The 128567-nt window shown below is 43.0% G+C and overlaps 2 protein-coding genes across 8 annotated transcripts; one reads left to right on the top strand and one right to left on the bottom strand.

Moving 5' to 3' along the window:
- Positions 1-8063: 8063 nt before the first annotated feature.
- Positions 8064-82711, top strand: LOC125635341 (cilia- and flagella-associated protein 337). 5 transcript variants are annotated; one of them, XM_048846928.2, is made up of 30 exons: positions 8068-8398; positions 20447-20729; positions 29673-29726; positions 35648-35731; positions 36298-36363; positions 37372-37602; positions 38639-38721; positions 40416-40508; positions 43576-43621; positions 47655-47701; positions 49282-49399; positions 51051-51120; positions 57210-57453; positions 58107-58212; positions 63023-63174; positions 63680-63782; positions 65575-65681; positions 65768-65847; positions 65940-65994; positions 67058-67103; positions 68075-68134; positions 69049-69211; positions 72308-72403; positions 75771-75829; positions 76095-76236; positions 77080-77119; positions 77585-77673; positions 78622-78812; positions 81017-81120; positions 81211-82711. In XM_048846928.2, the coding sequence occupies exons 1-30, from the start codon at positions 8331-8333 to the stop codon at positions 81383-81385; spliced, it is 3255 nt and encodes a 1084-aa protein (XP_048702885.2). In that variant the 5' UTR covers positions 8068-8330; the 3' UTR covers positions 81386-82711. The 5 variants fall into 5 exon arrangements, 4 of the variants coding, with proteins under 4 accessions (XP_048702885.2, XP_048702895.2, XP_074983867.1 ...); XM_048846938.2 differs by having other exon boundaries at positions 72314-72403; XM_048846947.2 differs by lacking the exon at positions 20447-20729 and having other exon boundaries at positions 8070-8398.
- Positions 82712-84817: 2106 nt separating this feature from the next.
- Positions 84818-116532, bottom strand: HSPH1 (heat shock protein family H (Hsp110) member 1). 3 transcript variants are annotated; one of them, XM_048846962.2, is made up of 18 exons: positions 116373-116532; positions 114646-114703; positions 111464-111604; positions 106375-106497; positions 105368-105467; positions 103326-103459; positions 102263-102507; positions 100473-100701; positions 98491-98597; positions 96742-96875; positions 94132-94337; positions 93310-93441; positions 92240-92377; positions 91695-91820; positions 89876-89983; positions 89184-89303; positions 86233-86394; positions 84818-85685 (listed from the first exon to the last, which is right to left on the bottom strand). In XM_048846962.2, exons 1-18 carry the CDS (start codon positions 116477-116479, stop codon positions 85485-85487), a joined length of 2571 nt encoding a protein of 856 aa, XP_048702919.2. In that variant the 5' UTR covers positions 116480-116532; the 3' UTR covers positions 84818-85484. The 3 variants fall into 3 exon arrangements, with proteins under 3 accessions (XP_048702919.2, XP_048702934.2, XP_048702925.2); XM_048846977.2 differs by lacking the exon at positions 116373-116532 and adding an exon at positions 115589-115955; XM_048846968.2 differs by lacking the exon at positions 93310-93441.
- Between the last annotated feature and the right edge of the window lie 12035 nt (positions 116533-128567).

The following is a 128567-nucleotide window of genomic DNA, read 5'->3' on the forward strand; positions in this document are numbered from 1 at the left end:
ACAAGATGCACATTTTTGGGGGGCAAGACTGGGACTGAGAGATATGCTGGTGTCACCCTGTATATATTCATGGCTGGCTGGGCATAGCATTCATGTACTCAGCTGGGAGTGACTTTGTATGTTGGTGACTGAGTGATCAGAGGCTGGAGAGGAAAGTCACAGGCCCATTGTGAGCTGAGTGTCCTTAATGGGCCATCAAAACATAGCTGTCTAGCCCTGATGTAAATCTATGGGGGGTGAGGGGGAGAGAAGGTGTGAGCCAGGCATACAACACATTTCTGAGATACAGATACATAGCCAATATTCATAACTTCAGATATAAAGATACATACAGAACTATCATACTTAGCAGATTACAACTTTTCATTGATACCTTACATGCCATACTTTGCATAAGATTTGTTGCAATTGTATAACAGTGCTAGCAACAATAATATAAATGGTCATATTCAATCATACAGCATCACATTGATTTCTAACAGAACAGTGATTGTCAAGTGTGGAGATGGTTCAAGTCCCCAGTGTCATATGAACAATGGATTTCTGTAAGGATCTGTACTCCCTCCAATACTCTTTACTCCTGGGGGAATACTGCACACGCCCATAATTCATGTCCTGCCACAGATTTTTTTTCCCTGCAGAAAACACATTCTGTCTGAGAAGTGCTGCAGTTCCGTTTTTCGCCTGCCGGAGGCGGCTGTGGCGCCAGAACAGCCAGCAGCAAGAATGCAGCCAGCTGCTGGCTGTTCTGGCACCACAGCCGCCTGTGGTGGGCAAAAGGCGGAACTGCAGCACTTCTCAGGCAGAATGTATTTTCTGCAGGGAAAAAAAATTGTGTGCAGTGGCGCAGAATTCCCCCAGAAGTAGAAGTTCATCACAGCACTCTGCCTGTGGAGCCAAGTTAGCACAGGCAGAGTGGGGCACACAGGGCTGCTGGAGGGAGGGGGCAGGGAGGGTCACAAACCAGGGTTCAAAATGGCTAGTGAGTGTGATACCCTGGAGCACGGGGTCAGGAGCTAGTGGGGTGACAGCATTGAGCCAGGGGCCAAATAGGAGTGGGGGTGCAGGGCCACATGGAGATGGGGGAAGAAGGCTGCAGGGCCACATGGGGATGGGGTGTGTGTGTGGGGACAGGGTCAGATGTGCCTGACTGCAAAGGAGAGGTTTGGGGTCAGCCAGGGTCTGCATGGGGAGGCTCCCCAATTCCCTAACAATGCCTCCCTTCTCCCCCCTCTCTGTCCCCCCCAAAAAACTCCTGTTCCATACCTTTCCCACCCACACCCAACAACCCACCAGGTTCATTCCAGGCTCCTTTCCTCTCCCTCAACTGCTCCATTGCCCCTGATTCCCCCAAGCCTTTTGTGACATTGTATACCTTGGGGGACCATAATGTAACCCGCATATTCCTCATTTTCATATAATTGTGATCTTACATATAAAGCATGCCTTGTAAGGTATCGGGGAAAGGTTATGATCTGCTGAAAGTCATTTCTCTATCCATATATGTGTATCATTAATGCATATGAAGTTATAAGTTGTGTGGTATGGTTGTCACTAAAACAGGCTGTAAGTTGGGGGAATCAGCCAGATATTAGCTCCGCAGAGGCAACAGCAAGGAAAGTATGCAACACCCAGGTGGGGTGTCAATCAACTCATCAACAGCCATTGTCCAGCAAGAGAGCTACAATGCGATGACTCACCTGTATGAGGCCATACCAGGGAATTTGCTCAACCTTGCTTAGAGAGACTCAGTAATGCTCACCTGACTCTGAAGGTGGGGGGCAAAGCCAGGAGGGAAGAAAGGACATGATAAAAGGGAGAGACAGTTGCCATGCTGGCTCTCTCTCTTCCACCTACATCTACAGACACCACACCAAGCGACTGAAACGCTGATCAAAAGGGAGAGCCTGACTGAAAAGTAACCAGCCAGCCTGTGGTGAGAAGCATCTAAGTTTGTAAGGACACTGAAAGTGTTAAGATCAGCTTAGAATGCATTTTGCTTTTATTTCATTAGACCAAATCTGACTTGTTATGCTTTGACTTATAATCACTGAAAATCTATCTTTATAGTTAATACATTTGTTTGTTTATTCTACCTGAAGCAGTGCGTTTGGTTTGCAGTGTGACAGAGGCTCCCCTTGGGATAACAAGCCTGGTACATATCAATTTCTTTGTTAAATTGACAAACTTATATAAGCTTGCAGCGTCCAGCGGGCATAACTGGACACGGCAAGACAGAGGTTCCTACGGTTGTGTCTGGAACTGGAGATATTGGGTAGTGTCATTCGCTTGCAAGTAGCTGAGAGCAGCTTACATCCAGAGGCTGTGCGTGAACAGCCCAGGAGTGGGGGTTCTCACAGCAGAGCTCCCAGAGTCAAGGATTGGAGTGGCCTAGCAGACCACTGGTCTAGACAACACCAGAGGGGAACATCACACCTTTGCACTGCTTCTGACAGGTGCAGGAAATACGTTTCTGTGTTGCAGTTTAAATGAATGACTCAAAGTTCAGTATTAATATGTCTAGTAAGGAATCTATTTGTTAAAAAAAATCTTTTTTTTTTGTCTGTATTGTTACAGACATACTTGCTGACAAGTATTTTGAAATAAATTATCAAAATAATTGAACTGGAGTGATTATCTTGTGTTACTTTGACAAATAAAATATGCAGAATTTTTCAGAATTTTTAATTTTTTGGTGCAGAATTCCCTCAGGAGTACCTCTTTTATAGATAGATAGATAGACACAGCTGACCTGCCACCCTCCTCAACAACAAAGTTTATGTACACTGATGACATCTGCCTGTCAATAGGCAGAAGGAGCTTTGAAGAGCTGGAGTCCTGCCTGTTATCTGACCTCGAGACTTCAGCCAAGTATTTTTTGAAGTGAAGACTCAGAAAACACACTGAAGACAGCGTCATCTTGTTTCAACTCATCATCGAGTTGAGCTCATTGCCAGCTCCAGGTCCTTCTGCACCGTCAACCAACTGTACCCTACTTATTTGGGGATAAAGCTTGAATGCGCTCTGTGCTTTCAACAACACGTCAAGAAGACAGGCTAAATCCAGTCAAGAGTCATACTCCTCTGCAAGTTTGTCAACAACTCATGGGGAGCTAGCACAGCAACCTTGTGGACATGTACCAACGCCCTAATTATTGCACCTACTGAACACTGTGCAGCAGCTTGGGACTCTAATAATCATTGTGGCAAGCTGGATTCAGTGATCAACTGAGCCCTTCATATCATGACCGAGGTGACCAGGGCAACTTCAGTTTCCAACCTTCAGGTCATGGCTGGCATTGTTCTCCCGATAATTAGATATGAAGGGAGGGCCCTGGCCACCTTACTGTGTGCAGCCAACTATCAAGACTGCCTACTTCACAATTTCATCTCAGAGCCACATCAAAAAAGCCTGTTAAAGTTTTCTTTTCTAAAATAGCCATGCCTCTTAGTAAATCAGACAATACCTTTTTAAAGAAAAGCACCACAGGTTGCACAGGACTATTGTCATAAATATAAAGGGAAGGGTAACCACCTTTCTGTATACAGAACTATAAAATCCCTCCTGGCCAGAGGCAAAACCCTTTCACCTGTAAAGGGTTAAGAAGCTAGGATAACCTCGCTGGCACCTGACCAAAATGACCAATGAGGAGACAAGTTACTTTCAAAGCTGGAGGGTGGGAACAAAAGGTCTGTCTGTCTGTGTGATGCTTTTGCCAGGAACAGATCAGGAATGCTCTTCAGAACTCCTGTAAAAAGTTAGTAAGCAATCTAGCTAGAAATGCGTTAGATTTTCTTTTGTTTAATGGCTGGTAAAATAGCTGTGCTGAATGAAATGTATATTCCTGTTTTTGTGTCTTTTTGTAACTTAAGGTTTTGCCTAGAGGGATTTTCTATGTTTTGACTCTGATTACCCTGTAAGATAGTTACCATCCTGATTTTACAGAGGTGATTCTTTTACTTTTTCTTTAATTAAAATTCTTCTTTTAAGATCCTGATTGCTTTTTCATTGTTCTTAAGATCCAAGGGTTTGGGTCTGTGTTCACCTATGCAAATTGGTGAGGATTTTTATCAAGCCTTCCCCATTAAAGGGGGTGTAGGGCTTGGGGGGATATTTTGCGGGGAAGACGTCTCCAAGTGGGCTCTTTCCCTGTTCTTTGTTTAACCACGCTTGGTGGTGGCAGCATAGGGTTCAAGGACAAGGCAAAGTTTGTACCTTGAGGAAGTTTTTAACCTAAGCACCTGGTAATAATAAGCTTAGGGTGTCTTTCATGCAGGTCCCCACATCTGTACCCTAGAGTTCAGAGTGGGAAAGGAACCTGGACAACTATATTTTGGATCGATGGTGCATTTTTTGGCAGATATTCAATTCAGATCTGCACTCCCTAGTCTATCCGGATCAGCTGTCGCATGCCCCTCAGCAGGGCACACGAGTTATATGAGCCTGTAGTGCCTGGGCTCCAGCAATGTTCAGGGCCTGGGGGCCCAGCTCCACCAATGTTTGGGGCCGGGTCTCTCCCCTGGCCCCCCTGCTGCCCCCACACGCCTCCCCCAAGTGTCCCCCAGCCTCTGCTTGCTGCCCCTGCACACTTCTCCTGAGGCCCCAGAGCATCTCTACCACTCCCCTGCAGCTCCATATGCTGCCTCCCCTCTGCTGGCTCCCAGCATCAACTGCCACCGCAGGGTGCAGGCTCCTAACGCCCCCCAACTACTAGTGCTTGTCCTTCTCTGGCCTGCCTGAACTCCAAACTCCTCATCCCCAGCCCAGCCCCACCCCAGAGCCTACACCCACAGCCAGAGCCCTCACCCCTCTCACCCCAACCCTCTGCCCTAGCCCTGCGCCCCTCCCACACTCCAAACCCCTCACCCGCAGCCCCAGCCAGAGCCCTCATCCCCTCACCATCTGCTCCAACCCTGAGCCCTCTCCTGCATCGTGAACTCCTCATCCCTGGCCCCACACCACAGTCCTCACCCCAACCCCCTGCCTGAGCCCCTCCCACACCCCCAACCCCTCATCACCAGCCCCACCCCAGAGCCCTCACATTTTTACATTATTTTAAAATATATATTTTGGCTTACAAGGCAGATGTGTGTGTGTTGGGGTGGGGGGGCAGAGACTTGGACCTGTTCTGGGCACCACCAAAAATTATACAAACCTGCTGCCCCTTTCCCTCAGAACAACAATCTGAACCAAAAGATCCTTCTTTGTTACAACAGGATAGGTTGTGGTCACGAACATCTTAATTTACGTCTTTACCCCTAGGGCTTCTTGAGCTCCCTGCCTTGACCCAGTGGAGCTCAGGAACAAACAGTGTGTCATCTGGTTATGGACTGCCCTCCTCCTCTTTATCATCTTGATGGTGGATGGATGTGCTTGATGTCTCCAGATGATGCTACCATGTTAAAGTGGTGACATTGCTTACCCAATATTTGTTTGCGCCATCAGAAGCCATATGACAGAAGACTTTATGTATAGTGTCTTACCTACAAACTGTAGCCCTGATCCTGAAAACGTTTATACACATGCTTAACTTTAAGCACAGGAGTATTCCCATTGAAACTTAAAATTGTGCTTAAGAGTCTGCAGGACTAGTGCCTTAGTTTGTTGGCAAGACAATAAATATACATACTACACAATGAAGTTATGCTACCATATTGTCTAGTGTAAGTGTTTGTAGGATAAGTGCTCAAATTTCAAAATGCTTTACAGTCTTAGGGCCTGATCCTGCAATTCTAACTTGGGCAAAACTCCCACTGACTTTAGGTCCTTAAAAATATCCCTGTTACAGAAGTTAGGGTGTGAGGAATTTACAGATAAGAGATCTTGTATTCTAGCTGAGATTGTTATGAGACAGAATGGCAATGAAGTGATTAGGAATTCTATTTTAAGGGGTATAAGCTCCAGAGGAGATGTCTCTTGCACCAACAATGGCCAGATTCAAAAGAGGCTAGAGACAAGTTATGCTCCCTCCTGTAGGATGAAAAAAGTTCATGAAGCATTTAGCAAACAAAGAGCAATGGCCAATTAACAACATAAAAATAAACAATTAACACATTAACAAAGGCTAAAGAAACACTTATCAAGAATTAAGTTGATATATAAAAAGGAGGAAATGTTTGCTAACCATTAGCAACTGATTGATTAAAAGCAAATTTTAGAATAGGTATGCAAATAAAGTAATGTAAATGAACGTATTCCAAATATTAGTTTTAAATAGAAATTTTTAACATAGAAAATAACTTAATGGTAAATAATTTGGAACCTTAGTAACTCAGGCTGTCATGGGAAATAAAATAAAGAAGTAAGAGTCACGAATTTATAGAAAAAATGCAGAAGTCATGGGTAAATGTATTTAGAGCAAAATATCCAGGTCACTGTCCCATATTGCACTGTACTGGACATACATACAGGCATTCTTGGATTCTTTTTTAATTCATGGCAAAACCTTCCTTATTAATGAGTTTAAAGATAATGGGTGAAATCCTGGCCCCACTGGAGTCAATGGCAAAATTTCCATTGATTTCAGTGGGGCCAGGATTTCCCTCCAAGACTTCTATAGTGTTGGGTGTGGAAGGGAAAGACAAGTTATACAAACACTCCCTGGGTTATGCAAGACCCGACTTACACAAATTCGCACTTACGGAAAAAGTTCCATAAGCCAGAAATAGGATTTTTGAGTTGTGGAAATTTTTGCGTAATGTACAGCTATACGTTTCTGACTTACACAAAATTCATGTTACGCAAGGCTTTCCAGAACAGAACGATTGGGTAAGTTGGGTGGCTTCTGTATGGTTAATGTCATGAAAGTTATTATTATGGTTATGCTTAACAACCTAACCCTCAGTTGTGGATTACATCTCAAGTGGTCTCCTCCAATCTGTCCTAATCTGCATTTAGTTTAGACACTCTTTCTCAGACCAAAAGAAGAGCTCTGTAAAGCTTGAAAGCTTGTACCTTCCACCACCAAAAAAACCCCCATCATGTCACATATCTTGTCTCTCTCATGAAAACCATGACACAGACAAACACATAGTGTTACCCATAACTTTAAAGGATGTTCTCTGGAGGGAAATGCAGTAGCTTTGAATCACAGAGGTATGTGTTCTACCATATTAATAAAAGAACAAAGGGAACAATGCTGATACTCCCTCTCTCCATGGGTTTTGATGGGCAATTGTTGGGCCACTCCACATTATTCAGTTTTTTAAAATATTCTGCCCATATGGGTCCTGATTCTGCCACTGTTACATTCTAAATGGGCCATCTTGATTATCACTACAAAAGTTTTTTAATTAATTAGCTTCCTACAGTTTGTATGGCAACTTCCACCTTCTCTGTATGTATATATATATCTTCTTACCATATGTTCCATTCTTTGCATCCGATGAAGTGGGGTGTAGCCCACGAAAGCTTATGCTCTAATAAATTTGTTAGTCTCTAAGGTGTCACAAGTACTCCTGTTCTATTCACTGAGTAGTTTCTATTGATTCCATTAGGTGCCTAACTACCTTTGTAGATTCACCCACCTGGCTGATTGTTTTACAGGGTTTTAAATTGTATTACTTTTCACACTGTCTCTCTGACACCCTGAGGTGGGATTCTTTTCTCAGCAAAATGTTTCTATGTCTAACATCCTTGCTAATCTCAAATTGGGTATATTCCGTGCTGGAATCGGCCTTTTTTTGCAAAACACACTAGCTTTAACAACCCTGCTCCTTGCTGTTCTTTTGAAACCCGGCAAAATGAAATTAAAAGCAAGTGACAATAGCTGCACGTATTCTTTTCTGATCTTCTCTTGCCCTGACTGGGCGGGAGAGGAAAAATGATTTACCCATAGTGTCAGTCAAGGGTGGCATTTTCCTGCCTATAACTGACAGCTCCATAGATTGGGGGAAAGTTCTGTTTATTACATAAAGTGACTAATTTTTGCCAAGCAGGGGCTGCTCTTCTGTGGGCATTTTTAATAAACTCTTCAGATCAGGGCTAGCGCTGAAATTTTACTTCTTTTGCTCACTATTGCGGCACCCCCTCTCCCTTTTAGCCAGGGGGCCGAGGGCCAGCCCCCGGAGAGATGCGTTCTGCAGAGGCTGCGCCGCAGCCCCGGGCAGCAGAGCACGCTGCAGGAGCACCATTAAGCTGAGGAGAAGGGTGATCGCACTTTGCAGCGCTGTTCCCGCCAGCCCAGTGCAATCCTTGGCCTCACGTGCCAGGCCCGCGGAGCAGGGCGGGGAGCAACCCCACGTGCCAGGTCTGCAGCGCCCTGCAGTGCGGCGGGGCACGGGCTGCTGCCGCTGCCGCAGAGCGGGCTTGGCTGGGGGTGCCCGGAGACCATGGCTCTGAGGAAGGCAGCGCGACCGCGCTCTGCATCCGGAAAGCTGGAAACATTCCCCCGCGGCAGGTGAGCCCCCTTTCCCCCTCCAGCCTGCGGGCCCGGGCCGAGCCCCGGCGGCAGCAGCGTTGTGGGCTCGCTGTTGTCAAGCAACCAGGGCTGCGGCTTGCGCCGGCCAGGAGCCGCAGGTGCTCCCCGCGCCCAGCCCCACCCCGCCCCGCCCCGCCTCCTCTAGCCGCGGAGCCAGATGCCTGGGGGGCGTCGCCGCGCGCCTTCCCCTCCGGGCTGTGCGCGGGCTCGGGGCGTCGCTCGCCGCTGGGTCCCGCTCTGCTGTGCGCAGCCTGGGGAGTCGCTAGCCTGCTCCCGCCCCGGAGCGCTTGCTGCTGCCATGGGGAAGGTTTTGTTGTGGGCGCTTAGAGAAAGCGGTGCCAAGTCCCCCGCTGCTCGGGACAGCGCGAGGGAGGAGATGGAAGGAAGGAGCATTGCAATAGACACTGGGGGGAAGCCTGAGGGTCTTTTTTTTAAAACCCTTTCCTGTTAATGCCCTTGGTTATTGCCAGTAGTTATTCCCCTTCCTTTCTTCTTCCTCTTCTTCCTCTTCTGCTGCTGCCATTGTATTTGTCCCAGAGCCCAGCCTGATGCACAGGGCACAAGGTTGTGTCCTGGTCCCATGTCTGTCCTGGTTCCTGCTCACCACTGCTGTAGTGTATTGTGGAGGGGGGACAAGCCGCTGCTTCCGGGAGCTCCACAGAGCCATGTCACCCATGGAGCGGGGCAAGCCCCCGACCCAACTCCCCGGTGGGAGCTCCAGGGCCGGATTAAAAGGTCGGTTGGCTGGACGCGGCCCGCGGGCCGTAGTTTGCCCACCCCTGCACTAGGAGAACATTGTAGGGACTGTCTTTCCCAGGCCAAGTGTAGGAGGACTGGGCTGAGTGGAACTTACCCAAAACTTGGAAGGAAAGAACAAAGTTTAGGTGAGACCCAGGCATGGAGGCTTTTTGCTCTGCATGCTGTGTACTTTTGGTTGAATACGTAATAGTTTCTTTTGACAGGTTTCAGAGTAACAGCCGTGTTAGTCTGTATTCGCAAAAAGAAAAGGAGTACTTGTGGCACCTTAGAGACTAACCAATTTATTTGAGCATGAGCTTTCGTGAGCTACAGCTCACTTCATCGGATGCTTCTTCTTTTGAAGAAGTCTTGAAGCTACATTAATCAGCCACTGGTCACAGGTTTTTGGAGGAAAAGGGCTAATGTGCCAAAGTTGGGGCTGTCATGTTATCCAAATTGGTAAACAGGAGGGCTGCAGCATCATCTAAGCATGGTAGGACTATGTGGCCCTTTCCAGAAGGGGTGAAGATAGCAAAACCTATCTGCAGAGAGGTCCACTCAAGAGGGACTAAAAGGGGCTTAAACTGCAGCTCATCCCATAACTTAGACATTTGACAACATCTGCTTTTGTAAGGGGAGGCTTCCAGGTGCTTCTAAAACAGTCCTGGTGAGATCCCTACTTATAAAGAACAGGAATACTTGTGGCACCTTAGAGACTAGCAAATTTATTAGAGCATAAGCTTTCATGGGCTGCGATGAAGTGGGCTGTAGCCCACAAAAGCTTATACTCTAATAAATTTGTTAGTCTCTAAGGTGCCACAAGTTCTCCTTTCTTTTTGAGCAAACAGACTAACATGGCTGCTACTCTGAAACCTACTAATAAAGGTATCTCTTGACATGACAATCTTGACTTCGCAACCTGTATTGAATTTCTTAGCACGTGAGCAATGTTTTTAGTCTTGGAAGAAATGCTTGTGGTGGTATATTTTTTGTTATACAAGTTTGGGGTAGAGGGAACTGTGCGAGTAGCAGGAGAGTCTGCGCTCTGCTCGCTCTGATTAGACTGAGGCAGAGTTGTATGCTGGAAACTGACCTTTGGTGGTGGACTGAGATTTCTGAACGAAGTGATTGCCTGCATCTCTGTTCCAGGACTAGTATATTTGTAACTAGAGCAAGTTACGTTACAGCTATGTCTACACTTAAACCACTGCAGTGGCCTAGCTGCAATGGTGTGGGTGCGCTGTTGTAGTGCTTCAGTGTAGACACTCACTACAGTGGTGGGAGGGTGTCATAGGTGCCGACTCCATGGGTGCTCCGGGGCTGGAGCACCTATAGGGAAAAATAAGCGGGTGCTCTGCACCCACCGGCAGCCAAGCTTCCCACTTGTCACCTCCTTCTCCCACCCTCCGAGCGTGCCGCATCCCTGCTCCTGCCCCTCCCTCCCAGCGCTTCCCACCCCACCCCTTGCTGCCTAACAGCTGTTTGGCAGCACTTAGGACTTTCCGGGAGGGAGGGGGAGGAGTGGGGATGTAGTATGCTCAGGGGAGGAGGTGGGGAAGGGGTGGGGACTTGGGGGAAGGGGGTGGAATGGGGGCAGGGACTTTGGGGGAGGAGTGGAATGGGGTGGGGCGAGGGCAGGGAAGAGGTGGGGCCAGGGTGGGGTGGGGTGGGGTGGGGGGGGTCAAGCACCCACTAGCCGGAGGGGAAGTCGATGCCTGTGGAGGATGTGACGGTATCCCTGAGGTGCAACCGGGGACTGTGGGTCTGCTGTGCCCCCTTAACTCAGTAATCTTGGTTGTCTCAATGCCTTACTGGTGACAAGTAGCAAACCCCTCCAGTAGACCCACACGTGGAGCCCCACACCCAAACAGATTGCCTGAATGCTCCCAGAGACATTCATGAATCACACAGAAAAAGGCACCAGCCAAATCATCCCTGCTCCCAGCCTTGTACCTCCGGAATATACCATCTTGCACTGCTCAAGACCCTTTCTTGAGCAATGCAGGTTTATTAATTTGTTCATCACTTCATCAGTGGAAAATGGACATAACACCAGCCTTTGTAACCTGAGCAGATTTATCAAGCACTTCAGTCAAACTCACTGATAAGGATAAACATTAGAATAAGTTTATTGATTACAAAAGATGGATTTTAAGTGATTATAAGTGATAGGCAAAATTCAGAGTAGTTACCAAATGAAAATAAAAGATAAGCACCCAGTCTAAATTCTCAACCTTAATAGACTAGGCAGTATCTGGACTAAGCAGTTTTTCTCATCCCACTGGATACTGCATATTAGTTACAGCCTTCATATGCAGGCAGAGCCATCCTTAGGATTTATGGGGCCCTACACAGTATTATTAAACTGGTGCCCCTGTGCCCCACGGCAGCCCAAGCTTGTAGCCCAGTGTGGGGCGGAGGGGAGGGAGGGATGAGACAGCAAAGGATAACGAGATGCCCGTCCTGCTTCAAGGTGGCGGAGAGTCACAGTTCCCCGCAGAGACCCCTGTACTCTCTCCCTCATGCAGAATGGACATGCAGAAGTTACCTATTTAAAAGCACTAAACTTGGGAATAAAAAATGTCAGTCACAGGTTTTTTGATATGCTCTGAAGTTTGTCAGACATTTATTTTCAAAAACTTTGTAGTAAGGGTGAGTCAGCTGTCTTGCTGAATACAACATTAAATATTATGGAATACATGATGGAGCTCTTCTCTGTTTTACATTTTCTTAATCAGTATTTCTAAGCTGATTTTATATTTTAAATGTACTCTTAAGCCTTCATAAAATAATCATTCCAGATTACTACATATTTAACTCACTGAAACAAAGACATTATTTTAAATTAATCAGTCACAGAGGTTTAGTGTGTTCATAACAATGTTCATTGCTTTTAAAAAAAGGGAACATTAATTTACTTTGTGTAATCTCCATAACAATAGACATGCTTATGAAATTTCACCAACTTTAAAAAATATGTTTCCAAAGATTTTAGGCATAACAAAGGATTTTATATCTTATTAAGGTACTGATTTTGCTGGAGGGTTCTCTTAAAACTAGTTCATCAGATAGTCAGAAGTAAAGAAAGGGAAACTTTGTCCAGCTATCTGGAAAGAAAGGAGTGTTGTCTCTTTAAGGACAGGTTTCAGAGGAACAGCCGTGTTAGTCTGTATTCGCAAAAAGAAAAGGAGTACTTGTGGCACCTTAGAGACTAACCAATTTATTTGAGCATGAGCTTTCGTGAGCCACAGCTCACTTCATCAGATGTGTACCGTGGAAACTGCAGCAGACTTTATATACACACAGAGAATATGAAACAATACCTCCTCCCACCCCACTGTCCTGCTGGTAATAGCTTATCTAAAGTGATCAACAGGTGGGCCATTTCCAGCACAAATCCAGGTTTTCTCACCCTCCACCCCCCCACACAAATTCACTCTCCTGCTGGTGCTAGCCCATCCAAAGTGACAACTCTTTACATAATCAAGTCGGGCTATTTCCTGCATAGATCCAGGTTTTCTCACTTCCCCCCCCACCCCCATACACACACAAACTCACTCTCCTGCTGGTAATAGCTCATCTAAACTGACCACTCTCCAAGTTTAAATCCAAGTTAAACCAGAATATCTGGGGGAGGAAAAAACAAGAGGAAACAGGCTACCTTGCATAATGACTTAGCCACTCCCAGTCTCTATTTAAGCCTAAATTAATAGTATCCAATTTGCAAATGAATTCCAATTCAGCAGTTTCTCTCTGGAGTCTGGATTTGAAGTTTTTTTGTTTTAAGATAGCGACCTTCATGTCTGTGATTGCGTGACCAGAGAGATTGAAGTGTTCTCCGACTGGTTTATGAATGTTATAATTCTTGACATCTGATTTGTGTCCATTTATTCTTTTACGTAGAGACTGTCCAGTTTGACCAATGTACATGGCAGAGGGGCATTGCTGGCACATGATGGCATATATCACATTGGTGGATGTGCAGGTGAACGAGCCTCTGATAGTGTGGCTGATGTTATTAGGCCCTGTGATGGTGTCCCCTGAATAGATGACCGCTAGTGGCGTTCTGTTATTTTCTTTGTTAGGCCTGTCCTGTAGTAGGTAACTTCTGGGAACTCTTCTGGCTCTATCTATCTATTAGCCCCCAACTAAAACCCCTCCAACGCATTATTAAGGATCTACAACCTATCCTAAAGGATGACCCAACACTCTCACAAGTCTTGGGAGACAGGCCAGTCCTTGCCTACAGACAGCCCCGCAACCTGAAGCAAATACTCACCAACAACCACATACCACACAACAGAACCACTAACCCAGGAACTTATCCTTGCAACAAAGCCCGTTGCCAATTGTGCCCACATATCTATTCAGGGGACACCATCACAGGGCCTAATAACATCAGCCACACTATCAGAGGCTCGTTCACCTGCACATCCACCAATGTGATATATGCCATCATGTGCCAGCAATGCCCCTCTGCCATGTACATTGGTCAAACTGGACAGTCTCTACGTAAAAGAATAAATGGACACAAATCAGATGTCAAGAATTCTAACATTCATAAACCAGTCGGAGAACACTTCAATCTCTCTGGTCACGCAATCACAGACATGAAGGTCGCTATCTTAAAACAAAAAAACTTCAAATCCAGACTCCAGCGAGAAACTGCTGAATTGGAATTCATTTGCAAATTGGATACTATTAATTTAGGCTTAAATAGAGACTGGGAGTGGCTAAGTCATTATGCAAGGTAGCCTGTTTCCTCTTGTTTTTTCCTACCCCCCCCCCCCCCAGATATTCTGGTTTAACTTGGATTTAAACTTGGAGAGTGGTCAGTTTAGATGAGCTATTACCAGCAGGAGAGTGAGTTTGTGTGTGTATGGGGGTGGGGGGGGAAGTGAGAAAACCTGGATCTATGCAGGAAATAGCCCGACTTGATTATGTAAAGAGTTGTCACTTTGGATGGGCTAGCACCAGCAGGAGAGTGAATTTGTGTGGGGGGGTGGAGGGTGAGAAAACCTGGATTTGTGCTGGAAATGGCCCACCTGTTGATCACTTTAGATAAGCTATTACCAGCAGGACAGTGGGGTGGGAGGAGGTATTGTTTCATATTCTCTGTGTGTATATAAAGTCTGCTGCAGTTTCCACGGTACACATCTGATGAAGTGAGCTGTGGCTCACGAAAGCTCATGCTCAAATAAATTGGTTAGTCTCTAAGGTGCCACAAGTACTCCTTTTCTTTTTGTCTCTTTAAGGGCTCTCTTCAATGGGGGGTAGGGGGAGAGGGGGTGAAGGGAGACGGGGAAGGACAGGAAGTCTTTGGAAGCAAGTTCTTTTTACTATAGTAATTAAAATGTGTATTTTAGATAAGGGTGGTCTTTTTGAAGGATTTATTTAAAAAACTATGTGTCTGAAGATCCCAGCATTTAAGGCTAAAGATGATTGTGCATCTAAAAATCTGTGCAAGGATTTTTTGGAGATATGATTTTATAATCTTCACCAACTCACTAATGAAATATTTTTAAAGCACATTTTAAACTAAAGGCCTGTAGACTGACATGTTCTGAGTAAATATTACAGTAATGCACCACTGTTTTTGTCAGTAAATTCAGAAACTGACAGTATATACCTGGGGTTTGGCAAATGCCTCTTAAATGGCTTCATTACCCCTTGAATGGCTCTTTAACAGTTTCAATGTTGTGCTAATAGGTCTGGCTGGCTGGAATGCTTTTTCACTTTTAACTACTAGATCCCCTCCCGAGGAAGACTCACCAGGCTGCAACAGCCAGCTGTTGGAGCCTGCAGGAAGGGTCAGAACAGAGATAGGAAAGCCAGAATGGTGGACACTAAGACCCAGTGGTGCCCCAAATTTTCAGGTGCCCTAGGCACTGCCCTGTATGCAGGCTCTGTCTGTTAGCCTGGGGACTGATCTCCTCAGCTCCAGAGTTCTGATTCCCTTCAGCGTAGGTGGGGGAAGAGACAGGACAAAGCATGCGGCCTCTGCTCTCTATTTTATATCCTCATTCCATGTGCTTGGAGAACACAAGTCCAGGCATGTCAGGTGGGCATTGCTGAGTCACCAGGCAAGGCTGAGCAGTTCCCCTAGTGTGGCCTTGTGCAAGAGAGTCATTGAACTGTAAAAAGAAAAGGAGTACTTGTGGCACCTTAGAGACTAACAAATTTATTTGAGCATAAGCTTTCATGAGCTAAGTCTCTAAGGTGCCACACGTCCTCCTTTTCTTTTTGCGAATACAGACTAACACGGCTGCTACTCTGAAACCTGTCATTGAACTGTAACTCCCTTGCTGGACAATGGCTGCTGATGATTGTTCAACACCCATCTGGGCATTGGTTAGCTCCCTTGTGGTTTCTGGGGAGCTAATATCTGGTTGATTCCCCAATTCACAGTATATTTTAGTGACAACCATACAGCACAATCTCATAATTTCATATGCACTGATATACATATTTAGATAGAACAATGGCTTTCAGCAGATCATAACTTTTCCCATGATACCTTACATGGCATGCTTTATATGAAATATTACAATGATATAAAAATGATGAAGAGGTAGGTTACAGAGTGCTCCCCCAAGGTATAGAGTGTCACAGAGGGGTTCTCCCATTGCTGTAGTTCATCCACTTCCACAAGATGCGGTAAGTAGGTCGACAGAATTCTTCTATCAATTTACCGCTATCTACACCAGGGATTAGGTCGGTTTAACTATGTCCCTCAGAGCTGTGTTTTTCACACCTCTGAGCATCGTAGCTGGGTTGACCTAACTTTTTAGTGTAGACCTGGCCTTAGAATGTAACCAGAATCTGTATCACTGATTTCTGCTCTGCTGGAAAAGCTGACCTGCAAGGTCCTGACATCTGCTACCGCTTGGCAGATGGGCAAGACTAGTGTCAGACTGGGACAGTAGTATCTGAAGGGGGCATTAGGATTGAGTTGTGTTAATTAATCACAAAGTACTGGCATTCTGTCCAGCCTTCGTACCCAGCCTTCAGAGACTGACACCTCTTGGGTTTCCCTTTCTGTCAGTTTGACCAAAATCAAAAGACTTACTGATGTTGGGTAACAGAGTTTGGCCTGAATCCATACATCATCCTGGGTCATGATCATAGTCCTCACTTCATCCTTGGCCCAAGTTGTTGGTCAATCCATCACAGATATGGCTGGCACAAGAACTTCACAATCTGCCAGAAAATAAATGGTTGTGGTCAATAAGGGACGTGTTGCCTACACCTTCCAGGCTATTTATACTGTCCCAGAACATCCTGGTGATGTAACATTACCGTATTGATACATAATGTGTTGTGGGGAGCATAGCATGCAGGCACAGAATGCTCCTTGTTACATTTGGTGCACTGGATTATGGGATTGGTGCACTGCACTGTGGGATTGCCTACCACAAAGAAAAATGAAAGTTAAGAGAATGTTCTAAACTGACTAAACTAGTGTGAAAGGTTTGATCACAGAGATCCCCTTGGGACTGTCACCTGACGTGCTGAATTTACCTCTGAGCCCATTTTCTCTGCCATCTTGGGACTCCAGAACCCTGTCTTGTTGAGCCAGACACGCTAGCCTGCTGCAACACAGACTTAGATCTGGTCCACGCCCCCAAAGCCGCAGACTTTAGCCAAAAACTGCTCACCAGGTCACTTATCTCCAGCACCCAGACACCCAGTTCCCAATGGGATCCAAACCCCAAATCTGTTTTACTCTTTATAAAGCTTATACAGGGTAAACTCATAAACTATCTGTCCTCTAAAACACTGATGGAGAGATATGCACAGCTGTTTGCTCCCCCAGGTATTAATCACTTACTCTGGGTTTATTAATAAACAAAAATGATTTTATTAAGTATAAAAAGTAGGATTTAAGTGGTTTCAAGTAATAACAGACAGAACAAAGTAAGTTACCAAGCAAAATAAAACAAAACTCTCAAATCTAAGCCTAATACATTAAGAAACTGATTACAGGTAAATCTCACCCTCAGAGATGTTCCAATAAGCTTCTTTCACAGACTAGACTTCTTCCTAGTCTGGGCCCAGTCCTTTCCCCTGGTACAGTCCTTGTCAGTTCCAGCAGACATCTTAGGTGGAAACTAGGGGTTTTCTCATGACTGGACCCCTTTTGTTCTGTTCTACCCCCTTTTATATCTTTGGCACGAGACGGGAATCTTTTGTCTCTCTGGGTTCCCACCCCGCCTTCTATATGGAAAAGCACCAGGTTTAAGATGGATTCCAGTATCAGGTGACATGTTCACATGTCCTGTGAGACCTCAGCCTCCATTCTTCCAGGGCTGACCCCCAGGAATATAGGAAGGCTTGCAGGTAAATAAACCATTTAAAACTAATTGTCCTAGTCAATGGGAGCCATCAAGATTCTAAACCACCATTAATGGCCCACACTTTGCATAATCACAGTAGTACCTCAGACTTATACTTCATATTCCTAGTTTCAGATACAAGAATGATACATTCATACAAATAGGATGAACACACTCAGTAGATTATGAGCTTTGTAATGATACCTTACAAGAGACCTTTTGCATCAAGCATATTCCAGTTACATCATATTCACACTTATAAACATATTTTTATAAAGCATATGAAGTGCAACATCACAGCTGGCACTAGTCATGCTTCCCATCCATATCAGGAAGCTAGCACACTACCAAGAGCTCAGAATGACACTGGCCCCAAGCAAGACTGTCAATTTTGTCAAAACAGTCAATTCTGGGTCTGATTCTGTTCAATATCTTCATCAATGATTTAGATAATCGCATAGAGAGTACACTTATAAAATCTGTGGATGATACCAGGATGAGAGGGGTTGCAAGTACTTTGGAGGATGGGATTAACATTCAAAATGATCTGGACAAACTGGAGAAATGGTCTGAAGTAAATAGGATAGAATTCAATAAGGGCAAATACAAAGTACTCCACTTAGGAAGGAAAAATCAGTTGCACACATACAAAATGGGAAATGACTGCCTAGCGAGGAGTACCGTGGAAAGGGATCTGAGAGTCAGAGTGGATCACAAGCTAAATGTGAGTCAACAGTGTAACACTGTTGCAAAAAAAACCAAAAAAACCCAAGTATAATTCTAGAATGTATTAGCAGGAGTGTTGTAAGCAAGACACGAGAAGTAATTCTTCTGCTCTAGTCCACGCTGATTAGGCCTCAACTAGAATATTGTGTCCAGTTCTGGGCACCACATTTCAGGAAAGATGTGGACAAATTGGAGAACGTCCAGAGGAGAGCAACAAAAATTATTAAAAGTCTAGAAAACATGACTGATGAGGGAAGATTGAAAAAAATTGGGTTTGTTTAGTCTGGAGAAGTGAAGACTGAGGGGGGGACATGATAATAGTTTTCAAGGACATAAAAGGTTGTTACAAGGAGGGGGGAGAAAAATTATTCTTATTAACCTCTGAGGCTAGGACAAGAAGCAATGGGCTTAAATTGCAGCAAGAGTGGTTTAGGTGGACATTAGGAAAAACTTCCTTTCAGGGTGGGTAAGCCTTGGAATAAATTGCCCAGGGAGATTGTGGAATCTCCGTCATTGGAGATTTTTAAGAGCAGATTAGAGAAACATCTGTCAGGGATAGTCTAGATCAGTGCTTCTCAAGCTATCTGATGTGTGGGACCGGTGTTTTTTTTTTCCAATATGCACGCAGACCGGCAGCTGATGGCTCGCAGACTGGCACCGGTCCGTGGACCCACCACTTTGAGTAGCACTGGTCTAGATGATACTTAATCCTTCTATGAGTGCAGGGGACTGGACTAGATGACCTCTTGAGGTCCCTTCCAGTTCTACGATTCTATGATTCTGTTAATTTAATTTCAGTTCCAACAACCTGTGTTAACCCATGTGTATATGTGAATACAACCTAGGTTTCATCTTTAAAAGAATTGGGCACTGAATTTGAGCATCTTTTTGGTCAGGGGTAGATGGGTGATTAGCTTCATGTCTATGTTCTCAGTCAAATTATTTTGGTGCTAACTTCTCCTTACTCCTGGCAATGTTGTTGTCATGAGCAAACTTCACAGCTGCTGCTGATGTGCTCTCTTGTGTTAGGAGGAATGACTCTCACTGTGGCAGTAAATGATAACAAGAAATCTCAGTAATGCACAAATGAGATCATCCTCTCACAACTTCAAACCCACATGTGATTACAAACCGTGACATTTCAATGTAGCGTGATCTCCCGCATGATGGAGAAAAGCAGCTTGCCATATGGATCGCTGCTCCATCACATATCTTTGCAAGTACATTCACAGACATGAGTCACAGTAGACAAGAATCGTTAGTGTTTGGGCAAATGTAAGCTGTACTCGAGTGTGCATCGGTGATTATTTTGTTATGTGCTACATCTTGGGGAAACATAAGATGGTTCCTGCTTATAGGGGCCTGAGCCACATAGGAATTATTTTCAATCACATATAATTGAAAATACATTATGGAAATATGTTGGAGAGCCTGTATCAAGGGCTCTTACTCTCCTAGGCTAGCATGACAGATTGTCTTGTGTACCCTAGCAGCATGAACATCATCATCATGTGAAAATAACTATTCTTGGCTTCCATGTTCCACTAGGGAAATTCATTTGCTTTCATCTAGAAAAACTGTTTGTGCTTTTCAGACCTGCAGATGAGGCAAGATTCAGCAAGTGCGCAAAGGACCCAGTTCTTCTGCCCTTACTCTCGTTAATGGGGCTACTGATAGGAGTAAGAGCTGTAGGATCAGGTCCGTATCCAGATCATATAGTGCTGTAAAATAATTTCAGAAAATTCTAAGGAAGATCAACAATCTCACTAGTGCCTAATGCCTAAACTAGGCGGGGGGAGATTGGTAGCGTGCCTCACCACCCTCTCCCCAAACTGATGGTGTGCTCTAGCTTCCCCCTACCATCATTCATTGCCTTTTCCCATTTGTCAACAATGAGAAGTAGAAGTATGGAATAGCTAGCAAAATCTCCCTAACTTAGTTCAGAGAGGCAGTCTTCTCTAGTAGGTAGGAACACAGCCTAGGAGTTAAGCAACCTGCTTTCTGTTCCTGGCTCTGCCACCAGTGTCATGTGTGGAAGTGAGCAAGCCATTTCACCTTTCACTATCACCATTTCCCCATCTTTAAGAGGGACAGTAAAACTTATCCCCCTCTGTAAAGTGACTCGAGATGTACAGATGAAAAACACTACACAAGAGCCAAGTATCATTGGTTTCAGTACTCTGACATTGCCCCGTACATGACTCTCTTCTGGTGTTTGTTCTGACAGCATTTTGAATGAGCTACGGGAGTCGATGGCCGAAACCGAGGCTTCATTTCGACGTGCCCGGACTTTGCTAGGAGGCCCCAGATTGCAAGCTGCCTCTCCAGTTTCCCTCAGGAGCTTTTCAGAAGAAGCACGAGAAGAAAGCTCTTGGCTTCCAGAATGGCTGGTGAAAGAGTTACTGAAAGGGCAGCAGAGGAGTCACTCAATAGGACTTCTGGAGAATATATTGGAGCGTGAAAGTTTTCGGCATCACATTGACTCTGCCAAGAGTCTGAGGAAAGGAAAGGTATTTTCAGTGCTCTCCAGTTTGTGTCTCCTGTGGTATGCCCCCTTTGTGAATAGCATTTGCCACAGGAGAGGAGCCAGAAAGCCAGAACTCTGGTTTTCAGTGCGAGTGTAATGATCTTAAGAACTTTACAATGTAATGTGTGTTTTAAAACCCCCCCAAAAAGCCTGTTTAGGCATATGCTTGCCTTTTGATGCACCGAGTTATATGGCTAAATCCCTGCATGGTGACGGGGATGTATACTCATATGCAACCCACCTGAAAATTTATCTGGCCATCTAAGAAAGCAGAGCAACAAAAAGCCCTAGATGCTGGCTCTGCAGTAGGCTGATCTGAGGCAGAAACCAATTTAAAAAAAAAATCTGCATACAAAAAGCAACCCTCCAGTTTTATGGTGCGAGTTGCCCAATGTAGGGATCGCTGCTCAGGTACCTGAATTACCTGCATGCACTCCTATAATCAAGACCATCAGCCTACAAGTCTCAAAAGAGTGACTGAGTGTGGGTTTGGGAGGATGATACCTCTAACACTCAGTTGCACCAAGCCTCCACTTAGCTAGTCTAAAAAGGAATGTGGCGAGTTGGGGTGGAATATCAGTTGCTGGAAGTTGGGCTGAGTAAGGACTTGTCTACACTTGAAATGCTAGAGCAGAGCAACTGCGGCACTTCAGTGTGGACGCTGCCTATGCCGATGGGAAAGATTCTCCCATCAACATAAATAACCCACCTCCCTGAGAGGTGGTAATTAGGCTGAGGGGAGAATTCTTTCATCGACCTAGCGCTGTCTACACAGGGACTTACATTGGCTTAATTATGCCACTCAGGGGTTTGGTTTTTTCACACTCCTGAGTGATGCAGTTATGTGGGTGTAACTTTCTAGTACAGACCAGGGCTAAGGACTGCAGGATTTAGCTCAAGAAAAGGAAAAGTAGGGTAAGTGTCACATTCTGGGATGCAATCCAAACTGGTGATGAGTTGTCACCTCTCATCCTGTAACCCTTAAGTGCCTTAAAGCTTCGCTTTTGTAGCTCTTTGCCTTGGACACCCACAGTCAGCAGCAAGCATGCACTCTACGTCTATGTATTGGGCAGCTCTGGTCCAATGTTTTGGATCCAGGAGCCTGCCTGCAATACCACAGACTTCTACTGGTCTCCACCAGCCTTGGTTAACAACTGGTAAGGTGACTCCATGCTCTCCCCAGCCCCAAAATTTTCCTGAAACGTGTTCTGAAATGTCCAGCTCTGTCCTGGCACAATCAGAGGAATGTTAAGGTTTTATTGCTCCTTTAAAGAGTCAGTATCCAACAGTTTGTTATTTTAACTGGAGTTACCAAACAGTTTGGTTCAAACTAGCGCTGGATTGGTTTAGATTAAAGATAAACCAAGTTTATTTAATTCCAAAGAGAGAGGTTTTAAGTGAGTACGTGTATAAGGATTAAAGTCAGAAATGGTTACAAGAGAAATAAAGCTCAAACCCTTTCTAATAACTAAAACTTAACACTCTAGAGTTGGTTCAAGATAAAATCCTCACCATGTTTTCACCAAGATGGCTGATCAAACTCCTGAGTCAGGATCCCCAGAAGTCAAAGGGCTGGTACCTTTGTCTTCTTAGGTGAAAGATGGCTAATTTAGGATTCTGTTACCCCTCTCTTTTATAGTCCAATGAATCTTTGAAATGGATTCTTCTGAAGGATACCTCCAGATAAGTCTATTTCTACCTCTGGGGCAGGCAACATGGAGTTTGTCTTGAAGGAAGTGATCTGCTGCTTCTTCTCCCACTGGGGTTGGTTGCTAAAATGCAGATTATTTAGTTTCTACCCCTCCAGTGCGGCAGAATGACCATTAAACACACGATAGTCGATCTTTTCCCTGCTGTAATAGTGTGAGGTTTGCCTCCACAAGTTGTTAGCTTGATGGGTCTGTTTATGTAATATATAAATACATTCTTATGGTCTGTCAAAGTATTTTGGAAGTAACTTCCTGGTGGGAAAACCACATTCCTTTGTCTAGTGTGGGATAACTCTTCTTTGGCTGGCAAACACATTTCAAGAATTATAATTTCAGTTTATGTCCATAGTTCAGTTCTTTGCACCTATATAATGCAATAGAGATGGGCTGAACACTTCAATAGTCTACTCAATAGACCATCCACAATTGATTGGCGTGTCCTTGATCATTTACCCAAGAAACCTATCAAAGAGGATCTCGACTTCCCTCCATCAGTTGTGGAAGTTATGAAAGCCATTAAACAACAGAACTCTGGCAAATCATCCAGAAAAGATAGTATTCCAGCAGAATTGTATAAATTAGCAGGCCCAAAGTTTATCAAGGTGTTCCATGACATCTTGAGGAGCATTTGGGAGGAAGAAGAAATGCCACAAGACTTCAAAGATGCTACTATTGTATTACTGTTCAAAAACAAAGGTAGCAAAGCTGACTGCGGAAACTACAGAGCCATTGCTCTCCTCTGTACAGCAGGGAAAATACTAGCTTGCCTTCTACTGAGCAGACTCATTGCAAACATATATGAGGAGAATCTTCCAGAAGCGCAGTGTGGTTTCAGACCTGTTCGTAGTATTATGGACATGATCGTTGTTGGAAAGCAGGTCCAGGAAAAATGTTTAGAGCAGAACATAGACCCTTATGCAGTTTTCATTGATTTGACCAAAGCTTTTGATACGGTCAACAGAGAGGGTCTAAAGAAAAGGAGTACTACAGGCTATTCTACATAAACTGGGCTGCCCAAGAAGGTTCATATAAATCATCCATCTGTTCCAAGACCACATGACAATGCAAGTGCTCACCAGCAGTGACTTTTCTGATACATCTGAAATTTCGAATGGAGTGAAGCAAGGCTGCGTACTTGCTCCAGTGCTGTTCAATTTGTTTTTTGTCTGTGTCCTCAGCCATGCCACAAGGGACTTGGATCAAGGGATATACATCCGCTACTGACTCAATGGCTCCCTCTTTGATCTTAAAGACTCAATGCGAAGACCAAGATGCTGGAGAGACTTCTCATCTAGGCACTTTTTGCAGATGACTGCGCCTTAATGGTCCATAGATATGATGACCTTCAGGCCATTGTTGATAGGTTTTTTGAAGCATCCCAGCTCTTTGGATTTACGCTCAATCTTGGTAAGATAGAGGTCTTGTTCCAACCAGCATCTCGTTCCAATGCCCCAGTGCCAGCCATCTTCATCTAAGGCATACAGCTGAAAAATGTGGATCAGTTCAAGTATTTGGGCAGCACCATCTCAAGTGACAGTTCCCTTGATAAGGTAATTGCCTCCAGAATCAGTAAAGCCACCCAGGCTGACTCCGAACAAAAGTCCTTAACCAACACAACATTCGTCTCTCCACCAAATTGAAGATCTACAGTTCAGTGGTTCTAACATCTCTCCTGTATGGATCTGAGACATGGACTCTTTATTGCTCTAGCAATTTCACATGTGCTACCTCCACTCAATAATGAGCATTCACTGGCAGGACAGAGTGACCAATATTAAGGTAATTGAGAATAGGTGCTGACTCCATGGGTCAGTGAGCACCCATGGAAAAAAATTAGTGGGTGCTTAACACCCACTGGCAGCCAGCTTCCCCCTTTCTCCCCCAGCACTTTCTGTCCACCAGCAGCCCTGTCGATCAACTCCTTCCCCTCCCTCCCAGCACCCCCCGCCTGCTGCAGATCAGCTGTTCTGTGGTGTGCAGGAGGTGCTGGAGGGGTGGGGGAGGAGCGGAACTGGGCAGGAAGGGGCGGGAAGAGGCAGGGCAGGAGTGGGGGTGTGGGGGAAGGGGTTGGGTGGGGGTGGTGCCTGGGGCAGAACTGGGCAGGAAGAGGTGGGGTGGGATGGAGGCTTGGAGGAAGGGGGTGGGTGGGGGCGGGGTCTAGGGTGGAGCTGGGGGTTGAGCACCCCCAGGGCCCAGAGGTAGCTAGGGCCTGTGTCCTTGAGAAAGAAAACACAACCAACAGTGAGGAAATGTTACTGAGAGCACAATTTAGGTGCACCAGACATGTCATCAGAATGGAAGAACACCATCTCCCAAAACAGATCTTGTAGCTGAGTCAGGGCAAAAGAAAGAAGGATCGTCCATATAAGCACTTCAGAGATAATCTGAAGAGCAGTCTCCAGTGGGCTGGCATCATTCCCAGAGAACTTGAGCAACTTGGCTCAGAACAGGGCTCACTGGCAGTCTCTGTTAAGAACAGCATGTAACAGGTTTGAGAGGGATCGACAAAATCATCTCCAGGCTGCATGTGAAAGGCGCCACAGAGTTGCATCATCAAACATCAAAGATACAGACTTCCCATGCCCTCAGTGCGGCCAACTCAGTGCACCAGGGTTTGGACTTCAGAGTCAAATGTTTCAGAGTAACAGCCGTGTTAGTCTGTATTTGCAAAAAGAAAAGGAGTACTTGTGGCACCTTAGAGACTAACCAATTTATTTGAGCATGAGCTTTCGTGAGCTACAGCTCACTTCATCGGATGCATGCCGTGGAAACTGCAGCAGACTTTATTTATACACAGAGAATATGAAAAAATACCTCCTCCCACCCCACTGTCCTGCTGGTAATAGCTTATCTAAAGTGATCATCAGGTGGGCCATTTCCAGCACAAATCCAGGTTTTCTCACCCTCCACCCCCCCACACAAATTCACTCTCCTGCTGGTGATAGCCCATCCAAAGTGACAACTCTTTACACAATGTGCATGATAATAAAGTTGGGCCATTTCCTGCACAAATCCAGGTTCTCTCACATCCCCCCCACCCCCATACACACACAAACTCACTCTCCTGCTGGTAATAGCTCATCCAAACTGACCACTCTCCAAGTTTAAATCCAAGTTAAACCAGAACATCTGGGGGGGGGGTAGGAAAAAACAAGAGGAAATAGGCTACCTTGCATAATGACTTAGCCACTCCCAGTCTCTATTTAAGCCTAAATTAATAGTATCCAATTTGCAAATGAATTCCAATTCAGCAGTTTCTCGCTGGAGTCTGGATTTGAAGTTTTTTTGTTTTAAGATAGCGACCTTCATGTCTGTGATTGCGTGACCAGAGAGATTGAAGTGTTCTCCGACTGGTTTATGAATGTTATAATTCTTGACAACTTCAAATCCAGACTCCAGCGAGAAACTGCTGAATTGGAATTCATTTGCAAATTGGATACTATTAATTTAGGCTTAAATAGAGACTGGGAGTGGCTAAGTCATTATGCAAGGTAGCCTATTTCCTCTTGTTTTTTCCTACCCCCCCCCCAGATGTTCTGGTTTAACTTGGATTTAAACTTGGAGAGTGGTCAGTTTGGATGAGCTATTACCAGCAGGAGAGTGAGTTTGTGTGTGTATGGGGGTGGGGGGGATGTGAGAGAACCTGGATTTGTGCAGGAAATGGCCCAACTTTATTATCATGCACATTGTGTAAAGAGTTGTCACTTTGGATGGGCTATCACCAGCAGGAGAGTGAATTTGTGTGGGGGGGTGGAGGGTGAGAAAACCTGGATTTGTGCTGGAAATGGCCCACCTGATGATCACTTTAGATAAGCTATTACCAGCAGGACAGTGGGGTGGGAGGAGGTATTTTTTCATATTCTCTGTGTATAAATAAAGTCTGCTGCAGTTTCCACGGCATGCATCCGATGAAGTGAGCTGTAGCTCACGAAAGCTCATGCTCAAATAAATTGGTTAGTCTCTAAGGTGCCACAAGTACTCCTTTTCTTTTAGAGTCAAATGTGTAGCCATAGATGAGAACTGCAACAATATCGTTGTCGTTGGCAGCAATGGACTACCAACATGCAATTATATTAGTAACCAGTGGGTTATGAGCTTTCTGTTGATACCTTGCATGGCACTTATCAGATACATTTCATTACATTAGAACTGGTAGGCCAGCTGGAAATTCAGTAGCAGATATCAGAGTGCCCCTTGCCCCCTGGGCTGTTCTTAATGTCACAGTAAGAAATATTAAAATGTTCCTGGTTATAAACATATTATGCAGCGAGAAGGGTTATTACAAGGGTGGATTAGTCAGACAAATTCTGCACTTGTATCCAAGTATGAAAAGCTGATAGCCTTAACATGAGTGGCGACTTACGGGAGTGTCTGTGCAATGATACGTACCATTACATATATGGGGAATTATCAGTGTGTTAGGGTTCTGAGCATGGCCAGCGTTACCAAGATATTTCCAGAAGCCTGAGTAGACTCAGTCAAAAGTACCTCTTCTCAAACCAACTGGCCTCTGGAATTATTATTAAATATTACATCCACTGAAACTCTGTGTGTGTGTGTGTGTGTGTGTATTTGTATTCAAGAGCAGAATTTTCCCCTTAATATTTGTGTGGTGCTTGGAAGGTGTCAAGCTCAATATAAATTATAAGTATTATTACTCTTGCATGTTTATACAGTGGTAAAAGTATCATGTCTGTGGTAAATTGTTGTTGTGTCTATGTTAGATCAGTCATGATGCACTCTCACTTTGCCACAGATACTGTGGATAAGAAGGAACTTTAAGTGAATCAGCTAGAGCAGGGGTGGGCAAACTTTTTGGCCCTAGGGCCACATCGGGTACAGAAATTGTATGGAGGGCCAGATAGGGAAGGCTGGGGGAGGCGATGCCTCCCCAAACAGCGAGGCGTGGCCTGGCCCCTGCCCCCATTCCAGCCCTCCAGAACTCCCACCCCCATCAAACCTCCCCTGCTCCCCACCCCTGACTACCCCCTGGGACTCCTGCATCCTATCCAAACACCCTTGCTCTCTGCCCCCTGACCAGCCCCCTGACTGCCCCCCGTAGTGCCCCCCCCACCCCCATCCAACCCTCCCTGCTCTCCCCGCCCCATGTTACCTGTGGGGTGGGGGAAAGGGGGGCTCAGTCATTTCCCTGTGCGTTTTCCCTGCTTGTTCGGCTGCTCTCCCTGGCAGTCGGGCAGGGCTCACTCCCTGTCTGGGCTTGGCTACTGGGGACAGGGGCCAAGTATGCTGGAGGTGGAGGGGGGCCCTGGTTTGCTCTGCCCCTGTCCTCGGCAGCAGGGCCCAGGCCCCTTGACCACCCCCATGCAACTCCCTCTGTTCCTCACCTCCCCCCTCGAAACTCCCCCTGACCGCCCTGCCCTGGGGCACCAGGTTGGGCCGTGCAATAGCCATGCCACCTGGCCAGAGCTGTAGCCACGCTGCCTAGGTGCTGGGGGAACTGTGACTGCGAGGGAGGCAGGGGAACAGAAGGGGAGGACCAGGGGCTAGCCTCCGCCCCGCTCACCACACCGCTGCCGGGGAGTTGGGCTGGCTCCTCTGCAAGCCTGTCCTGACCCCACTCCCTGGCAGGAGCTCGGGGCCAGAGGGAAGGGTCTTGCGGGCCAGATGTGGCCCGCAGGCCGTAGTTTGCCCCCCTCTGAGCTAGAGACTCGAGCCAGTAGGAGCCGTGGCAAAAGGATCCAAAGCAGGGAATGCTGCATTGATGGGGGTGGGAAGAGGTAAAATAAGGTCCAGCCAGGGCCACCTCTTTCCCCAGTATCCCTGCACCCAGAACAGTGCAGGGAAGACACTCCACCCCATCTCTGGGGAAACTAGGATCCAGGCGGTTACTTCACACTTCACCCCCACTCCACTATGTATGTGGCCTTGTTTGGGGGGCAGAACTACAGGGAGGAGCCAGCCAGATGCTCTGTCCAGTAGAAGCTGAAGCAGACAAAGCAGAATTCAGAGACCTGTGTACAGTTTTGACAGGACTTTCTCTGCCCTGTGCTAATTGGTGGTTTGCTGTAACCCTCTCCCTCCCTTTCCTCACAGTCTCTTCACCTCAGCTGCGTTCCACACCTGCCCCTCTTACCACCTTCTCCCCTGCCCAGTCCCCTTCACTCCCCTGCCCTTCAGTGTCCCATCTCCCTTCAGTTTTCTTTCCAGGTAGCTGATCTCTTCCAAACTAAACTCACCTGCCCTCAAAAAATTGTGGAACTAACCTCAGGTTTGCTGCCATCACATTGTTCGCTCTGTTTGTGTGTTTTTATAACCTTTCCCCTACCCTGTGTCTGTTTTGTCTATTTAGACTGTTAACTCCTTGGGCAGGGACTGTTTGCTGCTCTGTTTGTATAGTGCCTAGCACAATGGGGCCCTGTCCTTGGTTGGTCCTTAGGCACTGCCTTAATAATTATGATTAGAACCAAAGTGAAATGCAGCTTGATTCATTGTTTATCATTTCAATGAAGCTAACAGTTGTAGTGTTGCATAGATTACAGCTTCAAAAGACAGATTGTTTATTCAATAAATTATTGATGAATGCAGCTCAGTGAACATTTGAAACAATTGCTTGTCAATCTACTGAATAAATAACAACACCTAAAACACTTACAGTAAATATTGCCTCCTGGATTCAAAGGGACTCAGGAAAAAGGATAGATGGATGCTCTTTTACTTTGTCTTCATAGAGGTATATAAAAATGCATTTCATATTTGAGGGTCTGATTGTGTGGTGGTTTGAGCATCTCCAGCAATGTGTGTGGCTTCAGTAGAAACTGAAAACAGTCAAGTGAAGTTGAGCGTTCTCAATATTTTACAGGATCAGGCCTTTAGTCTGTCATAAGGTTTAGTTTAAAGATGATTTTGATAAAACAAAGAACGGGCCTGATCCTCTTCCAGTTACAGGCAATTACAAATGCCCTTTGTCTTCAGTAGGTGTAGGATTGAATCTTAATTCAGAGAATGTACAATTGGGATTTTCTTAGCATTGATGCAACAATTATGTTTAAAAAAACAGTCTGAGGGGAAAGAAGTTGGTTTAACTTGTACGTAAGTAGAGATCCTCTTCTTTCCTTTCCTCTCGACTCCCTTTTAAACATGAACACACTCAGGCTTCATATCAGTTGTGTATTCCACTTTTGTGTCTTCACTAAAGGTGTGGCTCTAATACAGTACATATATTTTTAACTCTTGCTTTCTCTCTTTATTTTGGAAAGATTGAACAACAAGTGACCCTTGAACAACTTCAGAAACTAAATACAGCTTTTCAGGTATGACTTTATTAGTGAAATCATATTAGTACATAGCCCTGATCACAAAAGGAAATGCCCAATTTATGCAAAACAATGTGTAGATTAGCAATAAACTTGGGGGGCAGGAACTGTTTTTCTCTGTACAGCGATGAGCCTGTTTTGGGTACCACTGTAATACAGGAATCATTTATAGAATCATGGTTGGTACTTCAGATGTTTCAGGTTATGTTGTGTCTTGTGCTTTTATGTAATGTTGTTAATAGGTACATTATGCATTGAGGTTTGTTTCCATATGTAGTTGTCACTCACACCCATGTTTGTTTCTCAGAACTGTGATCTTTCCTAGTTTTGCTTTTTGGTAAAGAATATTTCAGGCTGAACTTGTGGATCTAATTGTTAACATGACAAACTCTTTTTTTTCTTTCTCTGAACTATATATGGGTTTTCTTAATGCATATGCCAAGCAGAATGCCCAGAAGATTTGAATATTCTTTGTGGAACACGTCTTTGTACAAAATAATACAGTTGGTCTCATGCAAATATTTTAGGATCAGCGTTCTAAAATCAATAAAGAACAGGTTTTTTGAACTCTAAAACCCCAATGTGTGGATCATTCCTTTATATCCAGGTTGATCTGCAAAAGGACAAGCAGAAAAAGTGATCAGGGGCTCTACAGTAAAGTTATTACATTAAATAACAATGATACAGTGAACTCCCAATGATCTCAAAGAACAATATACAGAGAGAGCAGATCTACCAGTAGCCTGTACATCAATGTAGTTACACCGGTGCAAAACCCTAATGGCAGACAACAGCACTGTTGCAATCTCCTTTATGCTGAAGTTACGCCAGTGTGAATTTCCTAGTGAGGGGCTGCTGTTTTGTAGGAGGAAGAGGGGAAATGGGAGCTGTGCTCAGGAACTGGAGCCACCAACCACCATCAGGAGCTGTTGCAAGGAGAGAAGGCAGGAACTAATGGAAGGAGAGGAATGTCTGAGGGGGAAGGAAACCTAACACCCAGGTAGCAGGAGAAGGGAGCTGGTGGCCAGGCAGCATGTGCAAAGGGAGAGGAGGAGCAGGAAACATGCAGTAGTGGTAGCATGGTACTTTTTTTTTTTTGCAATCCAATACCTAAATACTTCCCTAATGCTGCTATTGTTCTAGAAGTCCCAAGGTGGTGTTCTGCATGACTGTGAATGGCTGGGGAAGTTTCTGTCAGAAGAGGGATGATCAGGGAGCTAGACTGGAACGTAGGAGATCTGAATTCAATTCGCTGCTCCATCCCAGACTTCTGGTGTGATTTTGGGCAAGTTGCTTAGCCTCTGTGGGCCTCAGTTCCCCATCTGCAAAAGTGGGGGTAATTGCACTTCCCCTATTTCCCCGGGATGTTGTGAGGGTAAATACATTACAGGTGTTCTGAAACTACATAGATGAGATGAGCCAAATTATCAAAAAGCTTGAGAATCTCTGCAGTAACTAAAATAGCAGTTTTTTAAGTTCTCAGATTGCTTGTGAAGGAGTCAATGAGCCAACTGCAAAATGAGATAGATGTGCTGACTAAGCCCCCTGCTAGCAGCTTCCTGAAATCTGTGCAAATGTTGCAACCCTTGAGAGCAGGGGTGGGCAAACATTTTGGGTCAAGGGTCACATCTGGGTGGGGAAATTGTGTGCAGGGCAGGGGATTGGGGTGTGGGAGGGAGTGCGGGGTGTGGGAGATGGTGCGGTGTGCAGGAATGGGCTCAGGGCAAGGGATTGGGGCAGAGAAGGAGTGCGGGGAGTATGAGGGGGTTCAGGGAAGGGGGTTGGGGTGCAGGAGAGGTGCAGAGTGCAGGAGGGGTGCGGACTGGGAGGGAGCTCAGGGCAGGGGGTTGGGGTGCAGGAGGGGTGTGGGGTGTGGCAGGGGGCTCAGGGCAAGGAGTTAGGGTGCAGCAGGGGACTCAGGGCAGGGGGTTGGAGTGCATGGAGGTGCAGGGTGCAGCGGGGGCTCAGGGCAGGGGGTTGGGGTGCAGCAGGGGGCTCAGGGCAGGGAGCTGGGGTGCAGGAGGGGTGTGAGGTGCGGCAGGGGGTTCAGGGCAGGGAGTTGGGGTACAGGAGGGGTGTGAGGTGCAGCAGGGGGCTCAGGGGAGGGGGTTGGGTGCAGCATGCAGCAGGCTTAGAGCAGGGAGTTGGGGTGCAGGAGGGGTGCAAGGTGCAGGCAATGAGGTTAGGGCAGGGAGTTGTGGGGCAGGGTGAAGGAGGGGTTCGGGCTCCAGGCTCTGGCCCGGCGCCCCGTACCTAAAGCGGCTCAGGGGTAGCAGCGGCGCGCACCGGGGCCAGGGCAGGCTCCCTTGTGGCCGGCACTATGTCCCTGCGTGATCCCTGGGCTCCACATGCTGCCCTTGCCATGCCTCCAGGGACCTCCCCTCTAGCTCCCACTGGCCGCGGTTCCCCATTCCCGGCCAATGGGAACTGCGGTGCCTGGAGGCAAGGGCAACGCATGGAGCCCTCTGCCCCCGCCCCCGGGACCACAGGGACATGCCGGCTGCTTCTGACGGTGACGCAGGGCCTGGGGCACCATGGGGGGCAATCCTGCGGGCCGGATCCAAAGCTCTGAGGGGCTGGATCTGGCCCGCAGGTTGTAGTTTGCCCACCCCTGCTTTAGAGGAAGTTTGATAAGTTGAGCAGTGCAGTCATCAGTTCTGGAAATACAATGACTCCTCCCATCTGGTTGAATTCAAGCCCTAGAAATAGCACTGAGAGGCATTAATATATGGTCTGAAATGAGCAAAACTCAATGCTCAGGCTCAAACCGACACTTACTTGCACTTCTAGCCAACCATGTCCTACTCGCTCAGAGCGCCTGTGCTCCCACAGGGGGTCAGTGGAAGGGAGGGAGGGGAAAATGAAACAGGGCTACATGGCTGGAGGGAGAAACAAACAGGGGTGACCCAGAAGAGAGAAGAGGGGCCAGTGAGAGAGAAATGAGAAGGGGGGGGGAAGGGCCCAATCCAACTGAAGTCCATGGGAGCTGTTCCGAGGTCTTTTATGTGGATTGGTGCCCTGCAGGGAGGGAGAGGCAGAGAGGAAATAGGGAAACAGGATGGGGAGTGAGATGAGATGGGGGACTAGGGAAGGAAAGAATGGGGAACAGTGATAGGAGAGAGACAGTAAAACAATAAAAGGGAGAAAAAGAGACAAAAGAGTTTAGTGCTAGGGAGGATGAAGGGAGAGATGGAAGGAAAGAATAAGAGAAGGAAAAATAAAAAGCGAGGAACAATTCACCACTTTCAGGTTAGACTCTATTCATACATTTTTTTCACAACAATTTAGAGCCTGGTGGGGAGTGGTGAGATCGGGGCCAATTGTAGCCTGGGCCTGAAGGGCATATTTTCAGATTGATGGTGGGGAAAGAGATGTATTTGCTCAGTTCATGGACCTGAACATCCTTGCAGGCTGGGTAGATGGGACACTGACCACTGTCCCAAACTGCCCCGTTGGGCATGGGGAGGATTGAACTTCCCATTCCTCACTTGTGGAACGTGATCCAGAGACTGCCCCCAAACCTGGTGGGTCTGGGGAGGCCAGGGCTGCTCAGCCAGACATCCTGTGCCCCTTCCTTGGCCCTGGTAGCTTCGTCCAGCTCCCTGGCAGCATGACTTCATTGGACTCTCCTCTGTCTATGTCGGCCTCCGAGACCCAGGGATTATACCACAAAGGTGGTAGAGCTCTAAGATGTATTAACTTTTCCAGGATCCTTCCCTGGGACCAGATAGAGGAGGATTTACATGCTCCCTTCAGCCCACCCACTGATCCTCCCAGCTACCCTCTTTCTCCCCTTTTACCTCCCCGGTACAGACCAGAGAGGTCCCTGCTAGGTCTGGAGGAAGGTGGTTAAGCCACCCACTTCTGTATGGAACAGGTGGGCTGTGTTGGATCTATGGAACAACAGTCTGGCCTGATATATATTACAAACCCACAATATCCTATCGAGAAGTCTACCTTGACACCAGGTGTCCTGTGATAGGATGGACTGGCCAAGCAGTAATATAGCATTTATAGCCATGCCAACCCTTGCTAACAGCAGACTGTTAGAAGGGTCAGACTAGAGGAGCATGCTGTTCCTTTTCATATAACGTTCCTGTTCCTGTTATGTTTCTCTAACCTTGTGGTCTGTCTTAGGCTTCCTACTAGTCATAAAGGAACACAGTAAAAGGCTGATGATTGATGATGTTAGACTACTTTACAAGTACACTCGTTATTGTCCATTATATGCTCCATGACTTGCTGTAATACTCTTCTTGGATACCAAACATTTTGAATATTGTCTCAGGGCATGGCTACACTAGAGCTACATGGCATGGCTACATGTAGAGCGCTTTGAGTTAAACCAGCCTTCGGCGAGCGCAGAAGGGAAAGCGCTGTAGTCTGTCCACACTGACAGCTTCAAGTGCACTGGCATGGCCACATTTGCGGCACTTGCAGTGGCATTGAGCGCGGTGCATTATGGGCAGCTATCCCAGCATGCAAGTGACTGCAACGTGCTTTTCAAATTGGGGTGGGGGTGGAGTGTGACAGGGAGTGTGTTGTGTGTATTTGGGGGGAGAGAGAGTAGGTTTTTGGGGGGGCTGAGAGCATGTCAGCATGATGTTTTGTAAGTTCAGACAGCAGCAGACCCCCCCTTCCCCCTCCGCCTCTCTCTCTCACACACAGCATTCCACAGTAATGGTTGCTTTGTCTCGGAGCAGGTAAGCATGGCCGCTGTCAGAAACCGAGCTTTCAAAGGGCATATCCGCATTCCTACAGTGATTCCAAAACAATGAGAAGAGTGGCCACTTGACTTCAGGGGATTATGGGACGTTTCCAGAGGCTGATCAGAGCGCAGTAATGCAACACCTTGTCCACATTGGTGCCACGGCACTCCAGCGGGAGCACAGCAAATGTTATTCCACTTGCCAAGGTGGAGTACCAGCAGCGCTGTACCTGCAGAGTCAGAGCGCTCTACGTGCCTTGCCAGTGTGGACGGGTAGTGAGCTCGTGTGCCCAGGGCTCCTTTATTGCGCTGTAACTCGCAAGTGTAGCCAAGCCCTCAGTGTTCCCATTTCCTTGAGTTGCTGGTACCCATGTATGAACTGAAAAGTGTTAATGGATGCTTTTGGGTACTTAGCACATATACCAAGCTGTGAAAATATTGATACCCACTAGCATCCACTGGTATTGTGCCCACTGTAAATCCTTTGCTTCCCAAATAAGGAAACTGGTAGATCCTGAATCTGGGTCCTTTGTGTGCTGGGGAGAGAGGGATCTTCTGGATATCCAGATAGATTAACACATTAAATCAATAAGTTAAATTAAAGTATGGTGCATACACTTGAAACTATTTCCCTAATAGTTATAATTTTCTCTGCCAGCATTTCCCAAATTTAGCAAACTAAGCCTTTCTCAAAAAAGGCTACATTTATTAGAAGTTTGAAACTACCATAATTTTTTATGTATCCGAGTGCAAAACCAGTCTGAATGTTTTTTTGGCAAGGGTTTGGAGTTTATTTTTAATGAGTAGGATAAACAATATTATTATCACATTCAGGTAACTAAAAAATAGCTACACAGATTTTCTTGATATTATTAAAAAAAATTCGGGAGTAAGAAAGCATGAGAAATCTCAGTCTAAATGTTATAATTTAGAGCAATAGGCTGATACATGCATATCTAAGCATCTATCTATGTTAATGCAAGCTAAGGCTATGATACCATGTTTTCTAGGCTAGCGTACTGTAAAAATTCAGGTGGCATCCCACAATATATAGTATAAGACTGTGACCAAGTTTTAAAGAGGAAATGGTCCTGAAGATTAGGTTCATGTTAAGGTACTCACATAACGGTGCTCTTTTACAACAAGCAAATCAAAGGTAGTCCTTTTCAGTAGCTAACTGTGCTTTGCCTGTTGCTGCTTCTGCTTTCAGGAGTTAGAAAAGAATGGATGTAAATCACTAGATATGGAGAAATTCAAGCAGGTAGTGAAGAACTGTATGGCACCACATAGAACAGTAAGTGAGCAATTCTCTTAAAAAAGTTGTATAATAGAAAACCTTTTACATTAAAGCCTAGCTCAGCTCTGGGCATAACCTTGAAATCTTGAATATATTTGATCCATGAGTTGTTGGATTGACTGGCTTCTTCCTGCAAACCCAAGAATGTTATACATCTGTACTAAAAGTTCAGAGCAAATGAGTGTTAAAGTTCCCATTCTGGGCTTGAAACTGGGAGTTCTTCCGAGTAAACACTGCAGGATTGGACCCTTTAGGACAACTCTCTTAACAGATCTGAACAACATCTGGAACTTTTTCTTCTGTGTTCAGTCTTTGGATCTGAGGATTTGAAAAGTTTAGATAAAACACAACAAATTTGGAGTATTCCAATGTGATTCACATTTGGAAACAAGCTAGGAAATCAAATAGAATTTTTTTTTAAATTTAAATAATGTAGCATTTGCAAAACCCGTTGTCCCTAGCTGGGGAGAGATGCACTATGAAAACTTAAAATCTTTTGATTATTCTTCATATACTGTACTTGTAATATATAACAATACTTTTAATATGCCTTTTTCCCGTAGAGTGATGAACAAATAGAAAAACTTTTCATGAAAATAGACTGTGCTGCAACGGGAAGAATTCAGTGGGTGAGTGAGTGTATGTGTGGGTGGTGGTTGTTTCGGGGGCTTTTTGCAGTTCGTGGATCAAAACTTTGTCAGTAAGGAAAGTGTGTCAGAATTGCAGATCCACAACTTCTGGAGACATAACTCAAGTGGGACTAAACGTTTATTTTATTCAACCTTTTTAAATCAGTGGTGGAAATTTAATTCAAAGGGAAGGGGCAAAATGTATAATTATAGTTTACAGAATATTTTGGAAAGAGAGAGAGTATTAAAATGAGATTTATTGTTTCAAATTGAAAATATTCCCCAGCATGCATCATTTTATCCTACTTTAGAGTATGACCTAGGAAGGGGTCCAAGTCTCATGGTTGAATTTTGACTTAAGTAAGCAAGAAGTTAGGAATATTATCCTGGAATCCTTTTCCAATCAAACTTACATAAATTCACAGCTCCAGCATCTTGTCAATGCTCTCTTTGTTCTGTACAGCGCTAAGCATGCAACTCGTGCTCCAAAAAATAAAGTACCTGCATCTCATGATATTAATATAGAATGTGACATTGTTTCTTCCAGCTAGAAATAATGACTAGGTAGCTGGCCAGTGAGGATTGCTGATATATTTTTTATCTTATAATAATAACAATATACTTGATAATTATTAATAAATATATTATTCGTATTATTATTATTATTATAAATAAAAAACTTGTAACCCTCAAGTTGTGAACTTAAGACATGGTTCAGCAAAGCATGTAAGGACAGGGGCCCTTGCTGGTCTGTGTAGCAGCATATTCCGATTGCATTTGCCTTTGTCCTCTCCCTCACATTCCTTCTATTTATTGCACCAACTAGTTCCATCTTGGTCATCTTAGATTACAATTTCATTGTGGCAGGTGCCTTGTTTTTCTGTATGTTTGTAAAATGCCTAGCACAAAAGGCCCCCAACTCTCACTGGTGCCTCTAGGCACCACCATAGTAACATATTCGCTGTCTTTCTATTATAACTATGAATCACCAGCTCTTTTCTGTACTAGGATGAGTTCTGCACATACATGCAGCTAGAATATGCAGAACAAGACGTGTCATCTGCCCGATTAAAGGAGCTGACATTCTCGCTTCCTGCTGTGATAGTAGAACGCTCTCCTGGAGAGCCTGTCCTGCGCATTTGTTCTCTGTTTGACAACACCTTAGTAATGACTCAAGAAGATGGAGTTATTTCCTTCTGGTCTCCACAACTAAAGCTGAAACGAAGCAAGATGGTTTTTGTATGTGCATTTTATTTTCTCAGTAACTGCTCAGGTTTCATGGAAATGCTAGAACGCTTGATTTCATTGACAATTAAATTGTTTATTTTAAGTACAACATTGTAAATCATGATTGATTCTGCTATATTACCAGCACGATAGGGAACTGCTCTTAAAATATAAGTTTTTATTATGCTCCCTTGTTCTATGGTGATTTAAAGCAGAAATGATTCTTTACATGCTGTTCGGAATAAAAGTTTGTAATGGCTGAATTTGCAGAGGTCCTGAGCACCCTCCTGGCTTTTCCTGAGGTGACCTGGGAAAAGTACATGTTAAATGCAGTTGAATTTAACTGAAATTACACAAGCAAGGTGGAGAAGGATCATACATGTGGGGCTGGAAGGGACCTCAAGAAGTCATCAAGTAAGCTCCCTGAGCTGAGGCAGGAGCAAGTATACCTAGACCATCCCTCTTCTGGTGGTTCTGGAATACTCCACAACCCTGCCCACAGGATAATAAACGGTAATAACATCACCAGAACAAACTTGTATTTGCTGAGCGTGTGATGCTGTTCACGAGTAACTTCTCAGAGGTATTAACCTTTTTTGAGTGCTGTAGGTCCTGATCCAGTGACAATGGCTATCAACTCTACCAGGGTTCAGTGGGACTTGAGTGCTCAGCACCCTGCAGGGTTGGACCTGTATATAATAATTTGACACCATATAACGTTTTGAGATTTGCTTCTGGGCTATATCCTGTAGGCAGCAGCTTTGTGTGTAAGAAATGGTTCCACTCAGAGGGACTTGGGAAATGAAATGAACTAAGGGCTGATCCCAAGAGATGCTGAGTGCCTCTTAATTCCCATTATATTCAGTGGGAAGTGTCCTGTGCTTTGCAGGATCTGGCTATAAAGGACATATACTCTTCCTAGTTAACCTATGCAACCCCCTTTCAGTGGGTTTGCAACAGTGTCACCAAGAACAGATTCAGCCCTCATCTGTGGTGTCTTGTCTTTTCATATGATGTAGGGATGACAACTAGCTCTCTCACTTTTTAGGAAAAATCTGTCAACAAAAAATCTAAGTGGGCGACAGATTTCACTGTTATGACACATTACAACAAACTCATCCTGGGAACTGGGTAAGTGCTGTTCTTTACCAGAATCAGAACTAAAATTGAATGTGGTATTATCAGCACTAATTATCTCTGGGGGCTGGGAACTTGCAGAATAACGCTACGTAAGTGAAACAGTTGGTGATGTGAGTTCCAAAAATGCTGTCACAGCTGGTGTTCTTGTGGACAGCCTCATGGTGGCTGAACTGCCCCCTCACACCCACAGAGAGTCTTTCCAGGTCAGTGTAGAGTGAGATTGGGAATGCAGAATAGGGAAGCGTGTGCTGACCATATTGTCATTAATTAATTCATTTATTAGGTTATTAATAATCATAACATAAAGCTGTGTATGCCCCTTTAAAGACATAAAACCTGTTCCTTGTCCTGAAGTGCCTGAATCTAAGTTATTGTACCAGCCCACACCCCCAGACCCTTAAATACCAGGTTCAGGATTTAATCCAGCCCAAACTGGTAATGAAATGACAAAAAGTTATTCCTATCTGATGGCTGCTCAGTGGCCTATGTGCAATGAGATTGGTGATCTCAATCCAAATTCCTATGAAAGGATGCCCCTACCTGAAAAATCACCACCACAGATTTCAAGCTTGTTACAGTCCTCTGCTAAGAGGCCAAGGATGGAGTGAACATGGAGATTGGTCCCTTAGAGGAGGTCTCTCAGGGTCAGGGATTAGGGCTTGGCTACACTTGTGAGTTAGAGCGCATTAAAGCAGCCCCTGGTGCCCTAGCTCACTCCCTGTCCACACTGGCAAGGCAGGTAGAGCACTCTGACTCCATGGCTAGAGCGCTCCCGGTACTCCACGTCGGCGAGAAGATTAACACTTGTTGCATAGTGGCTGAAACGCCCGGGCGTCACTGTGAATGAGGTGTTGCATTAGTGCACTCTGATCAGCCTCCGGAAACATCCCATAATCCCCTGAAGTCAAGTGGCCACTCTTCTCATTGTTTTGGAATCACTGTAGGAATGCGGATATGCCCTTTGAAAGCTCCGTTTCTGACAGCGGCCATGCTTACCTGCTCCGAGACAAAGCAACCTTTAGTGTGGAATGCTGTGTGTGAGAGAGAGAGGGGGAGGGGGGTCTGCTGCTATCTGAACTTACAAAACAGCATGCTGACGTGTTCTCAGCCCCCCAAAAACTCACTCTTTCTGCACATACAACACACTCCCTGTCACACACCACTCCACCCCACCCCCCCATTTGAAAATCACGTTGCAGTCACTTGCATGCTGGGATAGCTTCCCATAATGCACCGCTCCCAATTCCGCTGCAAGTGCAGCAAATGTGTACACGCCAGTGCGCTCAAAGCCGTCAGTGTGGACAGATTGCAGGGCTTTCCCTCTTGTGCACTATGAAGGCTGGTTTAACTCAAAGTGCTCTACATGTGCAAGTGTATCCATATCCTTAGATACATTGGTGGGTAAGAAATGGTTCCACTCAGAGGGACTTGAGAAATGAAACGAACTAAGGGGCAGTGTGGAGAAGATTGTCTTGCAACATCCTCAAAACACTTGTTTGATAGTTAAACAGAAGATTTCAATCTCCAGGACTGCTAGATAAACAACATCCTTAAATTAACTACACTTCACACCCATTAAAAAATATAATTTAAAAGACAAACTGTTTAAAAGAAAAGATTAACAGTGCCTCAAAGGGATGACTGAAATCTGCTGCTCATTTAAAATCTGTCTTGTTTTCTGACAGGGATCGTGAAATCCAGTTGTATGAGATGTCCAACTTCGAACCATACTGCCAGATCAGTGGTTTGGAAGCAATCCCTTTAAAACTTGACTATTGGTAAGCAATGTTCTATGTTCATGTTGTCAGTCCCAGGTCAACAGTATTTCATTGCACACTTTTAGACACAAGGTATTTATTTGTGATATCTGTCTGGTCTTGGTATCATCTCAGTGTTCAGTTTTTCTGTTTGTGTGGTATCTTGTGCTATTTCTTTTCAACATCCTGTCAGACATACAGTGTTTTGTTGTCAGTTCATCATTTTATCCCTATAGATGATGATCAGAGTTTTACTTTTCTACTTCAATTTGTACATTTTGGCTCTTATTAAGCAAGATAGTGGGACACTCATATGCTTAAAGTTAGGCAAGTGCTAAAGTACAGTGGTGCATCAGGGCTGTAACGGGAAGTGAATATCAGTCTTCATAATGTGCATGTTGAAAAGCTATCACCAAAATATTGTGCACGGATAAATATGCAATGAGGGTGGGAGGTAGGAGATTACTCTGACTGGATATTGTGGTAGAAGTTGAGTAGTGTGGATGAAATGACCTCAGTGCTTCCTCGTGAAGTTCTATAGTAGTTACCGCGTATTGGAGATCATTAAGCAACTGGAAAGCCTCATTTTATTTCCTATAAAAACGTGTTTATTTCTCTTTGTTTCAAAATCTTACCAAAACACGCATCTGTCTCATGTTCATGTACACAGAATTCCTATGCAACCTTGGGCAAATTACCTGAGGTAGAATTTCAAAAGTACTGTAGTGATTTACGAGTCAGTCCATGGGGGGGGGGGGGGGGGGGGCGCGGGGCGGTGGCGGTCCAGAGGTGCCACGGGTGCTGGGGAAGGTGGCCCGGGGGACTCCGCTGTTGCTGGGGCGGGAGGTTGTCAGGGCTATCAGGGGCTCCCTACCCAGCTCCATGTCTCTGCAGCTCCTAGGCGGTGGAGGAGTCAGGGGGCTCGGCACACTGCTCCTGCCACAAGCGCCAGCTGCCACAGCTCCCACTGGCCAGGAACTGCAGCCAATGGGAGCTGCGGGGGCAAGACCTGCAGGCATGAGCAGTGTGCGGTGCAGAGCCCCCCTCATTCTCCCCCCCGACCCCTTCGCCACCTAGGAGCTGCACTCCTAGGTAAGCCCCACTCTGAGGTAAGCTCCCCCCTGCCCCTAGCCCCCTCCCACACACCCAAACTGCTGCTGCTGGCCCAGGGGCTGCCCAAGTCGGGCAGCCCTTGGGCCAGCACCAGCAGCTGCAGAAGTCACTGAGGTCACAAAAAGTTACGGAATCCGTGACTTCTGTGACCTCCGTGACAGACTCGCAGCCTAACTCATAGGTCATGTTTCCTAGACCTGTAATCATTTATGTTGCTCTCCTCTGGACTTTCTCCAATTTGTCCACATCTTTCCTGAAATGTGGCACCCAGAACTGGGCACAGTACTCCAGTTGAGGCCTAATCAGCGTGGAGTAGAACGGAAGAATTACTTCTCATGTTTTGCATACAATCCTCCTGCTAATACATCCCAGAATGATGTTTGCTTTTTTTTTTTTTTTTTTGCAGTAGTGTTGACTCTTGACTCTCATTTAGCTTGTGATCCACTGTGACTCCCAGATCCCTTTCTGCAGTGTTCCTTCCTTGGCAGTCATTTCCCATTTTGTATATGTGCAACTGATTGTTCCTTCCTAAGTAGAATACTTTGCATTTGTCCTTATTGAATTTCATCCTACTTACTTCAGACCATTTCTCTAGTTTGTCCAGATCATTTTGAATTTTAATCCTATCCCCCAAAGTATTTGCAACTCCTCCAAGCTTGATATCAACCACAGACCTCGTAAGTGTACTCTCTGTGTGATTTTCTAAATCATTGATGAAGATATTGAACAGAACTGGACATGTTGAGCCACTGTTTTTCTTCACTTAAAAAAAATCTCCCTGTGCACAGTCTGTGTTCTAGTTTATGGCATTAAACTCTGCATTTATGACATTAAATTCTGCATTACATTCCTGGTGCCAAATGCAACATGGAGTAAATGGGTCCCTGAATATGTCAAGGCCAAATTGAGCAGGGACATGAATGAGGGAGTGGCTTACACTTTGTGTCAAAGTAGTGAAGTAATTTTCACCAATTTGTCATTCTGTGGATGTGCAAAAACAGGGGTAACATAGAGAAGTATTCTATTTGTGTTCTCCTTCATCACTACCTCTATCTCTCTCATCACTGTAGTATCCGAGTGCCTTCTGGTAGTGCATAAACAACACAACTAACATCTGTCATGTGTGGTTTGTTCTCTCTCTGTGTGTTCATGGCAGAGAAAAGAAGCCAAAGATGTGTACCTTTCACTTGGAGCAGAAGGTAGTGAGGTTTGTGGTGGCCCTCAGTTCCTAGGGGAATTCATTATGCAGTGTTGGATCAGCCTCTAATAAGTTCTTGTCTCCTGCACAGACGAGCTTCACCTTTGTGACAGAAAATTCCATTATGCCTGAGGAGCAGAATTATTGATCATTGTCTTCATCCCAGAGCTTTATGTGATTTTTAGGTATCCTAGGCCATTGGGTTATCAGGAATCTCTGTCGCATGCATATTGCTCGCTGGTTTGATGATGTTCGTTGTGGTTTCACACTTAACAGGATAGGCTGCGTGAATGTCGTCATATTCCAACCTGTTATCAGCAATATGTAAGATAAAGCAGCCCTCTCTCTCCATTAACATTTACTTGCAGTTTGCACCATCCACAACACTGGTGGGGACCAAATTTGTCCCTGGTGTAAGTAGATAGACCTCCCATTGAGTTAAGGAGAACATTTATCCTTATACCAGGCCTGAATTTAGTCTTCACAGAATGCTACACCTGTGAACAGCGGCGGATTAGAGGTTTGTGGGGCCCTGGGCCAGAACAAGGTGGGGAGGAGTGCTAGGCAGGCAGAGCAGGTTGGGGTGCCCACTTTTCTGGGGTCCCCCCAGTTGGCTGGGGCACCTGGGCCCCGTTGGTCCAGTGGCTAATCCACCACTGGCTGTGAACATGGCATTTGTTTTGTCTAATGTATGTTTCACTCAGTCCGACTTTTATTTCTTTTAAACTGAAGTGTTTTGACTAGATTGCACTTATCCTTTTTTCCATCTTTTTTTAGTTGCACTGATCCTGATGAGTGCATGATTCTGTATGGTGATGACCAGGTAGATTTTTTTGGTGTGTTTTTTAAAACAACAACAAAACAGTGGTTGATATAAGTAGGGCCCGTCATTTATTTAATTTTTCCAGGGAATTATCAGTGTTTATTACTACAACAAAAACAGGTGAAAATTGGTGGAAAAAACTATTAATAATTTTTCTGGATAAATATTGGGGTTTATTTTGGTGGATGGAAGGACAGGGGGAAAAGTATTCAGTAAATTAATGCTTTGATGAACGGAATTCAATGTGGCTTGCTGCGGAACTAAAACAGAACTTAAATACAATGCCACCTTTGACTTTAAGAAAACAATATATCTCTAATCCCCAAATAAAACTTTTCATTTGAATAAACAGTTTACGTTGTAGACTTAGACCCATTAGCCTATAAATATTTAAATTTAATAATTGGGCCACACCATTTGCAGTGCATACACTCAACTTCATCCTTTTCTCCTGTTTTTGTTTTTTTAAAACTTTCAACTACTTCCTGTGTTCTGAAAAAAGAAAAGGAGTACTTGTGGCACCTTAGAGACTAACCAATTTATTTGAGCATAAGCTTTCGTGAGCTACAGCTCACTTCATCGGATGCATACTGTGGAAAGTGTAGAAGATCTTTTTATACACACAAAGCATGAAAAAATACCTCCCCCCACCACACTCTCCTGCTGGTAATAGCTTATCTAAAGTGAGCACTCTCCTTACAATGTGTATGATAATCAAGGTGGGCCATTTCCAGCACAAATCCAGGGTTTAACAAGAACATCTGAGGAGGCGGCGGGGGGTAGGAAAAAACAAGGGGAAAAAACAAGTCCGTCTTTGTGTGGAATGTTGGTGTAGAGGGCTTCTACATCCATAGTGGCCAGGATGGTGTTATCAGGAAGATCACCGATAGATTGTAGTTTCCTCAGGAAGTCAGTGGTGTCTCAAAGGTAGCTGGGAGTGCTGGTAGCGTAGGGCCTGAGAAGGCAGTCTACATAGCCAGACAGTCCTGCTGTCAGGGTGCCAATGCCTGAGATGATGGGGCTATGGATGTAGAAACCCTCTACACCCACATTCCACACACAGATGGACTACAAGCCATCAAGAACACTATCCCCAATAATGTCACGGCTAACCTGGTGGCTGAACTTTGTGACTTTGTCCTTACGCATAACTATTTTACATTTGGGGACAATGTATACCTTCAAATCAGCGGCATTGCTATGGGTACCCGCATGGCCCCACAGTATGCCAACATTTTTATGGCTGACTTAGAACTACGCTTCCTCAGCTCTTGTCCCCTAACGCCCCTACTCTACTTGCGCTATATTGATGACATCTTCATCATCTGGACTCATGGAAAAGAAGCCCTTGAGGAATTCCACCATGATTTCAACAATTTCCATCCCACCATCAACCTCAGCCTGGTCCAGTCCACAGAAGAGATCCACTTCCTGGACACTACAGTGCTAATAAACGATGGTCACATAAACACCACCCTATACCGGAAACCTACTGACCGCTATTCCTACCTACATGCCTCCAGCTTTCATCCTGACCACACCACATGATCCATTGTCTACAGCCAAGCTCTGCGATACAATCGCATTTGCTCCAACCCCTCAGACAGAGACAAACACCTACAAGATCTCTATCAAGCATTCTTACAACTACAATACCCACCTGCGGAAGTGAAGAAACAGATTGATAGAGCCAGAAGAGTTCCCAGAAGTCACCTACTACAGGACAGGCCTAACAAAGAAAATAACAGAACGCCACTAGCCGTCACCTTCAGCCCCCAACTAAAACCCTTCCAACGCATTATCAAGGATCTACAACCTATCCTGAAGGATGACCTAACACTCTCACAAATCTTGGGAGACAGGCCAGTCCTTGCCTACAGACAGCCCCCCAACCTGAAGCAAATACTCACCAGCAACCACATACCACACAACAGAACCACTAACCCAGGAACCTATCCTTGCAACAAAGCCCGTTGCCAGCTGTGCCCACATATCTATTCAGGGGACACCATCACAGGGCCTAATAACATCAGCCACACTGTCAGAGGCTCGTTCACCTGCACATCCACCAATGTGATATATGCCATCATGTGCCAGCAATGCCCCTCTGCCATGTACATTGGTCAAACTGGATAGTCTCTACGTAAAAGAATAAATGGACACAAATCAGATGTCAAGAATTATAACATTCATAAACCAGTTGGAGAACACTTCAATCTCTCTGGTCACGCGATTACAGACATGAAAGTTGCGATATTACAACAAAAAAACTTCAAAACCAGACTCCAGCGAGAGACTGTTGAATTGGAATTCATTTGCAAATTGGATACAATTAACTTAGGCTTGAATAGAGACTGGGAGTGACTAAGTCATTATGCAAGGTAACCTATTTCCCCTTGTTTTTTCCTACCCCCTGCCGCCTCCTCAGATGTTCTTGTTAAACCCTGGATTTGTGCTGGAAATGGCCCACCTTGATTATCATACACATTGTAAGGAGAGTGATCACTTTAGATAAGCTATTACCAGCAGGAGAGTGGGGTGGAGGGAGGTATTTTTTCATGCTTTGTGTGTATAAAAAGATCTTCTACACTTTCCACAGTATGCATCCGAAGAAGTGAGCTGTAGCTCACGAAAGCTTATGCTCAAATAAATTGGTTAGTCTCTAAGGTGCCACAAGTACTCCTTTTCTTTTTGCAAATACAGACTAACACGGCTGTTACTGTGAAACCTGTGTTCTGAAACATATTCTGATACAGATTTTCGTTTTCTTTCCATTTTAGTGTGTCAGATCTTTAAACCGTTATCTGCGAATAGTTTGAAATGTGTACATGATGGGCGTGAGATTCATCAGTATGTTCAAATTTGCATGCACTTCAGAGCTTGCATGCGTGCCTGTTTTCTTTATTGTTTTATCTTCTACACTAATACGTAGCCTTACTTCAACAGGCAGCTTTTGTATTCATGTATTAACAGACTAAGGTATTATCGTAATACATATATCTCATGCAATGTATTGTATTTTCCTAATAAAACAAGTTATTTTTTATATATTTGAATGATACAAAAGTAGAGAAAATCAGAAAAAACGAATAATACTTTCTGTAAAACCTGGGATTTTTTTTGGTAAAAATTGGTTTAATCTGAAAACAAAGGGGCTTAAATATAAGCCATGAACTCACGGGGCATCCCTTAGATCTTTGGGTAATCAGGGACCTGTCCTAGAAGTGTCTCCTGGCCAGTCTCCCTGATTATCCAATGGATGGGGTGTGTAAGGTACACCTTTTATACAGTAGGTTGCAGGACTGCTACTTGTAGGTCAGGCTTCTGTACCAGATACAGACTGACTACAGAGCTTCCTTCCCAGAGAGATATACCAGAGGTGTTCACTGTAAGATCCTTTAAAGCACTTCCTGGCTCTAGCTGTGACCAGCTCAGATAAAGTATGGCACCCCCTTGTGGCTGAAGCCCCCATATCAGAACCTCCCCCTCCCCCTAGTGCATCCTGCTTGCCAGAAGGCCCCACCAATCAACACATCCCCCTCCTTCCCCGCGCCTCCCGCCCACTGCAATCAGCTGTTTCGCGGCATGCGGGAGGCTCTGGGCGGGAGGGGGAAGGAGCGAGGATGCGGCGTGCTTGGGGGAGGGGGCGGAACGGGATGGGAAGAGGCAGGTGGGGTGGAGTGGGGGAGGAGTCTCGGGCAGAGCTGGGGGTCGAGCACCCCCCCGGCACATTGGAAAGTCGGCGCCTGTGTCCATATAGTTGCTGTTGGTGCATGGGATGAGGTATACCACATGTTGTGATAGGACCCAGGGATCCTGGAAGCTTGTGTCTCTCAAACAAAAGTTGGTCCAATAAAGGATATTACCTCACCCACCTTGTCTATACAACATTAATTATCCATCTGCTAAATATAGTCCAGAAATTCTTATTCTGGTAAATCTCCTCCCACTTACTTCAGGGACTGAATAAGAACTACAGGATTTGGCCCTATCCGTTTAGATTTTTATAACAACTTTTTTTTTCTCTTTTCAGGGGTGTGTGAATATCTTGCTTTTGTCTTCTGTGGGGGAGCTCCTACGGTAAGGACTTTACATTGTAGATGTAATTTTAAAAACTGACAGAACTTCCCCCCCAGTCAGAGGTTTCTGCGCGCCCTGTTGAGTAGGTTGCCCGGTGCTAGGGCAGGGTGCCTCTCCCTGACTCTGGCCCCAGGCAAGGATCAGGGCACTCTGAGTGCCATCCAGCCACTCTTCCAAATCATGCAGTGTTAACTTTGTTGACATTTAACTCAGATACCCAGTGATGAGGATGAACTATTTAATTCCTCATGGAGGAGAGGAAGAGTCACAGACTGCACAATTTACTGTGAGTGACATCTCATTTTGCTGCCATAAGTGGGTGGCATTTAGGAGATGGCACTAATTATTTTTTGCCCAGAGTCATAAGGGAGCCAGGACCCAGGAGCCCAGTAGAGCCCATGGGCACATTCAAGCCATACTAAGGAGGAGCTCAGAAAGCCACAAGATCTACTCCAAGCAGTGTTTCATTTTGGCAAGTCACATGGGCAGGGCTTGGAAGAGTATGGCTGCCTTTTTCCCTCCCCCAGTAAGACCCCTGCCCACTAGTGACTCCCAGCAAGTGGTCTGCCCTCCCCAATCCGCCAGGCCTCCCTGGATCCTTGCTAATATAGACTGTGGCGGGATGGTCACCCCGCCATGCCTCGAAGGGCTTAAAACAGCCTAAGAGACGGCTGTAGCCGGAGGAAAGCTACGCTGATTGGCGGAAGTAGCCACAGGTGGGGCCACGCCCCAGTCAGGCCACAGCTGGCCCTATAAGAGGGCTGTTAGCCAGGAGCAGAGACAGCCACTTTCTCTAGCTACATGGAGAGAGAGGGACCTGGCTGCTTGGGAAGCTGAAGAGGGTACCTAAGGCAGAGCAGTGCTGGGGAAGGGCAGAGGGAGCTGGGGAGCTCCAGCCTAGCGGAGCTGCAAGCCGAGGTAAAGGCCCACAAAAGAGTAGTAAAGCTGCAGAGGAGCAGCCCAGACCTAAACAGCAGCAGCTGGTCTGATTCCCCCCCTTGCCAATGATGAGTGGTACAGACTGCAGTCTGCCCCAGGGAGTGGGGGCTAGACGATGACTGAGAGTAGCCACTGAGGCAAGGGAGGGATTGGGGGTTCCCTGGGAGGGGAGACCCAGACTGAGGGGGTATTGCCAGGGGGCAGAACCCTTATCTAGAAAGGCACCAAGGTCTGGGAGGGGCATGGGGCCAGTTGCAGGCAAGACACTGACTGGCAGAGGGCACTCCTGGCTGAAAAGAGCTAATTCCCTGGACAACCAGCAGGAGGCGCCACAGCGGTGAGTCGTTGCCCTGTCACATAGACCCAGGCAGATCCCTTGCTGGCTTCTCCAGCAGCTACTCTTCTTTCCTCAGCAGGGTGTCTGCTGGAGCAGCCTACAATCAGAAATTGCTGGGGCAACTTTTCAGTATCCCAAAAGGCAAGATAAATAGCTACAATCTTTTAAAATAACAACCTTGGGTTGGGAGTTTAATGCCAGAGAAATAGTCCAGATTTTAGGAGTGTGAGGAAATATTTGCTTCCTAGCACTTAAGGATGATGGCTGCTGTCTCTCTTCTCTTCTTTGTCCCTGGATTTTTCAGAACGTGGAAGAAACTGCCAAAAGCTGAAAACCTGCCTAGTGTTAGCATTGAGAATGCTGTTCTTTCTCCAAATGTGACTTACATTCGTTGGAAAGTGCATGGAGACTGGGTTACACAGGTAAAAGAACCAAAATCTTTCTCACTCCAAAATAAATAAAATAGAAAGTTTTCCACAAATGAAATTGTCATGGGAATAGGTAAATAAGGTTTCAGCCACAGCATCTAGTCAGTCTACAGAAAAAAACTCTTATTTGTCAATTAGAATAGCACTGTCAGCAGTATGATAGGAAGAACAGGAAAATGGCACAAACTGTCAAACTTGATAGAATTAGGGCTTGACAATAGAGAATAAGGCATGAAATTCAGATTGAAAGTTGTGAAGCCCAAATTCAACACCTGTTTAGTTTTCAGTTGGACTTCAGTAGTGCTAGCTTTTAAAGTTAGGCGAGTGCATAAACTCCTTGCTGGGGCCTGAATAAGGAGAGATCTGAGTTTGGGATTATTGCACCCCCAGGATCCAAAGTCAGAAGCTAAAGGAGAGTGGGCATGGAACTAAAGAAATGCTCTCGATCTCTTCTAGCCCTGACTGCAAGGTGTACAAACTTTGAAGTTGTCGCTGCCCCTGGACTGACTGTTGCCCATTCTTGACCTTTCAACAGTGTCATTTTGGGGGATAAAAAGGAAGTATTTGATAGCTCTCTGAAGCTATTCTGAGTTTTGGAATGTTAAATATAGTCTTAGTGGCATATTTATACATTGTCTCACTAGCTGATCTGATGAGATAAATAGAGCCCTGCAAATCTGTGGATATCCGCTTTTTATCCATGGACCATCTTTGCAGATTGTGAACTGGATGTGGATACAAATTTTGTATCTGCTCAGGGCACTAGAGAGAAAATGTATTTATTATAGCACCATACATTTTTTTTTAAAGCTATGCCGTCATATCTAGAAAGAATTTTAGCCCCATTGCACAGACCAAGCAACTGGGTCACTATTGCAGCCTTAGCACTGGAGTAACCTCTGCACAGCTTTACACCCCTTTCATATCTAGAGTAATGGCTTCCTCTTCCCCCAGCCCCAGTGTGCTCGTCATTGGATAAGTGTGGCTCAGACATCAGGTTCCCAAATCCTGAACCCTTGTGCAGCAGCACCACATTGGGCTAGATCCTGGAGGACCCTCCTTGACCTTGGAGGAAGGGTCAAGACTTGTTCTAAAATCAGCTTTATGGGTCGTGTTTTACGTTCTTGAAGGCCGATAACCAGTCTGGGGGTTACATGCCGTGGTACATGATGGGAGCTGAGTATTTTTTTTACTTTTCTAATGCTGCTGTTGCTGCTTTCTGCAAGCAGTGGGGGCCCCACCAAGCCGACTGTAGCTCAGATGAAGTAGCAGATTGTTTTCCATGTTCTGGTCCATCAGGGAAGAAGTAGGGAAGCCTCTGACTTCCGCAGAGAGTCCTGAAATGGAACTTAGAATCTGTATGTCATGCTTTTGGATACACAAAGGAGTGAGGTACACACATTTTGCCCTTTTTACGTGAGAAAAACAGCAGGAATGTGCTGGAATAAGAGCCACTGTAATGCACCCACTCAACCCACCCTTAGGCAAACAACTTTAAATGTTCTTATTATTCATCCTGCCTTCAGAAAGAAAAACATTATAAGAACAGAAACAAATGAAATAATCCCAGCAGATTATATTCTCTTCTAATCTGTATTGTGTATCATTCATATATAACAGTAATCTCTTGTTCTGTTCCTTTTAGCTGCACTACTATGATTCCATTAAAGCAGTGATTTCTACCTCCAACCATGAACCTACAGCTTTAGTAATAGGTAACCATTTTACTCCTATTAAGGCCTCTAGGAATTTCTTTCAATTTAATGTTTCTCTGATTTACACTCCGTTCCATCTCCATGTCTGCAATCTTACTTTGCTGTCACCTAGTTGGCTTTATTTCTAGTAGTGCCACTGTGTGTAAGATTGTAATTGGTAATGGGAGAATCTCAAAGGATTTTTCAGTCTTCTGATTTAGTTCAGCTAAACATCCTATCATTAGGAGGCTAGAATGACCTTCCACAAGGGCATATTGTGTCCTCAGAGCCAGCTGAGTCAGAAGTAAGGGCAATTTTTAAATGCCATCTGGGGCTGCATAGGAGACACACCAATCAGTGCATGTCCCAGCTGGCTTGGGCCCAATCCCTTTCCCTCACCAGCCCCACTCAGTTTGGGAGATGAACCAGCTGGCCATGGGCCTTCTGGCAGAAGGCAAGTCACAAGCCGCTTTCACTGCTGTATCCCTGCTCCCATGGATTTACAGTACCTCTGACAAGGGCCTGCATCAAGCCCAGTATGTTTGTCCAAACTATCTATTCTCTTGTTTCCATCACAATTATGTGGCTATTAGTGGAAACCTTACAAGAACAGGCTTTCTCCTGAGACTGCCAACTCTTTCATTCCTGTTCCAGGTGGATATACCATAAGACTAGCGTTTGCATGGTGTTTTACACACACTAATGTAGTGAGTAAAAACCTCCTTTTATCTACTGTATAAAAGCCAGTTGCTTGGGACAGGTTTACTACCCATCTCCTATTTCTCTGAAATATTTTCTAGTCCTTCTGATATTTTTATCATTGCTCGTTCAAGAACATTGCTCAACAGATAATTTGTACCCTCTGTGTGCAGGCTGTCACACTGTCTGGAGTGGCTCACGGCCATGAGTACCTACCTCAGGGCAGACTGTCAAAAGCAGGGCAGACACCCCAAACTGGTGGTATGTTCTATAATTAGATTTCACCAACCCAGTAACAAACATGAACTCCTGGATCACTGTAACTGTCTTACCATGGAGTCACAGACAGTCCCCTCAGACTCTCCAGTCTATCGTGTCACCCAGACAAGCTGGACTTAGTGATAAATGATACCAAAAATCACACAATATTCTGATTGCTTCCTGTCCTGAGAAACCAGTCACTTATGCCAGATCAGTTGGTACCCTAGATCTTACACCAAGGCCTGTAGCCAATCCTGTAATAAACTATATACAAGTTTAAACAGGAAAAATATATTTACAAGTTAAAACAAGCAAACATATGCACACAAATGAGTTATCATCTATGATTCTGAAACATGACAGAGATGTGGTAATATGTCAATTCAAAGTGTAACCTTTTTATTTTATTTAAAGTGAATTGAGTGATGCTGTATTATACCACCATGCATTCGGCACAGGTTGCTACAGTTTCAAACTCAACAGAGTGAAATTGCCTCTGATGCTTTTCTCAAATTTGGAGGCTCTAGAAACACATGGAGTCCAAGGATAATGACCACAGACACAGTCACAAGTACAACGTCTTATCTGTGCTACAAGTTTTATTAAAGCAATAAATAAAGTTACAATTACCCATGCATAGAAATCCTACATAAACCTATGCAATAATTATGGCTGTGGTCATACTCACATCCTCAGAGATATTCTAAGGTCCGAAGGACCTCTCAATAGATGATTGAGGAATAGTTCCTGTAGGGGTTTCCCGTGGGCTCATCCCTTAGATCTTCCCACTTTTACCCAACCCTGGGAACTCTCTTTTATATTGTAGTTCTGACCACACCTAACACTTTATGCACATGCATGAAGGTGTCAACCCTCTTTTCCTTATCTGTACTTCCACACCCCATGAATATTGGGGAGCTTGATTTTTCGCAGGTTTTTTGTAGTTCCTCTTATTCTCGTTAGCATCTATGCATGACATGTATCCTGTGGTCCAGACAGACATTTAAAGATGTTACAATCAGGTGTCTACTGCCTTGGACAATGCATTTCAGTCTATTGCAATCCATTTTTCTGTGACATCACTATTTGGCACATCTTTGGCAGTAATCCTGTGACTTTATGGGCACAGAGTTATTCCTAGGTCACTCATTCATGTCCAGCATTCTTAAACCTATGTCCTAGTGTGGCTAAGCTAAAGTCTTACAGGTCTCAGCCTGTAGGCCTTGTGTTCCAGCCATGCTTTACTTATACACCCACTACACACTTATCACACCTACATACTTATCAGTCCTATAATTCTATAATCCTACAATTTAAATCTGTTTATCATACATTAATTCTATATGAAATAGCATATAAATTGACCATAACATCACACAATACAAGGATAAATGGATGATAAAATGAACTAATTAGCTACAAAAGTGTCTTTCAGGGCAGACCCCCTGCTAACTCCTGGGGATCTCTGCCTCACTTTAGAGTCTCTGGCCCTGTGAGTGCTCAAATAGCAGAGAGGACAAATTTTCTTATGCCCTGTTTTATCTTTTACATTTGGCTTTCCAGTCCATGCGAAAAGCTCCCTTGCACATAGCATTTCCAAGGTTTGATAGGGCCATTCACCAATCCCTTGTATTGTCATGTTTCTTAATGGCTCATTCCTGTGCCTGGGCTCACAAGTTCAGAGCAAACATTTTTAAAGTTAAAAAGCAAAACTTATACAATTCCTTATAGTATGGTATACAGGCATTACAGGTGAGATTAATGCGTGCAGCAATTTACAAGCATTTCATAGAGTCTAAACACTAAATACATTCTTATAAGACTAATACCTATTTTGAACAAAACTAATATACTGTTGAGCTGTTTTGGTTTTCAGCTATGAGTTTGTCGGTTCTTAGGGCCTTGGCCAAAGCTGGCACTTGGTTTACCATTATCATGCAGGTTGTGAAGAACAATCTTATTTTACACAAGTTATACAGGAGAGTCTTGTTATGATGCAGAGTCCGCAGATTCATAGATTTGATTATTTTTTTTTTGAAGCCAGAAGGGACCATTAGATCATCTAGTCTGACCTGCTGTATATCACAGGCCATTATATCCATTACTCATGTATTTAGCCCAATAAACAAAAGCAGGCTGTTTTACACAACGTAAAAGCAATTAATATAAAAATGTGTCTTTTGTTTGATGTTTTGGTATTTGAGTTGTGGCAACCAAAGAAGTTCCAAACTCTGCTGGAGAGGTGTTTCTTCAGGTTTGGGGAGTGGAACCAGCTTGGAACTATGTTCTTGTTTGTTCATGTTATGCTTTACATCATAGACTTGGTCTTGGGAGGGAGTGTGTGGTTCCTCTTAGGGCACTGAACTGCAAATGTGTAGGATGGAAACTGTCCATCAGTCAGGATGATAGCCATAGAAATAGATGACCCAGAAGTCATTTTGTATTTTTCAGCTATGTCTGGGAACCCTGAGAGCAAACGACAGATGTTCATGGTTATGGAATGAGTTAATAAAAAGATGTCCAAGCCAAGTGCTAACTGACAACAGTATGATTGTCATATTTCTTTGTCTCGGGGCTTATGGGTTTTTTCCTCCCCCATTTATGTTGCCTCACCTCAGTCAGTCCTTAAATAACCAATGCATGTGAAAAAGATTTGTACCTGGTTCACTTAAAAATTCAGATAATCTAATTTCTTCACATTGGGCCCATAGGCGTAGGCAGTTCTGAGCACCCACAAATCTCATTGGGTAGGCAATGGGAGATGTGAGTGTTCACCTCTCAAGAGCCCTGATTCAGCAAAGCAGGTAAGCACATGCAGAATTAGGACCAGAGTTAGGTTCCTCCAATCTGTTCCTACTCCTAGAAAAGTCAATAGCAGTACTCCCATTGACTTCAGGGGATATAGGAGCAGGCTCTTTTATTCAGTGCAAATAACTGAATGAAATGACTTCAATATACAAAGCAGTATTCATATACCACAAAGATACAGCAAGTTTCTCCTTTATTTAAGCATCACAGAAAGCTGAAAATAGTGCTGAAAATAGTCCAAATTAATTCATGGTCCATACTTCCCTTAATTTTTCATCTTAAAATATCCAGTACTGTTACCTGGAACTCCACATATGATGAAATCAAATGAAAGTCCTTACATCTATTTCAGTTTCTTAAGCGTCTCATTTGCTCTAGCCAAATGAGTAAAACATACTAAAACTACTCCCTTAAGCAAGCTTATAAAACCCCTACCTAATCTACCTAGCCCATGTAGATTTCAATTATTCCATTCTTTGCTTGTTGAGATCCCTTTCACACTTACTCCTAAGAGACTTGGAGGACAGGTTGACAAATATTTAGAATTGGTTTAGTGCATTGGGGGAGGGATAGCTCAGGGGTTGGAGCATTGGCCTGCTAAACCCAGGGTTGTGAGCTCGATCCTTGAGGGGGCCATTTAGGGATCTGGGGCAAAAATTGGGGATTGGTCCTGCTTTGAGCAGGGGGTTAGACTAGATGACCTCCTGAGGTCCCTGGTATTCTATGATTCAATGCACAGTCAACCTGTAGAACTCTTTGCTAGAGGATGTTGTGAAGGCCAAGACTATAACACAGTTCAAAAAAGAACTAGATACATTCAAGGAGGATAGGCCTATCAATGGCTATTAGCCAGGATGGGCAGGGATGGTGTTCCTAGCCTCTGTTTGCCAAAAGCAGGGAATGGGTGACAAGAGATGGATCGCTTGATGATTACCTGTTCTGTTCATTCCCTCTGGGGCACCTGCCATTGGCCGCTATTGGAAGACAGGATACTGGGCTAGATGGACATTTGGTCTGACCCAGTATGGCTGTTCTTATGTTATTTCAGAGCAGTTTCTTGCTGGTTTTGGTGAAGCTTTATTTCAGTCGCAGTTATACTTTTTTTGACCACCTAATTTATAGTAATGTAATAACACTTCCATCCAGTGACCTCAGTGCATAGTAAAGTATTAATGAACAACACTGCTGTGAGTCAGACAAGTATTCTTACCCACAGTTTGCAAAGAGGTAAATGAAGTACAGAATGGTTAATGGCCCATCTACAGAACAATATTCATGAATGTTAATTTCAGACAAAAAATACCCCAGCAGTCTGACTTCACCAGATGGTGGACACACACAATCTGAAGTCAAACTGACACAGTGACAACAACAGCTCCCATAATTCATAAACACAAAGTTCTTTTAAATCCCATCAAGATCTTATTTTCTAAGGAGTAGCTCACAACTGGAAAATGTTCCTAGTTTAGTGTGAGAGAATTAATAATAGATCACTAATCTGTTCTGGAAGCACTGAAACCCCCTAGGTTAGAATCTTCTCAGCAGCAACATTTTGTGGTGGACTCTGAATTTCCAGCTTTTTATTTAAAAGCTTTTTGCTTTGTGTGTGTACGTTTTCCAGATCCCCTCGTTTTAGATCTTGGAGGTGGAGGGGGGAGTTGAATGCCATTGTTTGTGGCATCCTTTGCCCCTTAATGTGGGCTTTTTTACTCCCCCTCATACTGGGATTAAGCATCAGAATTAGTCTTGGGAAAGCAATAGTGATATAGAAATGAGGCTTCAGAGACTTGTTTGCTTCTTCTTTGTATCTTGTTTCCTGCCTCTCCTTCCTGGCACTTTTCTTTGTTTTATTTTGCCTGAAATTAGAAGCAGCAGCAGCAAATGTCTGTTGTAGACATTGGTGCAGACTCTGTGCCTTGATGAAATGATGAGCAGCATGTTCAACATGGTGTTCAGTTTTGAACCTCTCTTTGCCAGAACAATGTTAACAAACTGTAAGAAGTTCCAGAAAGTGAAGCTGGAAGGATTTTCTCATCAGGAAAGATCAAAATAGCTAAGTGCTGACTAATGGGAAACATGGTCAACTAAAGGGTTCTGAAAATAGTAAACCCCAGTGGGATTGGGAGGAGGGATTTTTTTACCATAATAAAAAGGTTATAATAAATAGGACTAATGGCATGCAATGAAGAAAGAAAATTATAAAAATTTATAAAATGACTATTGGGAGAAATTTCCTGAGGATGAAAGTTATTAGTACCTAATCTGCAGGAGGTAGTGGGAACCAAGATGTCTAGGATATTTTCAAATTTATCAGCTGTTTCGGTGAGTATGTTCTTTTTCAGGGTGTACTGTTGGCGCTACTAATGTTGAGCAGCAGATGAAAAAAATAAAGGACCGTGGGAAAGATTCAAAAGCAAGAAAAGGGCAGGTGATACCTAGAATCCCTCCAAAGAGAGCTGAGGGAGATCAGACTGTGTTTCAAGTCTACAAAGGAGTAAAAACATTTGCATTCTGTAAAAAAAACAACCTCATAGTGACAGGCGGAATGGATCGAATCATTCGGATGTGGAACCCTTACATGTCTGGGTAAGAGATGGTTACAATACTCACTGAAAGACTTTGTTATGAAGGGCTTTGTAACTACACATTACTGATGAGTAATTCTTACTGTCTAGTGAATTGCCCTGTTAATAGGCATCAGCTAAGTGCATTGAGGAGACAATCACAAATGTCCTGGAAATATGCGTGAGTTTACAGAATGGCTCTGCTGCACTGTTGATAATATCAGCACGCACACACGCATGCAGCAAAATCATTCCCATAAGTTTAAATATTTTATATAAATATAAAAATTCATGGATTATCCTCTGTTTTTTATCCAAGATTGATTTGAGATTTTGCTTGTGCCTAAGACCCCAGTCCTGCGATGATCTCTGCCCACATGGATCTCATTGTATAATTGAGGTCTAGGAATCCATTTGGCGCATTAACATCTTATGAAAAGCTGAACTCTGCAAGCAGATACTATTGTTTCATGTACATCACTCCAAGTGCCTGATACTGGAAAACTGCTGTTTATGTGTGGGTTTTTTTTTTTTTTTTGGTGAGAAAACCCAAAATACAATTCCCACCAAACATACAACTAGTAGCAGATTCCAGCCCATTTATTTTTACTTTGTTTTATAAAAAACGATCAATTTGAAACCGCTTAATATTGAACTGTTCTTATTAAATTTCAGCCGACCAACAGGCATGCTCAGAAGCCACACAGCGCCAGTCTGTTACCTCTCCATAGCTGCAGAAGATGCGAAAATATTTTCCATATCCACAGACAACACTATTAAGGTCTCATTGTGTATAGCAAGTGTCTGATATCCTACCCCAGTTCTCTTTTTTGTTTTCGTGGAAATAAATATAAATAATGTTCAATCTAATAAACATGAACACATACATAATAGTACAGTATAGAAATGTAGGGCCTGATCTGATTCTCACTGAAGTCAATAGAAAAGACTCCAACTGAAATTGAAGTTGGATCTGGCCCTTAGACAGATCAATGTAGAGAGCAATTCCAGCAAGTACTCCTATGAGTCAATAGTCTCTTAGGTTTTCAGTTCAGTTGTATTAAATGCATTTGTTGCTAAATGTTTCACAAATTATGATAAAACTTTTAACAAGGATCTAGTACTCTCAAGTTTTTAAAGTGTTGTTCTACTTTAGAAAGTGACTTTGTGTTTTGTTTTTTAATTTAGGGATCTTGCTTCTATGGTATTTTCTCTAGGATAGAAAAGGAGTACTTGTGGCACCTTAGAGACTAACCAATTTATTTGAGCATAAGCTTTCGTGAGCTACAGCTCACTTCATCGGATGGGAAATAACAATAAATTGGTTAGTCTCTAAGGTGCCACAAGTACTCCTTTTCTTTTTGCAAATACAGACTAACACGGTTGTTACTCTGAAACCTGTCTCTAGGATAGGTATTTCTGTTTCTTCCTTTGCTGAAATCTCCCTAACCAGGCATATATTACATGCGTGTATTACACAAAAAAACAACCACCATACATTAAAATAATATGATGAAAGTTGGAAATGCTGGAATTAAGGTTTTCTCATGCAACCTGAATTTGGGCTCTCCTGCACAGGCAGACTAGTTTAAATACACATACTATTTTTCCCACAATTCTTTTGTCTCATTCAGTGCACAGAATGGATAGTGCTCACTTAATGAGAAGCTATCAAATATTCTGCTTTCTTCTTGTTCAACCCAGGGCCTCATTAATTCTGGCATTTTCCTAACTTTTGAGTGCTTGACTTTGCAACCTTGTAATGTGGATTTTTGTGTGTAATTTCTTAGGTTTTCAAAAAGCTAACTGAAAAAAACCTGAAACTCTGTCACATGAAATCATACTGACATTTGCATGGGTCATCAGCAGGGGTGGAACTTGATCCACCGCACAGACCTCTACCATTTGAGCTAACAGGACAACTGGTAGCAGTAGTAGGTTGTCATCATCTGTGTAGACAAGCACTACAGGAGAATGGGACACTTTCCCAGTGTGTGACCGACTCAGGGATCTTGGGCTCCATTCAAGCTTTGACGGGGAGTGTGCTCTAGTGATACAGACTCTTCTGTGCATTCCCCTGAAGTGTGACCCCGTCTGCCCCATTCCCTTCAATTTATCCCTGTCCCAGTCCTGTCTGTTCCATACCCCAGGCTTCTCATCCCTTTCCAAGTCCCATTCTCCTGGCATAGCCAGTCCCAGTCTCCACTCCTCAGATTTCTCATCCCACCCCCAGTCTTCTTGCCTAGCAAGTCCTACTCTCACTCCTCTGCACTACCTGCCACCATCTTCCCCGTGGCCCCAGCGACATTTCATCCCCAGTCTCCTTGACAAGCCAGTCCCCTACTCCTGGATCTCTCCAGTTCCAGTTTTTATACGTCCCAGCTCCTTGTCACATTCTACTTCTCCCAAGCCCCAATAGGTTAATCTTTTGTCCCCTCTGTATTTGAATCAGGCAGCTTCCTCTTCCATGCTGCCTGGGCCCAGCAGGGTGTCACGGTCTCCCTGCTCTAAGTCTAGGTGCTCAGACCCAGCAGGGCCCACAGCAGCCAAGAGCTGCAGTTGCAGGGAAAGTCTTGCTTAGCCCTGGGCTAGAGCATGCCCAGGGTGGGTGGAATCTTCAGGGAGATTAGCTGCTAAAATTAATCTCTGTTTAGCATGTGTGAACTGTGATTTCTTTTTTTTAAAAAGAAGGCTTATAACTTTGCCAAATTTGGCAGACTTTCACAGGGATGGCAAAAAGCACATCCCTGACACAAAAGCCCAGCCCCTTGCTAAATCTAAAGAATACCTTCTCCAAAGTATGGAGGAGCTAGAGATTTCCAAAGACAAGTTTGATAGATTTTTTTTAACATGAGTAAAGCACATTTTTTCTTACCCTTGTTCTCAGAAACTGCTGAACCATTTTGGCTGAAATTTTCCAAAAGTATTTAGCTTAATGCAGACACTCAGCATGGAAAACTTCAGCTCAAGTGGTTAAAATTTGCTAAAATAAGTCACTGAAAACAGGGTCTTATAATGGAAAGGGTTGAGCAACCTTAATAATAGGCAGTTCTACCAACTCTGTCTATAGTAATAATATTAGCTTTTGCACTTCTTCCAGTGTATGACTTCAATATTAAGTTTATGTTTCTGACTGCTATATTAGCAAGCACTATTATATTATTATTTTTAATTACCTATTTAATCTCCAGTGGCATGTCTTTAGAACTCTACTCCACACTTTATAATCACAGACATCTTCTGGTGTTTGTGTGGGTCTTTTGTGTTTCCAGAGGATTCCACTGTTTTTCTCCAAGTTTGTACCTCATTTGAACCACGTATGTGTACAACCATTGTGAGCACCTTTTCTGTTTGATTAACTTATTAATTGCCCCTAATTTAAAATTTTATTCAGAATTTGTAAAAACACGATGCAGGGGTTGACTTGTTTTATAAATGTAAATTATTGTTCATCATTTTCCATTATACCATATGTGCCAAATTCATCCTTAGTGTGTATCCACTGAAGTCAGTAAACATACACCGAAGATTAATTTAGATATAGGGCTAAATTAATCTCTGGTATATTTCCCTGACTTCACTGGGTATATACTAAGGATGAATTACGCATACTTGGTATGAAGGAAAATCACAAACAGTAGCCTATAGTTATATAGTACCTTTCATCTCAGAGCACTTTCACCAAGTATGGGCTAGAGTCAGTGGAAAGACTCTCAGGATTAGACCTATAAAGCTACTTAGGTGCCTAAATCCAACACTTAGGTGCCACTGACATTTTCAAAACCACCACTCAGCTGCTGCCTAACCCTGCAGGTGCCTAAAGTCCACTAGCTGTCTAAGTTTCGACCAGTGGGTATGCACAAAAAGGGGCCTGAGTCCTGATGCTGCACCACAGCTGTTGTACCAATAAATAAAAACCAGCAGGATCTTATTAAAGGGAAAAAGGCAAAATACCACATTTATTGTGAATACAGAAAGAATCATAGTAAGCAGTTAGTTATAGCTATAACATTCCATTCAATCTCATATTTATTCACACATTCATTCATACAAACACACACACACACACACACAGGTTCTGCAAGGTTGTTATCATAGTTACCAGCCTTAGAGTTGCTCATGCCAAGCCACTGGCCAGGTGGCCTGGACATGAGGAGGGAGCAGGGCCTTGTCAGATGCTCATCTGATGCTCCTGGAAGTTGGTTTGCAGAATCAGACCCCAAAGTTCTCACTTTTTAGAGTCTATTTTTATAGGAATTTCTTCCTATGCCAGTCTATGGGAATTGCTTCATCATGCTGTTGCTGAATCAATCAGCAGATAGCACATTCCTGACGGCTCCAAGATGTTACCTTGTTCTTTGGTTCTCCCATTCTTGAGGCTGTTGGGTGGATTCCAGTCTGCCCTCCGGGGGGGTCCTCTGGTTATTTCCACTTGACGCCTTCTTCAGCCGATGGACACTGGATTCTTAGGCTGGCACCTCCCTGATCATTCAGTTATTATCTACACCAAGCATCCATTCACATACATCCTCTATCTCTATTTTAATCACAATTGTTAATACAACAAAAGGGTGGGGAGTCTCTGGGTGTTGTTTCCGTTGTTAGAGTATTGCTTTGAGTCTCTCTCTCTGTGAATTGCTTTGAGAACAGACTCTGTCTTAGAATGTACTAACACAATTAGCAGCTTGCAAGTTTCACACATAGGGGGAGAGAAACAGTACCAAAAACCAAGAGACCTCTTAATTAGTAATACCCTGGAATTTAAACTCTGGGGAATCAAACTCATTTGTGATTTTAATACAGAACTTCTTTAATATGATCGAGCTAACTAGCTGCTTAGAGCCCTTGTTTGTGCCTAAGCCCAGTGGGATTCTTAGACTAGCATGTGCGTGTTGTATATAATACCCAATAGTCTTGTGGTTTGGGCACTCACCTAGGAGGTAGGTGACCTGAGTTCATGTCCCTGCTCTACCTGATTCACATTATAGACTTGAACCTGGGTTTTACGTATTCCAAGGGAATAACATAACCACCAGGCTATGGGGTATCCTGGCATTGGTCTCTCTCAATCGCCCCTCTTGAAGCAGCTCCACTTTGTATAGCTAATTAATTATTCACTGGAGCAGAGACTTGAACCTGAGTCTCCTACATCTCAGGTGAGTGCCCTTGCCTCTGGTCTATAGAGTCAATCTCTCTGGCCCTGTGAGTATGTATGTATGTATGTATGTATTTATACAAAGAGGAACGGCTCCAACAGGAGAGATGGAGAGACCTACCCCAGGATAATCTATCTTGTGGTAGCTGTTCCCTTCTGTGGAAAAGTAACACAGCATTTTTAGGGTAAGTAATTTGTTGCTTACTTCCCTTCTCTGATTCTAAAATACCCAGAGACCCTGGTCTAGCAGCGTTGTGTTGGGGGTACTGTTGGTCAGGGTCTAACCTTCCAGTGTATGTGCCATGCATAAATACTTGACCTGGGTGGGAAGGGAAGCATAGCAGTGTAATTTTAGAATTGCATGAGGACGAGTGTCTGACAATCGAGTACAACCCTACTAATTTTTGTTCTGTTTGTGTAACATCTTTTCCTGCAGATCTGGGATACTGTGGACCAGACCTGTTTATTTACAGCCTGTTCAAAAACCAGTGGAATTAAGGGAGAGCTCACTGCTTGCCACTACATCCCAGGCATCAGATTGCTTTGTGTTGCTGCGGATACACTTGCTCTTCTTCATCTAAGATTAAGGTACATGGCAAGCTCATTTGAGTTTGAGGGGTTTTGAGCCTCTTCAGCTGTTGTTCAAAAGTTCAACAGGTGGGAGGTTTGTGCGTGTGGGAAACCTAGAGCATATGAAATATAATTGGAGAAGTTTGCCCTCTGTGGGAACAGGATAGCGTAGATCCCTGTCCCCTCCTTTCTTATCTACCCTCAGGCTTTCACTATAACAGCTGCTGGTGCAGTGGGACTGGTAGCTGCAAATAATTCCCACCTGTGCTAAGATTCCCTAGAGTTTGGTCTAATAGATGCAGGCAGACTAATAATGGGATGGGTGTGGAGACCAAAGGCCTCCCTCTTTCTTCCCACTGCTATCAGTATCTTTAAATTAAATTCACAGCATCGCTTTTCCCCTTTTGGAAGATGTACTGAGGAAATAGCATAGAAATGCTTAATGCTGTTGTACTTTCTCCAATTCTTGTAGAGTCTGGTTGATATATGGTGCATTGCTTTGGTTTGTTTTTCCATGAGACAGGCCTCCTCCAGAGCCCCACTTGATCGTGTCTCATAAGGAGCCCGTTCTGTGCTGCAAATACAACAAAGAGTTCAGGCACGTGGTGAGCTGCTCAGAGGGATCTGTAAGTGAAAACTATACCACATAAAGGCAATGTAGTTGCTGACACGACTCCATGTGCCTGTCTAATCTATTGTATGTAATCTGTGCCTTTTTAACACACCCATCACTAGAGCTGGTCAGAGATTTTCCAGTGAAACAGCTCTGTCAGAAAATGCTAGTTCTTTAAACCCCAAATGTTTCATGAAAGCAAGTCAGGTTTGACAAACTTTCTGTGAATCAACCTGCCTGGTTCCCTGTCAGCTTGCCTTGTGGGCTGCTGCAGGGCTATGCTACGTGGACTGCCCAGGGCCAGAAACTCCAGGCTTCCAGGATCCATAGTTTTAGAGCCACCCTGTCATGCCAGGGCTTCCAGACTCCCTGCCATAGAGCCAGGAATCTGGAAGTCCTGGGAGACCTCGCTCTAGTCAGGACTCAGATTCTAGGTTCCGAGCTCCACAACAGGAAGGTTAGAAATCACAGGGCTTCTAGGCTCACTGGGCAAAGCTGGGACCTGAGAGGCCCTGGGACAGAAGTGGGGGAGCCAGCTGACCTCGGGTCCTGGGACACATGCTAGGGCTACCCTGGAGCCACAGACCTCAAAGTCTGGGCAGCTGCTGCCTGCAGTTGGCATTCTTGTCAATCTCACTGTTGCTGTTAACAGTAGTGAAACTCATCACAGCAGTGACACTGACCACAATGTCAGTTGCAGTCAGCAACTGCCATCCCAGAGAGCATATTTTGTTTTGGAAATGCAGGATGTCAGAATCAGGTTTCTTTCTTCTCCAGGATTTCTGGTACACAGGAAACGTCAAAAATTCTGGATTCTGGAAATTTGGAATTTAATCAAGTTTGAAAATGTTGCAATTTCTCATGAACCAGAAAGCCCAAGTTTCAAGCAGCTCTACCCAGTGTAGCTAATCGCCAATCTGTAAAATATTTTAAAGGCAATAAATCAAGTCATGTCATCTACAGTGACATCTTCAGAAGAACTTCACATATTTTTGAGAAGAGGCATATGTTACTTAGGGCTTGTCTTCACGTACAGTGCTGCAGCTGCACCACTGTAGCACTTGAGTGAAGATGTTACTATGCCAACAGGAGAGCTTCTCCCATCAGAGTAGTTAATCCACCTCACTGAGAGGCAATAGCTACACTAGGAGTTAGGTCACCCCAATATGCGTCTTTCTAGAGTCAGTATTTCTTTTTTCTCTCTCAAACACTGAGCCCGTGAGAGGCGTAAGTGCTTAGGTCGATGTAGTTAGGTCAACACAGTATCAGTGTAGCTTACATCGGCTGTTGCTGCCTTCCAGAAGCCATTCTACATTGCCCCACACGGACAGTTAATCAGTGCAAGTGCTCCTGGTGAGGATATGCACTGCCAACACAAGGAGCTTAGCGTGGACATGCAAAGGAGATTTAATTACTGCCTTTGCTGTACATTGACGTGACTTAGGTCGTCTTAATTTTGTCCTGAGTAAATCTGGATACTGATTAAAGAGATGGTAATCCAGGCAGTCACGTTGAGTAGTGCTATATAAATTTCTTCATGCATCCGTGCCAATCCAGGATAGGTAGATACTTGGCAGACATCACATTGGTATCTAGGCACCTTACAAGGATCATTTTGAGATACTGAAGATCTCAGTAAAGGAGATCAAATAATAGGCTCTCCTGCTGCCTGCAGCGACACCATTCAGCTAAAAAAAAAAAAAAAAAAGCAGTTGGGAAAGGCTGGACTGAAGGGGGTAAAATGGAAAAATCCTGCTACTTTTCGGACTCCTTCAATCACTATTTGTTTGCTTGTCTTTTAAAAGGTGGTTAAAGTGTGGGATTTTGAAACAGGAAAGCATTTATTTGAGTTTAGTGGTGCTCATGGAGGTGCTGCAATCACCTGTTTGACCTTTGATGTCAGTGGAAGAAGGTATGTTTCTTTTTATGTCTATTTAAAGCTATATATATAATTGTTGGCACATGTGGGAAATATATTGAATTTTAATCCCATTTTAGGTTAATTACAGGAGGAAGAGATGGATGCTTGAAAATATGGAATTACAACAATGGACATTGTTTGAATACTTTGAAAAGGGGTAAACAGCATGTTTAAAAATATTTGAAAGACTGGAAAAATGTGATTTAAATTATTGAAAAGAATAAATGTTTGGTTTATTTTTCCCAACAGAAGACAAATGTGCTGAAGTCTGTGACTGCACCTACGTGGAGGTGAACAGAAGCAGGTCAGATCTTTCACAGCTTGGTGTGAAGCTTGTCCTAGGGCTAGGGAGTGATATGTATTGTGGGAATTTATACGGCAAGTGCTAGCTCTTTTCTGTAAAAAGTGATTACTGGAGCATTGGTCACACCTGTGCCACAAAAAGAACTGCAACCTCTGAAAAAATAAACATAGTGCAAATAAATAGACTTGTACAGCTATACAAAGCAGGTTACATTATTTGATGAATGCCTATAGGGCCTTTAATGGAGCACTGGCCTGTAAGTATGGGGGCAGCCTGGCCATCTGTTGATGGGGCATGGCACAGGGGTTGCTGAGAGTTGTAGTCACCAGACAAAGCCCATGAGGAAAGGGGTCAGCGAACTAAGCAGTATGTGACTGTATGCTGGAGACTACATAATGGAATGCCCCTGATTCAGTCTGGAGAAGATAAGGGTTGACCTAAGACCCTGAGAGAAGTCCCTTCATGGGAACCTGGCAGGAGGCCTAGCAAAGATAGCCAGGAAAGGCAGCTCAAGGCGAAGGTTGTGTCCTGTCTCTTCCCAGCTTGCTGAAAGCTTCAAAGGCCTCTGGTGGTTGGGACCAAGTGTTTTGAGATACTTTGCTCTTGTTTTGAATCCTCTAGTGATGACAAAGCCAGCCCAGAAAAAAAGGGTATGACCCAAACTGCAGTTTTGGCTTTATTTTACCTTCCCTGGCTAGTGTATCTGCTTACTGGCTTACAGACCCCTAGTTCTCTGAGACAGATACTGTTGCTCCGCTACTCAGTACACAGTGCTCCCATGTTATCATTTGTATTACCGTAGCATATGGAAGCCAGGACCCCAGTTGTGTTAGCCACTGTAGAAACATAATGAAAAACACAATATTGTCCTAATAGGTGCTGTCATTCCATGAAGGCAGTTCTCAGTGGATTATTTCATTAATTTTGGCAAGTTGTTTGTAACTTTCCCATTTCCTTGATGTTTAAAACAGTAATATTTAAAAAACATCTCTCTTTAAAAAAAATAACTAGTATACAAAATCAAACAGAAGAATACTGAACACTTTATTAAATCTTCTCGTAGGTATATCATAGCTGTTGGATGGGATAGAAGAATAAACATGTATTTTGTAAGTGAAAAATATATATCTAAAATGACTTAGTATAAATATAAAATTATTATTATTTTAAAACAAACACTTAAAATTTGTGTTTATTGCTTCTCATTCAAAGTAAAAAGGGGAAAAAAATCTGTTTACAGTCACTGATGTATTAACCATTTCTGTTTTGGGCTAAGATTAAAAATGTTGTCCAACACTCAACCTCCTCCATTTAAAGGTGGGATGTAAAACTTGATCTCACTCTCTGTAGGTTGCCTAAGGTTCTATGCCCAGTAAACAAACAAAATTTCAAGGACATGATCCTGCAGAGACACAATAATGTGGGTAACTTATTCCACTGAGGGTGAAGTCCTAGTCCCATTGACTTAGTGGCAAAACACCAGCTGACTTCACTGGGGTCAGGATTTCACCTTGAGACTAGTTCCATTTAATTCCACATGGCCACTCAGCACATAAAGTTGGGCACACATGTAAATCTTTGCAGGATCATGGCCTGGACATTTTGTCTATTTTCTGAATTCAGTACCTTAGGCAACCTGCAGGAGCAAGTAAATGCAAAATTACATTTGACAGTCATCAGTGAGCCATCCAGTTGCCCATCATCAAACACATGGCCAAATCAAAGAGCCTTTAGCAAGCAGTGCTGTTACATATACTGCTATTAATAAGCAATGCATGTTTATTATAATAGTTAGCCAGATTTTAATTAAAAAATTGACTTAAATAGACATCGGAAACATGCTGTTCTCAAACCTTTTGGTTTGTTACCTATTGTTTCTAGCAATATGAAGGGCCTCATCTGCTCCCTTTTGTATCAGTGGGAATTACTTGCGTTTTAAAGCCATTTGGCCTTTGCACATGTGAGTTCAACTTCTTTTGAGCTGTACATACATACCTAGTAGGAGAACAAATCCCTGTTGGCTGAGAAAATGCTGAAAATACACCAACTTCTTCTCTTTTATCTATGTTGTTTGGAACAGGACTCTGCAGACGACCTTCATCACTTTCAGAAACCTCAGCCCTATTGGCATGATGACATAGTAAGAATCCATCTTGATTCTGTATTACAAATAAATTTCTTTTAAAAAAAAAAAAAGTCAGATGTGATTTGACACAAAGCTGGATAAATAATTGAACATAGGATTGAACACAGACAATTAGACTTTAGTAAAGAGCAATTTATTTGAATTCTTCCCAACATATAATTCTAGATAGATTATTTTCACACCTGAGTTTTGAGCAGACTAGAGAGGAACTAGGTAAGTGTCATACAGGTTGGAAAGGCGGAGGAAAAGGAGAGTAGTAGTTGAGGCATGAAATGATCGAGGTCTGAACAGGAGCTTTTTATGTTGGGAATGGAGAAGAATAGCTGATTTTGCAGAAGTTTTGGAATGAAAACCAGCAGAATTAGATGGCCACTTCAGTGTGAAAAGGAAAGAGGAGTAAAAAACTGACATCACGGTTGTGAGGCTAGGAGGATGGTGGGGCTGTGGATGTAATGGAGAGGGAGAGAAGATGATGATCCTGCAGGAAAGACGAGTTCATTTTTTGACTGGTCTAGTATCTTGAGGCTTCAGTGAGACATCCAGCAGGAGATGTCAGAGAGACAGACACAGTCTGAAATGAGGATGGGGGGAAATCTGTGAGTCACCAGCAGAGAGAGAGAGAAGGTGGTAATAATTAAAGTTGTGTGAGTTGTAATCCCTGATGGGATGGGAGGAGGAAAAGCATCTGCAAATAAGATGTATGGTCCAAAAGACACTAATCTCAGTTGTTTTAAATTTCTCACCTGATGCTACGTAGGAGATTGGGCTGGAGAGATGACATAGGTTCTTGTGTGTGAGCTGCAAGAGCCAGGGGAAGTCCGTGCCTGGGTGCCTGGGTCCCTTTCTCTTGCTGAACAAAGGGAAAGGAGCAGCCTGTGTTTCTCTGATGTCATCTTTTTTTCATTTAGAGCTGTGGCCACAAGGAGGATATTCTGTGTATTTCTCAGTGTCCACCTACTCTTCTTGCCACCTCCAGTTATGATGGTGAAATTATTGTTTGGAATATGATCTCAGGACACCTATACCGCAAACTTCACACGTCTTTTCCCACTCACTGTGCTGGCATAGAAGGTAAGTACTCACTAGGGAAACTATAGGGAAAACCATTCCTAAACACTTTCCAGCTTAATCCTTCATTGGAAATCTTTTCTGGAGAGATGTGGACCTTGCATGTTACAGCAAACTACTATTAGAAGGACACTTAATAAATTCAGTAGAGCAGGGAGACAGCAGGGTAGCTGTACATCAGATAAAATTATTGGAAGGTAGGGCAAAGGAGCACTGCCATACCATTGGTTTAGTTAAAGCTGTTATCTCTAACGTAATGAGCAAATCAAATAGTTTGTAGTAAATATCAAGGACAAAGGATGAAGCTGGTTATATATGTTTTCTTGGTATGTTTGAGAGGGTATATATACACATATACATGAATAATTATTTGTATTACAGTAGTGCCTGCCTAAAGGCTCCAAATGAGACACTGTGTTACATATGCTGTACACAGAGAGAGAGAGAGAGAGAGTCCCTCCCTTGAACAGCTTATATTCTAAATAAACAACCCAAAGGAAAGCTTATTATGCTCATTTTATAGCTGGGAAACTGAGGTACAGAGCGACTAAATGACTTGCCCAAGGTTAGGCAGGGAGTCTGTGGCAGACCAGAGAATTGAACCCAGACCTTCAGAGACCGTCTGCTGCCTTAGCTGCAAGGCCATCTCTTTCTTTAAGCATTACAACTAAATGAACAATTGTCCTTTGGCTACGTGCTTAAAAGTATAATAGTATTTACAAGTTCCTTCTTCTGGAAATATTGGGCCAGGTCCTCAGACCATGCTCTGTCTCCTTAACTCTGCAGAGCAGCAAAGGGGATGGAAAGCTGCCCTAATAGGGTATCTGGAGATTCCCTTGGCATGGTGGAATTCCTGATTGGTGTAACTCAATGGTTCTCAAACTTCACTGCACTGTGACCCCCTTCTGACAACAAAAGTTATTACATGACCCCAGGAGAGTGGACCGAAGCCTGAGCTCGCCCAAGCCCCACCGCCCGAGGTGTGGGGGACAAGCCAAAATCCAAGGGTTTCAGCCCTAGGCAGGGGGCCTGTAACTTGAGCCTCACCACCCAGGGCTGAAGCCCCCTTGGGCTCTGGCTTGGGCCCCGAGCAATGGGGCTTGGGCTTTGACTTTAGCTCCGGACCCCAGCAAGTCTAAGCCAGCCCTGGAGATACCATTAAAACAGGGTCGCAACCCACTTTGGGGTCCCGACTCACAGTTTAAGAACCACTGGTATAACTCATATCTGGCCTTCCTCAGTGTAAGAGGTGCATTGGGAGGTATGGTGGGGCATGGTTACAGTGCCTTTCATTCCAATGGTCCTCAACGGCCTGTTGGCCCCTAGCAGGCTATTACCGGTCAGAATCAGTTGTCCTTTCAGCAGTTCCATGGGACCTGACTATGGAACTGGTGCTTAGGAGCAGCTCCACATCACTTTCTGCCCCAACTTGACTGTCCTTGGGATCAGTCAGGCTGGCAACAAGCTCCCCTGTGCTGGAGTTTGGGGCATATGTATCCTTTAATGCCATGGATAACAGGGTCAGAATTTGGCCCCAAATTGATATTCCAGTGCTTGGCCTGGCCTGTGGAAATGACCCAACTTCCCCATCCGGTTCAATCCTGTGTACATAAGAATGGTACAGAACCATTTTCTGTCATGGCTCTTTATCTAGGTTCTTGTACCATACACATCACTGGTGTCCTGCCTTAGCATGCTGCATGCTCTGCAATACTATACATTATCTTTCTAAGGTACACATATATTAATTAATACAGCAGTGATGAGGCACATTTCCAAATGCCTTCACTCTGAAGAAATGCAAATGGGCGGCTATACACCTACCGACGTTTTCTTATTGTGTACTAAAATTCTGAGCATTCCTGAAAGTAGAAAATATTTTGAAAAATTTTCCATAGTAATTATAAAGGAATTGCTGTTGAAGAAAAAAGGCATTCTTGCCAAAACCATAATTTGTACTTTCTTCCTTTCACCATCTCACCACTAGCATCCAGATATTTTATCTAAGGTTGCATTAAATGAAAAACTACTAACATAAGGAGGGGTGGAACTTTTTAGGTGTTAAAAGAAATCTATGTAACAATTGCTTTAATTTATCATAATTAAAAATTGCACAACATATTTTATTAATAAAATACTTATTATCATTTCATTTATTTGTATTGTGGTAGTACCTATGCGCCCTCATCATGGACCAGGACTTCACTGTGCTAGCCATTGTACAAACACAGAACAAAAAGATGCTCCCTGCCTGAACCAAAGCATTTCCAGTCTATATAGATTTCACTCAGAGTACCCACACTCTCTGACAACAGACAGTGGCTGTCACTACACATGGTAAAATCTAGAGCTGGATACAGAACAGAAATTCCATTTCATGGAGGATTTTGAAATTTCTAAATTTTGTGTTCATTCTTAATTGGAACAAAACCTGAAAATTAAATCCTCCAGGAAAGAAAATTTTGATTAAAAAAATTCTCTTCAAATTTATCCAAACATTTTGTTTCAATGAAATCGAAACATTTTATTTCAGTTGACTTTTGACTTTATTATATTATAATTCTGTATTATATAATAAAATATTTTAAAATTCAAAATGGAAAATCATTTTAAAAGGAAAAATCAAAATATTTTGTTCAGAAAATGTAGAAATGTTTTTTTTAACTAATTTCCCCTTTTCTCTGTAATTTCATGAAAAATAACATGATTTTGCAAAGCGTTTTTATTTAAACTGAACTGTGTTTTTTCCCAAGGAAAACTGTTCTGTTGAAGTTTTCCCAACCAGCTTTAGTAAAAATCATCAGTGCTGATATATTTGTCATCAACACACAGAGAGGTTTAGTATGTCTCAAGCAAGTATAGACAATATATAGAGTTGTGCATTATGCCTACTTAGAGAGAGAGCAGTAGGAATTTAATTGTTATAATCTAAATATGGTGGAAAATAATACCCTGATCTCTGGAAAACCTGCAGTTACAATATAATTCTATTTTAACATTTTGGTTTTATCCTTCACTAGAGAGCAATTAAGTTGTGTTCAAGATTTAAGTAGGCTTAGAATGAACAAATCAATCTTGTTCTTCTTTTTCCTTCCCAAGCTGTAGACACAAGTATTACTCAACTCGTATTTCTGAGGACTCGCGCAGTGAAATTTGAATCAGCAGCAGCCTCTCTTATTTCCAATGGGCCTCAAGGTAGGAGTTAATAACTCTAGCGTTTATTACAATATGTTGCATTTCTAAGAAATAGGATTTTTTAAAAATGATTCATGCTACTAAATTGATTTTAAAAAATCCAGACGATTATGGTTTTTCCCGAAAAAGAGCATTAAACAATCCTTACCTTCTTTGGGACCATAACTAATTGCCGCCTTTAATCCAACTCAGTTCCCACAACACCTTGCACTCTGGAAACCAACTTCCAGCCAAGAAGAATTGAACAGCTTTCCCTTCAGAGACCGTCAACAGCTCATTCCTTAAACCTGCATAATCGTTCTAAGGCTACATCTACGCTATGAGCAGGAGGTGTGATTCCCCTCCTTGTGTGCACATAACTCACACTAGCTTCATGAGAGGTAGTGCAAGCATAAATAGTAGTGTGGGTGGCCGCAGAGCATGGGCAGCAGCAGCATGGCTCAGCCATGCCAAGTATGTACCCAGGGGGTTCAGGAGGGCTTATATTCAGCACGACTAAACGGTGCTTCCACTGCTGCTGCCCGCGCTACTGCAGCTACATTACTGTTTGCACTTGCACTAGTCCTCATCCAGCTAGCGCGAGTGTGCGTATGCAAGCACGGGAATCACACTCCCAGCATCTACTGTAGGCATACAGCCTTTCCTATCCATCCGTACAGCTGAAACTCTCATCACGGTTCTCATCATCTTCTCTCAATTAAAGCAACATCCTTCTCTCTGGCCTTGACACATGCAGTCTTGCCCTGCTCAGATCCATTCAAAATACTGCTTCAAAGGTAATTTCCTAGTACATCGCTGTGATCATGTCACTCCTCTTTGCTTTCCTCCACTAGCCCCCGCTTCTCTGTTGCATCAAACATAATCTGCTTGCATTCACTTTCAAGGCTCTTCACAGTCTGTCCCCACATTGCCTGTCCCCTCTCATTTACTGTTGAGATATCAGCTCCCACCTCTGATTGGCCCATGGGAGAACCTCCATTGCCCACTTGCTGAATTTTCAAATAATCACCTTCGTGCTTTCCTCATGGTGCCCCTCACACTTAGGAGAAGTTCCCTGTAAACATCTACAAAGCTATGTCCTCCAAAATCCTCCTTTGTCATGATGCCTACAAAAATGTTGACCATGGTTAGGCCACTGATGTGCTGAGACCACAGCCTGTCATGTTGACCAGTATTGTCTCATTGTTTCCTTGTACTCCTCTGTCTGTCTCTGTCTCTTGTCCTTTGTTATATACTTAGATTGTAAGCTCTTTGGAGCAGGGACTGTTCTGTGTTTGTACTGTGCTTAGTACAATGGAGTCCTGGTACTTGACTTGGGCTCCTGAGGTGCTACAATAATACAAATAATTAATAACTAATTACTGTTGTGTTATGCAGCACAACCTCTGGGACCTTTGCAGTGATCCCACATGCTGCCAGTAAGCTGCCCCAGAATAGAATTTAGGGCTACTCTATGGCAGGATTCTCTAACCATTTTTGTATCACTTGGATTGATGCTTCCTCTTGTTTTTGCAATCACATTACATCCCTATAGCAATTAGAGCAATTGCTTACATGGAAGACTAATACCGGGGAAAGTACTTACACTGAACTGAAAGAAGCTAAAAATATACTATAGCTAGAAATGAGGAGGCAGAACCAGCACTGCGTGAATGGCTAGCTCACTGTAGATCAAGTGCCCTGTGGGGGAGAGACCTCGATATTGATGATAAAATTATTATTCCTTTTTTCATAAGTCATAACAAACTTGTTTGCATCTTTTCTGAACATTAAGATATAGCTACACGCATGTTATAGCTAGGATGCTTGGAAATATAACGATACAGTATACTCCTGATTATCCGAATAGCATGGGCGACACGGATTTTATCCGGATAGCTGGGAGGTGGGATAATTGAGAAGGCGGCAGGAGCAGCAGCACAGGGAGCCCTCTGCAGTGCCACTGTCCCAGCCCTGCTCACCCACAATTCTGGATGCCTGTGAAGTAGCGATCAGTTGAACAAGGAGTGTTTATGAAACAGAAGTTCAGCAGGAAAGAAGTAACCCTCTTTCTGTGAGCTTGCTGAAAAATCTGTATTATTTCTGGGCCACCACCTGCAGCACTGCCCTGCCAAAGGGTGCCGCTGCAGAAGAGAGAAGATCCACCTTATAGTGCCCAACGAAGGTGTTCGGTGTAGACCCGGGCGGGGTCTCAACTTTTTTCTTTCTGAGGCCCCCCCACAGTAGGCTATAAAAACTCCACGGCCCACCTGTGCCACTACAACTTTTTTTCTGCCTGTAAAAGCCAGGATGGCATGTGGGGGAAGCAAGCAGGGCAGTTGCCTGGGGCCCCACGAAGCTAAGCTGCTCAGGCTTTGGCTTCAGCCCCGGGTGCTGGGGTCAGAGCAGCGTGGACTTTCTGCCCTGGGACCCAATGAGTCTAATGCCAGCCCTGTTTGGTGGACACCCTGAAACCTGCTCATGGACCCCCAGGGGGCCTGGGACCCCTGGTTGAGAACTGCTGGTGTAGCCCAAGTGGCTGCTTTGCAAATTTCTGAAGTGGGCACACTTGCTCGTTCCACCTGTGAAGTTGCTAAGGATCTTGTGGAGTGTGCCTTGATCTATAGATGCTGGAACTGGGAGTGCTGCTGCACCCCCTGGCTTTTGAAGTGCTTTCTATCACATACAAGGTTTACAGTTTGCTTCAGTGGCTCTCAGCACCCCCACTATACAAATTGTTCCAGCACCCTGCCTCAATCCTTTCTGGGACAGGAGCCTCTGATGATTTGTAGGCTTCCACAGTACATAGTCTAATCCACCTAGTGATGGAAGACTTGGAAGCTCTGAGTCCCTGGCATTTTGGTGGAAGGACACAAATAGGGAACCTGATTTTTTCATGGATTCTGTACACTTGCGAGAGATTTTCAGTGCTTTTCTGACATCTAAGGCATGTCACACCTCTTCAGTTGGATGTTGTAGTTTTGGACAGAACTTAATATCTTCTATGAATGCACAGTAGTAGGGGTGGTGCATTGCAGAGAAACACCTCTGAGGAGCTCAGAGGTTGGAGTGTACTGATTATTTCCTACTAGGTGAGATTTGGACTGGGAGATTCTTGAGGAGTTTGCTGGTGAGGGAGATTGACTGGTGTGGCAGGGAGCTGACAGCCTAATTTCTAGCAAAGCTCACTCTTGCTGAGGCAGAAAGATGTAAACAGAGACTCGGTGTCCCCAGCAGACTGTTACACCCTTGCAGTTCCACAGTCCGGGGGACCAAAAGTGGTTCATGGACCCCAGTTTGTCAAACTCCTAAATATTTGTATTCCTGTCAAAATAGACTTTTGTTTCATTGCTATTAATAAACATTTTCACTGTTTGCTTTTTTTCAGGTTCTGTCAACTTCTGGAGTCCGTTCAGTGGAATCCCACTTACAGCAAGCTTCATACCTGTAAGTTTGAGCGATGAATTTCAGAGGGCTAAGCTGTGTAGGACTGAGTGCAGCATACTTCTTACAGTTCAAGATATACTCTGTATGGGGGAGGAGGGGAAACATTGCTTTGCTTTGCTAAATTATGGTAAGTACACATCTGCTTGTTTAGATTTATTATGAGCATTCATATGTTGCAGTTTTATTTCCATTATAATCAATATAGTATTATCATGCTGCATGAATTATTAGCTAACAACACAGCCTGTATTAATGTTTGTCTCAGTCTAGAGTGAAATCCCACATCAGCAGTATTGCCGTCACTGCAGACGATTCATTTATTTATGCAGCAGATGATGATGGATACGTGTATGTCTACAGCATCAAGGACTATGCCCTTCAGGACCCGGAGAGAGAACCACCAAAATGTGTGTCTTGTGGACTGGGTTTTAATATATTAAATATTTTTGTATTTGTATTTTTATATATAAGTATAAAACATATTTTGGAACATATGTGATCTGGGGGAAAAGGGTTTAAAAACCAAGTCCTTCTCATGATCTGTGTCTACTTATACTTCTATTTCATTGTAGTATTTTAAGCCCCCTTTTCCAAATCATGTATGCTCCAAAATGTTTATGCCTTAGCTTGTTCTTAGCTGAGTATGGTGGCCATAGTTCCCATATAATTTCCTTAACAAAATTAATACACTGTGGACCAAATACAGGCAAATCTCAATTGAATTCAGTGGGAAGGAAGGACTGAGTGAAACCTGGATGAGACTTCAGGATTTCATCTGGTGCAATGGTTCTCAACCTATTTACCATTACGGGCCACATATGCAGCTCTGTATGTGTTATGTGGGCTACATCCACTCAATATCCTCAGGGCTGTACAGGTAGTATATATGTCGCATGGCATGCAACTGTGTACTGATTGGGCCACAAGCGGCGTGCGGGTTGCAGGCTGAGAACCACTTATCTGGTGACGTTTATAACTGTGTATCTTAGTGGGAGCTACCAAGTAACAGAAAACGGAGCAGTTTCAAAATACATCCAGGGTAAAGTTTTAACAACTTCGTTGCATTTACAAAAAAAAATTGCTTTAAAACCATGAATACTCTTTAATGTCCTTGCTTCTTAGGTAGTGGTTGGTTTACACCTAACATTTCTATCTTACCTGACACAGTGCAGTGTTCTTGTGTAGTAACATATTTGTGTATTCATCTGAATTATATGTATAATACATATTTATTCTCTATATTGCTGTAGATGTGAATCATTGGAGAGCTCATGTAAATATAGTTGTATCGTAAGTACTGTCTCGTGTTTTTAACAGAATATTTTTATGTATAAATACACAAACCTGCACACGTGTTTCTTGATATAAATATAATTAGGTTTTATGTCTACTGTGATAACATCTAAAAGGCTCAGTCATGAGTCAGGATCCCTGGTCCATCTTCCACTATTATATGATGATCATGTGCAGTACATACTTTTCAAATGACAAACTCATTTATGGTTCACTTCAGTGTCATTCAGCACTATCAGAAATATACAATATCAGATATTGCTTTGAGCTGTAATCCCTTGAAACAATGAATACTGTAGCAGCATTCCCATTAAACTTTAGCATTGGCAGAAATGACCCATGTAGACAATTTGCAACACAAGAAGTTTCTAATGACAAAATGTAAGTGACATGGTGTCATAAGTCTTTAGTTAATATGGTTCTTAAGTAGATTTGTTCTGATTATCACTTTCATTTTGATAGAGTAGAGGTGGTTGATGAAGAAAAAGTCCTGCTCTCCTCTTCTATTGATTGTACTGTTCGTCTGTGGAGTCTGGGTGGAGAGTACATTGGTAAGGCTTATATCTACAAAAACAGCATGGCTAGGATAGTCAACTTTAAAAAGGAGTGACATACAACAAAAATATCTACTCAGGTAGCCCCTGTGGATATTCATAAACTCCCATGTTGCTGTATCCATAGGCTAATAAATTATCTTAGCCAGAGGAGTCTCAGCTCACAGTGGAGTATTTCATGTTAGGACTTACACGTTTTCATGGATAAGCAGACCCTGTTTCAGTTCTACATGGGCTACGTTTGGCTCACGAGGCACGATTTGCCCACCCCTGAAATAGATGCTCTATTTTTTATTCCCAGTGAAAGCCAACAGTGGCATTAAAATAGTGTATGATAAAACTGCTTTCCAATACAGAGCTTTCTAAGGTGGTAGAGTATGGCCACATCATATTTAGAAATGGCTGTCCTTCAGTTCAAAGCACTAAAGGTTAGATTTTGAAGTATTTACATGCCTAAAGATGCAGATAGGCACCTAGTGAGGGATTTTGCAATTAATAGGAGTTAGGTGCATAGGCACTTTTGAAAATTCCATTACATGCTATCTGCATATTTAGACACCTAATTAAAATATCTTTAAAAATCTGTCCCTAAGTGCCTGATCCAACACCTCCACTCAAGCAAACAGATATCTTTTGATTGGCCTCAGAGGCATTGGATCAGACCCTAATGAAATAAAATCTCCTGACAAACTACCTTGCAATTAAAGACTTTTCTGGTTAGTTTATTTCATCCACAAAAGTTTTTAAACCACAAGTGCTCTTCCGAGACACAATTTCTTTTCAAAGTTCTTCCCAGCAGCAAAAAGTTTGTATACTTTAAAAAGTAAAATTTTTAAAAAGTTGCTCTCTGTCTTAGTTGTGACTTCCCTTGATTTTAGGAGAAGGGTTGGGGCTGTGTACCCTTTGAAACTTTACAATGACTGCTTGTTTGTATTTTCTTTCTAGGGACTTTTGGGCAGGCAGAACCATGGGAAATTTTCACACCTGCCTCCTGGAAACATCCCAGGGTTCCCTATGAAATCTTGATGAACCCACAAAGCATGCCAATTCACCCCATGCTAGAAGGAGAATCACCTGTCTTACAACCCATAAACACAGAGCCAAGTAATGTAACTCTGGAAAACTCCTTATCTAAGGTTTGTGTATAGGCAGCAAAGTGGGGGGTATTTCACGTGGGGTGGCTGTTTTGCATGTTATCTAGTGAAGTGCACCTGTAGGAAAATGATGTAATAGATTTATGTAAGGCATTTGTAAGGCAAATGGATTAAAACTGTCTAGCTATAGGTCTCAAAATGTAAATGTAAGTGGGGAATCGTCAAGAAGATGTATTTCAAGTGAGGGCCCACAGGCATCAGTTCCTGGCCCTACCCTGTTAAACATTTTTTATCCATGTCCTGCAAGAAAGCAAAATCATTACTGGTGAAGTTTGCATATGACAAAGATTTGGGGAGTTGTAAATAACAAACAACTAGTCACTGTTGCAGTGTTTTCTGGATTGTTTGGTAAGCTGGGTACTAGCAGATGTGTTTCAGTAGGGCCAAAGTCATACATCTAGGCCTGAAGAATGCAGGTGCCATGCTCACAGGATAGGGGACTCTATCCTAGGAAATAGTGACTCTGAAAAGATTTGAGCCATGGTGGACAATCAGCTTAATGTGAAATCCCAATGTAACACTATGGCCAAAAGAGAATATAGAGTAGGAGTAGAGAGATTATATTACCTTTGTATCTGGCACTGGAGCAACCACTACTTTGTCCAGTTCTTGTGTCCACAATCAAGAAGGATGTTGATAAATTATAGAGGGTTCAGAGAAGAACCAAGAGAATAATTAAAGGCTTGGAAAATGCGCCTTACACTAGCTTGAAGGAACTCAATCCGTTCAGGTTAAGAAAAGGTTAGGAGTGACTTGACCATAGTTTCAGTATCTACATGGGGAACAGATATTTAATAATGGCCTCTTCCATCTAGCAGAGACAGGTATAACAAGATCCAACAGCTGGAAGCTAAAGCTAGCCAAATTCAGACTAGAAATAAGGCATAAATGTTTAATAATGAGGGTAATCAACCCCTGAAACAGCTTAAAGGTTGTGGTACATTCTCCAGCACTAGAATCTTTTAACTCAAGACTGGATGTTTTCCAAAAAGATAGCTCTTATTCAAACAAGAATTAATTCAGGGAAGTCCTATGACCTTGTTATGCAGGAGGTCAGACTAAATGACCATGATAGTCCTTTTTGGCCTTCTATCTGTGAATAGACAACTTACAGCCCAGTTTTCATTTTTTACCTTTAAACCATAGTGTCTAGGACCTTGCTCCTGAAAATCCTAGCACAGGTGCACACAGTTGTGTTGCAGTGCAGCTGAAGACTACATGTGAGCACAGTTAAGATTAGACTAGGCACAGGCCCCTGCATTGAACATATGCAAGTATCTGGCCCCTGGCATACCTGTACCTTTACTTGCAAGTAGCCATCTTTCCAGGAAAAAGGTGTGGGAACACAATGGGTTTCTTCCTTCTGAGTTCTCAGTATCCATTTCACAATATAGGGATTACTTTAGTTTCACTGTCTTTTCTCTTTTTAAATAGCAATCAGTGTGTAGTGGTTCAAGTCAGTGTTCCTTTGAAAAGACTTCCCACAAATCTTCCATTCCAATTATCTGTCTGGCTCCTGATTAGTTTTTTTCGATATGTAAGAACAAGCTGAGATTTGAATCTCAACAAGACTAAAGACCAGGCAGACTGGTATAGCGGGCTATAGGAATTCGTTTCTTTTAAAATAAAATCCATTATGAGGAAGAAGTCCTCCTGGTAGTGTAGCAATCAAGGTTTGCCTCCATCTTCCTTCTCAAACCAGAATGCTGTATCAGCAAAAAAAATTTTTTTAAATAAGCAGTTACAAGTAGTTTACCAGAGTTCAGTCCACATACATGAAGCTAAAATTGATAGTATCCCATGCTGTATCCTAAATAGTAAGCAAAGAAGAGTGCATGCAGCCTGCTAAATGCATATTCTTATTAATACAATCTACTTGAAGAATTGTCACAACATAAGGTTCATGCAAATTGAGGCCTTACATAAGATTGTAACCTGAGAACCTTCCAAATAAATTTAACAATTAACACACATGTATGACACCGAATACATTTAATTCATCCCTCATCTGTTTTAAAGCAACTGATTTCTTCCAAACATTTTTTAAATGGTTTACTCAAACTCGTAAAGCTGCCCCAGAAGTGACAGGATTAGATAGAGGGACCATCATGGCAGTAATATGAAGAAATGTAGTGGCAGTCTAAATACTTCCTGCGTTGCTAAGTGTTCTCTTGGTGTGTTTTTAGCATGAAGTGAGCTATAATCCCAAACTTCCTCAAGTCACCATTCCTGACCTGGATATCAAAGAGGAAATCAACCAGCGGTCTTATGCACAAGCTTTGAGTAAAAGGTAAAAAGAAAACAAGGCCACCAGGTAAATTAATTTCCCCCCACTTTCAAGACAAATTAATAATTCATGCTTTCAATTTTCTTTCCTTAGATTGAAGCAGGAGCATTACAAGAAGATAAATAGACCACTTGCGTCTGGGGGACAGAGTACATATCACCTAATCAACAGCTGCGAAGTTGTCATTGCTCCACCAATATGTAAAAAGCCTGACTTGTCTGTTCTTGGTACAGACTACTTTTATGAAGAATCGTTAGGGGAAGAGTAGAGCAATAATTCTGGAGGTAAACTGAGCATAGGACCATCTGTCCCTTCAGTGGTAGAAAAGCAGTTATTTTTGTTTCTGGTGTAATTTTTCTTCTATTGTTTTGACAGAAATACACTTAAAATATGGTGAAGTGGGTTCTAGCCCACGAAAGCTAATGCCCAAATAAATTTGTTAGTCTCTAAGGCGGGGCGGGCAAATTTTTTGATCTGAGGGCTGCATCGGGTTTCCAAAATTACATGGAGGGCTGGTTAGGGGAGGCTGTGCCCCAGCCCCCTTGGGACCCCTGCCCCATCCAACCCCCCCAGTTCCCTGACTGCCCCCTGGGACCCCTGCCTCATCCACACACCCCCATCCTCTGTCCCCTGACCACCCCTGGACCCCACACTGCCCCATCCAACCCCTCCTCTCATTCCTGACTGCCCCCCTGGGACCCCTACCCCATACAACCACCTCTTCTCCCTGACCACCCCCAGACCCCCCCACCCCTAACTGCCCCCTGCTGCCCCATCCAACCTCTCTCCTTCCTAACTGTCCCCCGGGACCCCTGACCACCCTGAACCCCTGCCCCTGACTGCCCCCCCGCCCCATCCAACCCCCCCACTCCTTCCTGACTGCCCCCCTGGGACCCTTCCCCCATTCAACCCCCCTGTTCGCCGCCCTCTGACCGCCCCGGCCCCTGACCACCCCCTGCCCTCTATCCAACCTTCCCTGCCCCCTTACCACGCTGCCTGGAGCACCAGTGGCTGGCGTCGTGGCTGCACCAGGACAGGCAGGCGCGCCATCTGACTGGAGCCAGCCATGCACCGTGCAGCACAGAGCATCGGGTCAGGCCCAGAGCATTGCGCCAGCAGCACAGTGAGCTGAGGCTGCAGAGGAGGGGCTAAGGGAGAACCTCTGGGGCTAGGCAGGAGGGTCCTGTGGGCCGGATGTGTTTGCCCACATCTGTTCTAAGGTGCCACAAGGACTCCTCGTTTTTAACTTAAAATATGCATGTTTCTTAATCGCTTCTGGATAGTTTATCCTTCTAAGCTTCCTACTATAGTAGCTCATCAATTAATTCTCTAGAGCTGGACTTATGTGGCATTTAAACAAGAATTATATAAGCAAAAAGTGAAACCAGAACATGACTGTTAAATAAACAATTCCATATTAACTAGAGGCTGGTGATATAATAGCACTGTGGAAGCATAGTAAATCTGCACACTTAAGGCCTTAGCAGCCTTGGTTTAGGTCTAGTGAGACTTTGGGGGTCCAAGCTATGGTTGGTGTATTGCATATGCTCCTGGGAGAATTCTGCACCAAAAATTAAAAATTTCATGCACAATATTTTAAAATTCTGCATATTTTGTGTGTCAAAATAACACAATATAGCCACACCAATTTCAATTATTTTTGGTCATTTATTTCAAAATACCGGTCAGCAAGTATGTCTGCAACAGTACAGACAACAAAAAAGATTCAGGAAATATTTCTTGACAAATAGATTCCTTCCTAGTCATATTAATACAGAACTCTGGGTAATAATTCATTTAAACTACACTACAGAACCATATTTCCCACACTGCTCAGAAGCAGTGCAAAGGCTACTAGAGTCAGGGGTAATGGAGGAGCTGAGGGAGAGGGAAGTAAGTTGCTGGGAAGGAGCCTGGGTGAGAACTTGGAGGGTTGTTGGGTATGGGTGGGAAAAGTATGGACCAGGTTTTTGTGTGGGGTAGGAAGGGATTATTATGGAGCTTCTTCCATGCAGACCCTGGCTGATGCCTAGCCTCTCCCATTGGCAGGCACATCTGCCCCATCCCCATGTGTTCCTGCACCCCCACTCAGACACCCCCATTGTGGCCTTGTACCTCCTTCCCCTTATGTGGCTCTGTACCCCAACCCCATGTCTATGCCCCCACTCAGCCATCCCCCATGCTTGTCACTATACCCCCTCCCCATGTCTGTGCCCCCACTCAGCCACCTTCTGTCCCTCTGCACCCCCTTCCCCATCACCATGTGGCCCTGTGCCTCCACCCCCATTCAGCCCCTGCCCTGGTCTATCCTTCTCAACTTGCCCTTATGACCCCCTTCCCCCCCACAGCACCCTATGCTGTCTCCCTCCCCAGAGTCCCCATCTGCTGACCGGCACTGAGAAGAAGGCAGAGTCTCTCTCTTCCCTGGCTGGCTAGCAGCTGCTGCTGTGTTCTGTTGCCACAGCACCCTCACGTGGGCAAAAGGCAGAACTGCAGCAACATTTTGGCTGAAGCTTTTTTCCACACAAAAAATTAATATGCACAGCTCATTAATTATGTGCACACACACAGTAGTGTACAATTCCCCCAAGAGTAGCATATGCACCTGACATGGAGCTGAGCAGTGATCAGAAGAGCCTGCCCTGTCAAACAGTGCTCTGATATTACAGCTACTTATGGTAGCTCAAGAGGGGCCAAAGCAGGAGGGAGCTGGTGAAAAGTTGCAGGCAGGAATATGCCCCCCTCAGAGCTAGTGGAGGAGGCAGGAATGGGGTTGGAGGAGGAACACAAAACAGGGCCAGCAAAAGGGTGTAATTGGCTTTCTTAGTACTGACTAATCAGGTATGGTCTGCACCATTAAATCAACTCTGTTCAGAGTAGTGCTAAGCTCACCCTTTTGCTTGTAGTACATAAGTTGTTCCTTGTAGCAGTAAGCAAGCCAGCCCCCCCAACTGCATGCTACTGTCTTGTAGATCTTATTGGGCTGTCTATTTAACAGGAAGGCTTCATCACCACCATTGTGTCCTCCACATCAATTGTTCCTTTGCAAGAAACTTGACCAGAAATTCCTGAGGGGAGAATCTTAACCTTTAACTGGCTTTTCAAGCTGGCCCTCCCCTAAAGCTGCTTGCTCAGTATGGGAGAACATCTCATTTACCGTGTTTGTTTGAGATCAACTCCTTTCTAATAAAGGCCAAGAAAGACTTCCAACTGATTTTTAAAAAAGGAGTAGTAGTGGCACCTTAGAGACTAACCAATTTATTTGAACATAAGCTGTAGCTCACGAAAGCTCATGCTCAAATAAATTTGTTAGTCTCTAAGGTGCCACAAGTACTCCTTTTCTTTTTGCGAATACAGACTAACACGGCTGCTACTCTGAAACTGATTTTTAGTGTCTCTTTAGACCCACTTCTAAAGCTTTTGAAAGTTTTATGCCCAGCCTTTGATATTTTAAGTTTCCAGGCAGTCATGCTGTTCCCAGATGCGTGCTGGTTTGTGCAGTTAAGAGTAACAAACTGTTTCTGCTTGGGTAGGCTGAGTATCCACAACTCCAATTTTTTCCATACTCAATGGGAGGGCAGGGGGAAGTTCTATAAGCTTCTTTTCACACAACACAGCTATTTGGCTTTATTGTCTTTACCATTTGTGACAAAAGACAGCAGTCACACTGAAAACAGTACTGAACATAATCAAGGCAGCATTTTAGGAAATACCAGTTAGATGAACTTTATTATTAAAGCTCATTAAAAGGTTTCACAACAAGATGAACAGGATCAGCATCTCCTTCATTTTGCTTTCTCCACATGAAAATGTACTGTTTAACAAGATGAAATCTACTACTTAACATGCTACTTAACACCTTTCACCATCTTACTAGTCAGCTAGGGTGCAGGACAGTGATAAAGAGAGTGAGGCTTAGGACAGGAGGTTTATTTTGTTCATTGTAAATTGAACAGCAATTGGCTTTATACAGATGTGCCAAATCAGAGGTCAAATGAAAGAAAACTACCGTGGCATCTACAAGTGCTTATGACTATTTCAGTTACAAGCCTGGTGAAGGAGCAGTAAGTATCATAGCAAAAACTGATTTCATCCTTACTGAAGCTAACGGTTAAATACTGCACAGAAGCTTAGTATGAAATCACAATTCCACAGGAATCTGAAAGTTACGAAGGCAATTTTCCTTTTTATGGTAGTCATGATCAGCTTTCTACTCCCCCGCCCCACCATCATACAACACATTCCAGACAACTTTATGAAAAAAATATAAATAGTTCCCAGAACTATATGTCCCCCCCACAAAATCACATACTAAAGCAACAATATTTTCTTTCATGAGATCAAATTGCTCAATACAATGCAGTAGTCTAGTCCAAGTCCATGCTCGTCGTGTTTTTATCGTTTGGATGACAATCACCATTTTGTTGATGGATTTCAGCATTATTTTTATCTTCTTCCATACCTTCATTTGTATGAAGACTGGGTCCATTCAATGGATTTTCCTCTTTAGGTGAGTCAACATTTGGTTTTGGTTGCAGCACTACAGGCTCACACACACTGTGTAATTCCTAAGATCAAGAGAGGCACTCAGAATACAATTCATGTGATCAGCAAGCTACCTGACGAGCCAGCACTGCTGGTCAGAGACTGATTCCCAGTACCTTTGCTTCCTGAGCACAAAGAGGCTGGAGATACTTTAGGGGTAGCATATCTAGTTTACTTTTTAGACACGTTATATTAAGGTTCTTTATACAACACTTTGGCACTTTAAGTGAAAAAAAAAATCCAATCTCTCAGAAATGTTGCACAGCTTTAATATTTTCTTACACACCCTGTTATATGTATTTACATACTATTGGAAAAGCAGACACTGAATTTTTAACTCTACTGAAAGATGTTTGTAGTGTAAGTTTATCTGCCTAACCCATATATATAGTAAAAACATTCTCCACAGAAATTTTTACACAATAGATTCTAGCTTCATCCCTCCCTTGCTACTCAGATTATTAATTATCCTTTAGAGCTGCCAACCAGTTAGAACATACTGTGATTTCTAAATAATGGCCTAGCTATATCACTAGTCAGTTGTTAGAATTAATTTCTTTCAGCACTAACCTTTAGCTTTGCTTTGATTTCACTTGCACATACAACTGGATCTTGATCAAGGCTCATTTTAGCCTGGGCATTCATAACATTACTCATCCATTCCATCATTTCCTTGACACATTTCTCCACTTCTATCATTTCTGATTCATCAATGTGAATGTATTTCTCATCCTGCATGGAGTTGAATATTTTGGGTTTGTCAGTAAGAACCAGTTCAATGATATCAGATTATCCGGACAGACCATCCAAGTTGGTTGTGTTCTCTCACTATTTAAATATTTGTTACATTACTGCTTACTTTGGAAAGAAAACAAGTTCACTGCAGCAAGAAGGGCCATGAAACAGTGGCAGAATCAAACCCATTTCTGTGTTTGATAAACAAGCTCACAGAGAGGAAGCTGGGCTTCACAACAATTTAATGGGGATAACATACCTAGAATTGGGAAAGTTCATACTTTCATGTTAATAGAGCAAATCCTGCACCCTCCAGAAGCCATGTATTAGGTTCTGTAGGATATAATCCAACCTTTTTAGGGCTCCAGTCAGTGCTGTAGGTGGGGGGCAAAAGAGGGAGAAAAGGTATCCAATTACACTGTCTGGTATTTTGGCTGGCCTTAGATTGGAGAATTTGGGTTTATAAAAATGAAAGCTTGAGTCAACCAGCAGAAATTACCTTTCATAGCTGGATGAGTCAATGGAATCAGACACCCAGCTGCTTTGATATTTCTGGACCACGTGATATTAATTAGGGCTGTCAAGCGATTAAAAAAAATTAATCACGATTAATCATTGTTAAACAATAACAGCATACTATTTAAATTTTTTGGATGTTTTCCACATTTTCAAATATAATTTATTTCAATTGCAACATAGAATACAAAGTGTACAGTGTTCACTTTATTTTTGATTTCAAGTATTTGCACTGTAAAACAAAACAAAGTATTTTTCAACTCCCCCATTACAAGTACTGTTGTGCAATCTCTATCATGAAATTTGAACTTCAAATGTAGAATTATGCACAAAAAAACCTGCATTCAATAATAAAACAATGTAAAATTTTAGAGCCTGCAAGTCCACTCAGTCCTACTTCTTGTTCAGCCAATCGCTCAGACAGACAAGTTTGTTTACATTTGCAGGAAATTTGCCTGCTTCTTGTTTACAATGTCACCTGAAAGTGAAAATAGGCGTTCTCATGGCACTGTTGTAGCCAGCGTTGTAAGATATTACATGCCGGATGCGCTAAAGATTCATATGTCCTTTCATGCTACAACCACCATTCCATGGGACGTCCATGCTGATGACAGGTTCTGCTGGATAACAAGCCAAAGCAGAGCAGACAGATGTATGTTCATTTTCATTATCTGAGTCAGATGCCACCAGCAGAAGGTTCATTTTCTTTTTTGGTGGTTCAGGTTCTATAGTTGACGCATCAGAGTGTTGTTCTTTTAAGACTTCTGAAAGCATGCTCCATACTTTGTCCATCTCAGATTTTGGACAGCACTTCAGAGTCTTAAACCTTGGGTGGAGTGCTGTAGCTATCTTTAGAAATCTCACACTGGTACCTTCTTTGCGTTTTGTGAAATCTGCAATGAAAGTGTTCTTAAAATGAAGAACATGCTTGGTCATCATCCAAGACTGCCGTAATATGAATGTATGGCAGAATGCAGATAAAACAGAGCAGGGGACATACAATTCTCCCCTAAGGAATTCAGTCACAAATTTAATTAACGCATTTTTTTTTTTTTTAAACAAGTGTCATCAGCATGGAAGTATGTCCTCTGGAATGGTGGCTGAAGCATGAAGGGGCATACAAATGTTTAGCATATCTGGCATGTAAATACCTTGCAACGCCAGCTACAAGAGTGCCATGCAAATGCTTGTTCTCACTTTCAGGTAAATAAGAAGAGGGCAGCATTATCTCCTGTAAATGTAAACAAACTTGTCTGTCTTAGCGATTGGCTGAACAAGAAGTAGGACTGAGTGGACTTGTAGGCTCTGAAGTTTTGCAGTATTTTGTTTGAGTGCAGTTATGTAACAAAAAAGTCTACATTTGTAAGTTACCCTTTCATGACAAAGATTGTACTACAGTACAATGAGGTGAACTGAAAAATACTATTTCTTATCATTTTTACAGTGCAAATATTTGTAATAAAAAACCTTTGATTTCAATTACAACACAGAATACAATATATATAAAAATGTAGAAAAACATCCAAAATCTTTAATAAATTTCATTTGGTATTCTATTGTTTAAGAGTGCAAATAATTGGGATTATTTTTTAGTTAATCATGTAAGTTAACTGTGATTAACTGACAGCCCTACTATTAATGCAAGTTTAAAAAAAAAGAAAGAGTAAAGCTTTCTAGCCCTTTTGGACATGAAAAACCCACTCTGAATTTGGCCCTGATGCAGTCCTGACAAACTGGCTAAACCAGCTTTGAATGTTGTGAATTACCCCCATTCACATAAACAGCGTATTGGCTCCAAAACCTAATGACACCAAGGACTAACCAGATTTCTAAAGGGCAGGTGTGCTATTGTGACTAATAGTATGTCAATGGTCAAATAACAGGCACAAATATAACATACATAAAGTAGGGATGTGTAAGTAACTTATCTTAGGCTGTTGTACAGACACTCATCACTGAGCCACTTCACCACCAATAAAGTTGGAAGAGCACAAAACTTGGCTCAAAAAGTTCAGTTAAAAAATCATAGCTCATTCTTTGTGCAAATGCCCTTTTTGACCAGAGAGATATATTGAGCAACTCAGGTTCAGATTCATTGTCTGTGGGAGATTTGTTACAGATTATGTTCTTAGTTGCGTAGGCTTAGCATACAGGTTACCAATAAGTGAACAGCCCACTTGACAAGGATTTTGACACCACTGCTGTCTGGTGCAAGTCTGAATGAATCAGTCCCCTCCTACTCCCAACCCATTCCCTGTGAGGCTACTTACCTTGTCCCTGTATTCTCCTGCTATTTTGGCATAGTGTTGAAGCTTGTGTCCCAGTTCTTCCAACACCCGTGGTCGTTCCTCAGCTTCTTGGTATCGCATTTCAATTGGAGTACCTAGTTTCTATAGAAAGTAATATTTTCGATGCATTTCATAATTCAAACCTATATTTACAAAAAAAAATCATTCCTGCAATACACCTCTACCCCAATATAATGCGATCCGATATAATGCAAATTCGGATACAACTCGGTAAAGCATTTCCCCTCCTCCCCGCTCCCTGGCTTGCGCAAGCCTGGGAGGGAGGGAGGGATGGATGGGGGAGAAGTGGAGCAGCGGCATGCTCAGGGGAGGAGGTGGAGCGGTGGTGAGCTGGGGGGAGGGGGAAGACAGGACGTGTGCAGAGGAACCACTCCCCACCCCAGGTCACCTCCACTCTGCCTCCTCCCCAGAGCACATCGCTGCTCTGAGCGGCATGTTAAGGGGGCTGGACCACTGGCTAAGGGGCAGAGGGTTTCGGGGGGTGGTCAGGGGACAGGGAGCGGGGCCAGGCTGTTTGGGGAGGCATAGCAAATTTGATATAACACGGTTCCACCTATAATGCGGTAAGATTTTTTGGCTTACAAGGACCGCGTTATATCGGGGTAGAAGTGTATTTTGAAAGTTACATTATACGAAAGTGCAAATGGACCTACCTTTAAATCATCCAATTTATCTATGTACACCTGTTTAGCTTGGTCCTCTCCATCCTCATACAACCAATCTTCTATCTCTGTTAGGAATGCAGAGAATTTTTGAAGATCCTAAAATAAAATTTGGATGCAGTTTGGAATACCAATCAGGCCAAAATACTTAGTAAGTAAAGGAAAAAGGAGTACAACTGCAACATGGTCTGTTACGAAGAAGGCTATTTGCATTTTTCATAGTCAAGCCCTAAGGCTGTTTCATGCCAGGGGCTCAGAAAACAAGAAATACAAAGATTACTTAAAACCACACTTGTACACCAGCATTTGTTTCTGCACTGGGAACAGCTTGGTTTGAACAAAGAACCCAGCCCAGCAATCTGTCTTGACACTGCATGCTTTTCTGTGACACCACAGAAAGGCGCTACCAAATTCATTTTTGTCTGCCTCATATTGAGGGGACACAATGTTTCACGTAAGGCACTCATTTCAAGTCTCCTAGCTGGGAACTGCATTTACTATTGCAATTTCTAGAAGTCTGTGCAAGTCAAGCTAAGCTGCAAAGGTGAACATAGATGAAGGCAAAGCCAACAGAAATCTGTTCGCTCCCTAATACGGTTTTACCAACTAAAATAAAAGCTTGATAGCCTGCAGGAAAAAAAAAAACTTGCACTGAACAAAATAATATGGGTACTTTGTCTTTTTTGGATACCTTTTTAAAAATGTCAAAGGTCTGTTTTGATAACATCTATGCATTTGGACAACTCTCTGTTGATAGTAAGCAAGATACGCTGGACCAAATGATGTCCTTTTGAAAATACAAGTGCAATTTTAGTAGATGTACATCGCTCTGCCTTTTGATTTTAATGGATCAAAATGTGGCAGGTGTTTGCATCTCATATCTTTCAAATATTTAAGATCCAGATCTAGATCCAAGTATGGCTTTGTTGAGTGGAATGTTTACTTCTAAAAAGGTTTAATTGATCAGTTATTTGTGGGAGGATCAATTGGCCAGTGATATATTTTAGGGGTGAAACTGCTGGAGATTCTCTTTGAAGAAGAGTCCAACACACTTTGCTTCCTCCCCTTTCATCTCCTCTCCTTTCTTTTCTCTTCCTGCTTCACCTCCCCATCACCAGATACCTCCACTTATTCACTCTCTGGTCTCATCCCTTCCACTTGTCCTCCGTGCCTTCCATTCCAGGTCTCAGCCCTATTCTTCCTTGCAGTCTTCCATGGTTATTTAACTAGTTTATGACTAGTCAAATTCAGACTTTATTACTTCAGTTTTTAACACTTACTGCAGTAGAACCTCACAGTTACAAACTGACCAGTCTACCACACACCTCATTTGGAACCGGAAGTATGCTATCAGGCAGCAGCAGAGACAAAAAGAAAAGCAAATCCAGTACAGAACTGTGTTAAACAAACTACTGAAAAATAAAGTTTAAACATATATTTGACAAGGCAAGGAAACTTTCTGTGCTTGTTTCATTTAAATTAAGATGTTACAAGCAGCATTTTTCTTCTGCATAGTAAAGTTTCAAAACTTTATTAAGTCTATGTTATGTTGTAAACTTTTGAAAGAACAACCATAACATTTAGTTACAAGTAACCCCCATTCCCACAGTGTTCATTAACTCTGAGGTTCTACTGTAATTGCAATTGTTTTTGGACAAAGCTAATTCTGAAAAGAATATGTACATTTTGTAAAACTAATGCAACTCCAGATGATAGGCAGCTAAGGTATGAGGGCAGAATTTCACCACAAAAAAGCAGGACAGATTTTTGATGCTAATATTTCAGGTAAACTACTGACTTTATAGCATACCTCTTCACAAACAAACTTTTGGTATGGTCCTGATAACTTATCCCTGAACTCATACACATATTCTTCCACAGCATTTTTTGCATCATTTCTTTCTTTCTCCAGCTTGTCTTGCATGATCATCTTGCCCTGTTTGATCATAGAAAACAGCAAGTACTTTATTAAAACAAAATTAAACTTAAAAGCAGTCTTACAAAAGACTACAATAGTCTTTAAAGGCCTTAATTCACACTGTTGCTGAAACTGTGCAAGTAACAGTGGAGTGAACTAAAAAATGGAGACTCTCCCAAAAGTTTCAGATGGTTTTGAAACAATATGTGATTACATAGATTACTGCTGTAATGCTATAATTCAAAGTGACATTACAATGTTGCCAACATTTGCAGTCAAGAGCTTAAATGAGGTATTGCATTAGCTCATTATGAATGTATTAGTGGCCGGAGTCATTTTCAGGTTTTTTTAAATGTAAAGTCTGACATTGATTCTTGCTTACTATTATTCAGTGACTATTTTTGAGCAGTCTCCCTCTCCAAGATTACTGAACTCACCTCTGTTTTGATATACATGTTGAGAAGGTCTTTCCCTAACTGCCAGACCAGATTAGCTTCAATAGGCAGCTCTACGTTCTTCACCTTTATCTTGGGTTTTTTAGCTTCTGGAGGTTGATCACTTTTCTTCTCATTTGTCTAGATTGGAAAGGAGAAAAAAAATAAAAAGTCATATCCATGACTTAGTAGGAGTGGTTTTTCACTGCTATGCTAAAATCCCTCAGCAGAACATGGATCAGTATGTATTGTCTCACTGTTCCTTGGAATCTCACAAATATATCCTTACACAGGATTTTGTTTTTCAGCTGCTGTATATCTTACCTTCCCACTTCACCTAGTCAAACATAACTCAAATTTCAGGAGAATGATGTTGGAAGATAGAAAGGGCAATTGCCAGAAACACTGTCTATTAGAAGGACACAGCCATTCTTTGCAAGTTCTTTTACAGATTATCACTTCAAAGTTAATGCTTACAGTTACATGTTATCATAACACTTGGATGAAAATCAAGTGCAAACTTCGTTAGCCTGAGGCAGATTCTTGAAGTCAATTTTTTGTTTGTTTTTAAAACAGTAATTCTCACTATTAAGCATCAGTACTAATGCTTGAAATAAAAGAGTACAAGCCCTTTGTGGCAACAACTACATCATGTTTGTTAAGAGGCATAAACTTGTGTTATAGGCACCTTCTCAGTCTGGTTTCTCTGCCTACAGTTTAGTTGTGGTAAATTTAGTAAGCTCAGCCTCTAGCAGTTGTTATACAAAGTGAAATACCTTCACGGAAATACACATGTTATGTAATGCTGCATAAATTGAGGCAGTAAAGAGAAAGCCTTGTTCCTTGCAGGAAGATTATGACTGGAATAGCGAGATTTTGCCAGCTTTATCTTGTCTTAGACAATTATTGGTTATGTTAGACAAAAATGAAAGTAAAGATGCAAAAGGTAATATACATAATACACTGCAAGAGCACCAAACTGCCTACTTTTGTGTGTGTGTGTGTAGGTTACGGTTTTAAAATGCCATCATAATAGATATTTTTCAATACAATGATTTGAAAGGGTCACTCACTTTCTTGGCATCTGGTATTTTGTTTTCTTCAGAGGAAGGTTCTGGTGAAGGGGGAGACTGTGGAGTTGGTTGACCATCAGTTTGTACCTGGGACTGTGTTCCAGCTTCATTGTTGTCTTGCTGGATATTTTTCTGAAATGAAAGCCCAGGCACAAAGGATGTAGAAAGAATGTGCACTTATATTTATTAGAAGTTATAGTGTAATTGCTTTCCCACATGCTTGCTTTCTTACTGAGCAATAACTCTGTAGTCAATGTATTCATGGAATCATAAGTATAAGATGAGAGACTAATCAAGACATCTAGGCCACCCTAACGTTGCAGGATTCTTTCCCCTCCCCCATTATAGAAAGTCAATAGTTTTTCCCCATGGGTAAGCCATTCAGTACTTTACTAATAATGCACGATTATGTGCAAATAATCAAAACTAACTTTTTTATGCTACAGTTATTATCGTCACACATTAGAGTCAAATAGCAGTAGCAATTTTTGCTTGTAACTAACATTCAGGTTGTTGGTATATCCCCAAATAGGGAAAACTTTAAAGGTATTAAACTAAATGTACAGATTGAATACTTAAGTTCCTACTAAAAATGTCTTAACTGTTTCCATCATGGGACATAAGCTTGTTTCTGGACACACTTTTCCAGGGAGACAGCACTCAGCTGCCCCCCTTTCTTGTAAAAGAAAGTTTTCTTTCTCTTGAAGCCTGGCCCAAACTTAATTACTTGGTCTCCCTAGGAGAAGGTATTTATAATTCATCAAATATTACAAAAGAATGCATTTTGTTCAGAACACTGTGTGCAAGAACAGACCAACTTACATCATCTGAATTCTCCAGAGGCCTCTGGTTCACAATCACCACTTCAGTCTCCACACTGAGATCTTCATTCTCTTCAGCTTTAACTTGTTCTACCATCGAGGCAGTAGACACACTGAAAATGCCATGAGTATTGAAACGGACTTTAACTTTAACTTTAGACCTCTCTCCATCTTTCTGAGCTGCCACATTTTGGACAATGTATCTGCCTAAAAACAAAGGGGATACAAATTTGTCTGTTGTCATTTTAGCTATTTTTCCAGCATAGCATCTTTCACAAAAACTGTATTTCCATATATTTTATGGAGTTAATGGAGAAAAGAATGCAAGACATGAGATCTGGCTCAGGCAAAGGAAGTTGCAGAGAACTGTCATTCTAACAGTGAAGAGAGGTAAGACGACACTGATGATCAGGGAGTGAGTGTAGAAATCTAAAAATTCCAGGGTGGGTTTAAGTTTCTCTCCAATTTCCATACCAGATGCACTTAATCTACAGACAAGATATCTCCCTCCCCCACACCCCAATTACACAAACTTTCAGCCCTGCAAACTCAGTCCAAAATCTGAGTCAGAATTGGGCACTTTGTCTCATCTGCACCACCACCAGTGAGAGATTCTAAAAGCCAAATTAGGCTGTACCAGCTTCAATGGGGTCATACATGTGGCCCTGCAATCGAACTTAAATAATTTGATTGATGATGCACAAAATGAATTAGAATCCAGCCAGTAATTGAGGGGAAGATGGGGATAAAACAAAACTTTCCGAATCCAGACTGTGGTCTCCAGTCACAACTGTAATAGAAATATAAAATAAAAATAATAAGAAAGTTCATCCACGGTTGTGTTGGCTCAAAAGTAATGCCAAGATTTAAAAGGTTACTATAGTAAACAGATAATGAATGAGTCAACAGATCCTCTGTGTATTCAAATTATGTCATTTTTACATAAATTCCTGTTCAGTGTAGAACAGCACTTTACGGTCAGTAAATACGGTCAGATTCCCCCCACACTTTTATAATCTTTACCAGCAACAGCATTCTATTAAATTCCTTTGCTCCGGGTGTCAGAATGTGTTGGTCTTTTGCTACTCACACGAAGAACTTCAAAGGGTTGTGAAACTAAGAAATATAATATTAGCTAGAGCCAACCGCTGCTGTGCCAGCTTCCCCCTACAGCTCTGGTTCACGCAACTCAAACCATGCAACCTGGAATTTTTTAATATGGATGTTTCCTGGTTTTTAGTTCAATGTTTATTAACTTTCCTCAGTCATTGACTTCTATTATATAATGCTATTTATGAGTCCTCCAATTAGCTTTCTGTTACTTAATATGTAGATTGCGGATGTGGCAGAGAGATGACCGGGAATTATGGTGCATGATTAATTGCCAGTCAATAAAATGCTATTGTAACCAGCAAATATTGGATTATAGATTTGTCAAATATGTGAAGCTGAAAAAGTGATTTCCCTGCATTCACTTTGCTTAAAGCTGGCAATTGGAGACTTGAATTCAGATTTAGCTAGCACTTTTTTTTTTTAAGCAGATAAACTGGAGCAAGCTCAGATAGTGTTTTGAGAAGTATTTAGGAAATTAAGATATAAGAAAAGGTTAATGCATGTTTCTACTCTGAGAGGTGACTACATACAAATGTCCTCTTCTTAATCAGAAGGTCTGGTCCCTTTGTGTACTGAGTTATGTCTGCTTACTTTACTGACTGAAGTCAGTTCTAAATTCTATTTTGTCTTGCAAAACGAATACAGCTAAGGAGCATGACCTGCATCCTCTTCTGGCTCACATGACACAACTACTAACTCAATTCTGATGAGGAAACTAACTATTGATTGTGTGAACCAGTACCAAACTGACTTTCAAATTCCAGGTAAAGTTTTCAGGGTTGAAGTTAAATCTTTTGACTTGTAAAACTGTACAGATGTTATAAATTACTGTAGACAAACATGAACCCTACAATGCCTTTGTAACAGTCACAACTGTGAATGTTCCATCTAAGGAAAAAAAAAAGACAAAGGGAAGACTATTATGTATAAGCATGTAAAGATTATGAGCCCAATTCTCATTAATCAAGGAGACAAGTACATGTTAATAAAATGCAATACAATTTTCTGATTAAATATTAAGGGAATCCCTATAACAGTAAAGCAATGGAACAAGTTTCCAAAGGTGGTTTACGGTTTCACTTTCAGTGGAAAATTCAAAGCTTAATTTTTTTTTGTATATAGGGGATGGGTTTAGGGATACTTTAAAATTGAGACTGCAGTGGTGCAAAGTGGAAAACTAGTTTTAAAAAAAGCGTTAAGAAATCCCTTGCACTTATAATGGTTTCATTCTAGTCAAGGAACTTGACATAACTGGCAGTCTCTCTTTAGCTTGTGACATGGAAGTGCCTACTAGGGGCTAGGCTAAATGCAAATTCAATTCAAATGTAAATTGGACTGGAAACATAAAAACATATACATAAATCCATGCGTTACAGCTCTATCAAAACAGAATGAGGTGGGTTAACATTACACAATTCCAGTGAAAGTAATGAAGGTATAGTATACCAAGAGATTTGATAGATGGCAAAGTGCCACATTCACCAGGACGATCACTTACCAATCTTTGTTTCAGGATATGGGACACCATTAGGATCAGAATAGAAAGCTTCTAGCTCAAATGGACCTTTCCTGTAGAAGGTGAGAACTTTGGAGAAAGGTGCTGCATGATTTCTGCTGAACACTTCATGAACCCTACAGTTAGGATCAAGCAAAAAGTACTTTAGAACAGTACACGTGCTGAAACAGCTAGGATTTTCCCTCGAGAAATGTTGGCTTCTTTAACATAAATAGTCCTGAGAAAAAGTTATTTCTGGGAAAGAATCTTTGCTATCAGACATTACAGAGAGACCTACATTCTAAGTTGATAAATGTGAAGCGATTACACATTCCAGCTATTTTAGGGCCTGGTGAGTAAGACAGTTTAATCATGTTTGAATAGGATTTGGGAACAGTTTACCAGTAGATGTACAGTACTTGACTTTTCTTCAGATGTGTCCCTCAATTATCTTGACATAACTATTTAAATTCAAAATTGCACTTCTATAATGCCTTTCTGAATCTCAAAAGCTATGTTCCTGCTTACCAGCTAATCTGCTTTGTGGCTCAGTCAAGAGAGACACTATCATTTTTCCTCCCTTGCTCTGACAGGAAGGCTGACAATTATTCATCCAGGATTCTCCTGTGCTCTGGGCTTTCTGTGTCAGTCTGATTACTTCCAGTCTCCAGAAAGTTTAATCTAACAAATCTTTTGGTGAACTCCAGTCTTGGAAACATTGGGGGGGGGGGGGGGAAGGGGAGAGAATTAACTGCCTCACAACTGAGCCACAGAAAACAAGATAGTTGAAAATGGTAATACAGTTTGCCTTCAGAGATTCAGTCTACAACAGAACGAATACTGAGATCTGTACAGCTGCATCCTATGAGATAACACAGATGGACAACAAGAGATTCAAGGCTGAACTAAATGGAACTTTGGGCAAGGATAGACTATCATTTTGGAGAACTGGTGTAGAGACTGAGGTGTATATACAGCACTGCTGCAAGCCACATGTGGTAGATTTAACAGAAAATACGGAAGTGTTGACTATTTCAATTGCAAGAATTATAAAACAACAACATTCTTTAAAGACTATTATGAGGAGACACTAAAGGGTTTTCGTTTTTTTTAAAATATGGCTTAGTAGCACATCTTGCTACAATTTTTTTTTTAAAACAGTTACTGAATGAATTCTTATATCAGTATCTTTGATTAATCAAAGAAAAATCCTCTACAAAAGTTTGTTTTATCAAACAATTAGGATTTCAAACTATTAGGAATATTTTCATCTAGAAAACTGCCCACTAGCCAGTCCACCTTTGAAAGGAATTGGAAAGGTAGAAAATGTTTTCAATGTATGTATTAACATTTACATAGTTCTTGATTAACCTCTCATTTCTGTATTTGTTATCCAGTAAGTTTTCTTCTCAAATATGCAAGTCAAATTGGGCCCTGTATACAGGTGGCCACTTTATCTCATAATCGGTACAGTTCACTGACTAAGGAGGTTAATTCTGAGTCTGATTTACAAGCCACTGTTCTTACTTTTGGTGGGGATTAATACAGCATTCATTCAGTTTCACTTGTGCGACAAAAGTACATATTGTTAGCACAGAATCACTACCAAAGCTGTGAACAGCACACCTCAATGGACCTATGAGTTGTTAGATTATTTAGCACTGACCCTTCAAGACAAATGCATAGATGAACTTTATCCTTATATTGCGTAAAACCGAAGTCCAAATGGGAACAATACTTTAAGCTACCTACCCTTCAGTGTCATCTGCTTCAGTGTTCCACATCAGAGATATTGGGAATGGAACTGCATCTGTGACAGAGAATTCTCGCACTTTAAATGCTGGAGAAAGAATTGCACACTAAAAGACAAACAAACAGCTGTTATGATTGGCTATGTGCCTGAATGTTATGCCTTAAAATAAAATAAATATTATAAAAAGAGTCCTATACTTTATTGATTGTACCAAAAAAAATTTGGTAAATTAACTGCTTAAGTGAAACCCTGATATGAAGGAAAAAGGAATTATGTTCAAAGAGTGCATGTTCTTTAGGTACAAGGGACCTTCAGTTTAATCCCTTGCACTGTAGCAGAACTACTAGTTATCCCTAAACCAACCAAAATTGCTCCTATCACCTTAGTTCTAACACAGATTAAGTTTTTCTTTCAGAGTAACAGCCGTGTTAGTCTGTATTCGCAAAAAGAAAAGGAGTACTTGTGGCACCTTAGAGACTAACCAATTTATTTGAGCATAAGCTTTCATGAGCTACAGCTCACTTCATCGGATGCATACTGTGGAAAATACAGAAGATGTTTTTATACACACAGACCATGAAAAAATGGGTGTTTATCACTACAAAAGATTTTCTCTCCCCCCAAAACCACTCTCCTGTTGGTAATAGCTTATCTAAAGTGATCATACAGTTTTTCTTGTTGCTTAACGTTACAGTTCTCAGAGGATGCACTTAGTATGTTCCAAAGAAGTAGCAGCATTGCACAGAATGCAATGTGAGCGAGCTGTGCATGTCCAGCAGTAAAGGGAGTTAAGCCCACTACCATTGTTTCTTGTTCTGTGCTTATGGGAGTAGTCAATGGATGTTCAAGGGCTGTGGTTAGTGAGGTGGAAGACTGGAACAGAACACAAAACAAGGAATGAAAGGAAACAAGGGTGATGGAGGCAGAGAAGGAAAAAAGTTTCAGAGCAAAAGCAATTTACTTTCAGGGTATGTGTACACTGCACATGACTGTGTGTTTGTAGCATGGGTAGTCACATCCCACTCGGGCCAGCTGCCTGAGTAGAAACCCATCAGGGACCCCGAGCATACACTTGGGCTGCAAGCCCATGCCACCACATCTTCACTACTAGCTAGCGCCCTTAACAATAGATTAAGGGTAGCATGGGTATGCCTACCTGTGCTACTTCATACCTTCACTTGCAGTGTAGACATACTGTAAGAGATAAACAATCTACTTTCAAAGTCAAGTAAATATGGATTGCGGGAAGAGCAGCAATGAGATGTTCTAAGTTAGTGTTACATTTTGTGATTAAGTCCAATACCAGAAAATGTTACACACAAATGTATGTATATGTATGTTCAATGGTAGTACATACAAGCCATCTGAATAAGTTAGGAAACAAAGGAGGCTTTTGCAGCCTTTGATGGATAATGCTAAATCCTTCGTGCCAGAGGTGATCCTCCTATATTTCTGAAGAGTTTTGCTTCTGGAATGCACCTAATTGTAAATGTTTTCTAAACCAGTATAGCAGAGAATATCCTGAACCCCCTACAAAGGCCTACTGTCTTTTTGCTGATTACTTTGTATTGTCTAGACTGGTCAATGACCATGGCCTTACCCCGTCTGCACCTGGCAGGGAGGCTTTGAATGAAGCCTGAGCCCTCTCAGCAGCACCCCCTCAGGACTGACTGGAAGAGAGGTGAAGTGGAGAGAGAGAATAAGGTGTATGACAAGAGCACTGGGAGTCTGGGAAAAAAATGGCAATGGCTCCACAGGCTCAAGCCAGGTAAAGTGCAGTGACTAGTTACAGTTTAGTCAAATCAGTAGGTATGTAAAATTGAAGTGAAAGAGCTTTTTAAGCATGTCACTGTTTCAGCACAAAGTGTATGTTCCATTGCCCTCTTTAAGAGTGCCACTTTTATCATCTGCCATAACTACATGGTCAATTCTCCAAAGGAAGTACTTTCAGAAGACTTAAGTGGTACTGTGAATACTGTACCTGTAGAGCACAGCCTCTTGCAACAGCTTCATCTGCATTCAGTGTTGTGCTGACATCTTTGCCAAAGAACTTTGCAATTTTCTCTTTAACAGCTGGAATGCGTGTAGCTCCACCAACAATCTCAACAGCATTCACATCTTCCACTTTAAACTGAGTTTGTTCCATTAATGAATGGAGGGGCCCCTCTATCCTTTGTAGGAGCTCAGCACATAATTCTTCAAACTGGGATCTAGGAAAATTAGACAAAAGCCACAGTTAAAAACAGTTTTGCCTTAGCAGGTTTTGTTAGGAACTGTTTAAAACTGCATAGTTCATAAAGCTTTTTTGCTGAAACAAGCCACCATGAACAGATCTTAAAGCTGTTTAGTATTTTTAAAGTTAGTGAATTTAGTGTTTGCAAATGTGCCAAACTCAAGTGATGTCCACACAGGCTAACAACACTATAAACAGATACCATGCAAATTTCCCCACATTTCTGTCAACACAGCTCAACTTGTGCCTCTAGTTTCTAGGGCTAAACACCAAATATCCACCTGAGACAGTTACTTTTGGTCAGTAGTGATTGAGAATGAATGTAAATTTGTAAAGCAGTCTGTATGACAATCAGTCAGCCAGTCGCCTGTATAGCATTATTCTGCCCTCCAGTTCTATCATGGGGTGCATTACAGTATTTGCAGATAAAGCAATAAAGCTCCTTTTATCACCAAGGTTGAGATCGTCAAAGAGGTATAGGGGATTTAGTTTTAATTAAGGGTGTGTAGCCAACTTCCCTGCCCTGCTTTGAAAGTATCAACCCATGCTTGTAAGTTAATGTCTTTCTGTATAAGTGGAGATTTTCTATGTTTCTACAGATGAAGAGTGCAACTGTGTTACTTTAATTATTTGCTTCAGTCTCTCAACCAGCAATGAGAATTAACTGCATGTACAACATCTCTACACATGAACACTTAGATGAATTTATACCCCACTTTAAACCCATATTTTTCTCTAAAAGGAGGCAGCCAGTCAGTGAGAGATTTTACACCTTTGGATTCTTTGTGTAGTTTGAGTGTTTTCTTTCTCTCCATACATTTTTAATAGAAATCTTTTGAATTTGGGCTCTCAAACGAACACAAAAAACTTGGCACAAAAGTGAATCCTGAGTAGATCTGGTGTACCAGGCAGGTTATTTTTTTTTTTTTTTTAAAAAAAGGTTGGATTTAGGGTAATTTATAGCTATTTTTCACATCATAATGGACAGTTTGTGTGCTGTGCAAACAAACAACTGTAAGTAGAGGAATAGAGGGTATGCACATTAGGTGGGTTAACTTTTTATTTCCTTACTTTCATGGATTTGTATCAGGTATGTTGCATGTTGCAAAATTAATTGCTTCAAACTACGAAGTATTTTGTGTATTAAGTCTAGCAGGTTTACTTCTAGACCCAACATGATAGTGCCTTGTACCTAAAAATGAAGGCATTTCAGATTAGGCGTATAGGCAAGCACTGCAACATCCGTGTTTAACATTGTACATTTGTTTCATGCATATGGACATCACATACATTATGTAATTGAGTCTGAACTATTCCAGCATCACAAAAAAGCTGGAAGTATTCACAACAAAGATTAGATTTATAAGTGGCCAGGATTGGCCACTGTTTCAAAGATACTCCATGTTTAATAAACAGTACTACATGTACTCTAAGTATAGATGGTCCCTTTTCTATTAAGACCGTGGAAACGAAGAATCCCATCCCCTGAGGTTTTGCTTTAAACAGTGTTCCCTCATTTTCCTTTAGCTCTTATTCACCTGTTCATCTTTCCAGCCACATCTCTATCATTCATAAAGCACTCAATGTTAAGTGGGATGTCCGTGCTGTTAGAGCTCATTAGCTTCTTCAGTTTCTCACACTCCTGATACAGACGAAGAAGAGCTCGAATTTTTGATTTTGGATCCAGTTTATACTTTGCTTTTATTTCCACACAAAAGTGATCCACTAACTTTTCATCAAAGTTTCTCCCCCCTAGGAAGGGATCAAAGGCTGTGCCAAGCACCTAGTTTGATAGAGAAAACAGTTTAGTGTTACATTGGACAATCAGACATTACACTGGACTTCCACCTATACCAGCAGGACTTTTTTTAAAAACAAAGATGCCACCACATAGGCTTATTTCTTCCAATGTGTAGGTTTAAAGATTTAGTAAGGTGTATTAGCATAAGTTGGTCTGTACACCTGTAAGTTAGAAGCTTGCCTTAAAAACAAAGAAAAAGCCCATAGTCTTTCTAGACTGGGTGACAGTCCAGTGTCATCAGGGCCTTAGTCCACACACACTTCAAATGGCTTACTACAATCTCAAATGACTGTACTCTGATTACAAGAAGTCAATCAATTTACAGCTTCAGTGTAAGGAGCCAATATTAATGGTGCTAAAATCCTTAATGTTTGTGTCCATCCTATCACTTTCCACACATTAAATAAATACTTCCAAAAATGAAGCTGTAAGTTGTATATTTTAGTCGTCTTTACATATACTGCCACTAAGAGCTTTTCTTTGTTAAATGTAGTCAGCAAGTTCAAGAGGTGTAATTGCTTTAGTTGTTTCAGTGTTCTGTTACAACTATTTCACATGTTTATAGTAGAACAGTTTTCAGGTCACTTGGGTCCCATCTCCCCTGCAAAAAAATTAATTCACAATCTAGAGCTACACCTGCTGATCAATATGAAGAGGTGTAAGGTGCTGTACAGCCAAGTTCTGTTTGGTCATCATTTCAATTCAAGCACATTTTAGCGGTACAGTTTTCCCCCCTTTTTTCTTGACTAAACTTTACATGGCCCACGGGGTAACACAAAAATGGATTATCAGCTGACTACCTTTAGTTTACCCTTGTTAAAAGCACAGGCTGATACTTGAAATGCAGAATGTCCCATGTCAACAAACACCACTATCCGTGGCTTCTCTTCTGGAGCTGGAAGGTCTTGTTTATAAATTCCATAGTTAAGAGCCACTGTAAAGCAAGAAGCATCAAATGTTATCTGCACAATCACTAGTGGATCTCCATTTAGTGCATCATTCAGCTCATCATTTTTGTAATGGTACACAGAGACAAAAGGCAGGTTCCAACTAAAATGTTTACATATATACATTGCTATACATACTTCCTAGCACTAATACTTTATAGTACATCTACCAATGAATTTTCTGAGCCCTGAGCACATCAGCAAAAGTTGATTAAATATGTATATGGATGTCGACATCTACAGTTACATTGATAGTGGTTTTATATCCTTGAACAAAAAATTCTAACTGATCGCAAATATTACGAAAAAGTTCCTCATACAGGCAACTTACTGAACAATTTATCACTATGACGCTTCTTGCGCATTCCTCTGAAGAGACAGGATGCTGGACTAGATGGACCATTGCTCTATACTGCTAGGGCAACTCCTATCCTCAAATGTGAGAGTGAGGGGGAAGTTAACTACAGTAGAGTAGAACCTCAGAGTTACGAACACCAGAGATACAAACTGACTGGTCAATCGCATACCACATTTGGAACCAGAAGTATGCAAACAGGCAGTGGCAGAGACAAAAAAAAAAAAAAACAAATACAGTACAGTACTGTGTTAAATATAAACTACTAAAAAAATAAAGGGAAAGTATAAAAAATGTGACAAGGTAAGGAAACTGTTTCTGTGCTTGTTTCCATTTAAATTAAGATGCTTAAAAGCAGCATTTTTCTTTTGCACAGTAAAATTTCAAAGCTGTATTAAGTCAATGTTCAGTTGTAAACTTTTGAAAGAACCACCATAATGTTTTGTTCATCGTTTCAAACATTTCAAAGTTACGAACAACCTTCCCACCGGAGGTGTCTGTAACTCTGAGGTTCTACTGTATTCCTATTAAGTCACCTTAGGAAGCAAAGCTCTCTTTTTACCATCTTCACAACACCGCATGACAGAAGTTTTATAGATCAAGAAAAAAAGGGCACAAGTGTTGTAAACCAATTCTGCTTTTAGTGACTGGTCTATTTTTAGCAATTCTTTGTTTCTTAGTTTGAAGTTATTTCAGTACAACTTTACCCCGATATAACGCGACCCGATATAATGCGGCTTCGCATACAACGTGGTAAAGCTCCAACACGCTGCTCTGAGCAGCATGTTAAGGGTGCTGGGCCGGGGCCGAGGGGTTGGATAAGGGGCAGAGGGTCTCGGTTGTGGTCAGGAGCTCCCCCCAGAGTCTGTGAGGCAGGAGCTGTGGGGGGGCACTTTTGGCGCCCCGCAGTCCCAGGAGCGGCCCTCTCTGCTTCCCTCGCCCCGGCCGCAGCTGTGTCGCTCAGGGGAGGGGGCTAGGGGGAAGCAATCCCCCCGCTCTCACCGGCGACAGCAGAAGCGGAGCAGCCTGGTCCCAGCCCGCTCTTCTCTGCCAGCTTCCAGCCACGGCGCTCCACTTCCCGCTGCAGGTGAGTGCGGGACATTTCCCCAAACCCCCGACCCCAGCACAACATGGCTGGGGCAAGGAAAGTGGAGTGGACTCGGGCCACGTCACTCTGCTTCCCGCCATGGGTGAGTACAGGGGGCATCCTTTCCCCAACCTCCCCACACTCACCAGGGATGGGAAGCGGAGCACCGCGGCTGGGAGCTGGTGGAGTGGAGCGGGCTGGGGCTGTGTTGCTCCGCTTCCTGTTGCTGCGGGTGAGTGCCTGTAAGGGGTCGGGGTGGTGTGGAGCAGTCGGGGACGGGGGGGTCTCTGGAGGGAGTAGTCAGGGAACAAGGAACGGGGGGGCCAAAGCAAGTTTGATATAACGCAGTGAGATTATTGGTCTCCTGATGACTGCGTTATATCGGGGTAGAGGTGTATCTAAATGGATCGCCATTAAACATACACTTGCTGGAACAGGTTTCCTTTGCTTTACCTGCTGTCATGTCATTCATCAGTCTCAGACAGTTCAGGCCAACAATCTGAGCAGCATCTAGGACAGACCTTCTTTCAGCATCAGTGAAAAATGATGGAACCTGAAGAAATCATGTGGGAACAGAATAACCATTAGAAAGCCAGACTTTCAACACAAACATTTGTTTGAAATCCTACCCATTCATCATCCCCAAAAGGAGATATCTGCCACTGTATCTAGCCACTGCAAGATTTTAGCCCAAAATAAAGTTAGTTACTTAAGACCCTGATTCAGGATGGTACTTAGTAGTCCCATTGAAGCCAATGATTAAATACTGTGCTGAACTGGGCCTAAAAGCACATGCAACACCAAACAGTAAAGTAGAATATTTTGAGGAGAGGCATAACGTAGATGAATCAAGCCTAAATTAATTTTTGACAAGTAGTCGTCACTTTGATGTTAACATTAGATGCAGCGTACTGCCAAAAATTTTTAGTTTAAATTCTTTGCAATACTTGAAAACCAAAGGAAATTTTCCCAGTGATGCGGTGGTGCCCACTAGCAGATCTCTTAAAATAAATATTTAATAGCTTGATATATTGTGCAGCTTGACAGAGTACTCACAATATTTCTGTCTAGGTATTTTAGCTTGTTCGTCTCCATGGTATCTGAGCAACTGTTCAGCACTTAATGTAACACCCCCTATCGTCTTTTTCCTAATTACAATGCTTTTCAAAGCTATTTTACTTTAACATAAAGGCAGTATAGTAATATGAAGTAATAAATCTGTACTTTTAATATTGGCGGTTTATAGCTTCCATTGCTTTATAACAAGCTCATATATAGAATACACATATTCCTTTTTAGAAGAAGGTTAACGTTAAATCTGATATGTACAACGTTATCCTAAGCATACAAGTACTTGAGCTGAACAGCTTCTTAAAAAGTTATTTAAACTAGAAATCTTCAGTGATTACAACTAGGGAGATTAATATTTCTATTGGTCCAGTGTAAATAGAATTACTTACAGAAATAACACAGTCTGTTACTGGCTTTTTTAGGTTAGTCTCAGCAGTCTCCTTCAACTTAGTCAACAGCATAGCTGTTATCTGTTCCACACTAAAGAAATGTTCCTCACCCATGTACATCACCTGTATAGCAAAAAAAAAAAAAAAAAAAAAAGGACATTTCATTTTAATTGCAGAAAAGCAGAGTTCCACTTAATAGTTCTGAATGCTCTGCTGACCAACAACCCTTCCCTCCAATCTTAATGCACTCACCCAACTCATTATACAGTTACAATTGAGAATTCAACCCCCCCAGAGTTTGCAAATAATGTCATTCTGTTTCTACACACTCAGCCCTGGTCTACACTAGGAGTTGAGCTCAAATTTAGCAGCGTTAAATCAATTTAACCCTGCACCCGTCCACAAGACGAAGACCTTTTTCCCCTGATTTAAAGGGCTCTTAAAATCAATTTCCTTACTGCACCCCTGACAAGGGGATTAGCACTGAAATTGGCTTTGCCTGGTCGAATTTGGGGTACTGTAGACGCAATTAGACAGTATTGGCCTCCTGGAGCTATCCTAGAGTGCTGTATTTGACTGCTCTGGACAGCACTCTCAACTCAGATGCACTGGCCAGGTAGACAGGAAAAGGCCCGCGAACTTCTGAATTTCATTTCCTGTTTGGCCAGCATGGCAAACTGCAGGTGAGTGCAGAGCTCATCAGCAGAGGTGACCATGCAGAGCTCATCAGCAGAGGTGACCATGATGGAGTCCCAGAATCACAAGAGAGCTCCAGCATGGACCGAACGGGAGGTACGGGATCTGATCGCTGTATGGGGAGAGGAATCCGTGCTATCAGAACTCTGTTCTAGTTTTCGAAATGCCAAAACATTTGTCAATCTCCCTGGGCATGAAGGACAGGGGCCATAACAGGGACCTGAAGCAGTGCTGCGTGAAACTTAAGGAGCTGAGGCAAGCCTACCAGAAAACCAGAGAGGCAAACGGCCACTCCGGGTCAGAGCCCAAAACATGCCACTTCTATGATGAGCTGCATGCCATTTTACGGGGTTCAGCCACCACTACCCCAGCTGTGTTGTTTGACTCCTTCAATGGAGATGGAGGCAACACGGAAGCAGGTTTTGGGGACAAGGAAGATGATGATGAGATTGTAGATAGCTCACAGCAAGCAAGCGGAGAAACCGGTTTTCCCGACAGCCAGGAACTGTTTCTCACCTGGGACCTGGAGCCAGTACCCCCCGAGCCCACCAGGCGGAGAAGGAAGCTCTGGTGAGTGTACCTTTTTAAATAGTATACATGGTTTAAAAGCAAGTGTGTTTAATGATTAATTTGCCCTGGCATTCGCGGCCAGTACAGCTACTGGAAAAGTCTGTTAACGTGTCTGGGGATGGAGCGGAAATCCTCCAGGGACATCTCCATAAAGCTCTCCTGGATGTAATTCCAAAGCCTTTGCAAAAGGTTTCTGGGGAGGGCAGCCTTATTCCGTCCACCATGGTCAGTAGCACTTTACCACTCCAGGCCAGTAGCACGTACTCGGGAATCATTGCTGGCGTTCAAACAACATCCGTTCTTTATCTCTCTCTGTTATCCTCAGGAGAGTGATATCATTCATGGTCACCTGGTTGAAATAGGGTGCTTTTCTTAAGGGGACATTCAGAGGTGCCCGTTCCTGCTGGGCTGTTTGCCTGTGGCTGAACAGAAATGTTCCCCGCTGTTAGCCACGGGGAGGGAGGAGGGGCTAGCCACGTGGTGGGGGGAGGCAAAATGCGATCTTGTAATGAAAGCACGTGTGCTATGTATGTAATGTTAACAGCAAGGTTTACCGTGAAAGAGTGTACCCACTGTTCTATAAAATGGGTCTTCTTAAATACCACTGTCCCTTTTTTTCCTCTCCACCAGCTGCATGTGTTTCAAGAATCACAGGACCTTCTCATTCCCAGAGGCTAGCGAAGATTAGAAGGCGAAAAAAAGCACTCACAATGAAATGTTCTCAGAGCTCATGCTGTCCTCCTACACTGACAGAGCACAGACGAATGCGTGGAGGCAGATGACGTCAGAGTGCAGGAAAGCACAAAATGACTGGGAGGAGAGGTGGCGGGCTGAGGAGAGTAGGTGGCGGGCTGAAGCTGAAAGGTGGTGGCAGCATGAGAAGAGGGAGGAGCAAATGAATACAAAACAAATCCGGTGTATTTCTTGTTTTGATACACTCCATCTATCGTTTACATCTTTGGCTGGCAGCAGACTGTGCAGTAGGACTGCTAGCCATCCTCATCTCCTGGCCGCTCGGCAGAAGATGGTGCAATAGGACTGCTGGCAGGACTAAAGAGAATGACCTGGTCGAGTCATCCCTATTTTAGTCCCTGCGCCCATGTCTGCCCAGGCGCTCCTGACCCACCTTACTGAGGCGGCCAGGAGCACCTCGGACATGACGACGATGGCTATCAGGCCTATTGCACCGTCTGCTGCCACAAGGCAATAGGTTGCTGCTGTGTAGCAATGCAGTATCGCGTCTGCCAGCACCCAGGAGACGTACGGTGACAGTGAGCTGAGTGGCCTCCATGCTTGCCGTGGTATGGCGTCTGGACAGGTAACTCAGGAAAAAAGGCGCGAAACGATTGTCTGCCGTTGTTTTCACAAAGGGAGGGAGGGCCTGACGACATGTACACAGAACCACCTGCGACCACGTTTTTGCCCCATTAGGCATTGGGATCTCAACCCAGAATTCCAATGGGTAGCGCAGACTGCGGGAACTGTGGGATAGCTACCCACAGTGCAACGCTCCGGAAGTCGACGCTAGCCTCGGTACTGTGGAAGCACTCCGCCTGAGTTAATGCACTTAGAGCATTTTGTGTGGGGACACACACAATCGACTATATAAAAACTATTTCTAAAAACCGACTTCTATAAATTCGACCTAATTTCGTAGTGTAGACATACCCTCAGTGTCATTGATAAATGAATGAATTCCCCTGGATAAAGTCACTGGCAGATGACTTACAACTTACACCATTATCTGAATTGCTGTAAGTGTCAATTAGTAAGGCTAGCACACAGTAATGAATCACTATGCCAATAAGTTAAAAGTGGCCAGCAACTTTTAAATTGCTCAACTTTTTAATTGCTTTTTAAATTGCAGAAGAGATAAGAAATTATCTACCACAAAACATTCAGTTAAGAAGAATTCTTCACAGCAGTATTAAAAACATTTACTGAAGAGCTTCTAAACTATTTCATAAAAGAGTTTCCCAAAAGATCACTATGCTCAAAACCTAAGATTTGTGTTGTGTGTCTTGGTAGCCAAAACAGCCTGCACTTCAATAGTTCAAGTTATATCCAGGAATCAAATAATATAAACAAGCTTAAAAGACAAAGTTAGACAAGCCTTTACTCTCATATTGCTTCCTTCCTATAGGCATCTTTGCAAACTAAAATAGTTGGGAAGGGAAAAGAAGTACCACTGTAAAATCAGTTTTAAATTACCTCTGAATATCCCTTCCTTTGTGTATTCGCCTTTTTGTCATCTATTCTATAGTTTAAAAAAGGTATAAAGCAGAATGCTTTGCAAGAGATCCTCTTGTGGACTCCAGACATGGCAATCCCCTACTGCTTTGTTCTCAAAACATTTTTCTCCAAGGACAAGAAAAAGCTCCATACAGATTGAGAAAAAATTGACAGTGACCATCACAGTACTGTCTCTCTTAATACCAAATTTATCTAACTCGTATATGTGTTAAAGAAAGCTACTTAAACTCACTTAAGATTAAAGAGACACCAAACAAAGTATCTACCATTGTTACAACTCACTTCAGATAACTATGGATGGATGAAGAAAAAGTCTCTTTGCAGTCTATTTTGTGCATTGCTCACATTTGTGCGGATCTTTCACAGAGCACTGAGGGAGAGGGGTTTTTTTGGGGGGGTGGGCGGGAGTTATTAAAGAAACGGAATTGTGACTACAAAAAATCACACTAATTGGTTGTGGAATCTATGGGGCAGGTTTAGTAAGTGAATCTATTTTTAGTTCTTTTAAAAACTGACAAAATTCAGATTAAAACCATGGGATACTGTTTCAATCCTCCCATGTACCAGCAAAAAAGTCCAATCTAGAGGTAGATAAGGACCACTTGTATGTATGCATGCTTCGTGTAGTTTAAATCACATACCCTATCAACTATATCACTTTTTTCTTATAGCCTTAGATACACATAACACATTGAAACATTCTCATTGGCATAATGGCCACTGTATTTACCTGACAAGCTTCTTCTATGCTAAGTTATCGTCTCTAGGTCTCACTATTATTTTGTTAGTTAGACCTGGTGCACGCTTCAAAGTTTTGCTGGCACACCTATGTCAGTTAGAAGTGTGGGGAATAAAATATAATAAACACCCCTAGCTGACATAGCTCTGCTGGCAAAAGTCCACATGAGGATAGTCATACCAATAAAATGGTCCTTTTGCCAAAATAGCTTATTTTATTTGGGGCATGGTGTATGCTATACAAGAAAAATAAATCTTTTGCCAGTGTTGCATCTCCACAAGGAGGGCTGGGAGGCATAGCTATAGCATCCTTTCTAGTGGAGACAAGGTTCTAGTCTGCAACAGATGTTGCAGGAACAGTTTGTGTACATTTACTGCAAGTGTCCTTAGGGTCTCTGTCAAGTAATAGTAGAGGTTCTAACAAAGTATATAGCATTAACTTGTATTGAGAAACAGTATGCCACCATGTAATCAGATTATCACAGTGCATAGGCACAGGGGGAATTAAGAACACCATTTCCCTGACTTCAGTAAAAAATTATATAATCCTTATAATTATCTTAATAGTTTTTCCTGCCAGAATGTGTAGACTGTGCTCACAATTGCCACCAGGGAAGCTCTTGTTTGAGAAAGTATTTATAATGAAAACTTGACTCCACCCTGGAGTAAAAAAGGCTATTCAGTTCAAAAGCCCTTCTGGTACAGAGTAAAGAACAGCTTTTACGGGAATTAATCATGAAAATAAGGGATTTTAATTAAGTGCTAGAAAACAAAACCTTTCCAACACAGCTATAGAAACTAGAAAGCTAGACTGAAAATATGACACCCTTACCTTTATTCCAACACCGCCATTTTTCATTGGAACCAAATCATAACTCAAGCTTTCTTTCTCCTTCTGAATAAAAGGATCATTAAATGCACGGCCATGGAACCTCTTGAAGTTAGATACTGTGTTGTTAGCATGAGTAATTTGCTGCAAGAAAGAAAAAGAAGGTATCTTGAATGCAACACTTAGCCTGCATATTAGTAAAAGAATGGCAGTGTCAGATTGCTAGCCTCTGTTCCTAAACCAAAGACTTGACATCTGACCTCTTTTCTCCAATATTAAATGTAGTACTCTAGTTTTATACAGAAATATACTGGTATAAGAGGTGAATGAGCATTGCATTACAGTGTTTACAGTTTAAAGTCTCAAGCTGTTACAATACAGAAAGTCTACACTCAGTCTATGTAACAGTTTAATTTTAACAAGAGCAATAAAAAAAGCCTTTTGTTCTCTACCATCTACTGATGACTTATAGTACCCAGCAAATACCAACAAAACTTCAAAAACAGACTCCAACAAGAGACTGGAGAACTGGAATTAGTTTGCAAACTGGACACCATTAACTTAGGCTTGAATAAAGACTGGGAGTGGATGTGTCATTACATAAAGTAAAACTATTTTCCCATGTTTATTTTCCCCCCCTACTGTTCCTCACACGTTCTTGTCAACTGCTGGAAATGGCTCACCTTGATTATCACTACAAAAGGTTTTTTTCCTCTCTTGCTGGTAATAGCTCACCTTACCTGATCACTCTCCTTACAGTGTGTATAGTAACACCCATTGTTTCATGTTCTCTGTGTATATAAAGTCTCCCCACTGTATTTTCCACTGCATGCATCTGATGAAATGAGCTGTAGCTCACAAAAGCTTATGCTCAAATAAATTTGTTAGTCTCTAAGGTGCCACAAGTACTCTTCTTTTTGCAGATACAGACTAACACAGCTGCTACACTGAAACAAATCTAAAGGTAGTAAGTCAAGGGATCAACATATTGATGGAGACTTGTTTTGTTTGGTCACCCCAGCACAGAGGAAAACAAGGGCCTTGGTAGCGTAAAATTAACTATAACAAACCTCATGAGGAAGGGTACTTGACATCACTTCTAGATACTTAACCCATAGCTCTATGGTCACTCAAGTTGGAAGCACTTAAACAGCAAAAGTAACTTAGTATGCAATAGGCAACAAAGCAAAAAACTTTAGTGGCTTTTAATGAACTGATTTACAGCTATCTTCATTTAAAAAAAATAGTTAATTTTCAGGTTAACTGTATGTACAATCTGAAGACACTTTTTTAAAGTAATCACATGCCATTAATACTATAGGATATTTTAGAATATTCCTGCTGTCTTGGCCAGAATTAAAGTGCCAAGCCACTTAGCATGCCACACTTAAACAGCGCTACTACAACATGGTATTCTTCTGAAAACTCAGTAGAACGTACAGCAAGTAACAGTGAAAGACCAGAATGAAATAATCAACTATTCCCAAATCTGTCTAGCATTTCATTGAAGATGCACAAAAATTGAAATTTAAGTTGCTGTTAAATAGAAGACCATGTCAAAGTTAAATTAAGATGATTACTTGTTAAAAACCCAAAACAATTCAGGTGTGTAGTTCTTTTGCTTGAACAAATGGCTGTTACACTCCCTTGTTAGTGAAAATGCAATGCCCAGATTGTCATGGGCCAAGAAGTGCCCATGCTTGCATGGGCAACAATGACCTAAAATTCCACTGTCGTCAGGAAAACAGACTGTTCACTACTAAGATGTACTTGTATTTTGAAATCCTCAAATCACCCCAAATTTGTAAGTGTTTGTCAAATGGAAAAAATTGGTTCATTTTGTTTTCAAACTGTTAAAACAAAAAAGCATGAAAAATTGAATACGTAAGTACGCTTCTGAAGCTATTCCAAAAGCAACTGAAGCCACAAACTGTCCAAGAACAAAAGTCTGTTGTGAATGCATGTTCTCAGATGTAAGTTGAGCGAGAAACTGCTTTGCTTTCAATTTAGCTAAAGCTGCTGGACAGCTTTTAATTGAATGATCTCTTAGTAACACTCCCCACATTAGTCTCTTGAGAATCCAGATGGAAGCCATTTATGTAAGACAACAAATGCTCTGAAGACACCTTTACTTTTTCTCACTACTTTATTGAATTATGTTAACATCTGAATCAGTGACATGGAAATATAGTCTAAAGAAATAAAAATAAAAGTAGTGGTATGAAAGTCCTGATCAAAAAGATCAAAGTTAAATCTCTAGTGAAATATTTGTTCCACAATGTTTTATGTGGCTATTTGTTTTAATTAAATACATTCCCATTCCTAGGAATGAATGAAAAACTGCAAAACTCACTATGCAAATCACTTTGTTAGCTTCTGTCTTTGAATCCTGTACTTGCAGATGTATGTGTGAGTAGCTTAGGAAAGAGGTTATGATCACTCCTATATTTTCAATCACATCTCCCTGTTTGTTCATAGCTAAATGGAAGACTTTCACAGTTCATGCTCTCTCTCTCTCCATGGAAACCTACCACAGCATCTTTTCCCCTTGACAGATATGAATAGGCCAGTAGAGGAAGCATGCTTGGTCTGCACCTGCAGTACACTAATCTTATTTAGATATAATCAGCCCAAAACATGGCTTTTAGAAGTTTATATCTGAAGTTTTAAACATTGTACATGGTTATTTTAAAAAATATATTAATGTTTTAGCACTTTAAAAAAATATATTACTGCAGTGAATAAGAGAAAATATTTAACACTTTCTCCTTTTAGAGTAGTTCATTCAAGCAAAGGCCAAAGCTCTTAGTTCATATTTCAGTTTAAGGACACATTCTACATAATTTGTGAAGATGCATTTCTAATGCAAAGAAATTTCCAAAGTAAGCGTGTGTTCTGGTGATTTTATTTTTAAAATTATCAAATAAGGCAGGCATCTAACTAGAAATTATTAACCCAGCAGACAGACCTAGAGTTCTAGCAATGGCATCCTCAGCAGCAAACCTGGAGAGGAGACTGTCGGCATAATGCAGTTCTCTGATTCTGAAATGTTACCTGACAATTAAGATCACAGAATTTTATCTAACTGCAATCAGCTATCTTTTTCATTTGTTCCTTTATTTGGAACATATTTATGTTATTAATTTTACTAGTAGTTGGATTCTCTTTCATAGGCGATAACCTACCTGGTTTTTAGCTGAAACACCAATAGCTCTGTTTTTGGATCCAAATGATACAACTGATCTGAAAAGAGAGAGAGGCTTGTTAACTAAGTATTTTATTTTATTGCAAGCAGAATTTGAGAGTTTGAGCAAGTTAAACTGCTACTCTTGTGGCTTATGCTAATACATGGCATTTAAAAAAACTGATCAGCAATCTCTCACTCTGAGCCACATACTTTTCTCTATTATATATTGCATGTTTTTATTTTCATGCACATGCACAGAAAGTCTCAGCTCCAAAGCATGTTTTGTAAAATTACAACACGTGCTTTGGAGTTGAAACGTTCTGTACTTAGTCTCAGCCCAAGTGTAAATTGTTCTGTACAATTTCAAGAACAAACTTCAACCAAGTTATCTGCATGAAAAGAAACAGATGCTTCTGTCACCATTTTTTTTTAAATGGTAATTTTTTTTTGGTATGGCTAACCTATGAATAGCTGAACTTCTGAGTTCACATGGAGCACTAAGTAATTGTTTCAATGTGGGTTAGAATTTTCTTCAGTGTAAAGCTGAGCAATTACAAAATCAATTTCTGTACAATAAACCTTTAAGTTGTTTAACAGCCTGCTGTACTAAGAGCTTGAACAAGAGAGGCTGCATATCTTCAGTTCCATAGCTGAAGTTTCTTAAAAGGGCATAAACAAAAAATTAAAGCCCAAAGACTATATTAAAGCAAGGCTGCAAATTAAACCACGCATCAGGAAATTTATAATTCTGATTCAAACATGACTTCTCCCAAAATGCACCTAAGAGCCCTCCTGGTTAAAAAAGCTACTACGAAAGCATATGCATAAATATATTTGCAGCGTGAGAGAGTTAACGCTCAGTGAGAATCTTTTCTAATCCTTCAGGGTGGTTAAACATACAAACATTGCATGATAAGTATTTTCATTTAGCTATAAATTACATTCTCGGTGTGTACGTCCAAATCTGTCAAATGTTAGTGCATCTGCTTTGCTGTGGGAACACTCTCCCCCCGCGAAGTTGTCTGTTTCATTTCCGATCACAATACAGCATTATTATTCAGATTTTAAATAGGAAGCCTCCGAAGATTACAGAGCGGTGCACGTTACATGCAGCTGTTTATATCCCCCGGTGCTTCTCCAGCAGCCGCTTTCCGATCCCTGCTGCTCCAAGTGCCCGCTCCCGACGCGTCCATGTCACGATCCACCCGCGCCCCGTCTCCCGGGACCGGAAGGCTGCGCGCTCCCGGGCAGCTTTACTCAGAGGGCGCGGACCGCACCGCGGGGAGGCAGGCGGGTACCCAGCTCCCTGCAAGTCCACGCTGCCGGGGCTCCGTCCCTCCCCTCACGCCAGGCGGCGGCGGGGCTCCGGCAGGGACTGAGGAGGCGCGGGAGTAACGCGGGCGGGGGAGGCGGCTGCTCTGGGAGCTTCCAGCAAGTTCCGACTCGCGGCGCAGCGAGCGCGCCCCCCCCCCGCCCCAGCGGCACGAGCCGCTTCAGCATCACCGCCCCGGCCGCAGCGTTCACCCTCCCCCGCTCCCGGGCCACACTGGGGCCGGGGCCAGGGATGCTGCCCCGGCCCCGCGACACCCCGCCCGGCTCCCGCTGCAGCCCCGCACGCGGCGCGGGAAGGGCCCGCAGCCCCCGCTCCGGGCGGGACAGCCCGACTCCCCTCGGGGCCCCGGCAGGCCCCCACCCCGGGCTCGGCCGAGCAGCCCCCGCACTCACGGGGTGCATCTGTCGCTGAACTCGTTGGCGACGGTCTCGATGCCCCCGGCCCGGGCCACCGCGATGTAACAGCTCTGCGAGCCCAGGTCGAACCCCACCACGGCCATGGTCCCGCCGGCAGGGGCAGCCCCCGTCCCGCCCGCCCGCGCGAGCCTCTCCCCGGACGGCTCCGCCGCAGAGCGCTGGCTCCGGCGCTGCGTTGCTGGCTCTGGCCGCGGGAGGGGGGGGGAAGCTGGCGCCGCCGCTTTAAATATGACAGCGGGAGAAATTTCCAGAAACTGCGGCAGCGCCTTGCCGGCTCCACGTGCGGCTTCCGCTTCCGCTTTCTCCAGCTTTCTCGAACAATGCTAACCAATGGCGGGCGGAGGAACGCAGTGACGTGTTTCGTTCTCATGACGACCTGGGACGCCGCGCATTCTGCGCCGGCGGCGGCTGTCAGACTGGGAGGAAGCCGGCTGGACAGGAGGGGGCGGGGCCTGGAGGCTGGTAACACGGCGCGTGAGGGCGGGGGTGTCCTCAGATGCCCCCTTCCCGGCGCTCCCGGCTATGGGCTCCCGGTGCCAGTGCGGCCCCCGCAGCTGGGCTCAGGATACCGCGTCTGCTGGATCCCTGGGTCCGGCTCGGCCTGTGTCTGCTGCACCACTCCCCCTCCCGCGCGCCCTGCCCCCAGCTAGCCCCCAGCCTCCCCGCTCCTGCCGCTCTCGCTCGGCGGCCTGTCCCTGCCTCTGCCCCCACCGCGCCGGGCCCCCGGGACACGCTTTGTCCGGACTAGCGCCGGGTGGCGAACGGACGGGGCGGGCTAGTGACTGGTGCTCGTGTGGCCATGGAGGGTTGTGCCGGGAAGGGGAAGTCTCAGGAGGGTGAAACTGGCAGCCAGGACTACTGGGTAGTTAGGGCTTGGCGGGCCTCGTCGCTGTTCCCGATGGCTACTCCGGAGTAAGCAGTCCGGAACTCCCACTGCCGTGTGGACGCTCTTTGAGAGGCGCGGGCGGGGAGCAGACACCGCAGGAGATGGGCTGGCGCAGTGGGAGGCACAAGTAGCCTGGCCAAGAATTCTCTTTTAAGACCCCCCACAAACTCCACTCCCCTCCGCTTGCCAGATTCCTCCCTGCCCCTTTATAGAATGAGGACCAGATATGATTTATAGCCATTTGGGTATTAGGCTTGCTGTAAATTAATAACAATTTAAAGATTTAGGCTCTGATCATGAAGACATTAGGACCCTAAATACCTTTGGGATCTGGGCCTTACTGATTTAATTCCTCATTTTACTTTTTCTCCTGGCTTGTCATTTTTCCTTTGTCTTCTGATGTATTTTGCTGAATCCTTTCTTTTGTTTTTTAAGGACAGATTTATACTGCATGGTTTGCCTATGTCAGTATTATTCTCAGCAGTGTTAATTGTTCTCTGTCTGTCCTTGCTCATCTACATTTATTTCTGTATTGGGTCCTTGTTTTTCTTTTTCATGTTGTCAGTTTCTGCCCAAAGAAAGAACATAGGGACCATGATTTCCATCCCCAAAGTAACTGTTTTAATTTTCCATTTTCTCCTCCTGCAATCCCAACTGTGTCTTTCTCCTTAAAGGATAGGGTCAGGTTATTTCCATCCCAATTAAAAGGGGCAGTGGGAATAAATTGGGCGTATGTGAGGGTTGAGATAGAAGCATGTGTGAGGGTTGATATTGCTGGTAGAGATGGCATAGCAGTTTGCTCCCAAGGGAGAGGAGGCTTTGGTGCCAGAGAAGTTGGGGAAGAACTTTGTCTCGGAAATGTGAGTGAGGCATGATTTTCTTCTCTCCCCACAACTCAAGTCACAAGAGAAGAAGGTCTGTCTGAGGTGGATATGAGGAGGAGCTGGTGTGTTTGCCGTTCTAGAGGAGTTGCAGAGTAACTGGGCTATGCAGTAGAGGGAAGGTGAGATCATCTGTTCCTGATTCTCACCTCTTTAATTCCAACTACTTTCCAGCTGCTCTTGAAAAAGTGAAAGTATTATCAAATTTCAGTTTAACAAGACAGATCCACAAAGTTGTCCCTGTGCCTCCCACACCTTTTCATTTAAACTATTTTTCTTGAAAATTTTACTCAATCTCAAATAGTTCAGAAATATTGGTTTTAAGAGGAAAAAGAATGCTGTCATTGCTGAGACACAAAGCATACATCCTAAAATAATGCTCAGATTAGATCAATAAATCTTAGGCCTTATAATTAATATCAAGCACTTCAGACATTGAGAGATCTAGTAACAAGAAAGGCAAAGATAACTGATAATAAAATATGAATTCAAGATGGCTAAATAAAAAGGTAAGTGCACCCATGCCTAATTCCAATTTAGGAAATCTGAATGAAAAAAGTATTTCCCATCATATTTTATCAAAAGTAACTATGGATTAAGTTAGAAGGAGAAGTTCTACATGTCCTGATTTGTGCAGTTGTCTTTATCTTTTCCAGACACTACCCAAGTAATTCTAGATAAAATCCTTACCACCTGTCAAACTAAGATTGAAATTATGATTCTGATCCTGCATCAACCTGGACCTCAGTAGCTGTTCTGCGTCTCACTGAAATCAATGGGATAGTGCAAGCATCTGCACTATCCTGTCCTGATGGATGATTGGGGCCTTATGTGGAATGGAAAACCTCAGAGTTAAAAATATCCTTAAATCTAGAGACAAAGGTGGACTAATTATTCTTAAAAAGAAAAGGAGTACTTGTGGCACCTTAGAGACTAACCAATTTATTTGAGCATGAGCTCATGCTCAAATAAATTGGTTAGTCTCTAAGGTGCCACAAGTACTCCTTTTCTTTTTGCGAATACAGACTAACACGGCTGTTCCTCTGAAACCTGTAATTATTCTTAGTCTGCAGTTCTATTAGGTGGCAAAATTAAGAACAACAGTAGATTCAACTAAGCAACACATGATACATCCATAAAACATAGGTTAAAATGGAACATATGTATTTTCCACATTTCCCTTTTGGGGGTTAAATTTTAATTCCTTAAAACAAAATTGGCCACGACTCTATATAATGTTGCTTTATGATTTTACCTGGATGATATGCATTATCTTGGTGTCTCCAGAATTGTTTATTAAGCATACTTTGGATTAAAAACAAACAACAACAAAAAACCTGCTGAACCAATTTTACAAAGTGTGAAAGGGCAAGTATAATATCTTGGCACCATTTATTTTGTAAGGAAACTTAAATTCCAGTCATTTATGCAGGAAACAAGCATTTTGACCCTGCTTTTAACAGTATAACCAACAGATTCTTTTTACGAGCAAAATATAAAGAAAAAATATGTTGGCCGAAATGTAATTTTTCAGTTAAGTATATCAACTGACCTGTTAAAATGTGGTTAAAAAAAAGGAATTTGTGACTATTTTCACAAGTAAAACATTAAATTATTATTTATTGTTTGGGAGCATTCAGACAGTTGTGTGACAGACTAACAGTATTCTGCAATATCCTGAACAAAACTTATGGAATTAAGAAAATTTTTATTGAATTAAGTTAAACCATTATTAATTAGATTTAATACCTTTGGGGTCCATTGTATTAAGAAATGTGTATGTGTTATTGTGGATTTGTATTAGGGTTGCCAGGTGTCTGTTTTTTGACCCGAACGCCCAATCAAAAAGGGACCCTGGTGGCTCCAGTCAGCACCACTGACTGGGACATTAAAAGTCCGGTTGGTGCGGGGCTGGCAGGCTCCCTACCCGGCTCTGCATGGCTCCCCGGAAGCAGTGATATGCTCCTTAGCTCCTAGACGGAGGGGCGGTCACGACGCCTCCATGCGCTACCATGCCCCAAGCACCAGCTCCGCAGCTCCCATTGGCTGGGAACTGCAAGCAGTGGGAGCTGTGGGGGCGGCACCTACGGGTGGAGGCAGCGCGCAGAGCCGCCTGTCCACGCCTCCACCTAGGAGCCGAGCGATATGTCGCCGCTTGCGGGGAGCCACCCAAGGTGAGCACTGCCCAGAGCCCACACCCCTTCCTGCACCCCAGCCCTGAGCTCCCTCCCTCACCCTAACTCCCTCACGGAAACCACACCCCCTCCCACACCCCAAACCACAGCCCCCACCCACACTCTGAAACTCTCGGCCCTAGCCTGGAGTCCCTTCCTGCACCCAAAACCCCTCATTCCCAACCCAGAGCCCGTACCGCCAGCCCAGAGCCTGTACCTCTGGCCTCAGCCCGGAGTCCCTGTCCCCCTCACACACTCTGAACCCCTCGGCAACACCCCCCCAGCTCAGAGCCCCCTCCTGCACCCCAAACCCCTCAATCTCGGCCCCAGCCAGAGCCCTCACCCCCCTGCCCCAGCCTGGTGAAAATGACTGAGTGAGGGTGGGGGAGAGCGAGCGACAGAGGGAGGGTGATGGAGTGAGTGGGGGCAGGACCTCACAGAAGAGGCGGGGCCTCGCAGAATGGGCAGGGCAGGGGGCAAGGGTGTTCAGTTTTGTGCAATTAGAAAGCTGGCAACCCTAACTTGTATGTAACTCCGCTAGAAGGAGGAGGATGCTAATGTAATTCCTCTGTTATCAGTCATCCCCTGGAGAGGTGTGCATATACTATTTCAAACTGGATTCTTCAGGGGTCAACAGAGAAAGAAAAGATTTTTGGATAAATAGCTTGGTTTTAATCAGGCTCTGGGCCTTTTAGCTGATCCAACAAATGGACAAGACCCCTGGTCTAGTGAGGGCCACAACCCTTATGAAAGGCTTGGAAGGACTGGACTTCTGAGGCCCCATAAGACTATGCTTCTTCTGAGCTAAAGCTGTGATGAATTGAAACCACAAGGAAATTCTTGGGGTGGGGTACTGAAGGACTGCTCCTCCCAGAGACCATGCTAGGGCTGGGGTGATCTCTGGTAAGCTTATTAGTGTGCATGTAGGTTCTTTTATTGTTTTTATATATGTTCTCTGTGTAATGATTTTTTATTTTAAGAATAAAATAGGCTTACTTAGAATGCACTGTGTGGTAACTTACATCTGTGGGTAGTCACACTGTTAACTGTTTCCGCAGAGAAAGCAAGCCGGTATGCTTGGGCTGCCTCTCTGGAGAATTACACTGAAGACAGGGAACTGTGCAGCCTGGAAAAACCTGGGTCAGGAGAGAATGAGGTCTCCACCCAAGAAAGGCAATGGTTGGGGAACTAGAAGCCTAGGAGTTGGTGTCCTAACTGGACCACTGAGCAGAAGTACAGGTGCAGTTACCCTGAACTGTGATAAGCTGTCCAGTGTTAATGGAAATGTTCATGAATCCCAACAGTTTCATGAATTATAGCTAAGGCTACGTTTATGTCATGGAGGTCATGGAAGTCACGGAATCCCTGACTTCCAGAGACCCCCGAGACGTTTTCTGCTTCAGCCGCAGGGGCTGTGGGACTCTGGAGCTGGCAGCCAACAGGGCACTGGCAGGGTTCCAGCAACAGACAACAGCAGTGACAAGTGGCAGGGGGCCCCCTGCAAAGTTCCAACGACAGGTGACAGACTCCTGAGGGAGTCCTCCTCGTGGTTCCGGTGACAGGCGACAGCCTTGCAGGGGAGGGAGAGAGTGGGCAGAGGTGAAAGTAAGCCGGTACGCCCCAGTAAGGCGTACCGGTAAGAGGCGGTGCGCCGTACCGGGATCAGCTTTCCCAGACGGCAATTTAAAGCCCTGGGGTAGCGGCGGCGGAGCTGCGACAGGGGTTTAAAGGGCCCCGGAGCTCCAGCTGCCGCTACTGCCCTGGCCCTTTAAATCCCCACCTGAGCCCTGCTGCCGAAGCCCTGGAGTAGCGGCGGCAGGGCTCTGGCGGGGATTTAAAGGGCCCCGTAGCTCCAGCTGCTACTACCACCTCAGGCCTTTAAATCCCCGCCTGAGCCCTGCTGCCCAAGCCCTGGGGTAGGGGCGGCGGGGCTCCGGAGTGGATTTAAAGGGCCGGGGTGGTAGCGGTGGCTGGAGCCCTGGGGCCCCTTAAATCCCCGACGGAGCCCGGCTGCCGCTACCCCATGGCTCGGGCAGCAGGGCTCCAGCGGGGATTTAAAGGGCTCAGGGCTCCAGCAGCCGCTACCATAGCGGAACCACAGTCACTTTAAAGCTCTGCCACAGCCCAGAGCCCCGGGGTAGCGGTGGCAGCCGGGAGCCCCCAGGGCTCCTCAGTGATTTAAAGGGCCTCAGGCTCCCAGCCGCAGCTGGAGCCCTGGCCCTTTAAATCTTGATTTAAAGGGCCCTGGATTTAAGGCCCTGCTTCTTCCGGTTGAGGCCACGCCCCCTGCTCAGGACTCTGGCATACGGGTAAATCCTCTAACTTACTTTCACCCCTGAGAGGGGGACACCTTGGGTAAGCGGCTGTGGATGTCCCGTTTTCTCTTTAGGAAATATGTTCACTCTGCAGCTCCCAGCCACCGTGGGTAGGGGGGGAGCCCCCCTGGAACTTCCAGCTGCCGCAGGCAGAGGGGAAACCCCACAGCTCTCAGCCACTAGGGTGGTGGGGGAAACCATGGAGCTGTGCAGGAAAAGTCACAGACAGGTCATGACTTCTGTGAATTTTTTTTTATTGCAGGTGACATGTCCATGACTTTTACTAAAAATAACCATGGCAAAATCTTAGCCTTATTTATAGCCTGATGAATGATAATCCATTTGAAATTTCCTACTTGAACTTTATTATTTGTCATTCTCAATATGTTAGTAGTAATCCATTTTTTCTCGTTTAAAAAATTGATAATCCAATAAAGGTACAGAAACAATGTAATTTAGCTGACCAGTCACACACTACAAATTTCAAGTAGCAAACAATCAAGTTTGCAAGTAAAACACAGGCTGAAATTTGTTTGCATAAATGATGTGTGAATACCTTCAAATAATTAATACATTTATATAAATCAGGATTTGTTTGCAGAATAAAAAGGGCTACATTTACAATAAATATTCACAATGAATAATTTGACCTGTTGTATTTATTAACTTAAATTAATTAAAATAGTTTCTCTCTCTAAATATACAAATTTCTGATAAATGAAAAAACAGATGAGGAACAAAAAAAGAATTATATGTCAGCTTGGAAAAGAGAACTTGACATTTAACACTTGATCTGCAGCAATCAATCTGGCAAAGGGAAACCATTGATATGTACTCTTTCATATACAATAATAACACCACTTTTATTAATAAATCATTTTAAGATGGATAAAGTGATACCCAGAGAGCTAAAAGTAACTTGCCCAAAGTCACACACTATGCTAGGAGCAGAGCCAGGAATAAAAACCAGGCCTCCTTAGTCTCTGGCTAGTGCTCAAGCGACTAGACCATATGGACTCCCTAGAATACTGTCTATTCCAGGCCCTCTTATAATTGCAATGTTTAACATTGGGAGGAGTGAGGAGGAGGCAGAGAGAATCCCACAGCTCATGATACTGTTTGAAGAAACCAGTAAGCCTCTTTTTCTCTCTCCTCCCATTGAACTTGTGTGATTCATTATTATTCTCTAAAGTTTATTGTGTTGGTTAAGTTTAAAATTTTTTGAAGAAAATCTTTGTTTACTGAATATATTGAATGCCCACTGGACTTTTAACATGGGCTGAAGATTATTATATATTTCTTTAAATCAATAAACAAGTATTTTTGACCCAAACTGACTTACAAGATGTGCATGAAATGTGAAGACTACCTGTATTTTGAACACTGGTAAAATGTGTTGAAAGTCATAGTACCCAGAGTGGTGTGAGTATGAAGTGCAGTTTCCAAAGTCTGCCAAATCAAAACCAGTTTTAACCAGAAAAATTAAGAAACACTTTGATGAAGACTACTGCAGTGTCCAAATGCTGGTAAAAATAAAATAAAATAAGGGGATTTTTTCCATATTCAGAATGTGCTGAGCATTTACCCTCTGAAAATCAGTCCATCTTAATGTCTCAATTTGGACACCCAAAAATTGAGGCACCCAGAATAACTAGTCACTTTTGGCCTAGATCTTTTTGCCTTGATTCTCCTAAACAGTGGGAGTATTCATTTTATATAGAACTAAGGCTGTAGTTTTATGTCCCTATGCAATCTTAGAAGGATTTTTTTCTGTTATGGAATTTAACAAGTCACAACATTTTGTATGAATTTTTATTACTGAGCCACTTGTATAATTTTACTAAAAATCCAAAATAGGAGGTAGCTTATATTGCTTCTCTCTCTACCACAATAGCAAACAAAAAAATGTATATGCTCTTTTGGACATTAGGCAGTACCATAACACCATATAAACCATGAGGTCACTGCCCTACTAGTCAAATCTATTGGCCTTTCTTATCTTTGCTACTATTCCTACTCCTGCACCAAAAAATTAAAAATTCTGCACACAATATATGAAAATTCTGCAATATTCTGCATATTTTATTTGTCAAAATAACACAATATAATCATACCAGTTTCAATTATTTTTGGTCATTTATTTCAAAACATCTGTCAGCAAGTATGTCTGTAACAACACAAACCAAAAAAAAATTCTAGTAATTTTTTTATAAACAGATTCCTTACTAGGCATATTAATACAGAACTTTGTGTAATTCATTTAAATTACAATACAGAACTGTATTTCCTGCACCTGTCAGAAGCAGTGCAAAGGTTTGGGGGATTCAGGGGTAACAGAAGAGCTGAGGGAGAGGGATGGAGCCTGGGAGTGAACCTGGAGGGTGTTGGGTGTGAGGTTTTTGTTTGGGGGTGGGTGGGATTGTTAGGGTGTTGGGAAGCTTCCCACATGCAAACCCTAGCTGACCCCAAGCCTCTTCCATTCAGTCAGGCACATCTGCCCCTGTCCCTGCACCCCCCATCCTTATGGGTCTCTGAAGGCCCCCTTCCCCATACCCAGGCTCAGCGCTCTCCCCACTAGCTCCTGAGCCCATGCGCTAGTCTGTTCCCCACTAGCCATTCTGAACCTCAGTCTGTGACTGCCCCAGCAGCCCTGTGTGCCCCCACGCCATCCTGACCTGGCTCTGTGGGCAGCGTGCTATGATGAATTCTGCAGCACTGGGCATAGAATTTTTACTCCTGGGGGAATTCTGCGCATTCATCTGTCTCACATAATTTTGTATTTTCCCTCATAAAAAACATTTTGCCTAAGAAGTGCTGCAGTTCTGCCCTTTGCCCACCAGAGGCTGCTGTGGCGCCAGAACAGCCAGCTGTGTTGATGCGCAGAATTCCCCCAGGAGTAAATTCATTAAGGCAGGTCAGGAACGAGAAAGTTTTAGGTGCTTGTCTCTCTCTTTTTTTTTTTAAAGCTTCCATCCCCACTCCAAGAGACCAGAAATTGAGGGTTCTTAGTTTCATGGATTTGTTGTTAGATTGTTCATAGAGTGGAGCAAGAAATCAACAAGACTGTTGACTGTGCAGTAAATAGGGTCTCTAAGGGCTTGTCTACCTTAGTGAAATTTGCACCAGCTACTCTGTGTAGCTATGCTGCACCAAAGTAAAGAAGGGCTTACGCCAGTGTGGTTTGCTCTGGTAATTTGCTGGTTTAAATTGCACCATTGTAAGCTCTGCTTTACGCCAATTACACCTATTCATACTAGAGATTTGTACTGATGTTTGCACCAGTGTAAATTTTTGAAAAAAAACCCTAAATGTAGAGTACTTTTAGTGTTTATGGCTCAAGTGAGGCAAATACCTCATTTGGGTTGTGTACAGATCCATTCTTTCAGAAGGTGTTTGAAATCACTGAGATTGTGATGCCCAAATATGTTCAAGTAGTAGATAGTCCTATGTATGTCAATGATTGAGTTCACTGATCTCAATGACTGCATTCTTAAACTGATTTACCAATTATGCAGTATTTGGCAGGAGCTCTTCATTTTGAGCTAACAGAATGAGTAAAAAGAATGGTGTTGTTTTGGGGTCTGTGACACTACTCCAACTAGAGAGAAGCCGAAGTTTTCAAAGTTTCTGAAACTTGGCTGAATTTTCTCATGGCAATATAATCTGTGGAAATTCTAGCTCAGTCTTGAGAAAGTATAGTGGATGGAGCATGGCATTCTGATTAGAGCGGGATGAATAACAGTGATTTGTGGTATTTTACATAGATAAATATGACAAGTTCCTTCTGTTGTTATTCAGGTTGTATTATTCATTGTTTGCAACTATTTGGATGACTATTGATGCAGAAAGTTTCACAGATTTTACCATGCATGTCTATTTGTCTAAAAATTTGTATCAGAAATGTGGTGTTCATTATTCTCCTGTTTAAAAAGCTTCAGCAGTTCAGAGTGGTAACAGAAACAATACCACATGACTTAACTAATATACAACCAGTAGTTGTTATAGTTTGTGAACCTCCCACATGTTAAAATTTGCATGAACAGTTCAATACTTATAAATAATAAATATATTCAGAGAAGTTAGAATCAGTTCACAAAATATTCACAGACAGAAGAATAGGCTAAATTAATTGGATTGTTTATTTGCAATGAATAATATGACCACTGTAAGCTTGATGTTTATTCTATATAGAAATTATTACTATGGAATACCTTGAGTTCAGATTTCTGTTAAACTTCAGATATCTAGAGCCTTCCAGATAACCATAGAGTAGCATGCAGCCAAATGGAAGACATGGAAAACATACTCTGGAGGCTGGTAATATCCATATTGGGGCAAATATTGATGAACAATCATTTGAAAATTTTATATTGATGAAACTGTTAGAAACTCAATATCATTTCCTCTCTTGCATGTATTTTGTCCAAAATAGGATCCCTGATCTGTATAAGCAAAATTATTGTCAAGTAATAATGATGCTGAAAACAAAATTCTATTATTTATTTAGAGAAGATCATTGCCTAGTCTTTTCTTGAGTTTTACAGTCCCCTAGGCCATCAGGAATGTCAAAAGATCACTGATTTTCCATTATGAGGATTTTGATACTAAGCACACAGGGATTTCCACATAATGTTTAGCTGCATATTTTATAGGAATGTGTGATGGGGTTAGGCTGCTCCTTAAAAGTTATAAGGCCTAGAGGTCAGCTCAATCCCATCCAGTTGTTGCATCCCTTTAAGAGTTGGGGAAGTTTGATATAGGAAAGGGTTTGGGATGTAGAAGATATGGGTAGAGAGGAAATGGTCTTGGGGATAAGTAGTACTTGGGACTAGAAACCATTACTATTCCTTTAAGGTCCTGGCCTAGGACCCTTGCAGAATGGCTTTCACCCAACCAATAGGGGATGTGTTGGGGAAGGGGTCAGGATATATGCTGCTTTTTCCCGCATAGTGAGGATATACACTGTAAGGGGAATGTCTGCCTGCTAAAGTCCTCACGTCTAACAGTGAAAGGGTTGATTTAGGGATTATTTTTCTTTTTTCTCAAGCATTAGATACTTGCTACTATCCCTGCAGGTTATGGTACATTTCAGAGTAGCTCCTTCCGCAATAATGGTTCTACATTCTGTATTTAAAAGGAGTCAGATGGCTGCCAGGCCCCACATTTACTCCTCAGCCCATGAAAATGTCACTTTTCTCTTTTTAAAATCTTCACCTAACAGAAAACAAACATCTATTTGTCCTCCAAAATAGGGCCCACAACAGTTTGACAGTCCCAGCTCCTAGGCCAGGAGGAGACTTACAAACAACAAATAGTAGGCTTATTGAAGTCATAGATAAGTCTTTCATATACCTGTCATCATTCAATGCCCTTATTCTTCCTGCTAGCTCTGTTTTTTGTGAAGTAACTAGTGACTGAATATCATGACCATGGCCCTACCAAATTCATGGTCCATTTTCGTAAATTTCACGGTCGTAGCATTCAAAAACTCTTGAATTTCACGGTTTCAGATATTTAAATCTTAAATTTCACGGTGTTGTAACAAAACATGAATATGTATTTAAAAATGGCAAAATATAAACATGTAAAGCCCTTAAGACTCAGCATTTCTCAAACTGCAGGACTCAACCCAAAAGGGGGTCACAAGGCTATTTTAGGGGGTCACAGTATTGCCACCCTTTCTTCTGTGCTGCCTTCAGAGCTGGTGGCTGGAGAGTAGTGGCCTGACTAAATTGTAACAAACATGATTGTATTGTGTCCACACAGTCTTTTCCCCCCACCCCTAAATAGTACCATATATCAACAGTTGTTGGTATGTCCAAACATACCATGCTGCTTGTTTGTATCGGTGCATTCTGGGAAAACCTTGGCAGCTATCCCAGATTGTGCTAGGGTGAAACACACACAGGGTTGCA

This window comes from Caretta caretta, chromosome 1 (genome assembly GCF_965140235.1).
Source record: "Caretta caretta isolate rCarCar2 chromosome 1, rCarCar1.hap1, whole genome shotgun sequence".
Taxonomy (NCBI): Eukaryota; Metazoa; Chordata; order Testudines; family Cheloniidae; genus Caretta; species Caretta caretta.

What these genes read in the sequence shown, in the direction of transcription:
- LOC125635341 (XM_048846928.2), top strand. Translation starts at nt 8,331, where the DNA reads ATGGCTCTGAGGAAGGCAGCGCGACCGCGCTCTGCATCCGGAAAGCTG. An exon ending in TGAGCTGCTCAGAGGGATCT is followed by an intron (nt 63,783 to 65,574) that starts GTAAGTGAAAAC and finishes GTCTTTTAAAAG; the next exon opens with GTGGTTAAAGTGTGGGATTT. An exon ending in CCTATTGGCATGATGACATA is followed by an intron (nt 68,135 to 69,048) that starts GTAAGAATCCAT and finishes TTTTTCATTTAG; the next exon opens with AGCTGTGGCCACAAGGAGGA.
- HSPH1 (XM_048846962.2), bottom strand. Translation starts at nt 116,479, where the DNA reads ATGGCCGTGGTGGGGTTCGACCTGGGCTCGCAGAGCTGTTACATCGCG. An exon ending in TTCAGCGACAGATGCACCCC is followed by an intron (nt 114,704 to 116,372) that starts GTGAGTGCGGGG and finishes CTCTCTTTTCAG; the next exon opens with ATCAGTTGTATCATTTGGAT. An exon ending in TTAACAAGGGTAAACTAAAG is followed by an intron (nt 102,508 to 103,325) that starts GTAGTCAGCTGA and finishes CTATCAAACTAG; the next exon opens with GTGCTTGGCACAGCCTTTGA.